Raw genomic sequence first — 144179 nt, 5'->3', positions numbered from 1 at the left:
TGAATTAGGCTGCCTGCTGTCGGCAGGCGATTTTAAAAATTGCGAAAAACTTAGAAATGACCACCCCGCATAACGTGAAATCACGGTTTTGTGGCTGCTCTGGCTTGTATCCAGGTATGTCTACAATCACTGTGTTGCCTTTAAGTGACCGTAGAAATTGTTCATGATAATGTCATGCTTATCGCACGCTGCTTACTGTTTCCTTCTTACTGATTTCTTGATGCTCCCTTTTTCACTCTTTTTTCAATATCTCCGGTGTTATATTTAAAACTATTTCTAATTGCCTTCTTTCTTCTGCTTTGACAGTTCAGCCAGTTTTTACTAATCTCATGAGTTAGACATTTTCATGATTTACATATTTGGGTGAGCTTGTAAATTGGTGGTCTTTGTTTTACCGTCAGCATCACTTGCGGCCTCAAAATTGAGAATACTTAAGGTGCACCCTAAGGCCAAAGGATTAATATTGCATAAACATAAATTTTCACGTTCAATGACAAACCATACCTTCTATGTTGCAGGCTTCTACATCGATAAACGTTACTGTGCGTACAAGGTGCGATTCCATAGATGGACTATGGTAAGCATTTTTCAGCAGCTTGCTTTCGCCACTAAATATACAGCGGCACGAATTGGCTCATAGCTTGTCATTCTGCTTCATATTTTCTCCGTTTGTGATGCTGTGCACCTGTATTAATTTTTATTCCAGTACCCCGTCCGTTGCAGAAAGTTGTGCCCTGATCATACACTTCGCAATCTTAAGGACTTCACATCCTGTCTGAAGGTAAAACCAATAAGAACTTGACCCTACCACAGTAAATGAGTGGATGTGTGAATACCTCAACGTGGAAAAAAAGAGAAAATTTGCAACTGTCGTTTTACTGCCAGGACGCGCGCGAAAGATAGGCTGTTCAAATTTTTGGAACGCCGATAATTGCAATACCAGACTAGCTTGAATTTGAAGTGACGACGATGTGAAGTGGGAAAATACAGCAAGCGTATGTGATAAATACAGCGCTCATCAGTTCAGTTCAATACCTCATTATTCTTGAAGTAGTAATTGTGGCAAGCATGATTCTGACAGCCGGGCGAAAGACCTTGTATACTTATGTATCTTTAAGACCGCTCAGCAACTCATGACTGAAATTCCAACAAACGGCGTTGCAGAAATTGCTGCAATGGGCGTGAGTTGTTATGGAGTTTAGGCTATGCGCAGTAAAAATATGATAGTGTGTATATGAAGACCTATAGGCCTCAATCTTTGAAATCGTGTAACAAATTAAAAAAACGCGAATTTTTTTACTCCTTGTTCTATAGGTCCAGAGCGAATGTGGATTAGTAGCATTATATACCTGAGGTTAAACCATCGCAAAAAATGAAGAATTCCTTTCATGAGGCAGCATAAGTGAGCTCGAATAGGCAGTGGTCTTTCGTAGGCTCTGTACTCATTGCACACACACGGCAATATGCATTTACAGTGTCATCCACTGAGGGAAAAACAATCCTAGTGGGGCACATAAAGTAATTGATTTACCGAGTGGAATCCATGTGGAAAAAGTGAACAAAATTGGGCCACTTGTGCAATAAATCACCTTATCCCAATCATGAAATTTCTCATGTAGTATTCTTAGAATATATATTTTTACACGGTCCAGAGAAAATAACTGCACTCCTAATGGTGAGCTCAAAGAGCGCGAAAAAAAAACAGTCAGCACGGTAAGACTAGCATTCGCGAATGCATGTCCTTCTAGTAGATTCATATTTTAAGAAAATTTATTTCGGTCTAAGATAGCCTCGCTCTCCTCGTTATGGGTTAAGCTAAAATGCAAATTTAATTTATTCGTTCCCAGCAGCATACGTATTCGCGCTCATTAAGCCACCTTGGTTATTTTAATTCCTCTCGTGATTTATACGGGAGTCAGACGCCGCACTTTCGATAGCGATTGAGCCCAAAGGGGATCAAATTTTTCTGTCGCGATGGGCTCCTTTACGCAAACTGCGGGAGTCAGCCAATCCCGGACAAGAATATTGATCTGGGTCGGGTTCGATCGCAATCTGAAGTGATAGTATGAGACCGGTATAACCAGCGTCTGTTCTTCCGACTTTAATTAGCCAACGACCTGCGAGAAAAAGAAAAATGACGTAGATTCTGCTCTCCATGCATAAAAAAAGCATGAGAACTACAGCGCATGTTGCTGCAATCACGACGGCCTCTACGTATGACAAAATTTGACTTGAATGATTAAGCCTAATCCATACAGCGACTGACGCCGTAGATTGCCACGTTTGGAACAGGGATTGTGGTGACCTAAAGGTGGTACTTTGTAGTAAACGAAAAAAAAGTTAATCTCCATCAATTCTCAACATTTTCCTTGCTATAGCTTTCTGTTGACAGCTATGGGGATACTGGACTAACAAAGTGATCGCGCATGTGTAGTAGTACAAAACACGCAAAAAAGGCGCGTTTCCAAAGACGAACTCAGCCTACTGACCCAGGGGAGCTCGCACTCGAAGCAGGCGTTCCATCATCAGTGTCGAATTCGCTGCTGCAAATGCACGTGCTGGCGTCTTCAAAGGCAGCACGCTTCTGAGATGGGCTAAACCTAGGTGAGCCCTTTCCGTATAGCAGTATATTAGAGGCAGATCATCATCCTCTGCTACAATTCTCCGTCGGCCTGCGTAGCTTCCATTATAATTGTGCGTTTTTTGTTGAGAGGTGTAAAAGAATTATGACGACTTCGATTATGAGAATAGCGACGAGACACGCAATATGTTTTTCGAATAACCCTGCTTGTGAAAAACATTTACTGGTACACATTGTAAACAAGGGTAATTTTTATGAGGAGATGTACTCAACGTAAGTTAAGCGATTTAACAGGAACAAAAAAATTAATGACCTTGAGTTTTTTGTATCAGCTATTATTAGTGATAAATATCTTCGGCGCTAGAATGTAGTACCAGATCCTGATGAAAAATGCACATACAGAAAAGAATTGGCATGATTGCTAACGAAGGCCATTACTTTCTGATGGAGGCCAAGCTCATATTGTCACCGGGTGGTGACGTTGAAGAACACAGTAGCAGTACTGTGAAAGACAAAACTAACTTTCATTGGGCGAACCTGTGCCCACAAAAACAGGGTACACTTATAGCACAACTATAGCGGCGAACACGATCAGCGATCGTCCAAAATCTGATAAGCGGGTCAACGCGTCGGCAGGCCCCGGTTTTTATACATCAGTCGTCGAATGTTCCAGAGTAATCGCTGGGACGCGCGTGCCTTCCACAAAGTTCTACATTATTCGCGTCGCGAACACATGCAATTAGATTACACAAGGTTCGGTCACAAACAGCGGATGGAGCCATCGATAGCATTCCAGAAACTTCCGATACATACAGGCGCGTCCTGCGCTGTGCGATAACATTTGTTAGGCGATCTGGTTAACCTCCCTGCCTTTCCTCTTCATTCTCTCTCTCTCTCTTTGTTAGGCGATGAAACGTGTCGCCCGATAAAGACAAGTACACGCGTCAATATATTATCCCTCATGTCACTCACTATTCCCCGTACAGCGTGTTTAATGAAAAATTTCAAAAATTTTTGAAATTTCCTATGGCAGATAGCACAACACTACTCTATGAGCTGATCTACTCAATGGTGCGGACCTTGCATCTACAAGAAATTGAAATGCCTATTCGACTAATTACCAAAAAGAAACTGATTAGTTAACAATTTCCTTGTGGCTCATTATTCAATTTAGAAAATCTAGTGGATGAGACTGCATATCCACTTGAAAAGAATTGAGTGGATCACACTATTTACGAGACATGCGCCGTCAAACTTGCGGTGAGAATGCGCTATAGTTACACATATTAAACAGCATCGTTTAATGCATTCATGCACAAAAGTAACAGGAACGCTAAGCATTTCTCCGCAATTTTCGGAAATTAGCATTTCGAAACTGATGTCATCCTGAGAATTTGTTCCAAGTAAATCCCCCTTGCGAAGTTTCCGGCTAGAATTTCTAAATTGCGATATGGACTTTAAGATTATTAGTAAATTTAATTAGTAAACTTCAGTTAATTTTACAATTTTGCATTTCAAACTTGTGTGCCACTAATGTCCGCGTTTTCGAGTAGACGCAGTCATGGACTAAAATTTTGTTATCTGCTACAGCCAATGTGTAAAAAAAATTTCAATGTGTTTGCTGAAACACCTGGTACAGACTTAGGGCTCACTCCATAAAGTAGTGCACTCTGGATTACATGTGACACACATTTCCCTTTATGCCTGCCGAACGCCAGCATATGTGCACTCGAGTAAACAGCGTTGCATAGCTCAGGCTTTGCTCATACAATGCTACATCGTGCTGCAGAGGGCAAACTTTACAGTTTGCTGTCCGAATATTTATTACAATCGTGAAACACATATACAACATTAATATTTAACGCACCCAAAAATATTTCGTAGTGCTCGCTGGTCGTTATCAATGAATAATTTTGCTTACTTTGAATATTATCTGATTTACTTTGCATATTTAGGTTAAAAAATGTGTATGACCATGACAATTCAGAAAGTGCGTTAATATGCCGTATGCTTAAGAATAAATGTTTGAAAAAGCAAAATGATTTCGACAATGCGTGTTGTAACATTTCTTATGCATACCCTATAGATTACATTTACATTAAGCGATGATGCTCTTGTCGTAGGTCCTTTGGCTACTAAATTTTACAGTTTCGTTTACGGCAGCTCAAAAGTCGACTGAAAGTTAAAATGTGTTCGAAATGCTTTCTGCAAAACAAACTTGTTTGACATCTTTACCTTTGTTGAGCTTTCTCGCGCGAACACAATTGCGAGATGGCGACTAAATCTGGTGCTTTCTTTTTTCCGCTTGAAAATTTAGATTGCGACTGACTTTGCGGAAAGAAGCTTAAGCAACTCAAAACAGTGCATTGTGGGAAAATGCATCCGAGGGATATGTGTCCCTCTAGGCCGCCGGGTCAGTTGCCGTATGCCAGCAGCTACAATAATTTACTCCAGCGCCCCCACATCCGACAACAGTCCTCGCTGATATTTTGCTTGTGGGTCCCATGGCTGTACTCTTCTGTTTTGTTATGCGGCTAATAAATGTTTTATTTCAACCTCTTGATTTCCCATATTTGTTGACTGCTCGATTGTTCACAAATTGAATGAGTCACGGATAGCTGGAACACGTTAGTCCTGTCAGCCAAAATATGAATGCTCAATGTTCGCTCATTCGAAGGTTGACATTATGTTGGTCTATATTGAAATTAAATGAATTGCGAAAGCGTCAACACAGAATATTTTGTGGGAGATGCGATTCTATATTTACTGTACGCACTGTGCCTTACATACTTGTGACTGTTTTTCTGCCTGTCGCAGTCAAGTAATTAAAGTTATCGCCCATGATGTGTAGGATTCGTGTAAGAAACTGTTTTGTATTGTTTAGGCCGACCGTCAAAATTTCCAATGAAATTCAGGATGTGGGTAGAGATGAAGCATGTCGTCCTGTCTACTTCACCTACTTTCGACCAAATTACCTCCATGGACATTTCTGCTGGCAATGGTACGTACCGCAAATCTGTCCTCTACTTCCGCAATCCCCACATGCTCATTTCTGAATTCCCAGCCCTAGGCGGGACTTTGGTCGTCTGAACATCGGGCTCCGAGCGGTAACACCTTCATCTGCCGTCTACTGCTGCATAGAGCTCAGAGCGTACCACACTAGTGAAAAGGGAAAATTCAGGAAGTGAGAATTCTGGAACCCTAATCTCAAGAATTGACAATTGCGGAAGGGCAACAGTTGGTAGTGATAAATCAAGGCATTGTGGTGCACATCAATGATTAGTGCTACATAGCGAAAGTGGTGGTAGCACATGTATGCAAAGGGTTTCAGGTGGGCAACATTTCCTCCCTCTAGATAAAGATAGCCAACGTCAGACATATGAATACCTGTATTTGTATTTGCTTGCGATTCTAGGATATGCCATATTGTTAGAATACATTCCTCATGTACTAATATACTGTCGTGCTATAGTGCAACTTATAGGGATCGAAATGAGGCCCTATAGTTTATAGAATGTGTCATGTTCCAGGCGAACCCGTACAAAACCGTCCGCAAAAGAAAACGAGATTGAACTCACGTTATATTGTCCCGAGTTCTTGCCTCGAGCAACCCTCCTAGAGAAAAAGACGAATCATGAAAATCAAGAGCCATTCCAGCCTGTGAAGGTGGATTACCAGCGAAGCTCTTTACCGCATGACACAGAGGTGATGCAGAATTTATAACACAGGTGCGAACTCATTGTCTTCATTGGTGGTCATCGTGACGAAAGGTACGCAGACACATATATTGTCATTCGCCTGGACGACGGGACTGCCGTCCCGAGGAGCCGGAAGATACTAGAGACGCGTGACGTTTTGACACCAAAGGTGAAGGCAGGGCACACCAACAACAAATACTATTAGACGCGCAAGGAAAGCACGAAGGAACAAAAATATATACTCACGCTGCCTCACAATCTGATGAACATTCAGGCAAAATGTACGCCGCTATCGCGTTTTACAAAGAAAACGAGCAAGCACAGGCCGTGAGTCACAGAGGCTACGCTCACTAGACAGCCACTCATCTTGAACTACTAGGCATCGAAGAACCCATTAAACTCTGTGATGAGCACACATAAGACACGGTTCAAATCTACACTGATAGTCAGGAGGATGTCAAGCAACTGAACTCCCTATCCTGCACGACTACCATAGCGCCCCACACAAAACAAGCCTGCCGCCACCTGCGGGACAATAGACATGCATGCATTTTCGTACACGGGACACCAGGCCGCAGCATGAGGGGAGCGGAGAACCGGGTGGCCCATAAGGCTGCCGGCGAGAAAATTAGAGAGGACCGCCATTGCAGCTGTGCAGTGAGTCCGTCATTGCTGGACCACACCTACAGCTCCCCGTCAACTGCGCCACACGGCCGAGCTGCTTTTCGCTAACGGTATCACAAAGCCGGGCGTGGTGAGCGTGCCCAAAAACCACAGAAATAAGTTATGATAATGTCGGGGCTCATAGAAAACGTGGCGAACATCTCCCAGTACGGGTCATTACCTCAAATAACTGCGCCAGGATGGCCGAGCAGTTTTGCGCTAACTGCGTCACGAGTCTATGTTCTGTTAAGTAAGCTTATAAATTGTTTGAAATGCGTCACAGAGAGTGAAAAGAAAATTTCTCACCTTGCGGTAGTCCAATAGCGCAGCAGTGCCGTGTCGAAATACAGAAGGAACGCAAGAAAATGCTGAGAGCCCAACTAACATGCTACATCTAAATGGAATGGGTTGCCGAACAAACAAACTTCACATGCACATCCGGCCTCGCTCTGTCCGGTGGCGTGTCTGGCGCATGACGTATGCATCTGGCGCGTCTGGCGTGCCGTCTGGCGTGTGGCTAGGTAACGCCACAAAGTAAGTCATGAAGTATAAGTTCATCTATGCGCCAAACTTTTTAGTTTTAGCGGGAAATAATACAAAGAATAAAACGTCTGTTAATTCATTTCATATTCTTTTTTTTTCGATACTCCCGTAAACTAACGGATACAGCGACCACTAAGCGTGACCTGTTTCCTGTTGCCAGTTTTCGTCGAGTGTCCCCTCTTGTTGAATTTTTTTCTCTAAGGTAGCAGCACTAAACGTCGCAATACAATCTTGACATTGAAGGTAACGGCGACGGTTGCCGTCGAACTGAAGACAGACGACATTTACGAGGCGAAAATCATACGCCAGTGATCTGCGCAGCGAGCTTCGACAATCTTCGTCTCCAACTGCATCTGATGGCCTCAATCTTTGAAGTTAGAATTGCAGTTGTTATCGCCGCCACAATGCGACCCGGTGACAATGCAATTTACGACGCGGTCAGTGAGCTTCGCAAGCTTTTCTAGCGGCAAGTCAGACGCCTGGCGAATGTCACGCCGACATGTGGCGGAAAGCACTGTAGATACATATCACAGATGATTATGCTGTCCTTGTCCTGCCCGCAGCTATTGATGAGTTGTTGCATATCACGCAGCAGCAGTAAGGGGTGCCTGTAGCCAAGTTCTTCCTTATTGAGCAGGCGCCGAAAGCACCTGTGCTGGCAAGTGGACTTGTGCGCGAGCACAACCGCCCTGAAATGGCCGTAAGATTTGTCTGGACGTCCAGTGGCAATAACGTCGATGAACTCTCTAGCGACTTTAGGCGAGTGGACGAGAGCATGAGCAGGTACTTTATTTTTCGAGCAGTGATGCACCGAAAGTCGGAAGCATCTTCAACTTGGGTAAACCACACGGCAACGTTATGCGGGAAGAATTGCTATAGTTGTAGCTGGACCACCAAGACAATTTCCGAGGGTGCAGCTGTTGTCTCCTTCATCGCTGGCGGCACGATCTGAGAAGGGGGTAACCACATTGCCTACCGTGCCGCTGCTTTTCGATTCCATGCGTGCAACATCGATGCCCAGAGGTTGCTTACTCGAATAATGTCCAAGTCACCACGCTATAGGAATCGAATCGAGGCCCCATAGCTCATGGCACGTGTCGTGGGCTAAGCCGACGGTTAGATGGTCGTCCATGATAGAAACTAAAAATACACAGTCTTTAATGTTTCAAGGAATTTGGTAATGCGCTATTCACCATTTTAATTTTGCGCTGCTTCCCCTTATTTTTCGTCTGGACTCTCCTGGGCATGAAAAGCCCAAGCCTTTTACAGAACTTATTCAGCTCGCTGCCGGCTCTTGGCGACGATTTCGGGAGCCATCGACTCGCCCATGACCTACCGCAGCTTGCGTCGTTGCTACGTCTTTCTCGCTCGGCGTCTAGACCATGAGGCGAACCCTTTACGCTAATAGCTCACACAGAACCTGTAGCATGTGTCACAGAAGGTCAACCCAGCGCGCCTTCGCCTACCTTTCTCCTGTGCCACGCCCTGCCTCCTCTAGCCTTACCCGCTTCGCTCAAGGTCATATAGACTCAATTTTACTCCATTCCACAGACAGAAAAGATTGCGAAGTTGCTACTGTTTGTAGGTCTCTGAGGTTTAGACATTAACAGTACCGGTTTTGGGCGGTTGATGATGAAATTGCAGTTCATTGTCGGGGAAGAAATATAGATATATAAAGAATAGCTGAAGTACACGTACCAAAGCCGACGTCACTTTGAGCAAGATGTGAGACATATCAGCGCGAAATAAAAAGAGCAAAAAAAGAAACACCTGGCCGGAAAACATTTGAAACGAACCTCCATAAGTGAGGACGTTCAATTCATGATCTTTCGACAAATAGGACACTACGAAAAGTAAGAAAAATAACGGAAATAGCTTGGAAACAGGCATGATTAAAAAAAAATTGAGGAAGAGGGGAAAGCATGATGTTTTTTTCTTTTGCCGCCAAACGAAGCGTGCCGATAATTGTCGGTTAGCTTTCCTGACTCAAGCATTTATAACTCAGCCTCCTAGAAGGCCTAGACTCTTGCATGCCCGAAGTTTCGCGTAGGTATAACGTTGGCACACAGTGTGATTTCGCGAACAGCCGAAATTCCCAACCGATGAGCCCGGACGGTCACAATATATATATATATGTATATATATATATATATATATATATATATATATATATATATATATGTATATATATATATATATATATTGTTCTGTTTTAGAATACACATACGTTCATAACCAAATTATGTGAATGTATTAACCTTGCTATTCTTGCATCCTTGCAGGAGTCCGTAAAGGTGGCATTCTTCGAGGCGACTAGAGGAGTTAACCACATCGAAGATTGCCATCTTTACAGGCTCCCACGCTGCCATTAGCAGGTCATAACACAGTCACATTGCTTGCCCGGTTGTGCGCAGCATTACTGATTCTACAAACAAAATTTAATCACGTGGAGTATCTCTCGTTGCTCAGTGGACACCTTCACACGTAGGAATCGACGGTAATAAAGAGGCTGATCGGCGGGCTTCAACTAGCGCTCATAACAGCTTTGTCTGCCCTGAAATTTTATGCAAGCTTGATGACGCTCGTCTGTTGATTCATCGCCATTTACTCAAGCAGCATCTAGACCCGCTCGTCGCAAATGAAACGTTCGCGCCCCGTGTTCGCGGTCGAGGCTTGCTTCGTCGCGCTACAGCCCAACTGCTCAAGCTCTGGGTTGGCTGAGGGTCAGCGCATGTCACTAGTGGGAGACTATCATCTCCTTGGCCTGCGGTGTACGAGATTCGACGAATGTTTACACCCCAGTGGTTTTCTCTCTCGACGTGATCAGGCTCAGCACGTTCTACTTACTTCTTCTAGAAATAAATAACTTAGGTTTACGTTTGAAGCGTCGATACTCTTTCTTCTGTTTGTCATTCGGTAGTTGTGTGACCTTCAGTGACCAGCCCTATTGTCTGTGAGCTGTATTTTGTCTTCTACTTTATTCTTTTGTACTTGTCCTGTTGATCTGTCTTTCGTCTTCCCTCCTTTCTTTCCTATCTTCCATTTCCGTGTTGCTGTCTCCACCCTTCAGAAGAGTAGGCGGTGTGCGCCTTCCGTTAGCAGTTGCCAGCCTGCACCTTCGATTTTCCTTTCCTGTTAAATGTATATGTGTCTTCCAAACAAATCATAATAACGCAGGAGAACTTGCGGAGGCTAGTTGAAACTACTATTGGAACTTGGAACTTTGGGGGCAGATCATTATATGGCAAACTTGGACGTAGTCACACGATCATGCGCCCAAGATTAAAAAACAACAACTAAATTCCCATATTTTGACATATTCGTCATCAAATTTAGACCCTCAATACCGGAAATATCTATACCGAGTGAAAGCTGGGTGACAAAACGAGTGGCGGAGTTTTCAACCATATCAAAGTATCGATATTTGTCACGGCAAATATTGATACGCCACGCCGTCTCACAGGCGTGGCAGTCAGAATGTGGCTTCTCAGTATCTGCCGCGACTGTCCCTGATGCTCACTTCCAAAAAGCGCTGCCCAATTATTCATTGGGCGTTTCCGTCTTATATGATAGTGGGGTGACCTTTCCTCCACTGTCGGCAATCTCTGCTTCTATATTGCTTGTATGCAGCCTGCGAAATTTATTATGATTATTTGGAATTAGGTGTGATTGTGAAAAAAATTTAACTTTTGTGCTTTAAAGTGTAACTGCCACCAAATCTTCCATACAAAAAACTGCCACCGCGGGTCTTATGTAAAATGTACGTGACGTATTTTTGCCATTCAGTCTTCTGGAGCTAACGTTATCGCGCGACAAATACGTCGGCCTCGCGTGCGGAATTCTCCAGAAATATTACGTCCACTAAATTTATTTTTTGATGAAAACAAACTACTCAAAGAGAGCCATGTATCGTGCCTAACGTTGCCGATGTGTAGGTTTTTGGAGCCGATATTTCAAACTTATGCATCGACGTGCTAAGATAACTTTAAATTTCATGATTTGGCCAATCATGAGCCATCATGGATATTAATTTGCCTACATGCAGAGGCGCCAAACAGCATTACAAGATTTTTACGGGTGTGAAACAAGACCGTAAATGTACGGGAAATGCCTCCAGCGGCCAATCGTGCGGCAATATTGCGGGCATCTGAGGGATTCTTTCACGCTAAGAAAAACACTGTTATGTAGCAAGCATTGAGCAACAGAAAGCTGTATCTAGAGGTTCTCATGTTGCCCTACATTTTTTTTCACTGACACTTCTAATCTAATTAAAATATTTGAGTGCATAAAATATTTACTGCTTATTATCTAATTAGGCGGAATGAAAAAATATTTTGGTTGCTGCAAGCGGCGCAAAGGAACAGTATCCTGGTTCTCTCCGCAACGTGGCACTCGCATATTTTTAAACACTGGCTAAAGTTAGCTGGGACACCATGAATATAGGTGTAGGGGAATTACGCATGAGAACAAAAGACTCATTGAGCTGGTAGCGACAAGCTAGTTAAAATGTAATGTTGCGCATTCGCATACAAAATTGCACCAACAAAATAAGTAGTGCAGTCATACGCAGCAACACCGATAAGAATTATTTTGTAACCATTATTAATATGTAAGTGAACCTGCACCTTGAGTTCTGACCATCTGCACTATCGGAGGGGGGGGTGACAATCTGAGCATATTGGTAATATAGTGCTATGATGTTTGAGATGAATGTCTCTTATTCGTATTATAATAAATGTCTGAAGATAATGACACGATATTCCATCATTTTATTGACGACACATATGGTGCCGAGGCTTCTTTACAGCAAAAATAAACGTGTAGGTTTCCACAAAGAAATATATTATACGTTTTACTGCGCCTTTGATAATATAGATTATAGTTTTTGGAACCACTCTGATGTGCGAACACTAGTCCAAATACCAGGGTAATTTCCCTTAGCACGGATGCTAAGAAGCAGTTTTCTCTCTATACTGAATGTCATGTTTGAGACGTCAAAATTTCTTAGCTTGATAGAGTGCAGGGAGACCAAAATTTTAAAGAAAAATGAATGACGTCCAAAGCTTCCTGGAAGGCTGATGACGGACAAAACGAAAAGCCTTTGGCAACCATGTGACCTTTACTGTGGGTGAAAGGCTGAATCAAATATCACGCCTTGCTCTTTTCTCTGATTTCTACGGCACAGCAGCTGTACGAACATTCTGGAAAATAATTTGCTCCTGGAAGTGTTAAGAAGCTGCTCAGAAGCCAGTTTTTAATTGAACACGCGGCACAACAGCCAATGCAACGCATGGAAAAATAACAGACAGAAGGCAGCAGGATAGCTTACATGTCACGTGAGGAGGTCTTTGTCACGAACTTCAACATCCACATGCGGTTAACCGGAGTATTAGCTCAAACGTGCTGCAACAGCTATTAAAAACGACCGCCGAGCACGGCAGGCAGTGCGGAGATAACATGTATCGCGACAATAACAACGAACTTCACGATGACGCATGATGTTATATGCTACCCCGAAATCAGCTTTTTGAAAGCGCAGGTGTCACCACGCCAGAATATGCCCAAAGTTCGATGTGTCCATACCCGACCGCATTGTGCGCGGCTCGTAACTGTCCGACAAGGCCTCAGGATCACGTAGGTGACTAGTAATCTTCAAGCGCAAGGCATCCAACACAAAACAGCGAACCGAGAAGTTGCAAAGTGGGCTGCACTCCATGATAAGCGGTCGATGCCATCATTGCGCATTGGCGTTCTATAGCATGTAATGACGAGCTGACTGCATTCCAATTAGACTACAGTAAGGCAACTGTAACGCTCCAACTCTGTCGAGTGAGACGAGCTTAGCAGGACTCTTCAAGGAACTAACATGCCTTGTTGGGGACATCATTGGCCTTAGTGAGGTTAGAACTGGTGCGGCTTATCCAGTGCAGACTAACGGCCATGTCCTCTGCTATAATAATTCTGCTAGATTAGAAACAACATGGGGTAGGATTCCTCATCCATAAGGACAAAGCAGGCGACATTGACGAATCCTACAGCAATAATGAGAGGGTAGTAGTAGTAATAAAATTTAAGAGGTATAAATTAAACGTATCACAAGCCTACACTCCAACATCCCGGCATGATGATGTTCAAGTAGATCGTTTTTTGAAGATGCTGAAATAGCTATGTGAAAAGTGAAGACTCAGTATGCTGTAGTAATGGATTTCAATGGAAAAGTAAGGAGAAAGCAGGCTGGTGGAAAAGCAATTGTCAACTATGGCGTCGATTCTAGGTACGCCAGAGGTAAGATGCTGGTAGAATTCGCGGAAAGGAACAAACTATGAATACTGAACACTTTCTTCATGAAGCCTAGGAAGGGAAACTGGACCTGGTTCCCAGAAAACTGGAAAGGGTCCCAGAAACTGCAAGAATGCTAACATTCTACTAATCAACGAAACGGCAGACGTTAGGACATTAGCTTACTACCAGTACTATATAAAACATTCAACAAGAAAATCTCCTATAGAATAAACACAACACTGGACTTTAGTCAACCAAGGGAACAGGTTTGCTTCAGGACGGGATACTCTACAATATATCACATCCATGTCATTATTTGGTAATCGAGAAATCCGCAGGCCACAGTCAGGCTTTCTATATGGCTTTCATAAATTACAAGAAGGCATTTGGTCCAAGGGGGGTACCAGCAGTCATAGAGGGATTGCGTAATCTACAGTACAGGCAGCTCACGTAAAAATCTTGGAAAATACCTACAGAGATTCCACAGCTACCTAATTTATGCACAAGAAACGTAGGAGGATACCTATAACGCAAGGGTTGTTACAATGTGAGGCAGTCTCTCCAATGCTATTCACTGCATGCTTGGAACACGTTTTGAAGCTATTCAACTGGGAAGGCTTAGGAGTAAGGATCAACGGCGAATAGCTCATAAACGTTTGGTTTGAAGATGGCATTGTCCTGTTCAGCAACACGGGAGACGAAATACAACAAATGCTTGAGGACTTCAACAGAGATAGTGTAATAGTGGTGTTGAATATTAATATGCAGAAGATAAAGATAATGATGAATAGCCGGGCAACAAAACAACAGTTCAGGACCGCCAGTCAGCCTCTAGAGCCTGTGAAGGAGTAAGTTTACCTAGGCAAGTTACCCACAGGGAACCCTGATCATGAGAAGGAAATTTACAGAAGATTAAAAATAGGTTGGCGAGTATACGGCAGACATCGTCGACTCCTGACTGGAAGCTTACAACTATAACTGAAAAGGAAGATGTCCAATATGTGCAGTTTACCGGTACTGGCATATGGGGCAGAGACTTGGAGACTGACAAAGAAGCTTGCGATACACTTAAGGACCACACGAAGATCAATGAAACGAAGAATGCTAGGCCTAACGTTAAGAGACAGAAAGAGAGCGGTTTGGATAAGAGTGCAAACTGTTACAGCCGATATTCTAATTCGAATTCAAAGAAAAAAAAATGGAGCTCGGCAGGTCATGTAATACGTAGGTTAGAATTAGATAAGTGATGGATTATAAGGTGTACTGAATGGGTTCCAAAACAACGGAAGCGCCCTCGAGAACGGCAGAAGACAAGGTGAGACAATGAAATTAGAAAATTCGCTGGCGCTAATGATAGAAATTTTCCTGATGCCTACAACGCACCAAGTCGGCTTTACATACGGTTCCTAGCATGATTTTTATTCAGCAATCACCAAATATATCAAGGGAACCTTCATAGAAAGAATGTTTTCAGATACATTATTGCTTATAACGGTTTGTAATAATTGATGGGTAGCATTCCTCGTTGGGTAGGCATAGGAAAGGTTGCACATTTCAAAGAAATTATGGGGTTTTACATACTAAAACCCGATCTGATTACGAGGCATGCCGCAGTAGGGGACTCGCGAAATTCGCACCACCTGAGGTTCTTAAACGTGCACTTAAATCTACGTACACGGGTTATTTCGCAATTCGCCCGCATAGAAATGCGGCCGCAGTGGCCGGGATTCGATCCGGGAACGCATTTAAAAGGCGTTAAGTGTCCTTAAATTTCAACACTCAATCCAAGCATTAAGCAAACCGAGTGTATGCAGCTCCTACGTGAGATAGATGCGCCGCGAATTCTGTGACAAAGTTTCAATTATGGGATCTTAGGCGAAATATTGATACGGCCCGTCATGCAAGCCGCGTGTAAGAAAGAACATGTAGTGTCAGGGTCTGCCGCGACTGGCTATGACATTCAGGGTCAACCTTGGTCGCAATTGATCATTGGGCATTTCCGGCAGATATCATTGCGGGGTGGCCTTTTCTGCACACCCAGGAGGTTAGGTTTCGACACTGGCTTGATGGAGTATTGGAAATTTATTATGAGTATCTGTTGGGTGTGAAAAAAGACCGAAACCACACGGAAAGTGCCTCGAGCAGCCGATGGAGCGGCAGGTCCGCGTGCATTGCGGGCTGCTTTCGCGCTCAGAAGCACGCGTTTATGTAGCTAGTATTCAGCAACAGAAAGTTGTATGTGGAGTTTTTCATGTCGCACTACAATTTTCTCATTGAAACTTTTCATCTAATCATATTATTTGAGTAAAATTATTAATTAGGGCTAATGATCCTATTTGGTGGAATAAAAAAATACTTTTACTATCTGCAAGGGACGGCAAAGAACATTACCTTGGTTATGTCCTGCTACGTGGCATTCCGATACTTTTAAACTCTGGTTGATGTTAGCTGGGACACCCCATATATAAGTGTAGCGGCAGTACACGCACGAGCACAAAGGATTAATTGAGCTGGAAGCGTCAAGCTAGTTAAAATGTTATGTTGGGCATTAGCTTCAAATTACCGCACAAATATGATAAGCAGTACAGTATTACGCAGCAATACAGGTAAAAACAACTTTTTGAACCTTTTATAAAATTTAAGTGAACCTACACCTCCAAATTCTGACCATCTGGCATCCGTGGGTGACAATCGGAGTATATCGGTAATATTGTGTTATGTTTTAGATGAATGTCACTTATTAGTATTATAATAAAGGTCTCGAGATGATCACACGATATGGCAATATTTAATGAAGGGCACATATGTTTCCCAGGCTTCTTTACCGAAAACACAAATATATAGATTTCTACGAAGAAATACATACTACGTTTTACTGCACATTTGCTAAGATAGATTATAGCTTTTAGAACTGCTTCGATGTGCGACCACAAGTCCAAACCCCAGGATAATTTCCCTTTGCGCGGAAGCTACGAACAAGTTTTCTCTTTTACCAGAATGTCAAGTCTAAGTGGCCAAAATTCCTTCGTTTGATACCGTGCGCAGCGAACAAAATTTTTAAAGAAAAATTAATGACGTCTAAAACATTCTTGAAGGCTGATGACGGACAAAACGAAAAGTCTTTGGCGACTATGTCACATACACGGCGGGGTAAAGGCTCAAATATATGTCGCTCCTTGCTCTTTGCTCTTTCTGCGACACAGCGGCAGTACGAGCCTTCCGGAAAATGACTTGCCCCTGGAGGTGATCAGAATCTGCAAAGAAGCCCGTTTCTATTTGAACACGAGGCACGTACATCAGCCAAGGTAACATGCGCAAGAAGGAAAAATGACAAAAGGAAGGCACAAGGACAGCTTAGATGCCACCTCAGAAGGCCTTTATCACGAAGTTAAACATTCCCTAATATTTATCTGGAGTACGAGCTCAAAACTGCGGCAGCAGTGGTTTAAAACAACCACCGAGCACGGCAGGCTGTTGCACACCACGTGAATCACAGCAAAACAAGGAATTCGCACACATAGAGTAACCTCCATCACGAAGCGCCATATGATATGTTAGCCTAACCGGAGCCTTTCGAAAGCACAGGTGTCTCAATGCCGAAGATACGCCCAAGATGTGATGCTTCAGTACATGCTACGCGGTAGCTATTTAATATTTTATGTTTATCGCCACCTCAAGGTGGTAATAAATGAAATAAATAAGACTTGCTCTGGCATCTTGGCTGTCCTGTCTTTCAGTCGGCGCTTGCAGGCATCACGTGCGCAGTCACGCCAAAAAAATGCAATTCATCGTTATTTATTACTCATGCTCTAAGCTAGTAAGCAGACTCATGAATGTCCTTCACTGGTTTAATGAGTTTTTATTTAACATCTGTAATATTTGTAGTGTCCGACAACTTAGTATTTATACTTCACCATTCTAACCATTCAATAATATGTGGTACTTTGTCAGTAAGTCTGAACTCTTGAGATGCCTAAGAGTCGAACATATATTTGTATCTTTAGTGCTCGGATTTATTTCTTGATGGCAATGACGAGAAAAGTGCTAGCTGACACGGTTATTGCAGCTCCCAATGCCTTGCTCTTTAAGCAAGTCGGCCGAATCTAGCATTGATCCTTACAGATTGCCAATCAGCGTGACGATTCGACGCGAACGGTCATCTGCATAAATTAGCCTGCGATATATTCAACCGCCTAAGCAAAATACCGTGCACCACGATAATCAGTATGCGGGGACGCGAAGTCGTCCGCGGACACCATTGTGCACACTCGAAAGCGCGAGGTCAATACACCTTACGGTAGAGACGTCGGAGTGGGACGACTGTTTTAATTAACCTAATAGAAATGACACGTAGCAAGACGGCAAATAAGTGTAGTCGACTGCACAGGTTTTTTCTTCACCTGGTTGATCCCTTTTGAAACTCCCGTTATCTGAACATTTGAGCAATATATATATATATATATATATATATATATATATATATATATATATATATATGTATATCTATGTATATATATATATATATATATATATATATATAGATCGATACTTTGTGTTGTCCCTATTGTCTTTCGGGGCGTGTTGCGCGTAATAACCCAAACAACTCTAAATGCGCGCTTTGGCTGAAGCCGGTAAAGTAACTTTGAATAAGTAGATTTGTGAAGACTAACGAAATTTCGCAGGGTTAATAGGTATTGCACGCAGTAACTGCGCTGCATTGACAATGCCTCAGTAGTGGGCAGGTCTAATAGATTGTCTGTTTTTTCTTTTTCATGAATGTTGCAGTAATGCTCAACGCCATTTTGAGTCAGACAACTGTCGGTTTGCCTTCACTGCGTGAAACGCGAACAGCTTACACAACGTATTTTACGTTGACTTCTTCCCGTCATAAGAAATTTCTACTAACTAAAGTAGGGGACGACGCAGAATCATTGTGCACGTACTTTTTTAATTTACTGTTTTCATCTTTTGGGTACTTGCGTCATCGGCGCTGATGATGAATAATATTGTTGATTGTTTGAAACAAGAAACATTGAAACCAGGTACAAAAAAAATTTTTCGCCGGTGTGTTCTATACATAAACTTATGAAACATCAGTGCTTACCAGCTTACGTGGCTTTCTGCGCTTGGAAATATAAAATATTATCATTATTTTTGCCTCTTAGTATCTCTGGATGGGGTCGCGACTGTGGAAAACAAAGAAGTACAGGGAATGCGAAAGTTCGAAAAGCAATTTTTTTTGTGGCGCCTTGATTTTTTAAGGTCGTGAGAAACAGGCCGCATTTATCGCCACGACGAGGTGATGAAGAAGCGTAAAAAAACTCAAGAAAGGAACTAAAGTAGCTTTCATCAGAGGAGCTCGTTCGCAGGATACAAAACAACATTTAGGCGAGATGATAATGGCGGGCATTGCAAGATAGTGACACGTGTACTTATCTTTATCGGGGGACCACGTTTCACCGCTTAACAACTGTAATCGCGCAGCGCGGAACGCGCCTGCATGTATCCGAAGTTTCTGGAAAGTTAACGATGCTTCTACCCGGCTTTCTGTTGTCGCCGAACCTTGTGTCATCTGATTTCATCGCGTAACGCGAATGGTGTAGAACTTTGTGGGAGGCACGCGGGTCCGAACGATTAGTCTGGAACATTCGACGACTGCTCTATAAAAGCCGACGCGCTTGACCCGCTGATCAGATTTACGACGATCGCCGACTGTGTTCGCCGCTCTCGTTGTGCTTTAAGTGTAGCCTGTTTTGTGGGCACAGGTTCGCCCAATAAAAGCTAGTTCTTGCCTTTCACCGTATTGCTACTGTTTTCTTTGACGTCACGACCACGTGACAATAGCGTTTACTCGTAATGGATGGTCATCAGTTTTTGGAAAGCGGTAATTCTTTACCAAATTCCCCAATTATTTTGTAAAAACAATGAGTTTGAGGGGAAACAGAGCAATCCTAAGAAGAATTCAGAAACTGAGTGCGAATAGGGCGCTCGTACCAATGCCTGTGAAATAAAATTATTACCGCGCGTAGAAAGAGGGCATAATAAATGATAAATAATCTCACAGTTTTTCTGCCTAAGAAAAATGCTTCGCGCGGCGCGATTCCAAGGAACAAGAGTAGTGCCACAGCAGAGCAAAAACATAGAGTAACAATAGAAAATAACATCTATGACGACACTTCAACATCAACATCATCATCATGATCAGCCTATTTTGATATCCCCTGATGTAGGAAAGCCTCTCCCGGCAGCGGACACTCACCGAATGCCTAGAAAATATGCGACAAAATCAAAAGGTCAACGTGGAGAAAATGCTAGAATGGTGTTTTTGTATACTCGCGGTTGAGACTTTCTATCACGTTGCACCTCGATTTATGTTAGTTCCCCAAAGGTCGCTATATACAGCTCAATAAGACTAGGAAGGAGCCTTTCATTTGATGTTCATCCTGGTGACTGTTTTGAAAGGCCAGCACAGAGGTATGTGTACAAGCTATTGCCGTGCTATTTGGTATTCAATGACGATAAAACAATTCATACTTCCGCCCGAAAGGTGAAGCCCCGATTGCGATTTCAAATTAGTAGATATCTGCACGAAGTAAGGATGGCATTTTTTCTGCCGTTTAAACTGGTAAACATTCGCTTAGTAACTAAATTGACAATGATAGAATGTGTAAGCGTGACTCAATTAGGAAGTAGATAGAAACAGACACACAGAGACAGCGCTCTCTTTGTGTGTCTGCTTCTTTCTACGCTCTTGTTCAGTCGCGATTACACATTCTATCAGGGATTCAACCAACTAGCATGTCAACGTATTTTGAGTAATTTAACCTGCACAGTGTGCATGTAAACGTGGATATATCTACCTCGATGAATGCGGGAACTCGCTGTGAAAATTCTGGGGTGAGAAATCGGGGCAGGAGGCGCGAGCCAATTGACTGCCATGCATCTGGACTTCAACGCGAACGAAACGTAGTAACCACAGCGCATACCAAGCTACCGGCACTACGCGCAATTTGCCTACGTCGCAGATCGCTTTGAATATGAGGTGCGGGTGGGCGCGCACTTTGGCCAAGTCGCAGATTGCTTTCAAGACACACGAGCGCCGGCAACGCTTCCCTACGGCGTCCGCCGAAGGCGCCTACTAGGGCGTCCGCGATTCGTGCGGCCAACGCAGTAGAAGACGCCGCTGTTGTCTCCCCTCTGTACGGAGCGGTGGGTGACGAAAACATCTATAATGATGATGATGATAATAATAATGATGATGATAGTGAACTTAATAAAGGAAAGCGGTTTGATTCTGCAACCCGCGAGGGAAATCGAAACATTCTAGAAGCTGCCGGAGAAGAACGCCCCTTCCACCTCGCCGCACGTCCCTGCATCCCTCGCCAAAGGAGAGGGCAGGCATCCGGGCCGCGTTCCTCGCTCGGGCTTGGGAGATTGAACCGCGTTCGTGGGATCGCCCTCACACGCTATCACTCATACGGGAACTCACGGCGATGCCCACACCACCGCCGACAACAGATATGCGCCTACATTGTCCATATAACTGCTATCGCAGTGCGAGAGTTGATACGGATCACAAAAAGAAGCGACAAGGACAAGCGCCGACTTTCATTTGGCGTTTGCTAGAAAGAGGCATGAATATATGACCTCGCGCACGTGATCATGATTGATTTGTGGTGGTTTTGTGCAACCACATTCGTCTGTGGTTGTTATCAATTGCGTGACGTTAGATGTCCATGCTTCTTTTGGAATAAACGCCAATTGAATGTCAGCGCTCGTCCTTTTCGCTTCTTTTTTTAGCTCCGTGTCAAGTGTCGCGCCGCTTACATCATAGCTAATATCGAAACAAGCGCGACACCGGACTACTTCGCGAAAGAGTGCACGTGCAGAAGCACCACCCGAGTAGTATTCCCTTCATTGTTAAGAAACGTTGTCGCGAGCACATGCACGAGCGCCATGTGCCAGTTCCTTGTCCTCTTTCACTGTGACAGCTCGTGCTTTGAGACACCGCGTCAGCCTGCACTATCCAACATTTTCCCGTACATTCTTCGCAGTTTTCCATGCTACGTAGGAATCGCAAGGCACCAAAGATTTCACAATCACACGAGCTATTTATGTTCGAACGTTTCTTCGCAGGAGTGCAGTTGACATCGTCGTTCTAGCATGCGCCACATGAAATATGGATAATCAGGCACGAATGTAAAACGCGTAGTTCCTGATGAAGTCGCAATCTTTCTTTCTCTCGTTTACGCTTTACAGTACTCATGTAAAACCAGGTAATTCTCATGTTCTAAGCTCCCATCAAACGTCTTCATCGGTCTTCATCAGGTCTTCAAAAGTAATCAAAGGTCTTCAGCTTGTTGCTGTCGTCATACGCGTACGCACCCTATACACACAACACGCAATTACTCGATTTGCATAAATATGTTCGTTATCCTGGTAATGGTTTGCGGAAACCCAAGGTATGCTGGATAGCGAGGTAGCTGCAAAATGCTACGCACAACATCGATTCCCACAGTGAGCGCGATCGGCACAGTCATTATTAGCCTTGAATATCGTGCTCGGCGGGTCGTTACGATATCCCGCTTGTGTGACTTCATTCATTCATTCATTCATTCATTCATTCATTATTTACAACGTATTTTACAAAATACGAAAGCACTCTATCAGCCTAGAAAAAAGCCAAGGCTCCGGCCTGCTGGTCATGTTGAACCTCCCGACGTTTCGTACAAACTATTCGTCAGTGTAACTTTAGACCTACTTTAGGGGCTCTTCAATCCACCAAATAGAAGCAAGTTGGTCGCCACCGTCAGAGAATCTGCGATGGTGTTCGCGATACTCCTGCATTTCCCACTAGCTGTGCAGCCGTCGCTGAAGAATTATTGCTGAAAAACCTCATACTTCCCCATGTGTCTCCTCAAGAACTACTAACACACCGGCGTAGTCGGTTCGTTTTAAGAGTGATCAATGACACAATAAAGTCTAGCTCGAGGCAAAACCAATTTACTACAACCTAACTTGCACTGACACATAGCTTGACGGAACACCTCAATCAAAAACTTACACATAGGGAGGCAATGAACGTATCCGCCTGCTACTAGAGTGGGGATGATGTACATGGTTTTACGACTTGCAGATCTACCTGCAATCCGTTACAGAAGCCACTAAAGGGTCCCCTATTTTTCTATTTCTTCGCTTGTGTTGCTGTAATCACAAGTACGACGCGTCAGCTATTCCGGTAAGCTGCCCCTCCCGTACGTCGGCCCGCACTGTCTGTGACCGATGTCACTTAAGGAATCACTTCATTGCTGTCTTTGTCTCCATCTGCTAATCCCCGCGCTGGCATTGTACACGTTGTCCGCCTCAAGCCATATCAGGAAAACCTGTACAAGGTCCTCTTAGAAATTACCTAAGAGAACATACCAATTACTAGGCGAAATATTCGCTCAGTACAACATGAACGTGCTCGAATTCGTAGCCTAACTATGTAGGTTACAAATCACTGAGAAAAGAATATCGTTACTTTAGGATATCTTAATAATGGTAGGAATAGCACGGAGAAAACACAGTTCAAAATTTGAGCAGTATACTTTGTGAAGCTAAGCGAAATGTCAAATTTAAACAGGCACTTGGCTCCTCTCGGATAGAGCTGACTTTAAAAACGATTTCTTGGACGATCTGCGTTTTCATTCTAATGACGTCAGCACCTGCGCTGAAAGGCCGTTCTGCGACACAGCTGGCCTACGTGTGAGAAAACAGGGATGAAGGATTTGAATAATGTACTACGGATGTGAAATCCTCTTTTCCCCTGCCGCACATTAATTATTGCCATAGTTATAGTGCAGAGGCCCCCCCTTGGTGGACCGCTCGCAAATTGTGAATTAAATGTCTTCGTCTTACGCTTTTCTTCCGCTTTTCATTTGGTTTTGATAGCGTCAACGGCCGAACAATGCTCACCACTTCGCCCAAAACACGGTCACATCATTGCGGTTACGTACACCCAAAACAATATTAAATGGTGGTAGGCCTGATTTTCGTGTTCCAATTTCTGACATTTTCGCAATACAAAGTTCGCCAGCGTGTAACACGTGAAGGCGAAAGACTGCTGCCCATATGTCAATGCAATAAGTTATGCGATCCGAGGGGTCAGGCTTCTTTCAACACGTAACAAGGCGCAGTGTGAAGTAAACGTGTGGCAAGTCGCTGACTGCGCCCTTCTGACTCCTCTCTGCGTTGGTATCTCGCATCCTTTCGTTGCTGCTTTCGCAGTTCGTCTTGTTCCTCTCATCTTTCGGCGCTTACCTGCGGATTCGCGCGCTTGTATGCCGTGGTCAGACTCGCGCCAACGGCGTTTCGCTTCGAATTTGCGTTGCTGCTCTGAGCAGAGGAAAGCAGGAATCGCGGTCTAACGCCTTGGTCCCATTGCTAAGTACGGCGCACCTCGTTTTTTGCTTGGCGAGCATCCTCGCCCATAGCGTACTTCAGAGGGCGATATTTGGCGCTTTATTTATGGCTCTGATGCTTTTTTTTGATCTTGTTCTTTATTGAAACGTATGCTGTTTTGTGTTGAATGAGTAATTTCAATGAATGCATGGACGACGAAGTTTCCCTGCTAAGGTGGCTGCTCACCGCTCCTGTGAAAAATCTCGCCTTCCGCGTAAATACGTTCCATACATCAAGAGATTGGACCCCAAGACATCTGAGGACGCCCCGGATGCTCATGCGCAGTCCGGTTTTTTGACATTCAGCGAATGTCACCCCATCGGCCCTGCAGCTGAGTTGTACACTGGGACTAGGCCTAGTGCCTCCGGTGACGCGCTGGCGGCGGTAGATTCGCCGGCGCCGCTCGTCACGACGGCGTTACCGGCCGCACAATTGACACCTGAGCCTGGATCCCAGCTCCTGGTTCCTGCTCCAAGTCCTTCGGCTACAGCCCACCCATCGCCTTCCCAAAATGCACATCAGACCGTGAGTGATCTGCCCTCAGGGCGGAGCCCGGCGATGGCTTCCCAGACACCGATCGGGAATGGGACTCCAGTTGTTGTGCATGATGAAACGAGTACTCCTATGGACTTGTCTTCTGCGCTACCATCTGTGCCGTCGGCCCCCCGTGGTTCTCAGAAGCGTCCTTCGGAGCAATCTGCACCAGATTCGTGTTCGGCCAACAGCGGCTCCCAAGGCAAGCGTTCCTGTCTAACGACTGACCACCCAGTTGTGTCGACACCGGGCTCAGTTTGCTATAAAGCAACCATTAAAGCTCTGGCCCCCACAAGCCTCACGGAGATTCCGAACAGGATTATTCAGGCGAACCTAGACGCTTGTCTTGGCACCACAGGCTTCCGCGGCTTCACGGCCCGGAAGAAGTCAAATACCATCGCTGTGTGGCTGCCGACATTGGCTGCTGTCGAGCGTTTGCAAACGCTTCAACGTCTCTCGATAACGAGCGAGGTCACCGTGCCGGTCCAGGTGTACCTGGTAGAGGGCTCGGATCTACAGCGCTGTGTCGTTTACAACGTTGACGTTGGCGAGGACCAGACTGCTCTCCAGCGTGAGCTCTATTGTCCTACTCACCGTGTCATTCAAGCGCGTTACATGGGCAAGGGGCGCTCTTGCATCGTCACCTTGCAGGGCCCACCAACTCCCCCAGGCCGCCTGTACTATTATGGCTGCATTCTACGACCTCGGCCATATAAACCCAGTGTCGTCTATTGTTACAAATGTTTCCGACCGGGCCACATGCGCCGATCCTGTCCATTTACAGCGCCAGATGAAGCTGTATTAGCTGGCGCAGTGTCTTATCGATGTGGACTCTGCAAGACCGACGACCACGAGATCACTTCTCCAACTTGTCCCACAAAGCAAAAGGCCACTCAGAAGGTTCGTCGCGGGATTCCTAAACAATGGCCTCAGCATGCTGCAACACAACCAGTGCTGACATCTAACAGATTTGCGGCGCTCCAGTGGGATGACGACGACTGGCCAGAGCTTTCCGAGCCCGACCCGCCTGCACCCCATTCCCAACAGACTTACAGTGACAAAGTTCGCAAAGACCGCCGTCGCCCGCTGGTTATACAGAAGCAGTGCGGGCCGGAACATCCGCGTGATGATATGGCAGCAGTTGACAATCAAATTGCCCGCCTTTTAGCGGAGGTATCCAAGCTCCGACAACACCGTGAACTCCTTGCGCGTCGGCGACGTGCAGTGGAATCTCACACCACTACAAGTATCGATTCCGCTGCATCATCGTCTCTGTCACGCCCCGCTGTATCGGTCGCAGAGTCTACCAGATCTTCAGCTCCGTTGCCGGATAACTCTACAACGTCCCTTTTGCGGTTCATGGTCAGCCAGTTATCCAACCTGACATCTGTGATTTTGCAACGTCTGGACTCGTAATCAAAATGGCGGGCACAGGTGTTTGTGGCGTGCTTCAATGGAACTGTAGAGGGCTCTCCACGAAAGTGGGGGTGCTTAAATCCCGTCTACGTATGAACAAGTTGCAGGTGTGGGCCCTGTTACTACAGGAGACCAACGCCTTGCCTGCCATTCCGGGCTTCAGTGGATACGTGTCTCCTTCGATGAGTGACCATCGCGTGCACACAGCTGCCCCTCCAGGAAAGGCGGCAGTGTATGTGGATACGCGCTATCCTCAGGTCTCCCTTTCTCTTGAAAACTGGTGTAACTCATATCAGGAGGTAGTGGCAGTAGCTGTGAAGTTACCCAAGGCAACTGTTGTGGTAGTGTCATACTACATAAGACTAGCCGGTGGCTCTTCTTCAAGAATTAATCTGGGCTGGTTGGTGAATGTCCGTCGCCAATACCCAGCGTGTCCTATTTTAGTTGGTGGTGATTTCAACGCCCCTCACCCAGATTGGGGGTACCCTACTTCTAGCCCTCGAGGTAGGCGTGTGCGGGACGCCTTCGCGGATGCGTTGTTTGTACTACTGAACCATCCCGATTCAGCAACGCGAGCTGTGCCTCAAGCTCGACGTACAACATACGCACCGGATCTTACGTGGTGGTCGGGTCCCGGCTCTCCCTCTTGGCACCTGGAGCCCGACTGCTGGGGTAGTGACCATCACCCTATCATCATCGGCCTTCATCCGTCGCAGGCCCGCCGATTGCGCCGCAAGTGTTCTGTGGTCAACTGGGACAAATTTCGCACCGTTCTCCAAGATACCTCTGTGGACTCCACCACTACTTGTTGACCGCATACAAAGCGCGCTCAATGAAGCCACAACCATCAGCTGGGTAGACGTCGATCGACCGGCACCGGATATCGGCCTGCTCAACTTGTGGGCTGCTCGCAGACAAGCTGAGCTGGCAGCATCCCGAGACCCCACTTCTGCACAAGCACGTACAAGACTGAATTTCCTTACTGCTAAGGCCCGCAGATATGAACGCGACCTCTCGCGGAGGCACTGGCATACGTGGTGTGAGCGTTTTTCATCCAAGACATCGAATGCTTCTCTCTGGCGAACCTTCCGTGCCATGGAACACGGTGGCCGCCGTCCAGACGCGGCAGCCACAGCCTGCTTCGCTGCTGGCTTGTCGCCGGATGATTTCGCCAGAGAAGCAGCCCGGAAGTTTTTCCCGCAGTACGACGTGTTGCCTCAAACAGCCAATGGTGCTCCCTTGGCAGGCATTCCGACACATATCGACAGGTTACCATCTACAGCAGACTCCGAGGGGATTGCAAGCTCTTTCACCATGCCTGAGTTGCTTGCAGCGATAGATGGTACCAGTCGCAAGACAGCACCAGGTCCAGACTCTATAACTTATGAGGCCTACAAGAACCTGAGTTCCGCTGTGCTGCCTCAACTCCTCGACCCCATTAACAAGGTATGGCTAGATGGCGTTGTCCCTCCAGGCTGGAAGTCAGCTATTGTGATCCCGATTCCGAAACCAAGCAAGCCGCCGACTGACCTTGGCAACTTCCGACCCATTTCCCTAACGTCAACGTTGTGCAAGCTTGCTGAGAAAATGCTAGCCACACGAATGTCGTGGTGGCTAGAGCACCACGGTTTCTACCACCCTGCTCAAATTGGCTTCCGTCCATCCATAGGTACTGAAGATGGGCTGGCTGTCTTGGCATCCTCGGTTTTATCGTCAACTCGTAGCCACAGTGTCCGTACTGTCCTCGCTATGGACGTCGAAAAGGCGTACGATAACATCAGTCATGCTGCCATCTTGGCTTCAATTGACATGCTGCATTTTCCCCCTAGAGTACGGAATTTTGTGAAATCTTTCCTTGAAGACCGACATTTTGCGATTCGCCTCAGTGGTAACGCCGTCGGCTCATTTGTCCCTCTTCGTGGCGTACCCCAGGGATCTGTATTGTCACCTACGTTATTCAATATTGCTTTCATCCCGCTTGCATGGCGCTTGCACGATGTACCCGACATAAAGTTCTTGTTGTACGCTAATGACATCACGGTATGGAGCACTCATCAGGACCTGCAGACTCAAGCCGCTGCCCTTCAATCAGCTTTAGATATCACGGCGACTTACGCCTCTTCGGTCGGCCTTAGGCTTTCCGTCAGCAAATCTGCTTACATGTCAGTCGCCAATCGCTGGGGCCGGCGTAAACTCTCTGGAACACCCATTCGTCTTCATCTGTCCGGAACCCCTCTTCAACAATGTTCAACTATAAAAATTCTGGGTCTGATGGTACACGAGTCGGGAACCGGAACTGCTTGGCTCTCCAGCGCTAAAAAGCAGGCAATTCAGACGTTGGGTCTGATTAGGCGCATTGCTCCTAAAATGGGCGGCGCCCGCTCATATGTTGCGCGACAATTGGTGAAGGCGGTAGTGCAACCACGCCTTATTTATCAAGCCCAATTCCAGCATTTGACGAGGGCACAATGGGATCGCCTTGAGGCTGTTAATCGCGAGGCAATGAGGGTCATCGCTTGCCTTCCCCGCATCACCCCGATCGTGGCTCTCCAAGAAAATGCACAGCTCAACACACTAGATGAGCTGGTGCAGCAGCGACGTGATGCTCGCAAGCTTAAGACCAGCCTTTAACACGCACCGTGTGCTCTCAGGGCTTACGCTTTCTCGAACTCGCTTCTACCACCACCATCGCCAGTTCTTCCTCCCTGGAGTTTTGTACAACTGAGTGATAACAAGCCAACTGATATACATCGCCCGACATCAACTCACGCGGCGGCGTCGCTTCGTGACCGAATTGTAGCTCAAGATGCCCACCTGCCGCTTGGCTCCATCGTCCTTTACGTGGATGCAAGCATTAAGGGCTGTGAAACAACCACTGCAATTTATTGCCCATGCGCACCTGCCCTTAATAAGACGACCCGGTTTGAAGTCCAAGAACCTCCGTCCTCCTTTTGTGCTGAGCTCCTTGCTATCCGAGAAGCGTTGTGCTCTGTAGCCGCCTTTCCCATGGTCCCCACGGCCCGCATCGTCATCCGCACTGATGCCCTCCAGGCGACGCGGCTTCTGCGACGCGTCAGTCGCAGCCCTGACATATGCCAAGAGATCCATCTTCTGGCGGCACGCATCCCGCAGCCAATATCTGTCGAGTGGATCCCACGCGACCTTCTAAGCTTCCAAAGCCGTGCGGATTCTGCGACCCGTCTAGCGACCTCTCCATCGTCACTGCCTCAACTCTTTCACCTAGATGATGCCACCCTCCTTTTAACAAGAAAGGAGCACCTCCGGCGCCGCACACGTGCTCTCATACCTCCGTGTGCGGTAAACCTCCCCCGCGGTCTTACCCGTGCAGAGGAGGTTGCGCTTCGGAGGATCCGGGTCGGGGTAGCCCTCACTCCTGCCGTGACTAGGAAGTGGCCGCACTTTCGCCCGCTATATCCTCGTCCTGAGTGTCCACTCTGCAAGTCGAGAAATGTTGAAGCCGACATCCACCACCTGCTGTGGGTTTGCCCTGCACTCAAACCGACGAGGCTCCGGCACCTCGCAGCAGCGGGACTCTCGCTGCATAATCTGAGCCATTACACTGCTTGGACGCAGGGACCGCATTATCGGTCCCTCTTGGACTTCATTAAGTCAGCAAATCTTCTTTCATTCATTTAATCATCCTTATTCACCCCCATCACATACCCTTGTATGCCCTGAGGCATTTATCCTCGCATTAAAAAAAAAAATGAATGCATGAGCCTGTCCATATAAGCCTGCTTACGGGAGTACGAGCCATTGCTGATGACGTCAACTTTTGTACCACTCTACAACACACCGCTTTAAGGGGGTGAGTCATTGCAACAATCCACTTAAGGCCTTTGGTTTTTAATGTCAGGCAACGATAATGTCAGTGATGGTTCCTAAATCTGTGATAATGTGGGATGGTTCCTATAATATCAGCGACCATGACAAGTAGAGCGCCGAGGCCATGTATTCCTGCCTCCGCAAACAGTGAAATATGGTGGATATGCGTTGAGTATTATCCCAAATAAAGAGTACGAAATATAATCAGGAACTATATTATAGAGTTATGCGTGATGAGTTATAAGATAGAATTATGCCTGCTCGGTTCGCCTGCGCCGAGTTCTGCTTTCAACCCCGGAAGATGCTCTAGGGAGCCAGTTATCCTACAGAAATATAAATATACGTTGCAGTGGAGCGGACAATAAAAGGGTGAGAAACGTCCCGGTCCACAGCCCTAGTTGATTCCCTGCTTGAGGTCTCTATGCAGCGTTAAAGAACCTATTGTGAGAATAAGGACAAGGGGAAAACCAAGGCGTAGGTGATAAATAGAAGAAAACAGCTCACCTTTTCTTGGGTGAGTACAGAGAACAGTACGCGCTTGTTACCCAGAAAACATCGCTAGCGTCTCAGCATTGTGTGCTCAAGCGCCACTGCCATAGAGAGCGTTGAATATCAGAAAAAAAGCAGTGGTTTATACTTCACACAGAGCTCGTTTCTTTTATGTTGTTGCACTTTGTAGACGTTAAAATTTGTGCGCAAAAATTGGGTTGTTAGTTATTTTTTAAGGTTTAGATTTAACACATTGGTAAATGCAGTTCTTTTCAAAAATCGATGTGACATGACCAAATGGGCTTCAGAACAAAGCGTTTTTATGGTCAGCCGCCTAGACAAGCCAAAGTTCGTTCCATGACATTCCAAAACCGTACGACAATACTTTCGAAAGACGTTTCTTTCGAGGTGCAGCTTCGTTCTTCACAAGTCAATGGGTTAAAACAGGGGCTGCTTAACGTTCATTGACATCCGGAGCGTGAAGCAACAGGGTTTGCAGCACTTTCCGGAGCCGTACACAACCTTTGACGTAAATTTAAAGTTGAGTGCTGACGTCTCGTTGTCACTTAGCAACAACAAACCATTCCTACTGGCTCACTACTATATTTTGCGAGCAAGAAGGAATGTGCACAGAGAAAGCAAACTCCATCACGATGCACCATATAATACATGTCATCATCATCATCATCATCATCATCATCATCATCATCATCATCATCATCATCATCAGGCTAGTCATGTACTAATTGTGGCCATGTTGTCCCTGCAAACTCCTTAATCTCATCTGCCCACCTAACTTTCTACCGCCCCTGCTACGCTTCACTTCCCTTGGAATCTAGCCCGTAACCCTTAATGACCATCGGTTATCTTCCCTCTTCATTACATATCCTGCCCATGCCCATTACATTTTCTTGAGTTCAACTAAGATGTCATTTACTCGCGTTTGTTCCCTCACACATTCAGCTTTTTTGTTATCCCTTAACGTTACACCCATCATTCTTCTTACATAATTCTTTGCGTCATCCTCAATTTAAGTAGAACCCTTTTCGTAAGACTCCAGGTTCCTGCCCCGTACGGAAGTACTGGTAAGACACAGCTGTTATACACTTTTCTATTGAGGGATAATAGAAACCTGCTGTTCACGATCTGAGGATGCCTGCCAAACGCACCCCAGCCTATTCTTCTTCTTATTATTATTTCAGTGTCATAATCCGGATCCGTGGTGCCCTAAGTAGACGTATTCCCTTACCACTTCAAGTGCCTCGCTACCTATCGTAAACTGCTGTTCTCTTCAGAGACTGTTAAGCAAAACTTTAGTTTTCTGCAGATTAATTTTTCGAACCACCCTTCTGCATTGCCTCTCCAGGTCAGTGAGCAGCCATTGCAATTGGCCCCCCGAGTTACTAAGCATGGCAATATCATCAGCGAATGGCAAGTTATTAAGGTATTCTCCATTAACTCTTACTTTTCACGAGATAACATCTCACTATCGGCTTAGTAGTAGGGCCTATCCTCTTCCTCATCTGAAGTTAGACAGGTCTCAGTCAGTTTCATTTAGAATGCTCCAGACGGGCTCATTCCCCTCGCTGGGCTTTCTCAGCCGTATCTACACAAACGTCGATTCAAGCTGTCTGGACTGTAAGGTGATTTATTGTTCCTTAGCGCACATGCTCTGGCTATGCCCCGCGTTATCTAACAGCCCTCTATCCAGTGAAGCCGACTGGGAAGAGGCTTTCCAGAGCTCATCGCTCCAGACACATCTAGAGGCAATCCAGACGGCCCGACAAAGGGCGGATCACATCACGGGATTCCTGGCCCGATTTGGACGCGGCCAGCGGCTTCCGCGGGTACCCGATAGGGGCCCCTGCTCAAGATCCTCAGGATCAAATAAAGTTCATCGTCCGTCCGTCCGTCCGTCCGTCCGTCCGTCCGTCCGTCCGTCCGTCCGTCCGTCCGTCTGTCTGTCTGTCTGTCTGTCTGTCTGTCCATAAACTCTTATACCCAATTCTTCCCAATCCAGGTCTCTGAATGCTTCCTGTAAACACGCTGTGAACAGCATTGGAGAGACCGTATCTCCCTGCCTGACGCCTTTCTTTATTGGGATTTTGTTGCTTTCTTTATGGAGGACTATAGTGGCTGTGGGACTACGGTGGCTGTGGAGCCGCTAAAGATATCATTCAATCATTCAGCATTTTTAAATACGGCTCGTCTACTCCCTCATTCCGTAATGCCTCCGTGACTGCTTAGGATTTGACTGAATCAAACACTATCTCGAAACCAATGAAAGCTATATATAAGGGTTGGTTATATTCCACACATTTCTCTGTCACCTGATAGTGTGAATATCGTCTACTGTTGAGTAGCCTTTACGGAATCGTGCCTGGTACTTTGGTTGACAGAAGTGTAAGGTGATCCTGATTGTATTTGCGATTACCTTAGTAAATACTTTGTAGGCAACGGACAGTAAGCTGACCAGTCTATAATTTTTCAAGTCTTTGGCGTCCCCTTTGCTATGGATAAGGAATATGTTAGCGCTCTCCCAAGATTCTGGTACGCTCAAGGTCATGAGGCATTGCGTATACAGCGTGTCCAGTTTTTCTAGAACAATGTGCCCACCATCCTTCAACAAATCTGCTGTCACCTGAACCTCCCCAGCTGCCTTCCCCCTTTGCATAGCTCCCAAGGCTTTCTTTACTTCTTTCGGCGTTACTTGTGGGATTTCAAATTCCTCTAGACTATTCTCTGTTCCATTATCGTGGTGTGTACCACATGTATTGCATAAATCTCTATAGAACTTCTCAGCCTCTTGAACTATTTCATCCAAATTAGCAATGATATTGCCGGCATTGTCTCTTAACGCATACAGCTGATTCTTGCCTATTCCTAGTTTCTTCTTGACTGTCTTTAGGCTCCGTCCGTTCGTGAGAGCATGTTAAATTGTATCCATATTTTACTTCCTTATGTCAGCTGTCTTACGCCTATTGATTAACTTGGAAAGTTCAGCCAGTTTTATTCTAGCTGTAGGGTTAGAGGCTTTCATACATTGGCGTTTCTTGATAATATCTTTCGCCTCCTGAGATAGCTTACTGGTATCCTGTCTAATGGAGTTACCACCGACTTCTATTGCACACTCCTCAATGATGCCCATAAGATTGTAATTCATTGGTTCTAAACTAAGGTCCTCTTCCTGAGGTCAATCCGAACACCTGTTCTGTAGCTCGATCCGGAATTCTACATTTTCCCTCTTACCGCTAACTCATTGATCGGCTTCTTATGCACCAGTTTCTTCCGTTCCCTCCTGAAGTCTAGGCTAATTCGAGTTCTTACCATACTATGGTCACTGCCGCGCACCTTGCCGAGCACGTCCGCATCTTGTGTGATGCCAGCGTGAGCGCAGAGTACAAAGTCTATTTCATTTCTAGTCTCGCCATTCGGGCTCCTCCACATCCACTTTCAACTATCCCGCTTATAGAAGAAGGTATTCATTATCTGCATATTATTTCGTTCTGCAAACTCTACTAATAATTCTCCCCTCATATTCCTATAGCCTATGTCATATTCCCCCACTGATTTGTCTGCAGCCTGCTTCTTGCCTACCCTGGCATTGAAGTCGCCCATCAGTATAGTCTATATTGTTTTGAGTTTACCCATCGCCGATTCCACGTCTTCATAGAAGCTTTTGACTTCCTGGTCATCATGAATGGATGTAGGGGCGGGGACCTGTACGAACTTGAATTTGTACCTCGTATGGAGTTTCACAACAAGACATGCCACCCTCTCGTTAATGCTATAGAGTTCCTGTATGTTACCAGCTATACCCTTATTAATCAGGAATCCGCTCCTAGTTCTGATCTCTCCGCTAAGCCCCGGTAGCACAGGACGTGTCCGCTTTTTAGCACTCCATATGCTTCTTTGTTCTCCTAACTGCAGTGAGTCCTATTATATCCCATTTACTGCCCTCTAATTTCTCCAATAGCACTGGTGGGCTCACCTCACTAGAGAAAGTTCCAGCGTTAAACGTTGCCAGGTTCAGATTCTAATGGCGGCCTCTTCGGATCCAGGTATTTTTAATCTGAACATAATACATGTATGATAGCTTAAAGGAGTCTATTGCAAGATCAGGTGTCACTACGCTAGAATGTGCCCAAAGGACGATGCGTCTGTGCCCGCTATAGAACAGTTATATTTTTCGTTTATTATCGCCTGTAGGTGGTAATATATAAAGTAAATAAGACTTGATCTCTGATCTTGGCTGGCCTGTCTTTTAGTCGTTGCGTGCCGGCATCACATGGTCGCTGTCACGCCAAGAAAATGCAATTCATCCTGATTCATTACACATGCTCTAAGTGCGTAAGCACTCTCATGGATATCCTTCACTGCTTTAGCGAGTTCTTATTTATCTCCTGAAAGATTTGTGGTGTTGGAACAACTTAGTATTTATACTACAATATTCTCACCATTGAATAATATATGGTACTATGTCAGCAAGATGCCTACCAGTCGACCACATATATGTATTTAGAGTGTTCGAATTTATTGCTTGATGGCACTGACCAGAAACGTGCTCGCTGACACTATTATTGCGGCTCTCAATGCATTGCTATATAAGCCAGTTTGCCTGATCCAGGATTCGTTCTTACAGATTGTCAATCAACATGCCGAGACGACGCGAACGGCCATATGCATAAAGTCGCATGTGATATCCTCAAACGCCTCAACGAAATACCCTGTACCACGATAATCTGGATACCGGGATATGAAATCATCCGCGGGAACCACTGGGCACACTTGATAGCCCGATGTCACTGCAACCAGGCACTGCAAGAGATGCCAGGAGAGCCCACTCTACGAGCACTACACATTTACTACGAAGTAATTCAGCACTACCACCATTAGAGAAGAACCATGCCGCCAGCGTACCCATCCCTGACCAGAGCTGAAGTCGCGACCCGGAAGCAACTCCAGACCAACACCTACCCCCATCTAACGTTCCTTCGCATGATGTACCGCAAGTTTCGTCAACCCCTTTGTCCTTTTTGTACAGAGAGAGCTACCCTATGTCATATAAAATGGTCGGCCAAAAAATCTCTAATATCTCCCTAAACCGAAACGCAACTCTCAAGCAGTGGAAGATAATGCTGACCAGCTCGGCACTGGAGGATCAGCGAAAGTTGATCGCCTGACCCGAAAGTGCGGCAACAGCCGCTGGTGCCCTGGACTGACAACTTCACCGACAGCAGGGATCCACCCCTATCCATAATCCATCAAAATAAACTTTTTTTCTTTCTCTCCCTCTGTCTCTACACGAGGGATGATTGCATGTGCATGCGTTGAATTATCGGTTAGGTTGTGCGCAATTACTTGTCTGATGCATTCGCGCCTTATGCTAGGCAGGTGCAGGCTTCCCAACAAGAACAATTGCATTCCTGTGCACTGTTCGGTGGAAATGAACCCGCCTAATTTAGCCGTATGCCATTATTTTCTAAGACAGGCTGGCATCCACACTTTTCCCAGTAGACAGCAAAGATCGCACCTCACTCGGTGTCGCGAGTGCACAGCAAAGGTGGCCGAGTCTTCAATAGGGTTAGGACGAGTTCACCAGTCCTTTATTGATTTGCCCCAATGAAGGGGGTAGGCAGCTTTTGGGCACATGCTGCTCCACAGCCTGATTGTCATAGTTTTCGCATACCAGTAGCAGGACATATATTCAAATATTGATAAGAACGTTGGACTGTGGCGACTGTATTATTTATCGTGATACAATTACACATAAGAAGACAGTAAATAAATTTAGCCGACAGGACACGTTTTTTCTTCACCTGGTTGATCCCTTGTGAACCTCCTGTTATGTGAACATTCGAGAATTAAACATTATATATATTGTGAGCATAATTCATACGCTTCATATTCTAACCTGTACATACTCATCATCACCGTTTTGGGGCCAGGTGGTTGGGCTCTCTGGAGAGAGAATAACGAAGTGGCTGGCTGCCTAAACCTCGTCTCACAAGTGGTGGAGGTTCCGTCTTACAAGGCATGGAGCCCACCTCGACCGGTTTGTTACTACTGCGGCATCCGTGGCCACATTTCAAGGTTTTGCCAGCGGTGTCAGCAAGATGAAAGACGTGGCTATGACGGGTTTCAAAGGGATGAGTTTTCTGGCCCTGTACCACGACGTCGGCATTCTAACTACGATTATTGCCCGCGACGTCCCCCATCTCCACAGGACTTCAACACTGCAGGTTTATTGCGTTTCCCGCGTCGTCGCTCTCCATCACCGATGCGGTGCTCCTCTTGCCCTCTAGGACCGGCTACTTCGTCCTCCGATCACCGCCCAGAAAACTAAATAATGCAGCTTCAGGAGGGAAAGCTGCATCCTTTGGACAACGTGAAACTCCTCCGAAGCGCCCGTCAAATGTACGTTTGGTGTTTGTTGAAGGTGTCCGAATCGAAGCCTTGGTTGACACAGGTGCATCGCTTTCCGTTATTAGTACTGACTTGTGTTCTCGATTGCAAAAAGTGAAGACACCGTATAATGGCCCTCCCCTTCGTTGTAGAGTAGCGAAGCCAAATTTAAGCATGTCTGAATATCCATTGAAAAGCCATACTGTCTTAGGCCATAGTAGTAGTGGAAACTGTGATTGAGAGGAAGCTTTAGCCGAACCGTTTCTAATTTCATTCTGTTATTCTTCTCGGCTACAAATGCCGATTTTCGTTACCCTACTTGCCATAAAAGAAACATTTATTATCTGGTAGGTCTTAACATGCCCTTCAAGATTTAAATGCAGTAATTCTAATAAGTTTGTTTTGATGATGCTAGAGATCGTCGTAAGTGAGCAGAAGCACGGCCTGGACCCATATGACTGTGATTCCTTAATTGTTCTGCAATCGAATTCAAGTCAAATTTATTACATATATGAGAAATACATAGTTTCCTGTATACAGAAGGAGGTGCCAAGGTTTAGTCACCGTTCACAGAACCTTCTGTGCAAGTAAAATAGGCAAAACTACATCGTAAAGAAGCAAAGGAAACAAAAGAGAGCATATAAGACAAAATTGGTAACGGGGCGACACATCCCATTAGCAGGAAGGGTTATGACGGAGTGTGGCACAAAAATGTCACACGCCAGGAGGACATCACGAATAGGTGCGACGACATAGTTGTCATAATGCACGGTTGCCGTTGAGGCCAATTCGACGAAGGTTAGGGCTTTTGGAGGTAAGCGAACAAACGCTGTAGTGCAGAAGGTGTTCGGTTGTTCGGGATGAATGTCTGAAAGAAGAGGAAGCCCGAGGCACCGCATACCCGTGGAATAGTCGATGAGGGCAGAATGCGTCGTCAGATGGTCGAGCCCGATGGTTAGGTCATGAGGGCAACTGGTTGGCACGGTGAACAGGCCTGGAACTTGGCAGCCAGCAATTCCTATGCGAGCACTGCACATACCCCTGACGGCAACAGTGGTGCCATTGGCGATGCGTACAGCTCGAGTGATGGCAGGCGTAAGAACTTCTTTGAGGCGACCACATTGGTTAGCGCTCATTATGGACACTTGGGCTCCGGTATCAATTAATGTCGTCAACGGAACACCATTTACGTCTACTTCAATTAAGTACGTGTTGGTGAGGAGCGTCAATGGAGTACTTGGACAGGACGAACGTGATGCAGCACTACCTCCAAGAGCTGCTTTGTCTAGTTTTCCGTTCGGGGTGGTCCAGAATTGGTCAGCGACGAATAGCGGCGTGGTTGGGGCGACGGGGACCGACGGCGCTGAGGTGATGGCGAGTGAGCAGGACGACTGACATCGACAGTACGTCAGAGATAGGAGGCATACGGCGAGGTGAGTAACCGCGCGGGTCGGCAGATGGGCGAAAAGACGGGGAAAGGAGCTCGAATACGGTGACTTCCAGGAGGTGCGGCAGTGGCGAGCGACGTGGCCAATGCGGTGGCAACAGAAGCAAGTGGGCTTGTCGTCCGGAGTCCTCCACTCGGTAGGGTTGCGGTATCTGGGATGCGAATACAGATCGCTGTGAGGCGGAGCAGTCGGCACCGGTTGGGCGTCAGGTCGGGAGACGGAGCAGGCAGCTTTGAAATTTCTTGCCGTACAACTGCTTGAATGAGGGAGATCGCCGGGGCTATCCTATGGATTTCCTATTAAATTAGCTATTATGCTATCCTTAGCAATTCCTTTGCGAGCAGTGCACATACACCTGGCGGCAACAGTGGCGCCATTGGCGACGCGTAGGGCTCGAGTGATGGCCAGCGTAAGAACATTTTTGAGACGACGGCATAGAATAGCGCTCATTATGGACACTTGTGCTCCAGTATCAATTAATGCCGTCAACGGAACACTATCTCCGTCTACTTCAATTAGGTTCGTGTTGGTGAGGAGAATCAACGGAGGATTTGGACAGGACGAATGTAATGCAGCACTACTTCCAAGAGCTGCATGGACTAGTTTTCCGTCCATCGGTTTGGCGAGGAAAAGCGACGGGGTTGGTCCGATGGGGAGCGATGGCGTTGAGGCGACGGCGATCGCACGGAGGAGCGGCTGTCAGGGGCACCAGAAGTAGGGTACAGACGGTGAGGTGAATAACGGCGAGCGTCGGCGTATGGGCGAGGAGCAGGGAATGAGCTAAAGTACGGCGGGAGCAGATCGGTTTTTCGTCTGGGGTTCGCCATTGAGCAGAATTGCGTGGTCTGGGAGCGAAATACTGTTTATTACAGGTTGTGGACGCGGAAATGGCTGCCGAATCACGTCGGGAGACAGAGCACGTGGTAGGGATGCCAAGGTTTGCAATTTCTTGCCACACAACTGCTTGAATAACAGAAATAGTGGGGACCGCATGGTCAAAGGCACCTTCAGGGGATCGTGGATGAAAGGGGGCCGTACTCGCCTCTTCAATTTCACAGCGAACGATACGTGTGATGTTCTCTTGAAATGGTCGTATGGCGGTATGAGCGGAGAGAGAGAACGTGGCATGGGTGTTTGGGAGCGGGGAGAACTGTGGGACGACGCGGCGGCATTCTTTGACGATGGCGTCGACGGTAAAAAACGTCGTTATAGACGATCGAATTGAAGGCGTCGTCCGCGATGCCTTTTAGGATATGGCCCACCTTGTCAATCTCGGTCATGTGCGCGTCGACGTTCCGGCAAAGCGCGAGCACTTCCTGCATGTAGGAGACATACGATTCAGACGAAGACTGGACACGGGTGGCAAGCTCTTTTCGAGGAGCCTTTTGGCGACCTTACCGGTTGCCAAATAGGGCGCGAAGCCGCTCTTTGAAAATGTCCCAGCTGCAGAGCTCGATTTCACATGTGCAAACCATAAACGCGGTGCCCGTGCTTATGCATGTGTTAGCATGTGTTATGCATGAGTGTTAGCCAAAGCCACCAGTGGTGGCTTTGGCTAACACTCTCATACATGTTGAGCCAGTCGTCGACGTCAACGGCATTTTTGGCGGAGAACGTCCCAAGATCACGGAGACTAGGAACCGTAAGGTACGTTGTGGTTGGCGCCGCAGGTGTAGGTGGCGACGGGGTGGTTCCATCGGCAGCCATGGCTGAGAAGACAACGATGTGACCGCTTCGGAGCTCCGTGGCGAGGCCGGGAAACCTTCTACCTCCACCACAATGGTACACGAATGACGAGTCAGTAAGACGAGCAACTATTTACTGGGTATATTTACAACACCGGTTGCAGCACTGACCGGTTATATTCACAACGCGATCCCAGTTCGTTCTTCCTCCTTTTTTCTCGAGTGATGGCGTCCACGTGCCTCATTCAAACAATCAAATACCACACGCGTATAGCAATATTACAAATAAAAATGCATATATAAGTGAATTAATAACGTTCTCTAGTACCTGGGGTAACTAGTAGTTTTAAAAGCAGAAATTCTTTCTTGTTTTTCTTACACTCCTTCAAGGAAGAACAGATTTTGCATGACTTTGTAAATTATTCCGTAATGTGACTGTAGAAAGCGCAAAGTGAATCTACCGTAATTGGTACGGACAGTAGGAAAGAGAACATTACGATGGGTAGCAAAGCGAATTGAATTAGGATTATACAGCGCAGGTTTCGGGAAAATGTCTAAAGTGAGGTCAGGTTCATAAATTTAAAAAAGATGCAATGCCACCATTTGAAAAATCTGGGCTGCATGAAACGAAATAGTAAGATCAATAAAATTGGAAAGGAACCTAAAAACCGTGGGGCGAATTTAATAATGCGAACTGCATGTTTTTGGAGTCCTAATAATGGGGAGAGAGGAACGGAATAGGTATGGCCCCGTGGTGAGACACAGTAGTTTATATGGCTTTGTATAGAGGCGTATTATATTGTTGTGAGTGTATGGAGGCGGCAGTAGAATCTGGTTTTAAGGAGGGCACCTATACCAAAGGTTGACGACTGTCAAAATGTGTTTATGAAACCGAAGATGAGTGTCAACAATGATACCGAGACAAGTAACATGATCAGATGTAGTAAGAGCCTGGTTGCTGTTGAAAAGACAAGGATATATATTTTTCCTGTTTGGTGAATGAAAAAGCATAAATGACAATTTAGAAGGGTGAATTGGCAGTAGGTTTGCTGCATACCACTGTGCAAAAAAATTTAAATCAGCTTGTGAACCGGAAATTAGGGTAATAAGGTCAGAGCTGTGAGCAAAGCTGGTGATGTCGTCGGCATATAAAATACACTTAGAGGGAACATGTCTAGGGGCGAGTCATTATTCTCATTATTAGTGGGGACATTAGGTTATGAGTTTGAGCAGTAAAGCCGCCTGTAAGCTTCATCGTGGCGGTGCAAAATATTCCTTCAAAGCATTAGGTGAACTGGTATCCACATTTTCTAATAACATAATCGTTATTTATCATGGAAGCATTTTCTTTCCAAAAGAAACAGTTTTTTTTATCCAGCTTCATTATTTTATCAGAAAGCTTGCGTCGGATTTCACGTAAGAGTTTGCAACCTGTAAAATGTGTTTATGCTTCAATGCCGTATTTAACAGGCTTGTGGCTACAAAGTCATATTTCTACACAAGTGAACATGTTAATCGGTGTAAAAACATCCTTCTTAGAATGTCTACAGAAATACCCCAAATATAGGGTGCTTAAAGCGTGTCATAGTGGGTGTAGGTTTTAAAACCAGCATTTATCCACCATTTGAGTCGTAATGTTTTATTTCCTTCTATTTTTCTCCTATGGCCCTTACTATACGGCGTTATCGCTCTGTATCGGTGCCACAAAGGTGCAGGTAGGCGTTAACGCGAAAAAACACCCTTTTAGATTTTTTCAGGATCCAAAGCCTTTCACCGTATATTGTTTTCAAAGCCATATTCTTCCTTAGCCACCTTGCCCAGTTTAAAAAGTTGTGCTACGTCACACAATACAGATAGGCACACATACACTGACCCAAGTTGTCTGTTAGCTACTTGGTATGCGATGGCTGCAGTTTTGCAAAGTGAGGCATGTTTTCCTCAATATGTGCCCTAAGAGACATCTGGTTGCTGTCTGGGGAAGTATACGACCTTCGTCACTGGGTTTGTACCATTGGAATATTCCCTAAAACACAACGTTGGAATTACGCATGTAATGAGTACTCATTCTTGGCAAGTTCTGTAGAGTAAATGTGTCAATGAAATACAAAACGGTTGTCTGGAGCACTGCCGCAGAGTGGTGCTGCTACGGAGCTGAATGTATATTAGGTAAAGTGAGAGTTTCTACCAAGTTTGAATTAGGTGGAGTGAGTGCTACCAGATATATTTGGCCATGGTTTCATTCGGCATGTCGTTGGCAGCGAGATTTAGGTCTGTTGATGTGCCCTTAAAGTTTTGTTGGTCACATACAGCACGGAAGTATTCAACAGGTTAGGGAAGAAAGTTATCGCGCTTATGACAATCATCTTCGATTGTGTCAGCCATATTGTTTTATTGGTGAGTTATAGTTGTAAAGTGGATACTTCAGTTGTAGGAAATGATAAAATTTCCAAACATCTTTCTACAAAGAATAAGGACTTAGGCAAAAATAATATTGGTTAAAGCTGGTAGATCCTAATTTAAGCCTTTAAAGCCACAAAAGAAACTCGCCAAATGGGGTTCAGTGGTTGCGAATAAAAACTATTTCTTTGTTATAGCGTATTTAGGTAGGAACTCCAAATTTAAAATTTATTCTAAGAGGAAGGTTTAGCTCGCTAGACGCACTGAACACGCCCGAAATTTTAGTCATCAAACGAAAGTTATTCGTTGAAATAATCTACTAACAGCATTTAGGGGTGTAAAATGTGTTTTTCTTGTTTCCGACAAATGATAATCCTGGAAAATCCTGGCGAAAGCATAGCGCATACGAAGGTACGACACTACGCGCACTTTTCCAACATCGCAGATTGCTTCGAAGATGAGTTCACGAGGGTTGCGATGTGGACTTGTGGTAATGCATCTTCAAGGGCTGTACGGTGGCCCGAAGTTAGCGCTGTGTGCGTACCTCCGTGTTTTCTTTTGCCTCTTCTTTTTATTGCGCAACCGTACACCCCTCGAAGATGAGCACGACACGGGCGCGCACTTTGGCCACGTCCTAGATCGCTTGTAAAGCACACGAGCGCCGCCAACGTTTCCCTACAGCGTCCCCCAAAGGCATCTACTACGCCACAGTAGAGGCCGCGATTGTCTCCGCTCTGTACGGAGGGGCGGGCGACGAGGACATCGAGGCGCCCTAGCAACCATCGGAGAAGAACACCCCTCCTGCATTCCCTGACACCCCCCTTGCCTCGTGTGCCCCCGGAGAGGGCACGCATCATGGCCGCGTTCCTCGCTCGCGCACGTGAGATGGAACCACGTTCACCTGCTCACCTTCACAGCTTTCGCTGATACGGAAGCTCACGGCGATGCCGACGCCGACGGCAGATATGCCCCTGGAGTGTCCGTATACTTGCTAACGCAATTAAACGGCGCGAGAGTTCATACGAAACACAAAACGAAGCGACAAGGACAAGTGCCGACTTCCATTTGGCGTTTATTAGAAAGAAGCATGAATCTATAACCTCGCGCACGTGATAATGATTGATTTGTGGTGGTATTGTTAGTTTGCACATTCACCTGTGCTTGCGTTCATGTGCGCGAGGTTATATGGTCATGCTTTTTTTCTAGTAAATGGCAGTTGAAAGTTGGCGCTTCTCCTTATCGCTTCATTTTTTAGCTCCGTGTCAAGCCTCGCACTGGTTATATCATTACTAAAATAGAAACACGCGTGAAACCGGGCTACTTCGCGTAGAAGTGCATTCCGGCCTGCTGATCATGTTAAACCTCTCGACGTTCCCTACAAACCATTTGTCAGCGCCACATTACAGCTTCTTGGCCGGTTCTTCAATCGGCCAAATGGCAACAAGTTCGCCGATAGTGTTCGCCGATACTCGTGCACTTCCCACTAGCTGGGCAGTCGTCGTTGAGAATCTATTGCTGAACGACTTCATACTTTAACACGTGTCTCGTCACCAGCTACTAACAGACTGAGGTAGTGGATTCGTTTTCGAAGTGATCGACGACATCATAAAGTCTTGCTTGACGAAACACCAATTTACTACGGCCAAACTTGCATTGATACATTGCTTGAGGGAACGGCCGATTCAAGACTTACGCATAGGGTGGCAATGAACGTCTCCGCCAGCTACTAGAGTGGGGATGATGTAGATGGTTTTACGACTTGCAGATCTACCTGCAATCCGTTACAGAAGCCACTAAAGGATCCCCTATTCTTTCTATTGGTTTGATTGTGTTGCTGTAATCACCAGTACGATGCGTCGGCTATTCCGGAAAGCTGCCCTTCCAGTACGTCGGCCCGCACTGTCTGTGACCGATGTCACTTAAGGAATCATTCCATTGCTGTCTTTGTCTCCATCTGCTAATCCCCGCGCTGGCATTGTACACGTAGTCCGCCTCAAGCCGTACCAGGAAAACCTTTACCAGGTCCTCTTGGAAATTACCTAAGAAAACATACCAATTACTAGGCGAAAAATTCGCTCAGTACAACATGAACGTGCTCAAATTCGTAACATACCTATGTAGGTTACAAATCAATGAGGTAAGAATATCGTTACTTTAGGATATCTTTATAATGGTAGGAATAGCACGGAGAAAACACAGTTCAAAATTTGAGCAGTATACTGAGTGAACCTAAGCGAAATGTCGAATTAAAACATGGCCTTGGCACCTCTCGGATAGAGATGACATTAAAAAAAGATTTCTTCGATATCCTGAGTTTCATTCTGATGACGTCAACACCTGCGCTGAAAGGCCGTTCTGCGACACAGCTGCCCTATGTGTGAGAAAACAGGGATGAAGGATTTGAATAATGTACTACGCATATGAAATCCTCTTTTCCCCTGCCGCACATTAATTATTGCCATAGTTATAGTGCAGAGGCCCCTCCTTGGTGGACCGCTCGCAAATTGTGAATTAAATGTCTTCGTCTTACGCTTTTTTTCCGCTTTTCATTTAGTTTTGATAGCGTCAACGGCCGAACAATGCTCACCACTTCGCCCAAAACACGGTCACATCATTGCGGTTACGTACACCCAAAGCAATATTAAATGGTGGTAGGCCTGATTTTCGTGTTCCAATTTCTGACATTTTCGCAATACAAAGTTCGCCAGCGTGTAACATGTGAAGGCGAAAGACTGCTGCCCACATGTCAATGCAATAAGTAATGCGATCCGAGGGGCCAGGCTTCTTTCAACACGTAACAAGGCGCAGTGTGAAGTAAACGTGTGGCAAGTCGCTGACTGCGCCCTTCTGACTCCTCTCTGCGTTGGTATCTCGCATCCTTTCGTTGCTGCTTTCGCAGTTCGTCTTGTTCCTCTCATCTTTCGGCGCTTACCTGCGGATTTGCGCGCTTGTATGCCGTGGTCAGACTCGCGCCAGCGGCGTTTCGCTTCGAAGTTGCGTTGCTCCTCCGAGCAGAGGAAAGCAGGAATCGCAGTACAACGCCTTGGTCCCATTGCTAAGTACGGCGCACCTCGTTTTTCGCTTGGCGAGTATCCTCGGCCATAGCGTACTTCGGAGGGCGATATTTGGCGCTTTTTTATCGCTCTGATGCTTTTTTTAATCTTGTTCTTTATGGAAACGTATGCTGTTTTGTGTTGCATGAGTAATTTCAATGAATGCATGAGCCTGTCCATATCAGCCTGCTTACGGGGGTACGAGCACTTGCTGATGACGTCAACTTTTGTACCACTCTACAAGACGCCGCTTTAAGGGGGGTGAGTCATTGCAAAGATCCACTTAAGGCTTTTGCTTTAATATCAGGGAACAATGTCAGTGTGATGGTTCCTTAAATATCAGCGACCATGACAATTTCCGAGGCAATGGATTGTTGCCTCTGCAAATAGTCAACTGTGGTGGATACATGTTGAATAAAATCCTAAATAAAGAGTAGAAAATATAACCATGAACTATAGGGTTGAGTTCTAAAATACTGCTTTACGAAATTATGCCTCCTCCGTTCGCTTACACCGAGTTGTGCTTTCGCCGACGGAGGGTAATATAGGGAGCAAGTTTTCGTAGCGAAATATAAAAATAGGTTGCAGTGTAATGCACAATAAAACGGTGAGGAACGTCGCGGTCCCCAGTCCTAGTTGATTCCCTGCTTGAGGTCTCCATGCAGCGTTAAAGAACATAGTGCTTGAACAAGGGCAAGGCAAGAACCAAGGGGGGGGGGGGGAGGATAAACAGAAGAAAACAGCTCACCATTTTCTGGGTGAGCTGGGGCAAACAAAGGAAGTACAGAGAACAGTATGCGCTTGTTACATTGAAAAACATTCCTAACGTCTCGGCAATGTGTGCTCAAGCGCCGCTGCCATAGATCGCGTTAAATATCAGAAAAAAAGCAATGGTTTATATTTCACACTTAGCACATTTCTCTTATGTTGTTTCACTTTGCCAGACATTAAAATTGATGCGCACAAATTGGGGTGTTGGTTATTTTTAAGGTTTAGATTTAGCGCATTGGTTAACGCAGCTTTTTTTTCAAAAATCGATGTGACATGACCAAATATACTTTAGAGGTAAGATTTCTTTTATGATCCGCCGCCTAGACAAGCCAAAGTTCGTACTATGACATTCCAAAACAGTACGACATTCCTTTCAAAATACTTCTGTCGAGGTGTGGCTTCGTTCTCCACACGTCAAAATGATAAAACAGGGGCTGCTTAACGTTCATTGACATCAGGAGTGCGAAGCAAAAGCGTTCTTTTGCATTTTCCGGAACCGTAGGCAACCTTTGACACAAATTCAAAGTTGAGTGCTGACGTCTCGTAGTCACTTAGCAACAACAAACCATTACCACTGGCTCACTACCGTACTTTGCCGTACGTTAACTTTATATACTTTCCTACTGTGAGGTTTCGTCGTATGCTTTTAGACCTACATACAAAAAGTAAGGAGCGCGTCATCTGAGCCATGCTTGCTGCCCGGTTTCTCTCGTTGGTCTTCCTAACAGGCAAGCCGTTCGTTATATGTTTCACTTCTCCCAGATTTCTCCTGTTCTATACATTTGCATTACACTTACAAACAATAGTTTTGGGCTATGAAATAAAAGTTAATCATGACGTAGCTGCGAACTTGTATTAGTGCAAAGCTAGTCCGTGCTAGCTTGACATCGTTGTCTGTCACCTTTTTCTTCCTCGAAACAGGGTTCTCGTGGTTCAGCTAAGCGCGCATGAGGGTGCATGCCAAAATATGAGTTTCCAAACAGGTTTGCAGCCATATTAGAATAATGACGACCTTCTGTTACTGAGTCCCAAGTATAGGAGTATATAGTTTAATAAAGTGCTTAAAACAGAACATTCTTCGTGATTTCAAATTCTAGTGCCCTAAATTATTGATTTAAATATGGCACGATGCCTAGCCACGCTATCACACGCATGTTCTGATTGTAGTTTTGGCTACGTAGCAACAGAAAGTTTTGCACGAGTACAAGAATAAATGTTTATCACCAGCTAATATATTACTTTGTTGATAAAAAAGCGTCTGGTCAGAACTCATAAAACTTACCATGCTTACCAGCAAATATTACTGCCAGCCACAAATTATTTCGACTTAGGTAAGTAACCTACGTAAAATATACATTACTAAATAGTTTCTGTCATGCCGATGAAACATGCCGTTAGTAACTGTAGACCATAAAAGAGCGGTAAAGATAAAGAGCATTTAATTTTCTCATTCTGATAAACGAACACGTCTCGTTTGTTATTGTAGCCACTTCTTTACGACACGCACTAAGAAACGATCTTGCTATACTGAACGTGATGATTTTCCTACGCTCCATTTTAGAGTAGAGTGTATTGCGACAAGGTATGACGCAAAAAACAATAGTGTAAGTAAAAACCGTCTCTAGGGCTTCCAGAAAACGTTCGACGTGCAGAAAATAAACAATCGCAGCCATTGCACTTTTCCTTTTTTTGTTGTGTTGAACACTTATCAAACTTATCGGCATGGTCCAGATATTTTCGCAGGTTTCGGACGGCGTGTAGCAAGAGCACTCACGCGGCAAAACACATAGTAATTGATTTACTTTAATAAAAGTTCACATTTCTGAGGTTTTTGCACACTGTGCGGTATTTAATTCGGTTTACGCTTTGGGAAATATATGGCTGATTTGCTTTCACCAGGTGGCGTTTGCTTTTCTTAGGCAAAATAAATCGCTCCCACTTGATCATTTCATACACTAAACTTGTCCACCATTCTTCCGTAAGACAAATATGGACCAAAAAAAAAACCTAACCTAAAAACCTGCCCTGTGAGAAGGAAACTGCGGCTGCGAATTTCTTGAATTGATCCATTAATAATTGCTGCTTCATACGTCGGAACTGCGAAGCGCAATTATCGATACTATGAAAATTTGCACAAATTTGCCACAAGTTACAGAAAAAAAAGGAAGCGCACATACCAACCACATATAGGGTGCACCCATACGTGTGACCGGAACGGATATTTGGAATGTTATGTTAGGTAGCACACATGGACCCTGTGTGCTGGCTGCAATCTCTAAGCAAGCAGTAAGCACAACATGCCCTCTCTGCCACGTTCACCAGATGGGCTTCAGGAAGTCGTTTGAAGTGCCTCGAAGTGGATACTTCTTCTGTTTGTCATTGTGAACTTCGTGCTCACTTTTCATTGCACCATGTTACCGTTTTGTACCACACACAAGTATTTGATGCCGCTTCTTCGAATAAACTAAATACTATGCCATGAGCTTGAAGCATGTATTGTGCAAGCAGCAACTCGATTGTTACTAGCACATAAGTATGTACATAGAAAAAATGTTGATATTATTCGCAGATTAGTGTAGACGTCGATAACTGCACAATATTTCGATATCAACTACCAGGTTTCCTCGTCAAGCATATGAATGGTGTGCAAGGTAGTCGACAACAAGTATTCGGTGCATACTATGGGTACCTGCGTACGCCCCCATATTGCGATGGCCATCACAGATAGCCTTTGAGGTTGACAAGACAATCCTCTGTGGCATCCTGGTGAAATTGTTGACGCACAGATATAGTTTGATGCGCTCTTAGCTGCCCTAACCTGCACCGTTTCGTTTCAGACTCTAGAGAGACTATCTGAGGCTTTCGGGTGTAGTCCAGCTTTTAGCACATGTGCCCCTTTCAAAAAAACTTATTACCTCAGTTTGCTGAAGGATTTCTACCTATCTATACGTTCGTGTGCAATGTAGAACAGAAGGTCCTCTAGAAATTAATTTGCAAATTCTTTTTCTCCACAGTGCTCTACGGAGTGAGGGACACAGGTGGTGAAGGTAGGTAAAGAAGTTATGTACGATCACTTCATTGCAGTATTTTACTCATTCACGTGGTGATATATTTCTCCCAACACGCCGCCAGTGGAGTGATACATAAGAAGCATTTTGGTAAGATAGTATTGTGTATGCAAAGAAAGGCTATATTTCAAGTTTCAAATAGTACTAAGCATCCTGGAGAACTGAAATGAAAACCATTTCCCCATATTTCGAATAAAGGTAAACAAAAACAAATTTCTAGTTTCAGGCCAAATAAGAAGAATACAAAATAATTACTTAATCCTGGGTCCTGCTGCGGTGTTGTACGATTTTTGTACTAGGTTACCCTGGTGGGCTTGGTGAAATAAATGAGGCAGCTTTCTTTTATATTTGTTTGAAATGAGAGGAATGTTATCGGTAATGTTATGTCGAAGGTGAAACAGTGCTAAGTAACTGTGGTACCGGCAATAGATTCAGTAAACAAGCCTTTCTGAGCAACGCAGAATTAAGCATGCCGCAATAGGATAAATAGGAACGCCATCAATATCAACTATAGTGAAAATGGGGAACCAATTATGTTCAATGTTACCGCTCACCAAAGCGTGTGTGGATAACAAACTCGCGGTAAAATGTTATCTACCAAATGCTCGAATGCATTTGTGCGGGCAAACTGCTAAATGGGCTAGTCGTAGGCGAACAATGTTTTAATGTGAGCAGTCTAGCTACAGCCGACTGAAATTCGTACTGCGACTGCTCGCAAGTTACAGCCTCATTGGAAGTCGAATTGTAGTACTGCATGGTAGCGCAAATCTGCTGTTTCATTTAGCAGCGATATGTGACGAGTAGTTTGTTTGTTTCTCTCATAATGCGAACTTTGTGAGAATGATAAACCTTTGAAAATACAGACGATCTACATTAAACAAAAATCTAACCACAAATGAAAACAGCAGTCTTTCTTTCGAAAAATTATGTAATGTTAACAAAGCAAAACAATTGGAATACCGCGTATTTGCTTGAAGATCTCCAAAAATCAAGGTTCCAACTTGGTAATGCCACACCGAAACCCTTAAAAATGAAGGTGTCTGAACTGACTGGTTCAAAAATCGATGTGCGTCAATTAGTGAAGTTGTGAACTATACGAGGGGGCTCCAGTGACGCGCTAAGAAATCACCCAAATATGTTGCTGGAACAATTATGTGTTGTGTACGCCTACTCTCTTAGCATTGTCAGGGAGTATGGCACATCATGCACACTTTTCTAGGACACTACACCGTTTTATCGCAGCATAAATGAAAGCAACTGTATAGCTATGCTTTTGTTGACTATGTTTAGTCATTATTTTCACTACCTTCAGATACACTAATCAGGTCTAATGGCTGCACGAGCCGTTCACTTCCTCTTGAGTTGCTGCAATGCTTTCTTTAAACATTTTTTCTAACCACAACAAATATAGATTTCATCTATTTTGTGCAAAATGTATGCCCTGCACTTGAATTCGTGACATCGATCTCTTTGTAAGCTTCTATTCGCGTTAGACATCGCAGTTGGCCATGCGCCTTCCAGCACTTATGTTATTACAGATATTTAGCCTAGCGATGTTTACCAGAAACACTGGTAGGAAGAGTGCCTAATAAACTAAGGAAAACGTTCGGATTGGCCTTGTCAAGCTGTTTCTGATTAAGATAAATGTTGCCACACGCACTAATAACATCGCCACGAGAAATGTATTCCCTTTTTGACCAAAACTGACGAATGGCACAGAGGTCAGGCGTTTATCTCTTATGGTAAACGTATTTAATGCTTCATGATTCACTTTTCTTTAACAATATCCGATGCACCGATGCACAATAGTACTACATTGAGCACTACTCAGTCAGTTTTTCGTTTGCATCCATGAAAGGGTTAAATACATGGATTTATGTGAACAAATCCACTATTTCTTGTCACACAAGTGGATTTAGGCACACTTAATATCACCGTTTGAAGCACACTTAGACATATCGAAGTTATTTTTTATAACACCGAAAGGCGAAGGCAAGTGGTAAATTCTGTCCTAGGAAGTTATAACACTATCTAAATATGCGGTCTGAGAACGGATGAGTCGATAAATTGAAGAAACTCTTTAATATATCTAATTGAACTTAATTTATTATGGTACTTGACGTGCCCATACGACTATTTGATATGAGGCACGGCTTCGTCGGGGATTCCAGGTGAATATTTGCCACCAGAGGATTATTACCGCGCCACCAATGCTCGGGACACGGGCGTTTTGCATTTCGCCCCCATCGGAATGCGGCCACCGTGGCCGGGATTTGATCCGGCAACCTGGTGCTTAGCAGCGCCACAGCATAGCCTCTAAGCCGCCACGGCTAGTTTATATATCCAAAATACGCAAACCCTTAGGAAGATGCGCCGGCTACACTTGTAATTATGATCTTTCGCCTTTTATTTTTATTTTTTTTTATCTTTCTGCACATTCTGCGGAACTGTGTATGCATTTATTTCGGTAAATGTTACCGGGCTTCGCATAAAAAGTTTAGCCGAATATGTTCAAAAATAAAGTATCATATGTCCTTCAGCGCGTAAGGCATTTCACTTAGAACGCATCTTCCTCCTTCCAAACCCGCTCCTTCTGCTTCCCACGATACGAAGGTGGTACAAAACTGAGCTTTCCACTTTATTTATTATAAATATGGTGCAATATAGTAATCGTGCTCATTATTTTGTTTCTTGTCATTAGCCCAATCTGAGGAGACAGCAAATCTAGGTGAGTTCATTGGTTTTTCAGTTGCAATTAAATAATCTCCATAGTTACAGCTAAATAGTGGCCGCAAATTAATGAGAAGGGCTGGCTTGTAAGCAAACAGGCAGTCAGCCAGGCGAATAAATACCTCGGAAGAAAGCTCTCGTTCGGAACACTGGCGCGCTGTAGATCAAGGTGTAAGTAAGCTGCCGCGATAGCTGCAGCATTGCTTGACTGTCATCCGGCTAAGGTCCCGTATAAAAGGCTGTTAATTATTAGAGTTGTGCCGCCGTAGATTATGGTTACCGATGAATTACCTTGAATCATTAAGCATGTTAGGATTGCAGCAAAACCCTCATAGGAAGGGTCTTCTATCTGCTTGTTGCCGCTATTTTTAACATTTACAAACAACGTTGTATCGCAAGCGCACCATGGGTGGTTGTGGCATAAGTGCGATAACACTCACGTTAATTCTGATACACTAAACGTACTCGCAATAGAAGGCGTGAATGTTTAGCACTACAATAATGCTTGCAGCATGCTACAGCTTCTGAGAGCAAGCAAAAAGTCTTGTTTGTCGTAGACAATATAAGAAACATTCGCTTCTGGGGAATAGGGTCAAGATATTTTGAAATGGAGAGTAGCAGGGCCGTTCAACACTTTGACAGGTACAGTGGTAGCAGATAGCATTACTTGCACTATCACATAATTTGTTAATAATGAAATAAACAATCACATAGCAAAGTTAAGGGGTCGTAATACATTCAATACTAGAATGGAGAAGGACAAACAAAAATTCAGGAATAATGTAAAAGGTTTTCTTTCTTTTTAAACAGCATATATACAATACCTTATATTTTAGGCGCGTACAAACGAAAAGGGCTTGAAGAAGCGATTTCGAGATAAAGAACGAACAAACACTAATGTCACGTCATCACAGCCCTGCGAAAGTGGTTGGCCAGCGAAGCTCTTGTGAAACCATCACTACATATGCTGAGCGAGGTATGCAATTCTTCATATGATTGAAGAATTGAAGAATTGAAGAATTTCTGAGAGCCCTCAGAAATTATTCCCGCTTTGCAAGAACTGCTACGGAGGAACACCACTGTGACCACAGTTGACGAGGAACAACCTCAAGCGGACCTCACCCTTTTGCAACTTTGGGCAAAGCGACGTCAGGCAGAATTGTATGCGTCAAGGAATCCCGATGCACCAGGTAGCCGTGCACGTGCTAACCATATAGCGGCGAAGGCGCGTCAGCACGAAAAGCAACTTTCTCGACGACGGTGGTATAAGTGGTGCGAGAATCTTGGATCGGGCATTGGAAACAGAGCACTTTGGCGTACGTTCCGGTCAATGGAACGCGGTCATAAGCAACCTGACCCTGCAGCGAGCGTTAGGTTAGCGATGCAGAGTTCGCCACATCAATTTGCAGAACACGCTGCTAGAGCGTTTTTCACGAAATACGATCAAGCGTCACCTATAAACTGCCCCGATATTGATGAGTCTGCCACAACCTCCAAATCCGGAATATCCAGCCCTTTCAGCATGGCCGAACTAATAGTGGCGATTGAAACTTCGAAGCAATGAACAACACCTGGTCCCGATGGTATTCCTTATGAGGTTTTCAAGAACATGGAAAGAGCAGCTCTCGACGCACTTCTTCAGGCTATTAATAAAGTATGGGAAACTGGAAACGTTCTACCTGATTGGAAGCATTCAATTGTTGTGGCGATTCCGAAACCAGGAAAGTCTCCTAATAGCCTGCAGTCTTTACGCCCAATTTCACTAACCTCAACTGTCTGCAAACTCGCTGAAAAGATGCTGGCCACACGAGTTTCCTGGTGGCTTGAACGCCACGATAAATATCATCCTGCTCAAATTGGATTCCGTTCTTACTTGGGAACTGAAGACGGCCTTTCTATGTTATCGGACGATGTTTTACAGGTTTCTCCACACAGTCGTGCTGTGCGCACGGTAGTAGCAACAGACATAACGAAAGCTTATGACAATATCGACCATGAAATCATTATATCTAACCTCATCGACCTGGGACTTCCACCGCGGGTGATAAGATTCATCTACTCATTCCTTCAGAATCGCACATTTGCGATTAGAGTAGATGGAAGGCAAGAAGGATACTTCACATCGAACAGAGGAGTCCCACAAGGTTCGGTTCTGGCTCCTCTTCTCTTCAACGTTGCTTTAATACCTCTAGCCTGGCAACTACATCGGATTCCGAATGTGAGGTTCTTAATCTATGCGGATGACGTCACTTTGTGGTCCGTGCATAAAGATATATCTAGACAAACTCAACAGCTTCAGGAAGCCCTTGATGTGCTGAACAACTACGCTCGGAAAGCAGGATTCGACATTTCCGCCCAAAAATCAAGCTATGTTGTGGTGGCCAACAAGAAAGGACGCACAAGAATCACGCAGCACCCCTTCACATTTAGACTCGGCGCAGTGACAATCCCTCAGGCTTCTGAGGTCCGCATACTGGGTCTCGATATTCACCAATCCGGCAGTGGTGCACACTGGCTCCGTAAAACCAGACGGAGTTCGACAAAAACACTTCACCTTATTCGTCGCATTGCAGCAAAAGCAGCTGGAGCTCGTACCGACGTAGCTCGACGGTTGGTGCGTGCAGTCTTGCAGCCACGAATTTTATATCAAGCACAATTTCAACGGCTGACTTTGGCACAGCTGGCACAGTTGGAGACGATTAATCGCGATGCTATGCGCACAATCACAGCACTGCCCCGCATCACTCCGATACCAACCTTACAGGAACATGCCCAGCTCAACACAATTGCAGAGCTAATTTCGCAACGTGAAAAAGCACGTGAAATAAAAAAGCAACTTATTCCGGCTGTCGCTGCGTTGCATGCTCATTTTCACCGCGGCTCTCGGATTGACAATCAGCCCTATCCAATGCCTCCCTGGGAATTCACCAGCATCACAACTAATAAGCCAACGAAGTTACGACGCAGCGATACAACAGGTATTATTGACGAACACAACAACGTCGATGCATCATGCGTTAACACCTGCAAAGTCTATACGGATGCTGGCATTCTCCCAGACGGCGGAAGGACATCATTCCTGAGTACTACGCATAATTTCAACAGCGGCCACCACCGCTATTTATCTACGGAAGCCAGCGCTCTAGTAATGGAACTTCAAGCCATCCACGACGCTGTGCAAGATGCGACATCTATGCTGCCTACCATCAAGCAACTAGATATCTTCACTGATTCTTTAGCGGCTATTCAGGAACTCAAGAAGCTTGATAAAGCGATGGAAATCTGCGAGAGAATACACACTATGAATAGTAAGACAGCTACTTGCGTCAAGGTACACTGGATTCAAGGCCATTCAGCAAACCCCCACAACATTACTGCTGACCAGCAGGCACACTGCCCTCCTAATCCTGATCCTCCACCTATTCCCCTCCCACCCCAACCCCGTAGCTCGCTGCGAGCCCGTAAAAATGTTCTCCGGCAGGACACACGCGCTCTTATCCCACCGTGTGTCTGCTCCCTCCCCCTTCATCTTACTAGGGCGGAGGAAGTTGTGCTTAGGAGGCTTCGGGCCGGGGTGGCCCTTACACCGGCTGTTGTCTCAAGGTGGAACTGGTCGCATTTACCACTAGGTGCTACGTGTCCATACTGCTCCATTCCTGTGGTGGAATCAGATGCATACCACCTAATATGGGCATGTACGGGTTTACAATCGGAACGCTCGCGTCTCCTACTGCAAGCCGGCCTCCGCTACAGTGTGACAACCAGCTATGACCGCTGGATACATGACAACAGATTCCACAAAACACTGCTTCAATTCATACACAACACAGGCCTCACAGCACACATATAATACACATATACGCTCCAAGAATTATGCCTTAAGGGCAAGCCTTTATCGCAATAAAAAAAAATGATCCGGACGCTTGTTTGGACCTTGTTGTTTACTGCTGTTCAGTGTGTTGTACGGGTAATTTCAATGAATGCATGCACCGTTCACTTCACTTTACTGAGTGCATGTAGCCACTGCTTACGGGGTATATGTCAATTGCAAAGCCATTGCAATTTTTGTTTGCTTAGTGGGGTATCAGCCATTGCTTACGGCAGTATCAGCCATTGCATTTTCCTTGGTTACGGTAGTATGAGCCGCTGCTCATGAGAATTGATGTTTGTTTATAATTTGTTCTTTATTGAAACGTACGCTCTTCTCTACATTGAATGCGATATACCAATAAATGTATGAACTCTTCGCTTCACTTTGCTGAGTGCTTATAGCTTCTGCATTACGAGCGGGACGCGACATTACATTTTTCTTGCTTAGGGTGGTTTGGGACATTGAATATGAGAATTTCTGCTAATAGACGGACAAGAAAAGTGCCGAATACTGAGAGGCTAAAAGCTTAGCTTTAAAGAAATCCGTAGACAACCCAATTTTTCAAGACTGTCAATGTAGCTACGCACCGTATTGCTGGAAACACCTTCTTCTTGAGACTCCTTTGGGGTCATTCTGGCATTTGGGTTGCTTCCGCTAAGCGCGACACACAAATTTTTTTTTTGATTATTTAACTTTGATACGACACTTGATCGGTAAGGTTGGCCATTACAATGCTTAGTATGACAACAACTCAGTGATGTCAATCGAATGACGAAGAAAGGATGACGTCAATAGATCGATGAAGGCGGTACGACGACGATGACGTGATGATTCTAAAATTATGAAGATGCTGAAATGACCACAGCTTGCAGACCATGACATGAGCGTACTAGGATGACCATGGGTGTAAGAACACTATAGAGTGACGATGACTGTGAGACGATGAGGGTATTGACGATGATCGCATGGCATCCATGGTAGGTCGATAACCGGATGACGGAGCTTGAATGACAGCAATAGAACGACCACGATGGCAACAGGATGATAGTATGAGAGTGACCGCAGGATGACCACTGTACGGTGGCAATGCAATCACAGAGATGCAGTGAGAACAGCGGCATATTCACAAGTGCGTGATTACGTTGATGATTACATGATTACGATGTAATGGCGAAAGAATGCAGTCGTTGGAACAACGGAGGCAGTATGGCGATGACCGTATAAGGACAAGGGGTTGACGTTTATGAAATAATGACGGTGCTACGACCGCCCGTCGACCATAGCATGCAGTGTGATGACTACCACAGTATGACGACGACAGTATGAAGAGAATCGGATACTTACGCTGTAATAATTATGGTGGAATAATAACAATGGCCTCAGGACCAAAATCATTCTTGTTGTCGTAGCTACGTAGCGAAAAACGTCGGTGTACAACCCATATAGCAAAACGCTAGACAGACAGACAGACAGACAGACAGACAGACAGATAGACTCGGACTATCTGTAGTGGGCCAAATGCTAATCGCATCAAAAATCAGGCTAACCAAACTTGAATTTTATGTAGAAGAATGATCATAGGCATGATTAGGTTCTAATGTGTGGAGGAGTATTATAAATCTTATATACAATGAAGCACTAATGACATGTAACAGATATTCTGTGCTTGTCTCAATGCCTCTATTCCTACGTTGTTTTGCTACATATCATACGATCAGTAAGTACATCTGTTATTTTCATTAATTTTTATGTAAAATTTCTATACTACGAAAGATATATCCTAACCCGTGGGTTGTGGTTAGCATAACAGTTAAACTGCGGTTATTCATTAGTCCGACTTGAGTAAGATTTTCTTGCCAGCGTTTACTTCATTGCATGACTGCAATTTAACAATTATTTCTTTTTAAGAGAACCCCGATAGGGTAAATTGATAATATACCTAAATTGGTGCGAATGAGAATTCTAGATCATTATTTAGCGCAGCCAGGGCAGTCTCAAAAGCAACAGGTGCGCACTGCTGCAAAACTGTTCAACCAATATGCGATTTCGTGCTTGACATCAGTGGAAATCTTCAATAATGATTTGTGGTAAGTGTGTCTCATAAGTGGAATCCATACTACACGTGACAAAGTAATTTTTTCATGGTTGTTTTCACTCCAGTATATATACATGCGCGTTTTCTTTATTTATTTCTCTGCAGTTCTTGCACTACATGTCCCCTCCTTCCGCGATGATACTGTGCGGTGCCGTTGAAAGTGGTGCTAATTGATCACTCAGTAAGCCCTACATCTGCCAAAATTTTAGCTATCCGTAATACCTTGCGAAACATATTTTGCGCAAACTTTAACGCGAAGTCCTTGTGATATGGTGCGCCTGTCTAGTGTACCGTAATGATGTTGAACCGGCTTTCGGGTGTTTATGCAGTACTATTTGGTTTTTCAGATGTTGGTAAAAACAGCACCCTAATCTCACTCATCAACTGCCATATTGATGAAATACTTTTCGATTGAATACCAAATGAGAAACGCCTTCAAAAGTAAAAGCTTAACGTCGTGTGCCGCGAGAAGTGCTCGTCAGTACTAATAATTATTGAACCCTCGCAAACTTACCGCAAGGAGTTCAATAGGCATTTGATGAAATATTGTGTGTCCACCCAGGTGAACCCGGGGTCTCCAAAGTGGCGCATCAGAAGATATAAAAATATTTTCTTGAGCACAAATTGTCGTGTGTTTCGAAGTCGTGTAAATCTTTTTATGAGTTTTTTACTTTAGATAAAAAGTTTTCAATGTGGTCGAGCCTATTTTTTTATTATCATCGTGATCATCTCATCGAGTTGTATTGTGTTAGGCAACTGCAACCAAGCTAAATTTGAAGATACACCACACAAAATGTGCACTAGGTCGCTGCCCTGGCTGCTTTTCGGAGCGGCCAGGAATACAGCATCCTGAATTATTCTTGATGCCATTTTTCGCAAGTGAATTTAGTGCATTAGAGCTTCTGGTTTATAGTACAATGGAACGCCTTTATTCGTTGAAGGGACCCTCTGGAACGTCATGTTCGTTGTAGCCTGTGTATCCCTTTAGCAGCAAAGCTACCTCTCAATCAGGTATGCTTTCCAAAACTCAGATTTCAAGCACTGATCTCGACACTCAATGTCCACCGTCGTGGGCCCTGCATTGACCCTTTAGTTGTATAATACTCCCACTGCATCTACACAAATCAGATCATTCGTGTTTGCCTCTGTTTCTTCAACAGATTCCAACGCCTTTACTTGACATGTGACTCGTGTATCAGATGCAATACGGATCTTCAAGTGGGCATCTCTCATAGAAAATATTCATGGTGAAAGCCCCATTGCGCAATTACCTCAGGCCACCTGTTCACGTTCAATTTACCCGAAACTCGGCCAGATGGTAAGACAGGCTAGTAAATGGCAATACACCAGCATTCATGGTGTTTCGACACACCGTATATGAGCACAAAAAATTAGTAAATGTCCACAGGCATAGACGCTAGGTATCGGGTGGTAAATGTTTCCATCACAAAGAAATCCTGTTTTGCTTTTCTGGTCTCTTGGAAAGAAAGTACATTTCTGTTATTCATGAGCAAAAAGCATTACGGTTTAGTTCAAATGCTTCGAATACAGGATGTTCTGGTAATAAAAAGCACAAATGCCGCCTACCTAACACTAACACGAAGGCGTAAGGAAATCTATACGGCTTCCTCAGAAAGCCCTCGTATTGTGTCCGAGAGGCGTTAGTGAACGCTCCAGTTCCTTCACAAGGAAAAAGACTGTTTTAAATGATAAATTTTTCTTCTGTCTGATTTTTGCGGATTCTTTTGTACAATTTTCTTGCTGTCTGTGCATCACAGCTTTTTTTTACAAGAACACCTCCATTTTGTGAATTTCCGCAACGCTTATTTACCACATTTTATTGTAAGCTAGCTCAAAGACCAACATTTTAGTTATACCTTAAGTGCGCAGCTGAATGGAGCAAACAAAGGTCGATGTTTCGCCGGCCTGTGCAACGGGATCATGGAGCTTATTAAATATGCTTGCAATATTAAACTTAGGAAACTCGTGTTTCACTGAAAAGAAACTAATATTTACACAATGTCTACGCCATCAGCGCTATGAAAAGTGTATTTAGTTTCGCAATATTACGTCAATATTATGAACTCTCCATGCCTCTCGGCGAACAGTTATCTCATTTTTATTCACATTATCCCATCGGTTCATTTCATACTTCCACAGTTGTCGAAGGCTGCGGAGATCCAAACGCTACAGGTGAGTGGCTATTTTTGCATTTATTACTGCAGTTCGTAATGCTTGCTCTATTAGCCTTACTTGGCCCCCTTTTTCGAGAAACATAAAATAATTAGTTTATGCAAATTCTCTACTGCACATACAGAATACAGTTACATGCTCTTATTGCAGCAGAGTGAACATACTCCTAACCTTTATATTCTGATGAGCCAGGATTTTTTTATGAATAACTACTAATACCTAGAGACAGCACAAATTTTTCACACCAAACCTGCACGCGCGGCCTTCACAACGGTTATTGTTATTATTAATGTGTGATGGCGTGTTCCGTAATAAGTGTCAGCCAGTGAACGGGCAGCAATGCTTACTACATGGCGGCCCTTGTGCGAACTGTAACTAGGTCGTCGAAATCCACTGCGGGGCGATGGTGCTGGTGTAGCCAACATGGCATACATGAACATGTATCACGCATATTGAAGCACTCGAAAAGAGACTAGTAAGGTGAAACAATTGAGCTGGATACAGAGAACAATCAGGAAAGCCTTTCGTCAATTTTTGGGCAGACTATGCCGAAGCAGATTCCTCGGAATATGAAATGGTGTGACAATTGCCGCGTACACCTTCACTGTGATGCATGAGGCACATGGATATGCATACATCAGCACAGATTTATTTGTATTTGAATGCCCGCTTCCTATGTAAGACGCACGCATGTGCGTCAGTAATGTGGGCTTAAATGATAAACGCTAATGAATGTGGTGGTCTCGATATTTATTTTTGGAGGCGTACACACCTGGCAAAATCGAATGTGTTTCTGTGAATAATCTTAATTTAATGAAGTAGACAGCCCATATATATCATATGTGATATGCAGGCAGTATTTTTGCTGGTTGATAAGTTAATAAAGGAAAAACTATTTTTTTACGTTAGTGTGAGAAAACTTAAAGCGGTGTAAAGTTTATTGCATATACAGGATATAAATTGCGTTTCTAAAGACATGAAGACTACAATAATAATACACGTCGTTTATAGAAACTGTTACTGATCTGCGGGTGCATTCGCCAATAATTTCTTGGCTCATTCAATCCGTCGGTGTCGGTTGTGGGAAGGAATGCAATAGCAGGAACCTGGGAAAATACCGGTTGAAAGCATAACATTATTTACCCAATCATACAGGATAGCAGTAAAATATCTTAATATATTCATTCAGAGATTTATCACAATGTTTAATGAAGACGTAAATCTTTTTGGTTACCAATGAATGATTTTTTGCTGCATAAGGTTTACTACATCGCACATAATGACAACACTAACTCACAAAAAAAAAATAGTGCTTACCCCTAAATCTCTAAGGTTACTTCACATTCAGAATGAATATTACATTAAATTTCTTCTTCTCCCTTGCAGCTCCACCAAAGGATAAAGGTAAGTTAAACAATTTGCAGCCATAAAGAGTTGCAAAACGTGAAGCATGTGTATTATTATATAATAGTTTCAACTCACTGTAGTATGCGCCCTTCATAAGGGGAAACCTACAGTTTCATGTGCTTTTCTTTTTTTTCCGGTATTTATTCTTCACTGAACCTAACGTCATGTTCACCCAGGGACAACGACCACACCTGAACCTATCACAAGTACAAGTAAGAGCTTCCTTATTTTATAATGCTTTTTGTAGTCCTTCTGTTTGATATTGTGCTACGCGTCTTGTAATTACGTGTCTACGCTATTGTAGCCCGAAAGCAGCAGGCTAAATGTCAGACTTTTTGCGTTTCTTTAAATATTGCCACACGTCCACAACAGACGCAGGCGTAGGGTACGATAATGCATTAGGCACGAGCGTATGGCGAATCGGCTCGAAGTTAAAGAAACACTGTAGTTCATAACAATCCGGAGATCTCCCCTACGGTGACTCTCAAATATATTTTTTCATTAAGGATTATAATTCCTATCATTGCGAACCTAATTATATTCCTGTGAACATCGCAGGTAATATTGGGGATTTAAAATTGAAATAAAATAATTCCAATAAAAACCTAATCACTGGTTATCTACCGCCATTGAGTAAACGTTATCGCAAGATTGCATCACTGCATAGGCGTGCAAATACTAGCATTTTTGTACAAATTTTAAGAGGTAAACTCATCGATATGCGTAATTTTTCTGCTGTATAATGTTTGCAACATCACACATAATGACAAATCTATATCCACAGCAACAAAAAATACTGCTTACCCGTAAATATATAAGGGTACTTGACATTCAATTTCTCGTTTTACCTTGCAGATCGACCGATGTATAACGGTAAGGTAAACAATTTGCAGTCATAAAGAGCTGCAAAACGTGAAGCATGTGTATTATTGTATAGTACTTTCAACTCGCTATAAAATGCGCCCTTCATAAGGCGAATGCTCCAGTTTCTTGTGCTTGTTTTTTTTTTATTCCGTTATTTATTCTTCACTGAACCTCACGTCATGTTCTCCCAGGGACAACGACCACACCTGAACCTATCACAAGTGCAAGTAAGAGCTTGCTTATTTTATAATGCTTTTTGTAGTACTTCTGTTTGATATTGTGCTACGCCTCTTGTAGTTACGTGTCTACGCTATTCTAGCGCGAAAGCGGCAGGCTAAATGTCAGACTTTCTGCTATTCTTTAAATATTGCCACACGTCCAGAACAGACGCAGGCGTAGGGTACGATAATGCATTAGGCACGAGCGTATGGCGAATCAGCTTGACGGTAAAGAACCGCTGTAATTCATAACAATCCGGAAGTCTCCGCTACGGTGACTCTCAAATATATTTTTTCATTAAGGATTATAGTTCCTATCATTGCGAACATAATTATATTCCTGTGAACATCGCAGGTAATATTGGGGATTTAAAATTGAAATAAAATAATTCCAATAAAAACCTAATCACTGGTTCTCTACCGCCATTGAGTAAACGTTATCGCAAGATTGCATCACTGCATAGGCGTGCAAATACTAGCATTTTTGTACAAATTTTAAGAGGTAAACTCATCGATATGCGTAATTTTTCTGCTGTATAATGTTTGCAACATCACACATAATGACAAATCTATATCCACAGCAACAAAAAATACTGCTTACCCGTAAATATATAAGGGTACTTGACATTCAATTTCTCGTTTTACCTTGCAGATCGACCGATGTATAACGGTAAGGTAAACAATTTGCAGTCATAAAGAGCTGCAAAACGTGAAGCATGTGTATTATTGTATAGTACTTTCAACTCGCTATAAAATGCGCCCTTCATAAGGCGAATGCTCCAGTTTCTTGTGCTTGTTTTTTTTTTATTCCGTTATTTATTCTTCACTGAACCTCACGTCATGTTCTCCCAGGGACAACGACCACACCTGAACCTATCACAAGTGCAAGTAAGAGCTTGCTTATTTTATAATGCTTTTTGTAGTACTTCTGTTTGATATTGTGCTACGCCTCTTGTAATTACGTGTCTACGCTATTCTAGCGCGAAAGCGGCAGGCTAAATGTCAGACTTTCTGCTATTCTTTAAATATTGCCACACGTCCAGAATAGACGCAGGCGTAGGGTACCGTAATGTATTAGGCAGGAGCGCATACCGCATCAGCTCGACGTTAAAGAACCGCTGTGGTTCTTAACAAACAGGAAGTCTCCCCTACGGTGACTCTCAAATATGCTGTGTTCGTTTAGGATTATAATTCCTATCATTTCGAAGATAATTATATTCCTGTGAACATCGCAGGTTATATTGGGGATTTAAAAGTGAAATATTATAAATATTTCATAAAAACTTATTCACTGGTTATCTACCGCCCTTGAGTAAACTAACTCAAGATTGCATCATTGCATAGGCGTGGAAATCCTAGCACTTTTGTACAAATTTTAAGAGCTAAACTCATCGATATGCGTAATTTTTCTGCTGTATAACGTTTGCAACATCACACATAATGACAAATCTATATCCACAGCAACAAAAAATACTGCTTACCCGTAAATATATAAGGGTACTTGACATTCAATTTCTCGTTTCACCTTGCAGATCGACCGATGTATAACGGTAAGGTAAACAATTTGCAGTCATAAAGAGCTGCAAAACGTGAAGCATGTGTATTATTGTATAGTACTTTCAACTCGCTATAAAATGCGCCCTTCATAAGGCGAATGCTCCAGTTTCTTGTGCTTGTTCTTTTTTATTCCGTTATTTATTCTTCATTGAACCTCACGTCATGTTCTCCCAGGGACAACGACCACACCTGAACCTATTACAAGTAAGAGCTTGCTTATTTTATAATGCTTTTTGTAGTACTTCTGTTTGATATTGTGCTACGCCTCTTGTAATTACGTGTCTACGCTATTCTAGCGCGAAAGCGGCAGGCTAAATGTCAGACTTTCTGCTATTCTTTAAATATTGCCACACGTCCAGAACAGACGCAGGCGTAGGGTACGATAATGCATTAGGCACGAGCGTATGGCGAATCAGCTTGACGGTAAAGAACCGCTGTAATTCATAACAATCCGGAAGTCCCGCTACGGTGACTCTCAAATATATTTTTTCATTTAGGATTATAATTCCTATTATTACAAACATAATTATATTAGTCTAAACATCGCAGGTTATATCGGGGATTTAAAATTCAAATAAAATAAAGATTTCATAAAAAGTTAATCACTGGTTATCTACCGCCCTTGAGTAAACATTAACGCAAGATTGCATCACTGCATAGGCATGCACATACTAGCGTTCTTGTGCAACATTAAGGAGCTAAACTCATCCTATATGCGTAATTTTTCTCCTGTATAACGTTTACTACATCCCACATAATGAAAACACTGATTCAAAAAAATTTAAAGATACTGTTCACTCGTAAATATATATCGGTACTTGACATTCAGAATGAATATTACATTCAATTTCTCGTTTTACCTTGCAGCCCCTCCGAAGGATAACGGTAAGTTAAACAATTTGCAGTCATAAAGAGCTGCAAAACGTGAAACATTTGTATTATTATATAATAGTCTCAATGCGCTATAATATGCGCCCTTCATAAGAGGAATGTTCCAGTTTCTTCTGCTTGTTTATTTTTGTTCCGTTATTTATTCTTCACTGAACCTAACGTCATGTTCACTCAGGGACAAGGACCACACCTGAACCTACCACAAGTACAAGTAAGAGCTGGTTTATTTTGTAATGCGTTTGGTGGTCCTTCTGTTTGATTTTGTGCTACGCGTCTTGTAATTACGTGTCTACGCTATCCTAGCGCCAAAGCAGCAGGCTAGCGCCAGGCAGCAGACTTTCTGATATTCTTTAAATATGGCCACACGTCCGGAATAGACGCAGGCACAAAGTACCATAATGTATTAGGCACGAGCGTATGGCAAATCAGCTCGACGGTAAAGAACCGCTGTAGTTCTTAACAATCCGGAAATCTCCCCTACGGTGATTCTCAAACATAACTTTTTTATTTAGAATTATAATTCCTATCATTTCAAACATTATTCCTGTGAACATCGCAGGTAATATTGGGGATTTAAAATTCACATAAAATAAATATTGCATAACTTAGTAACTGGGTATGTACCGCCCTTGAGAAAACTTCGTTAACGCAAGATTGTGTCCCTCCACATACAAAACCCTTGATTGAAAACAATAACAACATTAAATTTATTCATTGCTGAACGCAATCTAGCCAGCGTCATAGACATTCCGAAAACATTGTCTGAATATATGTGCAGACACAAGTCACGCACGGGCTTCGCGTGAGCAGTGCTAGATAACACAGTGTCTCCATAGCGAAGGTAAAGGAGGCAGAAGTTAACCAAAGATTGCTAGGTGGGTTGTTTTGTAGGACCCAAAGCGAAACCACAAATGAGGCAGTGCAGCGTGTCACGGGTGGGGCATCTTTTCAAGTCAGAGAGGAGCCGAGCGAAATCAGTTTTGAATAAACACTTAGCAACCTCCGTGAAAATTATCGGGTGGCTTAAGGGAAAAAAGTATCTCAAAAGGAAGGACGGATAATTTAGAAAAAGATGAGAAAAATTGCGATTGTGTCTAGGGTAATCCAAACTGTAAGTATACGACCAGGAGCAAATAAATAATATCAGAAAAGCACGGACAGTACAGTCTATGCAAGAAAAAGAAACAAAAAAACATTACAAAATTTATAAGTATCGGAAGACAAAAAATTGAAAGAATAATCTGTAGAACAATGCAGAGGGCAGTGACTTGATTTTTGAGGCCCGAGCTGCTTGTCATAATCATAAGAGAGTGAATATTCCCAACAAGTTGAGGCATGCATCCGCTGGACAAAAATCTAGAAACAGCTGAGCAGATCATAATGGAAAGCTTGATTTCATTTTCGTCTGTTTCATTGATATTGTTCTTTGTGTGAACAGTAAAGTGCCGCGAACAGAACGATGATCCGCATGTGTAGGTTACCTGTTTAGCTCAAGCAAGCTTGGTGATTATATTTTACGGCCCCTTTTTACTATGGGATACTAATGAATTATCAACATTATCGCCATGGAAACACCTGATCAGTGCTCAGGTGCGGTACACGTCTCATACATGCATGGTTTCCGATATAACCATACGGTGAGTCGCTTCCCTGTTTCAAAGATGGTCTCAATGTTGTCGACCGCCTTACTTGAACACTTTCTGCCGGAATAGCTTTTGTCCAATTGCAGCATTTGAAACGCCCATTATTGGGTAAACACCAACCAAAATAAAACAAAGCAGATAATTCACAAGGTTTTCTATGTACACGGCCGTGACACTTGCAGCATTTGAGAGGTCACAAATGCTAGATTTGGTGGTCGCTTGATATGGAGTATTCAAGGGAACCATAATGAGTGGGCATAACCTATGGACAATTACCAAGACAACAAGAGAAAACTGAAGAAGAGCCACAAAAGACATATCCTTAAAAACACAATGTATGCTCTGACATATGTATCGCCCAGCTAAAGCTTGAAAAGCCTTCAATTTGTGTGTCTAGTTTATGTATGGTGTTTTTTCGTTTCGTGCTGGCCAATGTTGCGATAACGTGTAAATGCCATTTTCGTGGCAGATCATAAGGTGACAGGATAAATTTCTTGGTCGTTGTGAAACTATTATCATGGGTGTGGAAAGGAAAGGAATTTGTGAAAATAGCATCAAGTGCATGTTAAGAGATCCTGGTACCAACAATAAATGCGGGCCTCGCCCCTATGATTACTCTCATAAGTGTAGGCTATATTGTTGGGGCATATCAGACCTACCACTCTGGGCTTAAGTTGTATGGACATGGCTTTAGAGGTAGAAATCACTCTTAAATATAAAAGATTAACATGCAGTAAAATAATTTTCCCAGCACGTGCTGCAAATTCCTATGAAGAACATTGCTGAACTATTACAAAATGTGCAGCCACTTTGAGACTGAACACGTACCTGCAGTAGCGTGGGCTTTACATTTTTCGCGCTCATTGACTTTCTTCACACCTAGCTACTCCAACTCATGCAAAGAGGACAGGTAATAGTCATTAAAGTCACGCTTTACTAGCCTAGCCAACAAAGGTTTTGCATCCATCGGTGTTTCATAATATCGCACAGTGATAATGGTAAGCTTCCAGTCATGAGCTGACAATGTTTGCTGTATTCAGGTGTCGAGGATGCCTCTATTCTAAAGCTTCCTTACTTTTAAAGCGTTTACTTATAATTTGCAGTAACATTGATGTTCTGTGCTCATGGGGACTATGACATCTGCAACCACTATAACTACTTATATGCGGGTTCGTTTGTAAAGCTTTGTTGGCGTGCGCTGATTTTCCATATTCAATTTACCGGCGTGTTGAAAAGGTGCTAATAAAAATTAGGTGTTGACTCAAGTTCACGATTGTTTTTCTTTTTCGCATTGGCCATTTTTTTCAATGGATCCGAATTGGATAGTAGACTTTTTTCCTTGAAATGTTTGGTTGCTCTTAGAACGTACTCTGGTCAAAATATACCGGAAATATCTGCCCTGCGTGTTTTTTAGGACACTGAGTCATAATGGTATCTAAATATGTTGCATTACTACATAGAGCCCATGAAAGAACAAACAGCCACTGTTATTATTTTGGGTGTCCCATGGCCTATTTACACTGTAACTACATTGTAAAAGTTTTATGAATTGTAGTTTATATGTCAAACGTTACGTCGGTATGCTTCATAAATTACGCCTGGTGTACTTTGGAGGCACACTCGACGTGGGTCTACAAAGCCATGGTAAATCTTGGAGCTTTCAAAAACTAAACGCCCTCTATTTATTTCTGCAGTTAGGTTTTAGAAAGGCCCGCTAACTATCGTGATTACAAAGTGAGCACTTTGTTGGGAATTACTTTTTTTCGCTGGAAAATGTTTTTAGTTTGCAGGTGCGGAACATATAACTTCGGAGAGAACAGTCAAGGGCCCCTCCGGGCTTAAAAATGACTGGTCTGGGATTGCGGAATAGAAAAAAAACAGGATAGGATTGCTCATTGATAGATCTGATAATTTTGTAAAAGTAGATGAATGATAGCCTTAAAAACAACTGATGAAGGCCTCGGTGCTCTCATCGTCGTTTCTTTAACTTGCTGGTCTCCCCGCACACTGCTTCGCATAGCATCGATTGCCACAGCGCGTGGGATTTGAAAGCTTTTTTTGACGTCAGCAACACCACACCCCACCTTGCGTACTCTCCTCTTCCACATGGAGAGTGCGGAATAGTCAGCTACGCGTAAGTAAAAGCGCTGCTAAGGAATGCGATTGCTGCCTTGGCGAAGACAAGTTCCCTTTTCGAAAAGTTGGCTTAAAGCGGCACCGCTTGTAGGGCAATTCATCATTTCAGGGCAAATAAAATGATTTCGCCCGGACAGAGGACATCCAGCTCTTGTTACCAATTGTCACGCATCGAGGATCATTGTTTCTGGCTTGATCGTGTCCACAATGTCACTGCTCATATTCAGAGCGTAGGGCATTCTTTATTATTCATAGTGTATTTTAGGCACACACCTGTACAACACTTTTTGCTTTTTTAGTGTACACATCTTAAGTGACATGATGTATAAGCTGATGGTAGTGCCAGCTCCTAGCGGACCACATCCGGAGAGTTATCTACCAGCTGCCCGAATGCTTTTTGTGCGGGCAAAGTGCTAAATGGGCTAGTCGCAGGAGGACAATGCTTTAATGTGAACTCTAGCTACAGCTGACTGAAATTCGTACTGCGACTGCTCACAAGTTACAGCCTCACTGGAAATCGAATCGTAGTACTGCATGGTAGCGCAAATCTGCTCTTTCTTTTAGCGGCGATATGTGACCAAACGTTTCTCTGTTTCTCTCATAATGCGACCTTTGTGGGAATGATGAACCTTTGAAAATGCGGACGATCTACATTACAGAAAAAAATCTAACCACAAATGAGAACAGCAGTATTTGTTTCGAAAAATTATATAAACTTAACAAGGCAAAACAATTTGAATACCGCGTACTTGGTTGAACAGCTCCAAAAAACAAGGTTCTATCTTGGTAATGCCGCACCGAAACCCTTAAAAATGAAGGTGTCAGAACTGACGAGTTCTATATGCGATGTGCATCAATTAGTGAAGTTGTGAACTATACGAGGCGGCTCCAGTGATGCCCACAGAAATCACCCAAATATGTAGCTGGAAGAATTATGTGTGGCGTACGCCTGCTTTCTTAGCTTTGTGAGGGAGTATGGCACATCATTCACACTTTTCTAGGATACTACATTGTGTTATAGCAGTATAAATGAAAACAATTGTATATCTATGGGTTTGTTGGCTATGTTAAGCAATTATTTTAGTACCTTCAGATACACTAATCATGTGTAACGGTTGCACGAGCCGTTGACTTCCTCTTCAGTTGCTGCAATGCTTGCTTTACCCATTTTTTTCTAACCACAACAAAGATCAATTTTCTTTATGTTGTGCAATATGTGTGCCCTACACTTGAATTCTTGGCATAGATCTCTTTGTACGCTTCTATTCGCCTTAGACATCGCAGTTGGCTATGCGCCTTCTAGCACTTATGATATTACCAATATTTAGCCTAGCGATGTTTACCAGAAACACTGGTACGAAGAGTGCCTAATAAACTGAAGAAAACGTTCGGCTTGGTCTTGCCATGCTGTTTCTGATTAAGATAAATATTGCCACAAGCAATTATAACGTGGCCACGAAAAATGTATTCACTTTTTGACAACTACGGACGAATGGCACAGACGTCAGCTGTTTCTTTCACATGCGAAACGAATTTATTATTTCATAATTGACTTTTCTTTAACAATATCCGATGCACAATAGGACTACATTGAGCACAACCCAATCAGTTTTTCGTTTGCATCCATGAACGGGTTAAATACATGGATTTATGTGAACAAATCCAGTATTTCTTGTCACAAAAGTGGATTTAGGCACACTTAATATCACCGTTTCAAGCAAACTTAGACATATCGAAGTTATTTGTTATAACACCGAAAGGAGAAGGCCAGTGGTAAATTCTGTCCTGGAAAGTAATAACACTATCTAATTATGCGGTCTGAGAACGGCTGAGTCGATAGGTTGAAGAAACTCTTTATTATATCTAATTTACCTTAATTTAATATGTTACTTGACGTGCCTATGCCACTATTTGATTATGAGGCACGGCTTAGTAGGGGATTCCAGGTGAATTTTTACCACCAAAGGATTATTACCGCACCCCTAATGCACAGGACACGGGCGTTTTGCATTTCGCCCCCATCGGAATGCGGCCGCCGTCACCGGGATTCGATCCCGCAACCTGGTGCTTAGCAGCGCCACAGCATAGCCTCTGAGCTGCCACGGCGAGCTTAGATATCCAAAATACGCAAACGTCTAGGAAGATGCGCCGGCTCAACTTGTAATAATGATCTTTGACCTTGTATTTTTATCTTTCTGATGTTTCTGTACATTTTGCGGAATTATGCATGCAGTTATTTCGCTAAACCTTGCCGGACTTCGCATTTAGAGTTTAGCGAAATATCTTCAAAAATAGAGTATCATATGTCCTTCAGCGCTTAAGGCATTTTACTCAGAACGCATCTTCCCCCCTCTGAAACAGCTCCTGGTGCTTGCCATCATATGGAGGTGGTACAAAAGTGGTGTGCTTTCAACTTTATTTAATATAAATATGCTGCAATATAGTAATCATGGTCATTATTTTGTTTCTTATCTTTAGGCCAATCTGAGAAGACAGTAAATCTAGGTGAGTTCACTGGTCTTTCTGTTGCAATTAAATAATGTCCAAAGGGACAGTTAAATAGTGGCCGCAAAGTAATGAGAAAGGCTGGCTTGTAAGCAAACAGGCAGGCAGCCAGATGAATAAATACCTTGGAAGAAAGCTCTCGTTCGGTACGCTGGCACGCTGTAAATCAAGGTATAAGATAGCTGCAACAGCGCTTGGCTGTCATCCAACTAAGGTCCCGTATAAGAAGCTGTCAGATATTAGCGTTATGTCTCCGTAGATTATGGTTACCGATGAATCACCTTGAATCATTAAGCATATTAGGATTGCAGCCAAACTCTCATAGCAAGGGTCTTCTATCTGCTTGTTGCCTCTATTTTTACTATTTACAAACAATGTTGCATCGCAAGCGCCCCATGGGCGCTGGTGCCATAAGTGCGGTAACGCTCACGCCGATTCTGATACACTAAATGTACTCTCAATAGAAGGCGTGAATGTGTCATACTACACTAATGCTTGCAGCATGCTACAGTGCCTCAGAACAAGCCAAAAAGTCTTGTTTGTCATAGACAATATAAGAAACATTCGCTTCTAAAGAATAGGGTCAAGATGTATTCAAAAGGAGAGTAGCAGGGACGTTCAACACTTGGACAGGCACAGAGGTAGCAGAAAGCATTACTTGCACTATCGAATAATTTGTTAATAATGAATTAAACATTCACATAGGAAATTTAAGGGGTCGTAATACACTGAATACTTGAATGGAGAAGGACAAACAAGAATTCATGAATAATGTAAAAGAATTTCTTTGTTTATAAACAGCATAGATACAACACCTCATATTTGAAGTGCGAAAAAACAAAAAGGGCTTGAAGAAGCGATTTTGAGATTAAGAATGAATAAACACTAAGGTCCCCGTCATCCGAGCCCCGCGAAAGTGGTTGTCCAGCGAAGCTGTTGCGAAACCATCAGTACAAACGCTGAGCGAGGTATGCAACTCTTTATGGATGGTTCAGACGGTCGTTTTGAGCTTGTTCTTTACTGCTGTTCAGTGTGTTGTACGGGTAATTTCAATGAATGCATGCACTGTTCGCTTCACATTACTGAGTGCATGTAGCCACTGATTACGGGATATATGTCATTGCAAAGCCAGTGTAAATTTGTTTGCTTACTGGGGTATCAACCACTCCTTGCGGTATTATGAGCCATTGCATTTTTCCTTGTTTACGGTAGTATGAGCCGTTGATGGTGATGATTGATGTTTATTTATAATTTGTTCTTTATTGAAACGTACGCTCTTCTCCACATTGTATGCGATATACCAATAAATGTATAAACTCTTCGCTTCACTTTGCTGAGTGCTTGTAGCTTCTGCATTACGAGCGGGATGAGACATTACATTTTTGCTTGCTTAAGGGGGTGTGGGTCATTGCATATGATAATTTTTGCTAACAGACGGACAAGAAAAGTGCCGAACACTGAGAGGCTAACAGCTTAGCTGTAAAAAAATCCGTAGACAACCCATCTTTTGAAGACTGTCAAAGTAGCTATGCACCGCATTGCTGGAAACACCTTCTTTAGACTCCTTTGGGGTCATTCTGGAATTGGGTTGCTTCCGCTAAGTGCGACTCACAAATTTCTTTTGGATTAGTTAACTTTGATACGACACTTGATCGGTAAGGTTGGCCTCGACAATGCTTAGAATGACAACAATTCAGTGATGTCAATTGAATGACGAAGAAAGGATGACGTCAATACATCGATGAAGGCGGTATGACGACGATGACATGATGATCCTGAAATTATGAAGACGCTGAAATGACCATAGTTTGCAGACCATGAGATGAGGGTAATGGGATGACGACGTGTGTAAGAACGTGATTGCGCGACGATTACTATGAGACGAGGACGATAGGACGATCATGGCATAGCAACCATGGTAGGGCGATAAGAGGATGACGAAGCATGAATGACGGCAATAGAACGACCACGATGGCTTCAGGATGATAGTATGAGAGTGACTGCAGGATGATCACTGTGCGGTGGCAATGCAATCACAGAGATGCAGTGAGAACAGCGGCATATTCACAAGTGCACCATTACGATGATGATTACATAATTGCGATGTAATGGTGAAAGAATGCAGTCGCTGGAACAACGAAGGCAGTATGGCGATGACGGTATAAGGACAATGGGTTGATGTTTATGAAATAATGACGTTGCTAGGACCGCCTCTTGACCATAGCATTATGACAATGTGATGACTACCACAGTATGACGACGACAGAATGAAGAGAATCGGATCATGACGCTGCCATTAAAATGGTGGAATAATAACAATAGCTATGGAGTGTAACAATAGAGTGTGCAATAGAATTCCGTGGTAACACCGTTACAGAGGATGCTAGTAAGCTATCGCAGGAGACGAGAGATCTGATCAAGAAACGCTAATGTATGAATGCCACTAACCCTACAGATAGAATAGAACTGGCCGAACATTCCAAGATAATCATCAAGCGTAAGACAGCTGACATAAGAACGTATAATATGGATAGAATTGAACATGCTCTCAGGAACGGAGGAAGCCTAAAAGCAGTGAAGAAAAAACTAGGGATAGGCAAGAATCGGATGTATGCGTTTAGAGACAATGCCGGCAATATCATTACTAATATAGATGAGATAGTTCAAGTGGCTGAGGAGTTCTACAGAGATTTGTACCGTACCAGTGGCACCCACGACGATAATGGAAGAGAGAATAGTCTAGAGGAATTTAAAATCCCACAAGTAATGCCGGAAGAAGTAAAGAAAGCCTTTGGAGCTATGAAAAGGGGGAAGGCAGCTAGGGAGGATCAGATAACAGGTGATTTGTTGCAGGACGGTGGGCAGATGGTTCTAGAACAACTGGCCACCTTCTATACGCAATGCCTCTTGACTTCGAGCGTACAGAAATCTTGGATGAACGCTAACATAATCCTAATCCATAAGAAAGGGGACGCCAAAGACTTGAAAAATTATAGACCGATCAGCTTACTGTCCGTTGCCTACAAAGTATTTTATAAGGTAATCGCAATTAAGAAAGGCGTCAGGCAGGTTAATACGATCTCTCCAATGCTATTCCCAGCATGTTTGCAGGAAGTATTCAGAGACCTGGATTGGGAAGAATTGGGGATAAAATTATGGGATAATACCTTAGTAACTTGCAATTCGCAGATGTTATTACCTTGCTTAGCAACTCAGGGGACCAATTCCAGTGCATGCTCACTGACCTGGAGAGGCAAAGGAGAAGGGCGGGTCTAAAAATTAATCTGCAAAAAACTAAAGTAATGTTTAACAGTCTCGGAAGAGAACAGCGGTTTACGATAGGTAGCTAGGCACTGGAAGTGATAAGGAAATACATCTACTTACCACAGGTAGTAACCGCAGATCTGGATCACGAGACTGCAAATAATCAGAAGAATAGGAATGGGCTGGGGTACGTTTGGCACGCATTCTCAAATCATGAACAGCAGGTTGCCATTATCCTCAAGAGAAAAGTATATAACAGCTGTGCCTCACCAGTATTCACGTACGGGGCATAAAGCTGGAGGCTTACGAAAAGGGTTCTACTTAAATTGGCGACGACGCAACGAGCTATGGAAAGAAGAATGGTAGGTGTAAAGTTAAGGCATAAGAAAGAGCAGATTCGGTGAGGGAACAAACGGGAGGTAATGGCATCTTAGTTGAAATCAAGAAACAGAAATGGGCATGGGCAGGACATGTAATGAGGAGGGTAGATAACCAATGGTCATTAAGGGTTACGGACTGGATTCCAAGGTAAGGGAAGCGTAGCATGGGACGGCAGAAAGTTCGGTTGGCGGATGAGATTAAGAAGTTTGTAGGGACGACATGGCCACAATTAGTACATGACTGGGGTAGTTGGAGAAGTATGGAAGAGGCCTTTGCCCTGGAGTGGGCGTAACTAGGCTGCTGCTGCTGCTGATGATGATGAATAACAATGGCATCAGGACCGCAAACACATTCGTATTGTCGTACCTATGTAGCGAAAAACGTCGGTGTACAACTCGTGTAGCAAAAGGCTAGAGAGACAGTCAGATATATTCGGGCTATCTGCAGTGGGTCAAAATGCTAATCGTGTCGAATATCACGCTAACTAAACTTGAATTTTATGTAGAAGAATGATCCTAGGCATGATAAGGTTTTAATGCGTGGAGGTGTATTATAAGTTTTGCATACAATGAAACACTAGTGACCAGTAATCGATATTCTGCACTTGTCACAATGCCTGTATTGCTAAGATGCTTTGATACATAGCATGCGATCAGTAAGTACATCTGTTACTTCCATTTTTTCGATATAATATTTCAATACCACGAACGATATATCCTAACGCGGGGGTTGTGCTTAGCATAACAGCTTCAAGAGTGGTTATCTATGAGTCCAACTTGAGTAAGATTTTCTTGCCAACGTTTATTTCCTTGCATAACTGCAATATAACAATAATTTTTTAAGGGAAACGCGAATGGGTACATTGATAATATACCTAAATCGGTGCGGATGAGAATTCAAGATCAATATTTAGCGCAGCCAGGACAGTCGCAAAAGCAAAAGGTGCAAACTACTCCAAAACTGTTCAACCAATATGCGATTTTGTCGTACGAGTCACGCTGTTGACATGGTGACTCAGTGATGTCATGCTTACGCCTGACGTTTTCAAGTGAATAATCTCACTTGTTGCGAGGACATCCCCGTAGCCAAATGATTTCAATGTCGCTCGTGCTTGACATCAGTGGAACTCTTCTGTAAAGATTTGTGGTGAGTCTGATAAGTGGAATCCGCAACACAGGTGACAAAGTAATTTTTTCATGGTTGTTTTCACTCCACTTTCCCTACATGTCCCCTCCTTCCGCGCTGATACTGCGTGCTGCCGTTGAAACTGCTGCTAATTGATTACTCAGTAAGCCCTACTTCTGCCGAATTGTAGCTATGAGTAATAACTTGGCCTACATATTTTGAGCAAACTTTAAAGCGAAGTCCTTGTGATATCGTGCCGTTGTATAGTGTACCGTAATGATGTTGAACCGGCTTTCGGGTGTTTATGAAGTACTGTTTGCTTCTTCAGATCTGTCTAAAGAGAGTACAGTAATCCTAATCATCAACTACCCTATTGATGAAATACGTTTCGAAGGAATACCAAATGAGAAGTGCCCTCGAAAGCAAAAGCTTAACGTCGTGTGCCGCGAGAAATGCTTCGCAGTTCTAATATTTATTGAACCTTTGCAAATTTATCGCAGGAAGTTCATCAGGCATTTGATGAAATAATGAAATAATGTGTTTCCTTCCTTATGGTTCAAACAGAAATAAATGTAAACCCAGGTGGACACAGGGTCTCTAAAGTAGCACATCAGAAGATACTAAAAAATTTCTTGAACACAAAGTGTCGTGTGTTCCGAAGTCTTCTAATTTTTTTATGAGTTGGTACTTTAGATAAAAGAGTTTTCAATGTGGTCAAGACTATTTACTATTATCATCGTGCTCATCTCATCGAGTGGTATTGCGCTAGGCACCTGCAATCAAGCTAAATTCAAAGATACACCACACAAAATGTGCACAAGGTCGTTGCCCTGGCTGCATATTGAAGCGGCCAGGGTTACACCATCCTGAATAATTCTTGATGCCCTCTTTCGTAAGTGAATTTAGTGCATTAGAGCTTCTGGTTTATGATACTTTTGGACTGCTTTATTCGCTGAAGGGACCCTCTGGAACGTCATGTTCGTTGTAATCTGTGTATCCGTTTAGCAGCAAAGCTAGCTCGCAATCAGGTATGCTTGTCAAAACTCAAATTTCAAGCACTGATCTAGATACTGAATGTCCCCCGTCGTGGGCCCTGCATTGAACGCTTAATAGTATAATACTCCGGCTGCGTCTATACAAACCAGATTATTCGTGTTTGCCTCTGTTTCTTCAACACATTCCAATGAATTTACTTGACATGTGACTCGTGTAGCAGATGCAATACGGATCATCAAGTGGGCATCTCTCATAGAAAATGTTCGCGCTGAAAGTCGCCATTGCGCAATGACCTCAGGCCACCTGTTCACATTCAATTTAGCCGAAACTCGGCCAGAGGGTAAGACAGGCTAGTAAACGGCAATACATCAGCAATCAGGGTGTTTGGACACACCGTATGTGAGCACAAAAATAGCAAATGTCCACAGGTATAGACACCACGTCTCCGACGTTAAATGTTTCTATCTCATAAAAATCCTGTTTTGCTTTCCTGGTCTCGTGGAAAGAGAGTACATTGTGGTATTTATGAGCAGAAACTATTATGTTTTAGTTTAAACGCTTCGAATACAATATGTAATAAAAAGCACAAATGCCCCTGCTCAACAGTAACACGAAGGCGTAAGCAAATCTGTACGGCTTCCTCAGAAAGCCCTCGTATTGTGCTCGAGTGGCGTTAGTGATGCCTCCAATTCCTTCACCTGGAAAAAGACTGTTTTGAGTGATAAATTTTTATTCTGTCTAACTTTTGCATATTCTTTTGTAGTTTTTCCCTACTTTCTGTGCATCACAGCCTTTCTTTTTACAAGAACACCTCCGTTTTCTGAATTTCCGCAGCGCTTATTTACCAAATTTTATTGTAAGCTTACTCAAAGACCAACATTTTAGTTATGCCTTCAGTGTGCAGCTGAATGGAGAAAAGAAAGGTTGGTGTTACGTCGGCCTGTGCAACGGGATTCCTATTAAATATACTTTCAATAATAAACGTGCGAAACTCGTGTTTCAATGAAATGAAAAAGGACATTCCTAAAGGGAAACTAATATAGCATACAATATTTTCGCAATCAGCGCTATTAAATGTGTATTTAGTTTTGCAATATCCCGTCAATTTTATGAAATCTACATCCGACTTGCTGAACAAACATATCATTTCTATTCATATTATCCCATCGGTTGTTTTCCCACTTCCACAGTTGTCGAAGGTTGCGGAGATGGAAGCGCTACAGGTGAGCAGCAATACGTGCCTTTATTACTGGAGTTGCTACTATGTATGCTCTGTTAGGTTTATTTAGTCCTTCTTTAAGAAACATAAAATGTTCAGTTTATGCAAATTCTCTCCCCCACACACAGAATACAGTTACTTGCTCCTATTGCACCAGAGTGAACATGCGCGTAACCTCTATATCCTGATGTGCCAGGATTTTTATTACTTGTAAATACTGGAGAAAGCACAAATTTTTCACGACAAATCCGCATGCGCGGTCTTCACAACGGTTATTGTTATTAGTAATGTGTCATGGCGTGTTCCGTAGTAAGCGTCAGCCAGTGAACAGGCAGCAATGCTTCCTACAAGGCAGCCCTTGTGCGAACTGTAACTAGGCCACCGAAACGCACTACGTGGCGATGGTGCTGGTATAGCAAACAGGGCATACACGAACATGTATCAAAAATAATGAAGCACTCGAAAAGAGACAAGTGAAACAATTGAGCTGGATACAGGAAAAAATCAACAAAGCCTTTCGTCAATTTCTGGGCAGACTATGCCGAAGCAGATTCCTCAGAATTTTAAATGCTGTGACAATTGTCGCATATACCTTCACTGTGATGCATGAGGCACATGGATATGCATACATAAGCACAGATTTATTTCTCTTTGAATGCCTACTTCCTATGGAAGACGCACTCAGATGCGTCAGTAATATGAGCAATAATGATAAACGCTAATGAATGTGGTCGTCTCGATATTCATTTTTGGAGGCGTACACACCTGGAAAAATCGAATGTGCTTATGTCTTTAATGCAGGCATTGTTTTGCTGGTATATAAGTTCATAAAGGAAACACCTATTTTTACGTTAGTGTGAGAAAACTTAAAGCGGTGTAAAGTTTATTGCATTTACAGGATATAAATTGTCTTTCTAAAGAGCTGAGGACCCCAATTATCATACACGTCGTTCATAGAAACTGTTACTGAACTGCGGGTGAATTCGCCAATAGTATCATGGCTCGTTCAATCGATGGGTGACTGTTGTGGGAAGGAATACTATTGCAGGGAACTGCGAAAGTACCGGTTGTAAAGCTTAACGTTATTTGCCCAATCAAACAGTATTGCAATAAAACATTTTGACATATTTGTGCACCCAACTCATATTAATTCAAATTTTTATCACAATGTATCGTGAAGACGTAAATCTTTTTATTACCAATGAATGATTTTTCTGCTTTATAACGTTTAGAACATCACACATGATGACAACACTAACTAGCAACAAAGAGAGAGAGAGAATGAAGAGGAAAGGCAGGGAGGTTAACCAGATATGAGTGTCCGGTTCGCTACCCTACACTGGGGATGGGGGATAGGGGTTAGAAAGATGACAGAGAGGAAAACGCAAAAAAAGGAAAAAAAAACACGCACACATGGAGGCACACACACACAAATATCTAAGGGCCCTTGATATTCAGAATGAATATTACATTCTAGTTCTCACTTTACCTTGCAGCCCCAACGAAGGATAACGGTATGTTAAACAATTTGCAGTCATAAAGCACCGCAAAACGTGAAGCATTTGTATTACTATATAATAGTTTCAACTCCCTATCTAGTGCGCCCTTCATAAGGGGAATACTCCATTTTGCTGTACTTGTTTTTTTTGTTCCATTGCTTATTCTTCACTGTATCTCACGTCATGTTCACCCAGCGACAACGGCTACACCTGACCCTACCACAACTACAAGTAAGAGCTTGTTTATTTCACAGTGTGTTTGATGGTCCTTCTCTTTGATTTTGTGCTACGCGTCGTAGTAATTCCGTGTCTACGGTATTATAGCGCTAAAGCAGCAGGCATTGTCACACGTCCGGCATACACGCAGGCGTAGTGTACCATAGTGTATTAGGCACGAGCGAATACCGCATCAACTCGACCTTAAGGAACCGCTGGGGTTCATAACAATCCGGAAGTCTCCCCTACGGTAACTCTCAAATATACTGCGTTCATTTAGGATTATAATTCCTATCATTTTGAACATAATAATATTGCTGTAAACATCATTATCATCATCAACCTTGTTTCACCCCCTGCAGGGCAAAGGCCTCTCCCATACTTGTCCAACTAACCCGGTCATGTACTAGAGGTTGCCGTGTCGTCCCTGCAAACTTCTTAATCTCGTCCAGCCACCTAACTTTCTGCCACCCCCTGCTACGCTTCCCTTCCCTTGGAATTCAGTCCGTAACCCTTAATGTCCATTAGTTATGTTCCCTCCTCATTACATGTCCTGCTCATGCCCCATTTCTTTTTATTGATTTCAACTAAGATGTCATTACCTCGCGTTTGTTCCCTCACCCATTCAGCTCTTTTCTTATCCTTTAACGTTACACCCATGATCCTTCTTTCCATAGCTAGTTGCACCTTCCTCAATTTAATAGAACTCTTTTCGTAAGCCTCCAGGTTTCTGCCCTGTACGTGAGTACTGGTAAGACACAGCTGTTATACACTTTTCTAAGTGTGAAAATCGCAGGTTATATAGGTGATGTAAAATTCAAATAAAAGAAATATTGCATAAAAACTGAGTCACTGGGTATTTACTGCCCTTGAGTGAACTTCTTTACCGCAAGATTGCGTCACTGCATATACAGAACCCTTGATTGATAAAAATAACAGCTTAAAATATATCCATTGCTGAACGCAATCTAGCCAGCGTCATACACATTCGGAAAATATAGTCTGAATATATGTGCAGATAAAAGTCACGCACGGGCTTTGCGTGGCAAGTTCTAGCTAACGCAGTGTCTCCAGAGCGAAGGTAAAGAAAGCAGAAGGTAACCAAAGTTTGTTGGGTGCGTTCTTTTGGGGGACCCAAAGGAAAGCCACAAATGAAGCTGTGCAGTGTGTCACGGGTAGGGCATCTTTTCAAGTCAGAGAGGATCCAAGCAAAATCAGTTTCGCATAAAAACTCAGAAAACTCCATGAAAATTATAGGGCAAGTAAAGTGCAAAAAAATGTTGTAGCTCAACAGGGTGGACGGAGAACTTAGGAAAAGATTAGAAAAGTTAGAATTTTATCTAGGGTAATCGAAATTGTAAATATACAACCAGGAGTAAATAGGAAAGGTGAGAAAAACAGGGACAGCAGATAATTTTCAAGGAAAAGAAAAAAAAAAACATTCGAAATTTATAAGTACGGGATGACAAAAAATTGAAAGAATAATCTTTAGAGCAATGCAGAGGGCAGTGACTTGCTTTTTGAGGCTCCAGTTGCTTGTCAAAATCGTAAGAGAGTGAATTTTCGCAACAAGTTGAGGAATGCATCCGCTATATAAAAATCCAGAAACAGCTGAGCACATCATATTGGAAAGTTTATATTTCCTTTTCGTCTGTTTCATTGATGTTGTTCATTGAGGGAACAGCACAGTGCGGTGAACAAAACGATGATACGCATGTGTAGACTAGCTGTTAACCTCAAGCGAGCTTCGTGACTACATTTTACGGTCCCTTTTCAATATGGGATACCAATGAATATTTAACATAATCGTCATGGGAACAACTGAGAAGTGCCCAGGTGCAGTACACGTCTCACATATGCATGGTTCTAGATATGACCATACGGTGAGCCGCTTAATTGTATCAAAGGTGGTCTCAATGTAGTCCACCGTCTTACTTGAACACTTACTGCCGGAAGAATTTATGTCTAATTGCAGCATTTGAAACGTCCGTTATTGGTTAAACACCACACAAAATAAAACAAAGCATATATTTCACAAGATTGTGCATGTACACTGCCGTGACACGTGGATCATTTGAGCGGTGGCAAACGCGGCAATTGGTGGTCGCTTTATGTGGAGTCTGCAGGCATACTATAATAAGTAGGCATAACATATGGACAATTGCCTAGAAACAAGAGAAAACTAAAAATGGACACAAAAGGCATATCCTTAAAAACACAACGTACGCTCTCACATATGTATTGCTCAGTGAAAGCATGAGAAGCCTTAAATTTTGCGTCTAGTTTATGTACGCTGCTTTTTCGTTTCGTGCTGGCCAATGTTGCGATAACGTGTAGATGTCATTTTCTTGGCAGATCATAAGGTGACAGGATAAATCTCTTGGTCTTTATGAAACTATTATGATGGGTGGGGAAAGGAAAGGAATTTGTGAAAATATCAAGTGCATGGTAAAAGACCCTGGTACCAACAATAATTGCGGACCCCACCCCAATGACTTCTCACATAAGTGTAGGCTATATTGCTGGGGCACATGAGACCTAGCACTCAGGGCTTAAGTTTCATGGACATGGTTTTACTGGCAGTATTCGGTATTAAATATAAAATTAACAAGCTGTAAAATCATTTTCGCAGCACATGCTGCAAATACCTTTAAAGAACCTTGATGAACTATTACAAAATGACCAGCCACTTTGAGACTGAATACGTACCTGCAGTAGCGCTGGTTTAACATTCTTCGCGTTTATTGACTTTCTTCACACCTAGCTACTGGAACGCATGCAAAGAGAACAGGTAATAGTCATTAAATCCACGCTCTCCTTGCCTAGCCAACAAAGGTTTTGCATCCGTCGGTGTTTCACAATATCGCACAGTGATAATCGTAATCGTCCTGTCAAGAGCTGACAATGTCTGCTGTAATCAGGTTTCTAGGATGCCTCTATTCTAAAACTTCCTTGCTTTTCTAGCGTTTACCTGTCATTTGCAGTAACATTGAAGTTGTGTGCTCATGGGGACTATGACATCTGCAACCAGTACAACTACTTATATGAGGTTTCGTTTGTATAGCTTTGTTGGCGTGCGCTGATTTTCCATATTCAATTTACCGGCGTGTTGAAAAGGTGCTAATAAATGTTAGGCGTTAGCACAAGTTCACGATAGTTTTTGTTTCTCGCACTGGCTGTTTTTTCAATAGATCCGAATAGGAGAGTAGACTTTTTTATTTGAAATGCTTCTTGCACGTAGAACGTACTCTGGTCAAAATATAGCGGAAATATATGCCCTGCATGTTTTTAGGACACTAAGTCTTAATAGTCTGTAAATATTTTGTATTGCTGCATAGATCCCATGGAAGAACAAACAGCCACTGTCATTATTTTGCGTTCGCAATGGTTTATTTACACTGTAACTACATTCTAAAGGTATACTGAATTGTGGTTTATTATGCAAAACGTTACGTCGGTGTGCTTCATAAAGAACGCCGAGTGTACTTTGGAGCAACACTCGATGCGGGTCCTCAAAGCCATGCTACATCTTGGAGCTTTCAAAAACTAAAAGCCTTGTGTTTATTTGTCCAATTAGGTTTTAGAAAAGCCCGCTTACTATCGTGATTACAAAGTGAGAATTCGCTTGGCAATTACATATTTTCGCTGAAAAAGGTTTTTAGTTTCCAGGTGGGGAATAAATAACTTCGGAGAGAACATTCGAAGGCCCTTCCGGGCTCAAAAACGACGGGTCTAGGAGTGCGGTATATAAAAAACATGATAGGATAGCTGATTGGTAGATCTGATCGGTTTGTAATTGGAGAAGATTTATAGCCTTAAAAACAATTGATGAAGTCGCCACGCCGAGGTTGTAAAAAAAGGAAAATAAAAGAAACGCTACACTCTGGCAAAAAAAATGAATGCGATGCTGTTTCGACTTAGTTGATACGATGTGTCTGCCAAATAAATGCAAAGGTGGTCAACACATCTATTTGTTGTAATAGTCTGGCAACCGACCATTAGTCGCGAACGGTAGACTTGCATAAGCTAGCTAATTAGTTAAGCGAAATCCAAGTAGCATCCGATCGGAAGAATGCTTATGCATTAGCAGACAATCCACACAGTTTCTGTACAATATTATTGGTATACAACGTTCTAACACATTTTTCGCTATTTATTGAATGTGAGGACGGGAGCATTTCCAATTTTGTTGGTGAGAAGAAAATGGCAGAAAGATATCCACGGCTACATACTCGATATTTTTTCTTTATACCCACAGACGTCTTTCCATTTTTTGTAGCAACTAAAAAACGTTTTTCCCTAATCCAAGTATATACTAGCCTACTTGAAACCACAACACATAATCCCTGCTGACACGCACACAAAAAATCGCAGCTTAAAAGTTCACCAGTTTTCATTTTCTCGCGAAGATCTAAAGCTTCATTGTATATACAAGTCATGCATTCACCATTTACGGCAATCAATTGTATAACTTCTGTGCAAAATGAACCCTACAGAAACAAACACTGCGCATAATAAGCATGAATATTTTCTACGCGCACATTTACTTGTATTCAGCCATATGGCTTTTGCTATGACACAATAAAAGACACCACGCGGCGGAGAAAAAACTCTAACGCGGTTTTCTCGGCAAGACTCGTCTGAGCGAAATCGCAGAATAAGCTATACAGTATGTGGTATCTTTATTTGCTTACCAATGAAAATAATGCTTTACTGCCAAACGTAATCGGGACCCCGTTGAGTTATTATGACCGGAAAGAAATTTATCAATGCTTAACACTTACTTTGTAAATAGACGGGATTTTGGACGTAGCAATAAGGTTTTTTTAGTTAGAATCAAAGCTCTGAGAAATTTGAGGAAATATTTGGATTTCATCAAAGTCTAATCATTTATGACGTTTCAGAAATTCTACATACCTGATTTGTTTATTTGCTTCCGTAGTCATCTTCTAGATTACTTTAAACTTTCACTCGATTTCTTAGTATGTGAACCTCAATGTGTCACTCCGACATATGTCTTTCTTCAATGGGTGCACATAAAACGATAATTTCCATTGGTGTCTTATATTAACACACATGAACCTATGATTTCATTACCCGGGAATGATTGCTCCTAAATAAAACATTTACGTAGGTCAGGTCAATAGGAGACTCAACACAAAAGAACACGCACCAAATTCTTAATTTTCAGAAAGTTGTGTCCAAGTGAGCTAAATCTTGTATCTAACTTAAGCGTAATAATTCTGATTTATCCTTCTTGACGCATTCTACATGCATAGGCAAAGCTGTGCTTCTTCACTGTAATAAAAAATTTTTATTTCTTGCTCCCATCTCTAAATCACCTATAAAAAATTAAAAAATAAATGTCAAGAACTGAAGTGGTTGGAGAAGGGTCTGTTCAAGTAAAGTTACACTGATACTAAGCAAAAGACAAATATAGTTTCTGAAGTTTCCATCCCATTGTTGTGAGTGGAAGAATTTGCTACATTATTCAGCCTGTCAACTTTATAACCTGCTTACGCCTATATTTCAGCCTCCCAGTACTTTAGGATGCAAATGATAAAAATTTTAGGGGACGCAATTCTGGGGTTAATTCTAGGATATATTACAAGGACGCACAAACAAAAACAGATGATATAGAGACTACTGATCGAGTTTCGCTGTAATGGTACCTTTCCTATTCTTTTGCCGAAGGACAATGCAGTCAATTTTTTTTCATAGAATTCTAACTTAAGCTAGGCGTGCACAAGCTAGCATTCTTGTACTATTTTGAAGAGCCAAACTCATCTTAGATGCGTACTTTTTCTGCTGTATAAGGTTGATTACATAACACATAATGACAACACTAAATCAGGACAATAAAAAATACTGCGTTCCCGTAAATATCTAAGGGTACTTGACATTCTTAATGATTATAATATTAAATTTCTCGTTTTGCCTTGCCACCCCACCGAAGGATTACGGTACGCTAAATAATTTGCCGTCATAAAGAGCTGCAAAACTTGAAGCATCTGTATTAATATATAATAGTTTCAACAAGCTATAATATGTGCCCTTCAAAAGGGGAATGCTCAAGTTTCTTCTGCTTGTGTTCCGTTATTTATTCTTCACCTAATCTGACGTCATCTTCACCAAGCGACAACGGCTACACCTGAACCTACCACAACTACAAGTAAGAGCTTGTTTATTTTATAATGCGTTTGATTGTCCTTCTGCTTGTTTTTTGTGGTATTATAGCGCGAAAGGAGCAGCCTAAATGTCTGACGTTTTGCTATTCTTTAAATATTGGCACACGTCCGGAAGAGACGCAGGCGTAGGGCACCATTATGTATTAGGCATGAGCGTATCACGCATCAGCTCGACGTTAAGGAACCACATAACAATCCGCAATTCTCCGCTACGGTGACTGTCCAATGCACTGTGATCATTTAGGATGATAATTCCTATCATTTTGAACATAACTGTAATCCTATAAACATCGTAGGTTATATTGGTGACTTAAAATTTAAATAAAAAAACTATTGCATAAAAACTTAGTCATTCGGTATGTACCGCCCTTGAGTAAACTTCTTTAACGCAATATTGTGTCCCTGCAAGGGCGTGCACATACTAGCATTGTTGTACTACTTTGAAGAGCTAAACTCATCTGCTATGCGTAATTTTCTGCTGTATAAAGTTTATTATATCACACATAATGACAACACTAATTCACAACAATAAATATACTGCTTTTCTGTAAATATCTAAGGATACTTGACATTCAGAATGAATATTAAATTCAATTTATCGTTTTACCTTGCCGCTCCACCGAAGTATTACGGCAAGTTAAACAATTTGCGGTCATAAAGAGCTGCAAAACATGAAGCATTTGTATTATTATATAGTAGTTTCTACTCGATATAAAACGCACCCTTCATATGGGGAACGCTCCAGTTTCTAGTGCTTGTTTTTATTGTTACGTTATCTATTCCTCACTGAACCTCACATCATGTTCACCCAGGGACGACGACGACACCTGAGCGTAACACAACTACAAGTAAGAGCATGTTTATTTTATAATGCGTTTGATGATCCTTCTGTTTGATTTCATGCTACGCGTCTTGTAATTACCTGTCTACGCTCTTCTAGCGCGAAAGCAGCAGGCTAAATGTCTGATGTTTGCTATTCTTTAAATATTGCCACACGTCTGGCATGACGCAGGCGTAGGGTGCCATAATGTATTAGGCGCGAGCGTATACGGCATCAGCTCGACGTTAAGGAACAGCTGTGGTTCAGGAAAATCCGGAAGTATCCCTTACGCTGACTCTCAAATAAACTGTGTAGATTTAGGATTTTAAATGCTATCATTTCGAACATAATTTTATTCCTGTAAACATCTCAGGTTATATTGGTGATTTAAAATTGAATAAAGTAAATATTGCATAAACACTTAGTCACTGGGTATGTACTGCCCTTGAGTAAATTTCTTAACGCAAAATCGCGTCACTGCCTATACAAAGCCCTTGATTGAAAAAAAATAACTTAAAATTTATCCATTGCTGAACGCAATCTAGCCAGCGTCATACACATTCGGAAAAAATTGTGTCAATATATATGCTGACACAAGTCACGCACGGGCTTAGCGTGGGCAGCGCTAGATAACGCAGTGTCTCCAGAGCGAAGGTTAAGGAGGCACAAGGTAAGGAAAGATTGTTAGGTGGGTTCTTTTGGGGGACCCAAAGTAAAACCGCGATTGAAGCAGTGCAGCATGTCATGGGTAGGGCATCTTTTCAAGTCAGAGACGAGCCGAAGAAAATCACTTTCGAATGATAACTCAGAAACCTCCATGACAATTATTGGGCAGCTAAAGGCCAAAAAAAAAGTTGTAGCTCAAAAGGACGGACGGATAATTGAGGAAAAGATAAGAAAAGTTGCAATTAAGTCTAGGGTAATCCAAATTGCAAGTATACAACCAGGAGTAAGTAAACACGCGAGAAAAGCAGGGACAGTACTTTCTATGCAAGAAAAAAAGAACCTTCGAAATTTATAATTATGAGATAACAAAAAATTGAGAGAATTCTCTGTACAACAATGCAGAGGGCAGTGACTTGCTTTTTGAGGCCCGAGCTGCTTGTCAAGATCATAAGAGAGTGAATATTCGCCACAAGTTGAGGCATGCATCCGCTGGACAAAAATCCAGAAACAGCTGAGCAAATTATAATGGAAAGCTTAATTTTCTATTTCGCCTGTTGCATTGATGTTGTTCTTTGTGTGAACAGTACAGTGCCGTGAACAGAACGATGATACGCATGTGTAGGTTACCTGTTTAGCTCAAGCAAGCTTTGTGACTACATTTTACGGCCCCTTTTCAATATGGGATACTAATGAATTATTAGCATAATCGTCATGGAAACACGTGAGCAGTACCTACGTGCAGCACACGTCTCATATATGCATGGTCTCAGATATGACCATACGGTGAGCCGCTTCATTATTTCAAAGGTGGTCTCAAGTAGTCGACCGTCTTACTTGAACAATTTCTGCCGAAATAGCTTTTGTCAAATATCATCATTTGAAACACCCGTTATTGGGTAAGCAACACACAAAATGAAACAAAGCATATAATTCACAAGATGGTGTATGTACACTGCCGTGACACGTGCATCATTTGAGCGGTGGCAAACGCTACAATTGGTGGTCGCTTTATATGGAGCCTTCAAGCAAACCATAAAGAGTGGGCATAACCTATGGACAATAACCAAGACAACAAGAGAAACCTGAAAAGGACCACAAAAGAGATATCCTTCAACACACAAGTTACGCACTCACATATATATCGCTCAGGTAAAGCTCAAGAAGCCTTCGACTTTTGTGTCTAGTTTGTGTACGCTGTTTTTTCGTTTCATACAGGCCAATGTTGCGATAACGTGTAAATATTTTCGCGGCAGGTCATAACTGGACAGGACAAATGTATTGGTCTTTATGAAACTATTATGACAGCTGTGGAAAGGAAGGGAATTTGTGAAAATAGCATCAAGTGCATGGTAAAAGACTCTGGTACCAGCCATAAATACGGGCCCCACCCCAGTGAGACCTCTCATAAGGGTAGGCTATATGCTGATGCATATCAGACCTATCAGGGCAAAAGTTGTATGGACATGGCTTTAGAGGTAGTAACGACTCTTAAATATAAAAAAATGAACATGCAGTAAAATAATTTTCGCAGCACATACTGCAAATTCCTTTCAAGTACATTGGTGAACTATTTCAATATGGCGGTCCACTCTGAGACAGAACACATACCTGCAGTAGCGCTGGCTTTAACATCCTTTGTGTCAATTGACTTTCTTCACACTTAGCTACTGGAACCCTCCTAAATAGCACAGGTAATAGTCACAAAAGCGACCCTTTTCTTTCCTAGCCAACAAAGGTTTCGCATCCAGCGGTGTTTCGCAATATCGCACAGTATGTTTCTTGAATATATATTTGCACCTCCCTTCGTTACCCCTGCATGTTACTAACAGTCACTGAGCACCGAGAGAGTGCATCTATATTCCTCTTTACTGAAGAAAACGCCATAACATAAAAGCTGTACATGTTACGTAGCCCTGTAGATATTTATGCACCCTAAACACCTACTTTTGGTATAACTCCGAATGCCGAACAGCCCATTTGATTTTTTTAATTGGGACTGCCTCATTCACGAAAACTATCAATCTGCGATTGCAGGTCTGCACACACAAGGCAAAGCTCAGTTTCTTCACTGTCATTTAAAATTTTTATATCTTGCTACCATTTCTAAAAAACCGAATAAAAAAATAAAAAAAATGTCAAGAACTGAAGTGGACGGAGAAGGCTCTGTGCAAGTAAAATTACAGTGATATTAAGCAAAAGACAAAGATAGTTTCTGAAGTTCTCATCCCACTGTTATTGGTGGAAGAATTTGCTACTTTATTCAGCCTCGCAACCTTATAACGTGTTTACGCTTATATTCGAGCCTCCCAATACTGTACGGATGCCATGGCTAAAAACTTTAGGGGACGCAATTCTGGGGTACATTCTAGCATAAATTACAAGGATGTCCACAGAAAAACGGATGACGTAGAGGCTACTGCTCGAGTTTCGCTGTAATGGTACCTTTCCTATTCTTTTGCCGAATGGACCTTGCAATACATTTTTTCATAGAATTCTGGCTGTAGCTAGGCTTGCACATACTAGCATTCTTGTACTACTTTGAAGAGCTAAACTCATCTTATATGCGTAATTTTTCTGCTGGATAACGTTTACTACATCACACACAATGACAACAATTATTTACAACAATAAAAGATACTGCTTACCCGTAAATATCAAAGGGTACTTGATATACTGAATGAACATTATATTCAATTTCTCGTTTTACCTTGCATCCTCACCGAAGGATTTCGGTAACTTAAACAATTTGTAGTCATAAAGAGCTGCAAGACGTGAAGCATTTGTATTAGTATGTAATACTTTCAACTCGCTATGAAATGCGCCCTTCAGAAGGGCATTGCTCCAGTTCATTATGCATGTTTTAATACTACAAACATCTTATATCAAGCGCTATAAACCATATTTTGTGCGGTACTTCAGAGGAATATTGATAAAACCTGCGCTAAATTTAGATCCCAAATCTCTCTACCAGCGTTTGAAATGTTCTACATCAGAGTTTTTGCCATTTCTCTCAATGGACCAATTTACCGTATAAGCATGCGCAACAAGGAAGTGCAGTCAACGCATTTATAAGCTGGTTTGAACACTTTGAGCCTAGTAATAAATTCATCATGCACCATTATACTGCTCGAAAATTTTCGTTGATACAACAGTTTGAACTAAACAGGGAAAATAAAAAGTGATGCTTTGCAGAAAGACTGAGGATAGTCAGCAATATTTCCATTACACTAGTCATCATGTGCAACACGGTACACGTATGCGTACGCATGTTCTTTCCCTTTTCATTGGTACTCTCAACCGAATATAAGTCACCTAGTTCCTTTTTTCGATTGAAACTATTGAAGGACTGTCACCGAAAGCAGGCATTGTTCCTCTTTCCCACCTTTTTTGTATTTCAGGGATTGATTGAATGGTTTCTTATTTCTTAGAAAAGCAGTACACTGTATTGGTCGCACTTTCCTACGTCCATAAACTATATCCTGGTTGCGGCTTATATCTACACTCCCGAAGAGAACCCCGTTCCAGTATTCCCTTTCTTCACTTTCACTCTCATAATTGCATACTTCCATTTGTCCCACCCTTGTTTTTACGGTGTGTCTACTGCTTTTGTTTTCTTTTAACCCGAAGCACTTCTTCGCGTACATTTGGCGCATCGATGGTACCTATCTATCCATCTATCTAGCCGCCTCCATCTTGGTGCTCTCATGGTCGTTTCGTTAAGTTGATGGTACCAAATTGGCGTAGTGTGACAAGACTGTATGAAGAACGTAAATGACAGGTCATGACATGAACGTCGTGACATGCATGTCATGTAGGTAATGGAACGGTCACATACGTCTTGGTAGGTAGGGTAATGAAAGGTGTGTATGACGAACATAAATGATAGGTCATGACATGAATGTCATGACATGCGTGTCATGTAAGTCATGAAAGAGCCGCCAACGTTTTGGTAGGTACCAAAATTTGCATGGTAATGAAAGCAGTGTATGAAGAGCATATATTAAATGTCATGACCCGAATGTCCTGACATACGCGTCATGTAAGTCAAGAAAAAGCCGCCTAGGCATTGCTGCTCTCATCGTCGTTTCTTTAACTTGGTAGGCTCCCTGCACACAGCTTCGCATGGCATCAATTCCCACAGGGCGTGGGATCTGAAGGCTTTTTTTGACGTTAGCAACACCACACCCAGGCCTACTCTCCTCTTCCCCATGGAGGGTGCGGATCAGTCAGCTACGCGTAAGTAAAAACGCTGCTAACGAACGTGGCTGCTGCCTTGGCGAAGACAAGTGCCCTTTTTAAAAAGTTCCCTTGTCCGACAATTCATCATTTCAGCGCCGCTAGTGATTTCGGCCAGACAGAGGATATCCAGCTCTTGTCACTCATCAAAGATTATTGTTTCTCGCTTGATCTTGCCGACAATGTTGCTGCTCATATTCACAGTGTAGGGCATCGTTTAATATTCATCGTATATTTTAGGCACACACTTGCAGAACACTTTTTTAGTGTACACACTTTAAATAACATAATTTTTAACACCGAAAGGCGAAGGCAAGTGGGAAATTCTGTCCTGGGAAGTATTAACACTATCTAAATATACGGTCTGAGAACGGGTGAGTCAATAAATGGAAGAAACTCTATGATATATCTAGTTGAATCTAATTTATTATGGTACTTGACGTGCCCAAACCACTATTTGATTAGGAGGCACGGCTTCGTGGGGGATTCCAGGTGAATTTTTACCACCTGAGGAATATTACCGTGCCCCCCATGCATGGGACACGGGCGTTTTGCATTTCGCCCCCATCGGAATGCGGCCACCGTGGCCGGGATTTGATCCAGCAACTTGGTGCTTAGAGGCGCCACAGCGTAGACACTGAGCTGCCACTGCGAGTTCAAATATCTGAAATACACAAACCTCTAGGAAGATGCGCAAGGTGCACTTGTAATAATGATCTGTGGCCTTGTTTTTTATCTTTCTGGTCTTTCTGTACATACTTTGGAATTGTGTTTGCATTTATTTCGCTAAATATTATCGGACTTGGCCTTTAGAATTTGCAGAATATGTTCGAAAATGAAGTATCATCCGTCCTTCAGCGCGTAAGGCATTTCACTCAGGACGCATCTTCCCTCCGAACCCGCTCTTTTTCTTTCGCACCCATATAGAGGTGGTACAAAACATTGCTTTCAACTTTAATTATTATATACATGGTGCAGTATAGTAATCAAGGTCATTATCTTGTTTCTTACCATTAGGCCAATCTGAGGCGACAGCAAATCTAGGTGAGTTCTTTCGTTTTTCATTTGCAATTAAATAATGTCCATAGTGACAGCCAAATAGTGGCTGTAAATAGTAATGAGAAGGGCTGGTTTGTAAGCAACCAGGCAGTCAGAGAGACGAATAAATACCTGGGAAGAAAGCTCTCGTTCCGAACACTTGCGGGCTGAAAATCAAGGCACAAGTAAACTGCCGCGATAGCTGCAACAGCGCTTGGCTGTCATCCGACTAAAGTCCCGTATGAGAGGCTGCTAATTATTAGAGTTGTGTCACCGTAGATTATGGTTACCGATGAATCACCTTGAATCATTAAGCATATTAGCATTGCAGCGAAACTCCCATAGGAAGGGTCTTCTATCTGCTTGTAGCCGCTATTTTTAACATTTACAAACAATGTTCTATCGCAATCGCACCATGGGCGGTTGTGCCATAAGTAAGATGACGCTCACGTTGATTCTGATACACTAAACGTACTCGCAATAGAAGGCGTGAATGTTTAGCACTACAATAATGCTTGCAGCATGCTACAGTTCCTGAGAGCAAGCAAAAAAGTCTTGTTTGTCATAGACAATATAAGAAACATTCGCTTCTAGGGAATGGGGTCAAGATGTTTTGAAATAGAGAGTAGCAGGGCCGTTCAACATTTTGACAGGCACAGCGGTAGCAGATAGCATTACTTGCACTATCACATAATTTGTTAATAATGAATTAAACAATCACATAGCAAAGTTAAGGGGTCGTAATACATTCAAAACTAGAATGGAGAAGGACAAACAAGAATTCAGGAATAATGTAAAAGGTTTTCTTTCTCCTCAAACAGCATAGATACAATACCTTATATTTTAGGCGCGTACAAACGAAAATGGTCCAAAGAAGCGATTTCGAGATAAAGAACGAACAAACACTAGAAACCTCGTCATTCCAGTCCTGCGAAAATGGTTGTCCAGCGAAGCTGGTGCGAAACCATCACTATAAATTCTGAGCAACGTATGCAATTCTTCATGGATGGTTCGGACGCTTGGTTTGTGCTTGTTCTTTACTGCTGTTCAGTGTGTTGTACGGGTAATTTCAATGAACGCATGCACTGTTCTTTTCACTTTACTGAGTGTTTGTAGCCACTGCTTACGGGGTATATGTCATTGCAAAGCCATTTCATTTTTTTGTTTGCTTACTGGAGTATCAGCCATTGCTTACGGCAGTATGAGCCATCGCATTTTTCCTTGGTTACGGTAGTATGAGCCGTTGGTGATGATTAATGTTCATTTTCAATTTGTTTTGTATTGAAACGTACGCTCTTCTCTGCATTGTATGCGATATTCCAATAAATGTAAGCACGGCTCGCTTCACATTGCTGAGTGATTGTAGCTTCTGCATTGCGAGCGGGATAAGACATTACATTTTTACTTGCTTAGGGTGGTACGAGTAATTGCATATGATAATTTCTGCTAACGAACGGAAGAGAAAAATGCCGACCACTGAGAGGCTAACAGCTTGGCTGTAAAAAATCCGTAGAGAACCCACCTCGTGACGACTGTCAATATAGCTACGCACCGTATTGCTTGAAACAGCTTCTTCTTTAGACTCCTTTGGGCACATAATTGCATTTACGTTGCTTCCGCTAAGCGGGAAATACACATTTCTGTTGGATTTGTTAACTTTAATACGACACTTGCTCGGTAAGGTTGGCCATGACTATGCCTAGTATGACAACAACTCAGTGATGTCAATAAAATGACGAAGAAAGGATGACATCTATAGATCAATGAAGGCGGTATGACGACGATGACATGACGATTCTAAAATTATGAGTATGCTGAAATGACCATAGATTGCAGACAACAACATGAGGGTAATGGGATCATCATGGGTGTAAGAACACTGTAGAGTTACGATGAGGGTATTGACGGTGATGGCATGGCATCCATGGTAGGTATATAACCGGATGACGAAGCTTGAATGACGGCAATAGAACGACCACGATAGCATCAGGATGATAGTATGAGAGTGACCGCAGGATGACCACTGTACGATGGCAATGCAATCGCAGAGATGCAGTGAGGACAGCCACATATTCACAAGTGCACGATTACGATGATTATTACATGATTACGATGTAATGGCGAAAGAATGCAGTCGTTGGAACAACGAAGGCAGTATGGCGATGACGATATAAGGACAATGGTTGACGTTTATGAAATAATGACGGTGCTACGACAGCCTGTCACCCCTACCATGATGACAATGTGATGACTACCACAGTATGACGACGACAGTATGAAGAGAATCGGATCATGACGCTGCAGTAATTATGGTGGAATAATATCAATGGCATCAGGACCACAAGTACATTCTTATTGTCCTAGCTACGAAGCGAAAAACGTCGGTATACAACCCATGTAGCAAAAGGCTGGACAGACAGACAAATATACTCGCACTATCTGCAGTGGGTCAAAATGATAATCGCATCAAAAATACGCTAACAATACTTGAATTTTATGCAGAAGAATGATCCTACGCATGATTAGGTTCTAATGTGTGGAATAGTATTATGAATTTTATTTATAAATTTCATATACGTTGAAACACTAGTGACCAGTAACCGATATTCTGGACTTCGCACAATGCCTCTATTGCTAAGATGCTTTGATACAATGCATGCGATGAGCAAGTACATCTGTTACTTCCATTTTTTCGATATAATATTTCAATACCACGAACGATATATCCTAACGCGGGGGTTGTGCTTAGCATAACAGCTTCAAGAGTGGTTATCTATGAGTCCAACTTGAGTAAGATTTTCTTGCCAACGTTTATTTCCTTGCATAACTGCAATATAACAATAATTTTTTAAGGGAAACGCGAATGGGTACATTGATAATATACCTAAATCGGTGCGGATGAGAATTCAAGATCAATATTTAGCGCAGCCAGGACAGTCGCAAAAGCAAAAGGTGCAAACTACTCCAAAACTGTTCAACCAATATGCGATTTTGTCGTACGAGTCACGCTGTTGACATGGTGACTCAGTGATGTCATGCTTACGCCTGACGTTTTCAAGTGAATAATCTCACTTGTTGCGAGGACATCCCCGTAGCCAAATGATTTCAATGTCGCTCGTGCTTGACATCAGTGGAACTCTTCTGTAAAGATTTGTGGTGAGTCTGATAAGTGGAATCCACAACACAGGTGACAAAGTAATTTTTTCATGGTTGTTTTCACTCCACTTTCCCTACATGTCCCCTCCTTCCGCGCTGATACTGCGTGCTGCCGTTGAAACTGCTGCTAATTGATTACTCAGTAAGCCCTACTTCTGCCGAATTGTAGCTATGAGTAATAACTTGGCCTACATATTTTGAGCAAACTTTAAAGCGAAGTCCTTGTGATATCGTGCCGTTGTATAGTGTACCGTAATGATGTTGAACCGGCTTTCGGGTGTTTATGAAGTACTGTTTGCTTCTTCAGATCTGTCTAAAGAGAGTACAGTAATCCTAATCATCAACTACCCTATTGATGAAATACGTTTCGAAGGAATACCAAATGAGAAGTGCCCTCGAAAGCAAAAGCTTAACGTCGTGTGCCGCGAGAAATGCTTCGCAGTTCTAATATTTATTGAACCTTTGCAAATTTATCGCAGGAAGTTCATCAGGCATTTGATGAAATAATGAAATAATGTGTTTCCTTCCTTATGGTTCAAACAGAAATAAATGTAAACCCAGGTGGACACAGGGTCTCTAAAGTAGCACATCAGAAGATACTAAAAAATTTCTTGAACACAAAGTGTCGTGTGTTCCGAAGTCTTGTAATTTTTTTATGAGTTGGTACTTTAGATAGAAGAGTTTTCAATGTGGTCAAGACTATTTACTATTATCATCGTGCTCATCTCATCGAGTGGTATTGCGCTAGGCACCTGCAATCAAGCTAAATTCAAAGATACACCACACAAAATGTGCACAAGGTCGTTGCCCTGGCTGCATATTGAAGCGGCCAGGGTTACACCATCCTGAATAATTCTTGATGCCCTCTTTCGTAAGTGAATTTAGTGCATTAGAGCTTCTGGTTTATGATACTTTTGGACTGCTTTATTCGCTGAAGGGACCCTCTGGAACGTCATGTTCGTTGTAGCCTGTGTATCCCTTTAGCAGCAAAGCTAGCTGTCAATCAGGTATGCTTGCGAAAACTCAAATTTCAGGCACTGATCTAGACACTCAATGTCCACCGCCGTGGGCCCTGCATTCACCCATTAGTAAAATAATACTCCCGCTGCGTCTATACAAATCAGATCATTCATGTATGTATGCCTCTGTTTCCTCAATACATTCCAATGCCTTTGCTTGACATGTGACTCGTGTAGCACATGCAATACGGATCTTCGAGTGCGCATCTCTCATAGAATATGTTGACACTGAATGCCCCCATTGCGCAATGACATCATGCCATCTGTTCACGTTCAATTTAACCGAAACTCGGCCAGCTGATAAGAAAGGTAAGACAGCTAAGACAGGAATAGACTTGTAGGAGAAGACAGCTAATTTTGCGGATTCTTTTGTAGAATTTCCTTACTATCTGTGCATCACAGCTTTTTCTGTACAAGAACACCTCTGTTTTGTGAATTTCCGCAGCGCTTGTTTACCAAATTTTATTGTAAACTTACTCAAAGATCTACATTTCAGTTGTGCCTGAAGTGTGCAGCTGAATGGAGCAAGCAAAGGTTGATGTTTCGTCTGCCTATGCAACGGGATCTTGGAGCTTATTAAATATGCTTGCAATAATAAACCTAGAAAACTCGTGTTTCAATGAAAAAAAAAAGGACATTCCTCAAGAGAAACTAATATATAACAGAAAGTTTACGGCATCTGCGCTATTAAAACTGTATTTAGTTTTGCAATATGCGGTCAGTTTTATTAACTCTCCATGCCTCTTGCTGAACGAATATATTCTTTCTATTCATAATATCAAATCGGTTGTTTTCATACTTCCGCAGTTGTAGAAGGCTGCGGAGATGGAAGCGCTACAGGTGAGCAGCAATTTCTGCATTTTTTACTGCAGTTGGTACTATGTTTGCTCTTTTAGCTTTATTTGGCCTTCTTGAAGAAGCATGAAATATTCAGTTTATGCAAATTTTATCCTACACACACAGAATACAGTTACACGATCTTATTGCAGCAGTGTGAACAAACTCCTAAACTCTGTATCCTGAAGAGCCAGAATTTTTATAACTTCTAATATCTGGAGACAGCACGAATTTTTCACACCAAATCTGCGCGCGCGGTCTTCACAATGGTTATTGTTATTAGTAATGTGTGTGGCGTGTTCCGTAATAAGTGTCAGCAATGCTTCCTACATGGCGGCCCTTGTGCGAACTGTAACTAGGTCGTCCAAATGCACTGCGGGGCGATGGTGCTGGTAAAGCCAACAGAGCATACAAGAACATGTATCAAACATAATGAACCACTCGAAAAGAGACTAGCAAGATACAGGGAACAATCAGCAAAGCATTTCGTCCATTTTTTGGCAGACTAGGGCAAAACAATTTCCTCGGAATTTTCAATGGTGTGACAATTGCAGCATATACCTTCACTGTGATGCAGGAGGCACATGCATATGCATACATCAGCACAGATTTATTTCTTCTTGAATGCTTACTTCCGATGGAAGACGCACGCATGCGCGTCAGTAATATGGGCTTAAATGATAAACGCTAATGAATGTGGGGGTTTCGACATTCATTTTTGGAGGTGTACACGCCTGGCAAAACCGAATGTGTTTGTGTGAATATACTCAATTTAATGAAGTAACCAGCCCATATATATTATGTCTGATATGCTGACATCGTTCTTGCTGGTCTATAATTTCATCAAGCAAAAACATATTTTTACGGTAGTGTGAGATTAATTTAAAGCCGTGTAAAGTTTAGTGCATTTACAGGATATAAATTGTGTTTCTAAATATATGAGGACCACATTAATAGTACACGTTGTTCATAGAAAGCGTTACTGAACTGCGGGGGCATTCGCCGATACCTTCTTGGCTCGTCCAATCGGTCGATGCCTGTTTTGGGAAAGAATACTATTGGAGGGATCTGCGAAAGTACCGTTTGTAAAGCTTAACAGTATTTGCCCAATCAAAGAGTGTTGCAATAAAATATCTGAACATATTTTTGCATCAAGTTTATATTGATTCAAAGTTTTATCACAATGTATCATGAAGACGTAGATCTTTTTTTAGCGATGAATTATTTTTCTGCCTAATAAGGTTTACTACACGGCACATAATGACAACACCAATTCCCAACAACAAAAAATACTGCCTACCCGTAAATATCTAAGGGTACTTTCCATTCAAAAAGAATAATAATTCAATTTCTCCTTTTACCTTGCAGCCGACCCGAAGGAAAACGGTAAGTAAACAATTTGCAGTCATAAAGAGCTGCAAAACATGAAGCATTTGTATAATTGCGTAATATTTTCAACTCGCTATAAGATGCGCCCTTCATAAGGGTAATGCTCCAGTTCCTTGTACTTGTTTTATTTTGTTCCGTTATTTATTCTTCACTGAACCTCACGTCATGTTCGCACAGGGACAGCGACCACATCTAAACCTACCACAACTACAAGTAAGAGCTTGTTTATATTATAAAGCGTTTGATGGTACTTCTTTTTAATTTTGCGCTTCGCGTCTTCTTATTACGTGTCTACGCTATTCTAGCGCGAAAGCAGCAGGCAAAATGTCTGAGATTTTGCTATTCTTTAAATATTCCCAGACGTCCCGCATAGACGCAGGCGTAGGGGACAATGATGTATTAGGCGCGAGTGTATACCACATAAGCTCGACATTAAAGAACCGCTGTGGTTTATAACAACCCGGAAGTATCCCCTACGGTGACTCTCAAATACATTGTGTCCATTTACGATTGTCATTCCTATCCTTTCAAATATAATTATATTCCTGTTAACATCGCAGGTTATATTGGTGATTTAAAATTCAAATAAAATAAATATTGCATAAAAACGTACTCACTGGGTATGTACCGCCCTTGAGTAAACTTCTTTAACAAGAAATTGCGTCATTGCGCCGGCCTGCACATACTAGCATTGTTGTACTAATGTGAAGCGCTAAACTCACCTTATATGCGTAATTTTTCTGCTGTCTAACGTTTACTGCATCATACATAAAGACAACACTAATATACAACAATAATAAAACTGCTTACCCCTAGATATGTAAGGGTACTTCACATTCAGAATGAATATTACATTCAACTTCTCGTTTTACGTGGCCGCCCCACCGAAGGATTACGGTGAGTTAAACAATTTGCAGTCATAAAGAGTTGCGAAATTGAGGCATTTGCAGTATTATATAATAGTTTCAAGTCGCTATAGAATGCGCCTTTCATAAGGGGAATGCTCCAATTTCTTGTGCTTGTTTTTTTTTGTTCCATCATTTATTCTTCACGGAACCTGTCGTCCTGTTCACCCAGGGACAACAAAAACACCTGAACCTACCACAACTAAAAGTAAGAGCTTGTTTATTTTGTAATGCGTTTGATTGTCCTTCAGTTTGATATTGTGCTACACTTCGTAATAATTACGTGCCTACGGTATTCTAGCGCTAAAGGAGCAGGCTAAATGGCTGACCTTTTGCTATTCCTTAAGTATTGTCACACGTCCGGAATAGATGCCGGCGTAGGGTACGATAATGTATTATGCACGAGCGTATACCAAATCAGCTCGACGTTAAAGAACCGCTGTGGTTCATAACAATCCGGAAGTATCCCCTACGTGGACTCTCAGATGAGGCACGTACCCAAGGGGGCGCCCGGGGGGGCCCAGGCAAACCCCCCCCCCGAAATCAAGTGACATACCTCCCCCCCCCCCCCCCCTCACGCCACCACTCCACACACATTCCTAAAGCGCCGCCAGATCAGTGTTGAGACTTGGCAGCTTTTCATCGGTCAGCATTATGCTGCCTTTTTCACTCCTTTTAGATGGCGGTAGTTATGGGCAGCTCTTGTAATGTGAAGGACAGTTTTCTCATAGATTCCGCACCCACACGATTAACTCGACATGCGTTCAATTGTCACCATCTATTTAACCATCACGCGCATAGTTGTTGCTTTTGTTAGTTGAACCTTCTGTGTTTAGGCTGATCCTGGGACCAGGAGAGGGATGCGGCTGTTACTCAGCTGGTCTGTACTCTCATGGAACGAGTTGCTGCCGCAGAAAACACCAATTGCGTTTAACTTTGCCCTTTGCTTCATTATTTCCTTGAGTTACGGCTCGCCGCGACGCTGGCAGATGCCTGGAACCATATACAAGTGATATGGGTTAGATAAGGTGGGAAATAAAATAATGTGAAAGAGCGTCCATCATGAAACCCTGCAATAACCCTCAAACTCATAAGCAAGATGACTGTCGCCCGTTACCTCGTCTGTTTTTCCCTAATTGTATAGCACTTTTCGTGCAAAATTGGCAAAAATCAAAAACAAAAATCGCAAGGAGTTGAGAAATTAAGCGATCTACTAAGGGAGAGAGCCAAGGCAACAACTGCAAGCAAAAGCGAATAATAAAAAAGTTAACCGTTGTTTATGAGAATATTTATGGATCAACATCTTTTTATTTAAAAAGGAAGGAAAATTACAAGTGGAGGACAATTACTTGTAGTAACTTGTAGTAACAATTACTTGTAATTACTTGTAGGAAGTACAAGTGGAGAACAATTACTTGTTTTGAATGACGCTTCTACAGTTATCGGTCGAACCGCATCACGTAACCACTTCTCTGTTGTGCTTATGTGGGTGTTTTTCTAACCTTTCGCGGTGAGCGCAGTATGTCTAGAATTGCAGAGTCCTGCGCTCTACGCGGTTGTATGGGACTGGCGGCCACACAGCATTACGCAATTCGCGGAACTGCCAAAACTGATCAACAAGGCGAAAATAACTGATATTCGAAACTATAACATGAGAAAGACTGAAGAAGCCGTAAAAAATGAACGCAGCCTGAAATCAGTAAAAAAGAAACCTGGCATAGGAGAAACCATGATGTATGCACTAAAAGATAAAAAGGATAATATCTTCAGCAATCTCGAAGATATAGTAAAAGCAGCGGAAAAATTCTAAGCTGACGTGTATACAGTATCCTGAGGAGCTACGATACCTCACTTAGAAACAGTAATGAACAGGATACAGAAACTCTCCTATAGCTAGCGATGAGGTCCCAAGGGCTTTGCAAGACATGAAACGATGAAGAGCGGGAGGAGAATGTGGAATAATAGTCGATTTAATCCAAGATGGAGGAGACATACTGCTTGGAAAACTGGCGGCTCTTTATACGAAGTGTCTATCGACTGCAAGGGTCCCAGAAAACTGGAAAAATGCAGACATTATACTAATCCACAAAAAAGGAGACGTTAAAGAATGGAAAAATTATGGGACCATTAGCTTACTCCCAGTATTATATAAAATATTTACCAAAATAATCTCCAAACACTGTACTTTAGTCAACCAAGGGAACAGGCTGGCTTCAGGAACGAATACTCTACAATGTACCACATCCCTGTCATCAATTAGGTTATCGCGAGATCTGCAGAGTACAATAAGCCTCTCTATGTGGCTTATATAGATTACGAAAAGGCATTTGATTCAGTAGAGATACCAGCAATCGTAGAGGCACTACGTAATCAAGGAGTAGAGAACGCTTACGTAAAAAGCTTGGAAGATATTGCTACATGCGTGTGGTATTTGTTTGTTTGAACGAGGCGCGTAGGCGCCATCACTCCAGAAAAGAGGAGGAAGAACGAACTGGGCTTGCACTGTGAATCTAACCGGTCAGCGCTGCAACCATTGTTGTAAATATAATCTCTAAATAGTTTCTCGTCTTACTGACGCGTCCTTCGCGTAAGAATATCTACAGAGGTTCTACAGCTACCTTAATTCTACACGAGAAAAGCAGGGAGATACCCATAGAGAAAGGGGTCAGAGAGGGAGACACAATTTCTCCAACGCTATTCACTGCGTGCTTAGAAGAATTCAAGCTATTAAACTGGGAAGGCTTAGGAGTAAAGATCGACGGCAAATGTTTCAGCAACCTTCGGTTTGCCGATGACATTGTTCTATTAAACAACAATGCAGACGAGTTACAACAAATGATTGGAGACCTTAACAGAGAGAGTGTAAGAGTGGGGCTGAATATTAATGTGCAGAAGATGAAGATAATGATAAATAGCCGGGCAGAGGAACAAGAGATCAGGATCGCCAGTTGGCCACTAGAGACTGCGAAGGAGTACGTTTACCTAGGTCTATTAATAACAGGGAAGCCTGATCATGAGAAGGAAATTCACAGAAGAATAAAAATTGGTTCGATGGCATACTGCAGACATTGCCAGCTCCTGACTGGAAGCTTACCATTATTATGGAAAAGTAAGGTGTGCAATCAGTGCATTTCGCCAATGCTGACATATGGGGCAGAGACTTGAGACAAAGTTAAGGACCGCGGAAAGAGCGATCGAACGAAGATTGCTAGGCATAACGTAAGAGAAAGAGAGCGGTATGGATCAGAGAGTGAACGGGTATAGACGATATTCAAATTGACATCAAGAGGAAAAAATGTAGCTGGGCAGGTCATGTAATGCGCCGGTTAGATAACCGTTGGATCATTAGGGTTACAGAATTGGTACCAAGAGAAGGGAAACGCAATCAAGGACGACAAAACACTAGGTGGAGCGATGAAATTAGGAAATTCGTGGGCGCTAGTTGGAATTGGTTGGCGCAGGACAGGGGTAATTGGAGATCGCAGGGAGAGGCCTTCGTCCTGCAGTGGACATAAAACAAGCTGATGATGATGATGATGGCGATGATGATGATGATGGTGCCCCCCCCGCGAAAAAAAAACCTGAGTACGTGCCTGTCTCAAACATATTGTGTTCATTTACGATTGTCCTTCTTAGCCTTTCAAACATAACTATATTCCTGTTAACATCGCAGGTCACATTGGTGAATTAAAATTCAAATAAAATAAATATTGCATAAAAACATAGTCACTGGGTATGTACCGCCCTTGAGTAAACTTATTTAACGAAAAATTTCGTCACTGCGCAGGCGTTCACATACTAGCATATTTGTACTACTTTGAAGAGCTGAACTCATTCTATATGCGTAATTTATCTGCTATCTAACGTTTACTGCATCATACATAATGACAACACTAATTCACAACAAGAAAGAAAACTGCTTACGAGTAAATATCTAAGGGTATACTTGACATTCAGAATGAATATTACATTCAATTTCTCGATTTACCTTGCCGCCCCGCCGAAGGATTACGGTAAGTTTACCAATTTGCAGTAATAAAGAGCTGCAAAACGTGAAGCATTTGTATTATTATTTTACAGTTTCAACTCGCTATAAAATGCGCCCTTCATAAGTTGAATGCTACAGTTTCTTGTGCTTGTTTTTTTTTGGTTCCGTAATTTATTCTTCACTGAACCTGACGTCATGTTCACCCAGGGACAACGAAAAAACCTAAACCTACCAGAAATACAAGTAAGAGCCTGTTTATATTATAATGCGATTGGTGGTCCTTCTGTTTGATTTTGCGCTACGCTTCGTAGTATTTACGTGTCCACGATATTGTAGCGCTAAAGCAGGTAGCTATTTGTCTGACTTTTTGTTGTTCTCTAAATATTGCCCCTCGTCCGGAAGAAACGCAGGCGTGGGATACCATAATGAATTCGACAGGAGCGTATGATACACCAGCTTGACGTTAACGAACCGCTGTAGTCCTTAACAATCCGGAAGTCTACCCTACGGTGACTCTCAAATATACTGTGTTCATTTAGAATTAAACTTCCTATAATTTCGAACAATAATATATTCCTTTAAACATCTCAGGTTATACTGGTGAGATTAAGGTAAAAAAATTAATATTGCATAAAAACTTAGTCACTGGGTATGTACCGCAATTGAGTAAACTTCTTTACCAAGAAATTGCGTCATTGCGCCGGCATGCACATACTAGCATTGTTTTACTAATTTGAAGCGCTAAATTCACCTTATATGCGTAATTTTTCTGCTGTCTAAGGTTTACTGCATCATACATAATGACAACACTAATTTACAACAATAATAAAACCGCTTACCGCTAGATATGTAAGGGTACTTGACATTCAGAATGAATATTACATTCAACTTTTCGTTTTACGTGGCCGCCCCATCGAAGAATTACGGTGAGTTAAACAATTTGCAGTCATAAAGAGTTGCAAAATGTGAGGCATTTGCAGTATTATATAATAGTTTCATGGCGCTATAGAATGCGCCTTTCATAAGGTGAATGCTCCAATTTCTTGTGTTTGTTTTTTTTTGTTCCATCATTTATTCTTCACGGAACCTGTCGTCATGTTCACCCAGGGACAACAAAAACACCTGAAACTACCACAACTAAAAGTAAGAGCTTGTTTATTTTGTAATGCGTTTGATTGTCCTTCAGTTTGATACTGTGCTACACTTCGTAATAATTACGTGCCTACGGTATTCTAGCGCTAAAGGAGGAGGCTAAATGGCTGACCTTTTGCTATTCTTTAAGTATTGTCACACGTCCGGAACACACGCGAGCGTAGGGCACCATAATGTATTATGCACGAGCGAATACCACATCAGCTCGACGTTAAAGAACCGCTGTGGTTCATAACAATGCGGAAGTATCCCCTACGTTGACTCTCAAATCAGGCACGTACCCAAGGGGGCGCCCGGGGGGGCCCAGGCCCCCCCCCCCCCCCCCCGAAATCAAGTGGCACACCCCCCCCCTCCCCACTCACGCCACCACTCCTCACACATTCCTAAAGCGCCGCCAGATCAGTGTTGAGACTTCGCAGCTGTTTATCGGCCAGCATTATGCTGCCTTTTTCACTCCTTTTAGATGGCGGTAGTTATGGGCAGCTCTTCTAATGTGAAGGACAGTTTTCTCATAGATTCCGCACCCACACGATTAACTCGAGATGCGTTCAATTGTCACCATCTATTCAACCGTCACGCGCATGGCTGGTGCTTTTGTTAGTTCAACCTTCTTTGTTTAGGCTGATCCTGGGACCAGGAGAGGGATGCGGCTGTTACTCAGCTGGTCTGTACTCTCATGGAACGAGTTGCTGCCGGAGAAAACGCCAATTGCGTTTAACTTTGCCCTTTGCTTCATTATTTCCTTGAGTTACGGCTCGCCGCGACGCTGGCAGATGCCTGGAACCATATACACGTGATATGGGTTAGATAAGGTAGGAAATAAAATAATGTGAAAGAGCGTCCATCATGAAACCCTGCAATAACCCTTAAACTCATAAGCAAGATGACTGTCGCCCGTTACCTCGTCTGTTTTTCCCTAATTGTATAGCACTTTTCGTGCAATATTGGCAAGAATCAAAAAGAAAAATCGCAAGGAGTTGCGAAATTAAGCGATCTACAAAGGGAGAGAGCCAAGGCAACAACTGCGAGCAAAAGCGAATAGTAAAAAAGTTAACCGTTGTTTATGAGAATATTTATGGATCAACATCTTTTTATTTAAAAAGGAAGTAGACAAAATGCCGCCGGAAGTGGAGAACAATTACTTGTTTTGAATGACGCTTCTACAGTTATCGGTCGAACCGCCTCACGTAACCACTTCTCTGCTGTGCTTATGTGGGTGTTTTTCTAACCTTTCGCGGTGAGCGCAGTACGTCTAGAATGGCAGAGTCCTGCGCTCTACGCGGTTGTATGGGACTGGCGGCCACACAGCGTTACGCAATTCGCGGAACTGCCAAAACTGATCAACAAAGCGAAAATAACTGATATTCGAAACTATAACATGAGAAAGACTGAAGAAGCCGTAAAAAATGAACGCAGCCTGAAATCAGTAAAAAACAAACCTGACATAGGAGAAACCATGATGTATGCACTAAACGATAAGAAGGATAATATCTTCAGCAATCTCGAAGATATAGTAAAAGCAGCGGAAAAATTCTAAGCTGACGTGTATACAGTACCCAGAGGAGTCACGATACCTCACTTAGAAACAGTAATGAACAGGATACAGAAACTCTCCTATAGCTAGCGATGAGGTCACAAGGGCCCTGCAAGACATGAAACGAGGAGTAGCGGGAGGAGAATGTGGAATAACAGTCGATTTAATCAAAGATGGAGGAGACATAATGCTTGGAAAACTGGCGGCTCTTTATACGAAGTGTCTATCGACTGCAAGGGTCCCAGAAAACTGGAAGAATTCAGACATTATACTAATCCACAAAAAAAGGAGACGTTAAAGAATGGAAAAAATATGGGACCATTAGCTTACTCCCAGTATTATATAAAATATTTACCAAAATAATCTCCAAACACTGAACTTTAGTCAACCAAGGGAACAGGCTGGCTTCAGGAAGGGATACTCTACAATGTACCACATCCATGTCATCAATCAGGTTATCGCGAAATCTGCAGAGTACAATAAGCCTCTCGATGTGGCTAATATAGATTACGAAAAGGCATTTGATTCAGTAGAGATGCCAGCAATCGTAGAGGCACTACGTAATCAAGGAGTACAGAACGCTTACGTAAAAAGCTTGGAAAATATTGCTACATGCGCGTGGTATTTGTTTGTTTGAACGAGGCGCGTAGGCGCCATCACTCCAGAAAAGAGGAGGAAGAACGAACTGGGCTCACGCTGTGAATCTAACTGGTCAGCGCTGCAACCGTTGTTGTAAATATAATCTGTAAATAGTTTCTCGTCTTACTGACTCGTCCTTCGCGTAAGAATATCTACAGAGGTTCTACAGCTACCTTAAATCTACACGAGATAAGCAGGGAGATACCTATAGAGAAAGGAGTCAGAGAGGGAGACACAATTTCACCAAAGCTATTCACTGCGTGCTTAGAAGAATTCAAGCTATTAAACTGGGAAAGCTTAGGAGTGAAGATCGACGGCAAATATCTCAGCAACCTTCGGTTTGCCGATGACATTGTTCTATTAAACAACAATGCAGACGAGTTACAACAAATTATTGGAGACCTTAACAGAGAGAGTGTAAGAGTGGGGTTAAATATGAATATACAGAAGATGAAGATAATGATAAATATCCGGGCAGAGGAACAAGAGATCAGGATCGCCAGTCGGCCACTATAGACTGTGAAGGAATACGTTTACCTAAGTCAATTAATATCAGGGAAGCCTGATCATGAGAAGGAAATTCACAGAAGAATAAAAATAGGTTGGATTGCATACGGCAGACATTGCCAGCTCCTGACTGGAAGCTTACCATTATTATGGAAAAGTAAGGTGTGCAATCAGTGCATTTTGCCAATGCTGACATATGGGGCAGAGACTTGAGAGCAAGTTAAGGACCGCGCAAAGAGCGATCGAACGAAGATTGCTAGGCATAACGTTAAGAGAAAGAGAGCGGTGTGGATCAGAGAGCGAACGGGTATAGACGATATTCTAATTGACATCAGGAGGAAAAAATGTAGCTGGGCAGGTCATGTAATGCGCCGTTTAGATAACCGTTGGACCATTAGGGTTACAGAATTAGTACCAAGAGAAGGGAAACGCAATCAAGGACGACAAAACACTAGGTGGAGCGATGAAATTAGGAAATTCGTGGGCGCTAGTTGGAATCGGTTGGCGCTTGACAGGGGTAATTGGAGATCGCAGGGAGAGGCCTTCGTCCTGCAGTGGACATAAAACAAGTTGCCGATGATGATGATGAATATGATGATTATGATGAAGGTGGTGCCCCCCCCCCAAAAAAAGAAATCCTGAGTACGTGCCTGTCTCAAACATATTGTGTTCATTTACGATTGTCCTTCTTAGCCTTTCAAACATAATTATATTCCTGTTAACATCGCAGGTCATATTGGTGAATTAAAATTCAAATAAAATAATCATTGCATAAAAACATAGTCACTGGGTATGTACCGCCCTTGAGTAAACTTCTTTAACGAAAAATTTCGTCACTGCGCAGGCGTTGACATACTAGCATTCTTGTACTACATTGAAGAGCTGAACTCATTCTATATGCGTAATTCTTCTGCTGTCTAACGTTTACTGCATCATACATAATGACAACACTAATTCACAACAAGAAGGAAAACTGCTTACGAGTAAATATCTAAGGGTATACTTGACATTCAGAAGAATATTACATTCAATTTCTTGATTTACCTTGCCGCCGCGCCGAAAGATTACTGTAAGTTAACCAATTTGCAGTAATAAAGAGCTACAAAACGTGAAGCATTTGTATTAATATTTTATAGTTTCAACTCGCTATAAAATGCGCCCTTCATAAGTTGAATGCTACAGTTTCTTGTGCTTGTTTTTTTTTGGTTCCGTTATTTATTCTTCACTGAACCTGACGTCATGTTCACCCAGGGACAACGAAAAAACCTAAACCTACCAGAAATACAAGTAAGAGCCTGTTTATTTTATAATGCGATTGGTGGTCCTTCTGTTTGATTTTGTGCTACGCTTCGTAGTATTTACGTGTCTACGGTATTCTAGCGCTAAAGCAGGTAGCTATATGTCTGACTTTTTGTTATTCTTTAAATATTGCCACTCGTCCGGAAGAAACGCAGGTGCGGGATACCATAATGAATTAGTCAGGAGCGTATGATACACCAGCTTGACGTTAACGAACCACTCTAGTTCTTAACAATCCGGAAGTCTACCCTACGGTGACTCTCAAATATACTGTGTTCATTTAGAATTAAACTTCCTATAATTTCGAACATTATTATATTCCTTTAAACATCTCAGGTTATATTGGTGAGATTAAGGTAAAAAAATTAATATTGCATAAAAGTCACTGGGTATGTACCACCTTTCAGTAAACTTCTTTAACGAAAAATTACGTCGCAGCGCAGGCGTTCACATACTAGCATTCTTGTACTACCTTGAAGAGCTGAACTCATCTTATATGTCTAATTGTTCTCCTGTCTAACGTTTACTGCATCGTACATAATGAGAACACTAATTTACAACAATAAAAAAAACTGCTTACCCGCAAATATCTAAGGGTACTTCACATTAAGAATGAATATAACATTCAATTTTTTGTTTTACCTTGCCGCCCCACGGAAGGATTACGGTAAGTTAAACAATTTGCAGTCATAAAGAGCTGCAAAATGTGAAGTATTTGTTTTATAACATAATAGTTTCAACTCGCTATAAAATGCCCCCTACATAAGGGGAATGCTCCAGTTTCTTGTGCTTGTTTTTCTTTGTTCCCTTTTTTATTCTTAACTGAACCTAACGTCATATTCACCCAGGGACACCAAAAACTCCAAAACCAACCACTACTAAAAGTAAGCGCTTGTTTATTTTGTAATACATTTTATTGTTCTTCTGTTTGATATTGTGCTACGCTTCGTAGTAATTACGTGTCTACGGTATTCTAGCGCTAAAGCAGCAGGCTAAATGGCTGACTTTTTGGTATTCTTTCAATATTGCCACACGTCTGGAATACACGCTTGCGTAGGGTACCATATCGTATTAGGTACGAGCGTATGGTGCATCAGCTCGACTTTAAAGAACCGCTGTAGTCCTTAACAACCCGGAAGTCTCCCCTGCGGTGACTCTGAAATGTACTGTGTTCATTGGGATTATAATTCCTATCATGTCGAACATAATTACATTCCTGTTAACATCGCCAGTTATATTGGTGATGTAAAATTCAAATAAAACAACTATTGCATAAAAACTAAGTCACTGGATTATGTACCGCCCTTGAGTAAACTTCTTTAAAGGAACACTAAAGTGAAGAATGATTTCTTCTGCATCAGTAAACTACCGTTATACAACACCAAAAACATCACTCTTGCAACGCTAAGACGTTTGGTAAGCCAGAAAAAGCGCAAGAACGAAATACGGGTGTTGACGCCTACTTAAATTCCCGCACCTGAGAACTGTGACGTCTTGGATTTTGATGGAATCTTCTAGGGCCTACTAAATATATATAGTGGCACAGATTGAAAACATTGTGTTCTAAAGGAACCAAATATTAAACATGACAAGTTTTGGGAACATTTATTCAGCCAACATGGCTCAAATGCGAAAACATACTTTGGAATCCCTGACGTCATGCTGCGTACAGGCGCTGGGGTTTCGGTGCGAAATTCAAATACTGATAATTGGACCTTCATTTTCTCATCTAATAATCAAACTATTTTTTTTGAAATGGCGGCCTGTAGGGTTCTCAAACAATGCTTAATTAGTCTAAACTAATTTATCGTTTTGCTTTAGTGTCCCTTTAACGCAATATTGCTTCACTGCATAGGTGTACACACACTAGCATTCCTGTACCACTTTGAAGAGCTAAACTAATCTTATATGCGTAATTTTTCTGCTGTTTAACGTTTACTACATCACACATAATGACAGCACTAATTCACAACAATAAAGAAAACTGCTTACCCGTAAATATCAAAGGGTATTTGACACTCAGAATGAATATAAGATTCAATTTATGGTTTTACCTTGCTGCAGCACCGAAGGATAACGGTAAGTAGACAAGTTGCAGTCATTAAGAGCTGCAAAACGTGAAGCATTTGTATATTTATGTAATATTTTCAACTCGCTATAACATGCACCCTTCATAACGGTAATCCTCCAGTTTCTTGTACTTGTTTTTCTTTGTGCCATTATTTATTCTTTACTGAATCTCACGTCATGTTCACCCAGGAAAAACGACCACATCAAAACCTACCACAACTACAAGTAAGATCTTGTTTATTTTATAACGCGTTTGATGGTCCTTCTGTTTTATTTTGTGCTACGGGTCTTGTAATTACGTGTCTACGCTATTCTAGCGCGAAAGCAGCAGGCTAAGTGTCTTACCTTTTGCTATTCTATAAATATTGCCACACGTCCGGCATAGACGCAGGCGTAGGGTACAATGATGTATTTGGTGCGAGCGTATGCCGCATCAGCTCGACGTTAAAGAACCGCAGTGGTTCATAACGATCCGGAAGTCTCCCCTACGGTGACTCAAATATACTGTGTTCATTTGGGATTATCATTGCTATCATTTCGAAAATAAATATATTTCTGTAAACCTCGCAGCTTATATTGCTGATTTAAAACTAAAATAAAATAAATATTGTATTAAAACTTAGTCACTGGGTACGTACCGCCATTAAATGAGCTTTTTTAACGCAATATCGCGTCACTGCATTGGCGTGCACATACTTACATTCCTGTATTACATTGAAGAGCTAAACTTATCATATATGTGTAATTTTTCTACTGTGTACCGTTTTATGCATCATATAATGACAACACTATCTCAGAACAGTCAAAAATTATCTACCCGTAAAGATCTAAGGGGTCTTGACATTCCGAATGAATATAACGTTCAATTCCTCGTTTGACCTTGCCGCCCCACCGAAGGATTATAGTAAGTTAAACAATTTGCAGTCATAAAGAGCTGCAAAACGTGAACCATTTGCATTATTATATAATAGTTTCGACTCGCTTTAAAATGCTCCCTTTATAAGGGGAATGTTCCAGTTTCTTGTGCTTGTTTTTTTTTTGTCCCGTTATTTATTTTTCACTGAACCTGACGTCGTGTTCACCCAGCGACAACGACTACACCTGAACCTACCACAACTACAAGTAAGAACTTGTTTATATTATAATACGTTTGATTGTCCTTCTGCTTGATTTTTGTACGCGTAGTTGTAATTACGTGTCTGCGGTATTCTAGCGCGAAAGCAGCAGGCTAACTGTCTGGCTTTCTGCTATTCTTTAAATATTGCCACACGTCCAGAATAGACGCAGGCGTAGGGTACCATAATGTATTAGGCAGCAGCGTATGGCGCATCAGCTCGACGTTAAGGAACCACATAACAATCCGGAATTCTCCCCTACGGTGACTATCTAATGCACTGTGATCATTTAGGATGATACTTCCGATCATTTTGAACATAACTGTATTCCTGTAAACATCGTAGGTTATATTGGTGACTTAAAATTCAAATAATGTAACTATTGCATACAACTTAGTCACTGGGTTTGTACCGCCGTTGACTAAAGTTCTTTAACGCAATATTGCGTCACTGCATAGGCGTGCACATACTAGCGTTCTTGTACTACTTTGAAGAGCTAAACTCATCTTATATGCGCAATTTTTCTGCTGTATAACGTTTACTACATCACGCATAACGACAACACTAATTCACAACAATAAAAAATACTGCTTAACCGTAAATATCTAAGGGTACTTGAAATTCAGAATGAGTAATACATTGAATTTCTCCTTTTACCTTGCCGCTCCACCGAAGTATTACAGTAAGTTAAACAATTTGCAGTCATAAAGCGCTGCAACACATGAAGCATTTGTATTATTAGGTAATAGTTTCTACTCGCTATAAAAGGCACCCTTCATATGGGGAATGCTCAAGTTTCTAGTACTTGTTTTTATTGTTCCGTTATTTACTCTTCACTAAACCTGACGTCATGTTCACCCAGCGACAACGACTACACCTGAACCTACGACAACTACAAGTAAGAACTTGTTTATATTATAATGTGTTTGACGGTCCTTCTGTTTGATTTTGTGCTACGCGTTTTAGTAATTACGTGTCTGCGGTATTCTAGCGCGAAAGCAGTAGGCTAAATGTCAGACTTTTTGCTACTCTTTAAACATTGCCACACGTCTGGAATAGACGCAGGCGTTTGGTACCATAATGTATTATGCACGAGCGTATGGCGCATCAGCTCGACGTTAAGAAACCACATAACAATCCGTAATTCTCCCCTACGGTGACTGTCCAATGCACTGTGATCATTTGGGATTATAATTGGTATCATTTCGAACATAACTATATTCCTGTAAACATCGCAGTTTATAGTGTTGATTTAAAAGTCAAATAAAATAAATATTGCATAAGAACCTAGTCACTGGGTTTGTACCACCCTTGAGTAAAGTTCTTTAACGCAATATTGTGTCACTGCGTAGGCGTTCACCTACTAGTAGTCTTGTACTACTTTGAAGAGCTAAACTCATCTTATATGCGTAATTTTTCGGCTGTATAACGTTTACTACATCAAACCTAATGACAACACTAATTCACAAAAATACTGCTTAACCGTAAATATCTAAGGGTACTTGACATTCAGAAGGAATATTACATTCAATTTCTCGTTTTACGTTGCCGCCCCACTGAAGGATTACGGTAAGTTAAACAGATTGGTGTTATAAAGAGCAGGAAAATGTGAAGCATTTTTATTATTAAATCATAGTTTCAACTCGCTATAAAAGCCGGCCTTCATAACGGGAATTTTCCAGCTTCTTGTGCTTCTTTTAATACTACAGAAGCCTTATATTAAGCGCCCTAAACCATATTTTGTGCGGTAGCTCCCAGGAACATTGATAAATTCTACGATGAATTTAGATCCCAAATCTTTTTACCAGCGATTGAAATATTTTACATCAGTGTTTGATGCCATTTGTTTCAATGGAGCGTTTTCCCCTATAAGAATGCGCAACAAGGAAGTGCAGTCAACGCATTTATAAGCCGGTTTGAACACATTGTACCTAGTAATAAATTCATCATGCACCCCTCTACTAAATGAAAACCTTCGTTGATATAACAGTTTGAACTTAGCAGGGAAAATAAAAAATGACGCTTTGCAGAAAGACTGAGGACAGTCAGCAATATTTCCATTACACTAGTCATCATGTGCGACACGGTACGCGTATATGCGTATGCATGTGCTTTCACTTTTCATTTGTACTCTCAACCGAATTGAAGTCGCCTAATACCTTTTTTCAATTAAAGCTATTGAAGGACCGCCACCGAAAGCATGTACTGCACTGTATTGCAGTACACTGTAATGGTCGCACTTTCCTACGTCCATAAGCTATTTCCTGGTTCCGCCTGATACCTGCACTCCTCAAGGGAACCAGATTCCATTATTCCATTTCTTCATCTTCACTCTCATAATTGCATACTTCCATTTGTTCCACCCTTGTCATTTACGGTGTGTCGACTACTTTTGTTTTCTTTTAACCCGAAGCATTTCTTGGCGTACATTTGCCACGTTGAAGGTATCTATCCGTCTATCTAGCCACCTACGTCTTCGTACTCTCATGGTCGTTTCGTTGTGTTGATGGTACCAAAACTGGCATAGTATGACAAGACTGTATGAAGAACATAAATGAGAGGTCATGACATGAACGTCGTGACATAAATGTCATGTAGGTAATGGAACAGTCGCATTCGTCTTGGTAGGTACCAAAAATTTCATGGTAACGATAGGAGTGTGTGACGAACATAAATGATAGGTCATGACGTGAACGTCATGACATGCCTGTCATGTAAGTCATGAAAGAGCCGCCTACGTTTTGGTTGGTACCAAAATTTGCATGGTAATGAAAGAAGTGTATGTGGGACGACGAAAACGCATGTCGGACAACGAGCGGCGATGCGGGGAAGGTGAACGACGTGTAAGGGCCGGACATTCAGCTGGTGGCCTGTTCGACTGCGGACTAAAATAAGTGTCGTGGAAAGGTTGCACGTCGGCGTAGGGAGGCGACTGCACAAAACCATCAGAGTGCAGCATGCGGCGGCGGCAGAATCGTGCGACATGGCCGGGAATACCACAGGAATAACATATGGGTCTGTTGTCTTGCGTGCGCCAAGGATTAGCAAAGGCAGGAGCAGCGTCGGTGAACGGGATGATGAAGGGGTGGTAGCGGCCGATGATGTGGCGCAACGAGTTGGTGACGAGAAGCCTGCGCGGCGACGGATGCGTAAGTAAGTGGCGCGGCGGCAGGGTACTGCTGATGCTGCATTGGTAGAGACTCAGCAACTTGGTCTTCAATAAACCGCCGGAGCGTAGGGGCGAGCTGTGTAGGCGGCTGTTGCGGCAGCGGCTGCTGTTGGGGTAGCTCACCGAAGGGTAGTAGGGAAAGCTGATGTGGAACTTCCTCCCACACGAAAGCTTGGATTCTTGTGAGCAAGGGGGAGCAATCAGAGAAGACTCATGGAAGTAAGGCTTCGTCAGCCACTGAGGGACGCCTGGTCAACTCACGCCGCCTCCTCAGCTCGTCGTAGCTTTGGCACCTGTTTATGAGCTCTGCTACGATGAGCGGACTCTTCGCGATCAACATTTAGTAAATGTGATCGGCGATGCCCTTAAAGATATCCTTCAATTTGTCATTTTTGGGCAGAGAAGCATCCACAGCTTTGCATAGGTCGACAACCTCTTTGATGTAACAGCGAATATTTCACCGGGTTGCTGCGCCCGCTCTCGTAACCGCTGCTCGGCGCACAACATGTGGACGGCGGGGCGACCGAAAACTGCAGCGAAACTGGTCTTGAACGCGGACCAGGACTGAAAGTCGGCTTCGTGATTTTTAAACCAAAGGTAAGCCACTCCCGCAAGGTAGAAGATGACGGCATTTAACTTGGCGGTATCGTCCCGATAGATTGTGCAAGCTCACCCATTGACGTACTGCTCATTCGTACTGCTGAAAATCGCTGGATGGCTTTGCGGGACAGCGCAAGAGCAAGCAACAGAAGGTGGCAGCGACGTCCGCTGGGGAGAGTCAGGCATGTAGGGAGGCCGAGTCCGAGACTGGAGTTCCAGGGTGTAGATGTTCTTGAATACCCCGCACATTTCAGCAATTGTAATGGGGTTATTGAACAGTTCAGATGGTAGCGTCTGTTCTTAACAGAGAAGGCAGGTGACGCGGAGGAGGAACAGCTGGTTGCCGGAACGGCACACACTCGTGCTACACACTGGCGATCCGGCTAGCCCACTGGTTGCACTGCAGGCATGGAACAGAAGATCTCGCTGGCCTCTTCTGTTCCATGCCTGTAGTCAAAACGTGAACAAGGTGATCGTCTTGCTCGTCGTCTTGAATTTCCATCTCCCGCATTCCCCGTCTTTTCTCTGGATGCCTGCAGTCAGGCATACCATTTTCTGGGTACCGGCACACGCTGGAATAGAAGGGAACCTAAGGGCGAACAAGGCAGCTCGAGAGCACACAAACCGAGCGGCCGCAAGCACAGACCCTGAGGAATCCATACCAGTCAAGCCAAGCTACTCAGACATTCTGAATTTCTATAAGGGGGTCCGAATCAAATACCGTCGACCCCTCAACAGCCTAAATCAGCATGAAGCAACCTCTCGGAGGAGGCTGCAAACAGGAACCTACCCAAATCTAAACGCACTAAGCAAGATGTTTCGCCCCTGATGTGGCGCCAAGCCCACCTTATATCACAGTACATGGTCCAAAAGGTTCAGTGTAATATGCAACTGCAGTGACCACTGTCAAGTCCAAAAGGTTCTGGTATTGTATGCGTAGGCTAAAAGATTCAAACAGTGGTAACATTCGCATGCTCATTTGGTCTGAAATGTAAAACATGCACTGAAATTTCACTGTGAATCGCAAAAGGTAATACTATATTGAATACAATGTGCAGCAGATGATCACTATTGCAAAATGGTGTTAAGGAATGTAAAAAAAAGAAACGTTGAACTCCCTGAGGCATAGCCCAAGTCGAAATAATAGAGTTGACACATTATCCACCGAGTGCTATTTCATGCCGAACGGCGTACGTGTTTTATATATGTGGTGCAAAATTTTAATGCTATAAGTTGCTTATTCGGTATTCATTAACGAAGCCTATTTTTTGACCGTGTGCGAGAGAAGAATGTACTTCTTTCTTTTATGGTATAAATGCGCGCAATCGTTTTTTTTTTTTCATTTAGATATACACAACGTACGGTGATGGTTGTCAATGATCGACAGAGAAGGGGATTCTGTATCGCGCGCGGGACACATTGCAAGCTCAGTACTTGTTTAGAAAAAATTTCCATCATAGTAGATTGCACGGACATTTATACATTTATATAAATTACACGTAGCGTCGTAATAAGTGCAAGATGTTGTAAGCTATATGACATGCAACGCCGTTAGATAATGCATATTACCTGTGGAGGCATTTCTATATTCTATATGGGCAATGTTGCTCAGGATAGATCTGATATTCTAGACGGAACTATTCTTAAAACTTTTTTTTTAATTCCGCTGTACAAATATTATAGTGAGGCATTTCGTTCAGAGCACGTGCCATGGATTGGAAATCACTACAGCCTATAAATATAGCAGAACACAGCATCCGCAGTTCAATGTGATCTAACTTCACTGGCTCTGATCTTTACTGGCAGCACAGTGATACTTGTGCTATGCCAATGTACGTCCTATACGCTTTCATAAATCTTTAAGCATCCTGAAATATTGCCATGCGCCTTCGTGGGTTTGTGGCTTTAGCATTGAGGTGCTAAGCACGAAGTTGCGGGATGAAAGCCGGGCCACGGTTCCCGCATTTTGATCGCGGCCAAATGCAAATCCGTGTGCCATGCATTGGGTACACGTTAAAGAATCCTCTCTGTTAAAACTAACTGAAACATCCTACAATGACGTGCATTCTAATTAGATGGCAGTTCTGGCATATAAACAAAAGAATGTCATGGAAGTAAGTTGTCGTACCTGCGTATGTGGCATCGGTGTGTAGTCCCATCTGAGGCGCTATAAACTAAAACTATTTCAAACTTTTCTATTCTCATTCTGCACTCAGCCGTCCGCGATTAGGGGAAAAAAATTTTTGACCCCTCCCCCCCACTTCACCTGTCTGTCACGCGACGTCCCGAATACCGCGATAGCTGCTCATGTGATGTGACGTGTACACATTGATTATGTGTGATTTGACCGAACAAAGAAAGAATAATTATTTCTGACTCGACGCTTTTCGCCATTAGCCCTCGGGTATTGGCCAAAAGTTTTCGGGCTGCGCCCACTGCTCCTGCCTGACAGGCGACGTCCCAAAACTGCAAGAACTCACCGTGTCAAAGTGACGCTTACGCGTTAAAGATGCATTAATATGTCGAACACAATTGAATTTTCTTCTGAATAGCCGCAGGCTGCCCCATTCCGAAAGGAATAAAACATGGCTGCCGCCGATCGCTCAGGCACTGGCTACTCGCACTAGCCTGAGAGTATGGGTTTATTTGCATGCAACAAAACTTTCTGCGTGGCCGTGTAACGTTTTCGAACACTTTTGACACGTTTACGACCTCGTTCTGCCAAGTATTCATTGCTGAGGATCCGGTTTAGCGTGATTCTTATTGTTCTGTTGCATGCCGCCGCGATTGCCGACGAGCCACAGTAAGCTAAGTAAGGGAAAGCGGACTAATCACAGACGCCGGCACCACCCTTTTCATCATGTTGTCGATATTCAGTGCGGTGGCTCAACCCCATTGAAACCCCCTCTACTTGAGCGCACTCCTCACCTCTTGTGAGCCAATTGGATAAGACAAGTCGCTCAATGTAGGCAATGTTATTCGTTTTTCATGCAATGAAAAGTGACATCCTATGAACGAGGAGAGCGTTTGATTGGTCTGTTAAGACAGCCCTGAGGGTGACCGCCCGATGCTTGCGTCGGCGGTTACGGAAATTTGACTTCAAGGGATTGGAATAAAAACATATTGGAATAGTCTTACGTTATATAGGTTCCTTGCTAATAGCTAGAACACAGTCCGAGGATTCTCAAGGGCTACGCTAAACTTTGCTATTAGGGGGAATGCTCCGCTTATCGCTCTCCGGGCGAAAGTGCCAGTTTTATTCTGTTTGAAGAAGAAAGTGATCTGACAAGCACGCACCAATATTTGAGTGTTTCCACCTCGTGCACTTGTAGTTGAAACAGGAATATCTGTAATTGGCGTGCATCCACAACAAAACTCTCAGAAGTTCAATAAATATTGCTCGATAACATATTTCGCATTTCGCTAAATCATAGCATTTATTTGTACTTTCACATGGAGGGGCCGCCGAAGATAAAGGAAGTGCAGGTTAGTTCAATCGCCTGTACCAGCACAGCAATATAAATTAAAAAAAGCGTGATGGCGTGCGCAGGCTGGACATATGTGGGCATATACGTCAGTGTTGGTGAAATGAACAAGAGAACAAAGGCGATGCCATGGTAGGAAGAACCTTGCTTCTAAAGTCTGCACAAGTCCCACAATGTACCACAATGCATTTAATATCATGATGAGGTGGCATGCTTTTCTATTAGGAGTTTTGGTGTTCTTTGAACCTTGTCGTGACAAGCACCGGTAGCTTGTTTTCTTTTCCCTGTATTTATTTATACTCGTGGGAACTTCTTTCTCATTGTCTTTTTGTCGTGTTCCCCCATATTGGTATTTCATTACTTTCTTTAAAAAGCAATTTCAACACGATCCTCATAGTATTGTGACAGAGAGTAAAACGAATGGAACAGTTAAGTTTTGTGACCGATCATGTAATATAGTTTTAATTGTATTGCCACGGTTTTCATGCGAAAATCGACACTTTTACCTTACACTCTATATTGCAGAATAAACACACTTGTCCCCGGTTAGATACCAAAGTTCGCTCAGCTGTGAGCTCGCATAATACAAGAAAATTCCTGTAGAGAAAAAAAAAGCTAATAAACAATAAGGCTGCAATATAATATGATTGAAGACCACGATGTAAACACAACGCAACCAGATGCATTACGCAAAATGGTTGCGGTAAGAGAGTGTCTTATGAAATTTCCTGCTGCAGATCAGAAAACAACACTGAGTACCTGAGTAGCATCCGTCACATTACGGATAAAGGAGATTTGGAAGAACATTCTTGACGTTAAGAAGTGGTAGTTCTCAATGCAACAGAGTGGCCTCCATGGTAAACAGTGTGCCGTCAGTTGATAAATTTTCCAGAAATTTTGCAAGCTAAATATGGATAACTGGAACGCCCACCCTGTGGTGTAAACAACAATACTCATCACCCCTATGACGAGACTTTGTCACTGTCAGTGCTTCCGTCGTTTGCATGTTGGCACACTACAGTGCTTTTTGTCCGCTATATTAACCGCTATAGTAAACTAGCATACACTTGGCCATATTAAATGAGAGATGCAATGTGAACAGAAGGGAAACGTTAACCTACTTGCTACTGCATTTCTTGCAAAAAATTTGAATTGAGTATTTAGTAAGATGCCGACAATACGGCACGAAATAATAAAGTCGGTCTTCGAACAGCGGGAGCTCTCCCTTGATACGGTGTTCCTCTTTGTTTGATATCCCATAACAATCGTCACAAAGCGCCCGACATTATTTGTATGACTGGGATCGCGTCTATGTCCTCAGCAGGTTTGGAGCCTGCCTAGCGCCACAATTGTCGCGTACCTGCTATCACTGCACGCCTATCTAATAATTTACCTAAGGACTAAAAAGGTGCCTTTCCTCAATCACGTTTAATTTGAGAGAGAACCACACCGCAGTCAAACAAGCTTTGGTAGATATATCTTCTACAAAGAAAAGTGATATGATTCTTATTGCTGCCTCGATCAGAATCCACGGAGGATACGGGAAATGTTTTACCTACTCGAGACAATGAATAATGTGAAAGCTCAGTGATTTTTTACAGTGAAAGATGAATAGAATGGGAAATCATGCCTTGAAGGTCACTCGCGGAGTACAACAGCTCGATGAAGTTAAGAAGTTGTGCATGCTAATGTTCGCGACGCAAACTCACAATTAGCTGTTTGGCAGAAACCAAGATATTTCTTGATGCCTTCTTTGTGTGCAGACATTACTGCAGACCCAACGCATTTGTTTAAACGCACGTTCAGCGAAATTTTCTCCAATCACTTAGTATGAATATTGCATAGCGCATTTAGGCTTTTAATATATGCAGCCATATTTTATGTTACGCTTCTTTTAAAACTTACGCTTTCTTCATCACAGTGAGAGGTACGTGGGGCCTCGATGTTTCGATCAGGGACGTAGCGATGACTTGGCGGCTAATGAGATGTAATATTGTTGACGAAGGAACATTGTGAGCAGAGCTGTAAAAACAGAGGCTTATTCAGGAAAGCGACTGTTTTTTAGCGTTTTACTACTTCTTAGAATCAATCAATCAACTAGCTCCACCACCGGAGCTGCGCTTTCCACGGTACATTGGAGACATCGTCATATGTGTAAGCGGGCTAGATTTGCTCTGCCCATTGTAAAAGTCATTTCTCCAGTGTCAGTTTTTCTCTGTGTGCAAGCACAGCGTAGGAAGCACCTTCTACTTAAGCTTTGCGAGACACCAACGCTAATTGCAGAGGAACCGATAAAGAAGAGGTGCCCACGTGCTCTACGTGTAGCATGTTGGTTTACACTTTCCTATCGCTGCTGGTCATTAAAGCTTCGCTTTAATGTCGGGCTGCTCAATTCGGGCGAAGCAACGTTTCCGTCGTTCGAGACTTCACTATGGTAAAAGACTGATTGCATTAGTTGTTTGTAAGGAAAATGGGACCTGAAAATACACAGCAATAGTTTCAAGTCCGGCCTTATAAAGAAGACTGTATAGGCTCCCCGTAGAAAGCAAAATTGTCCTATTTGTCCTTAATAAAATAAATGTTCATATTCTTGAAGGAAAAAAATAAAACACTTGAAAAAGTTATGTTCAGTCACAGGCAGTGCTATAATTTCGACGCACAATATTTCTCTCATTGTTAGAACTGAACTGTATTATTCTTCTGCACCGGACTTATCCAGGTTTCTCGGAGAGGATAAAGTGTCAAAAACTGTGGAGGAGTGATGTCGATGAACATTGACATAACTGAGCTAGAGATGAGTGATACTCAAAAAGATGGAACGCGAAGTGGCATTTAAGCTATGAACTTCAAGCAATAATTGATCCGTCATATATGCACAAAACATCTGTACGCTTTATTGGAAAAGGCTTCTCAAATACAAAACAGAAGAAAAAAAAACATTTACTTTAGCATCATGTTCTACATCATCGGCCAAGTGACCCTAGAAACCAACATAAGGTCAGTGAACTAAGCTATTATTTGCGACATCAATAGAATTTTGTTTTCATCTCCAGTTAAGCAAGCACTCCGTGAAACGATGAAATAAAGAATAAAAAAGCTGGGTTGAAGTACCCCTATTTCTCTTTTGTTCGTTGTGATGGACAGCACTGCGTAGAGTGTGAATTTTGCAACACATGGCCGGACTGAAAATTCTTGCGGCAGTGATATTGCCTACTGCTTGCATTTTGTGCCCTACTGTAAGCAGTGTTTTCAAGACGGAAAACTCTTTCAAAGACCTCGGCCTTAGCAGCAGCGCGACACCCAACTACAACGCCACCACACCAAGTCTAAAGTACGTATCAAAGGAACCTAAACGGAAGGACCGTGAAAAAAGCAAGCAATAAGAAAAAGTTACTCGTGTAATGTAATAAAAGTGATAATAGGTGAATTCACAAAGAAGAGAAATCATTTCTGTATTTACTGTAGAAGAAATAAAATGAACGCACTGTTTGGACTAGGAAAGCGGTAATACATGCTTGTTAAATAAATGTGAAACTTCGACTTTAACACTGTGAATATTTTTATAAAGTAAAATGGGTTCCCGGGTTTTCAAGCCACTTGTATAATTCGAATACTTTCTTGTATTAAGTCTGGAATTTCCGAAATCCAGATTGTTCCAGCTGAGCAACTTTCTCTCCGAGCCCTCACTATGTTATTTGGCTGGGATAATATTTACATGCAAATAGAATTTGATCATTCTTGATCATGATTTGTAAGAAGAGGTATGATGTGACTCAAGTGATTTATATTTGTTTTGAAGAGAGCAGTGCGGCTTTTTATACCTACTAACGCAAAACCTTTTCTACCAAGGCTAGAACAAGAACGTTACTTACAATGTAGCTGTGGACGAAGTTTAGTCTATTAAATTGTATTGAGTCCATTGATAGACAGAAATTTCAGAACATCATTGTCGAAAAAGAGAGGACAGTGATACCCTAAGGTCATTGCGATATGACTGTGGGCTTGCTTCCGCAGAACACTTGTTCCAGTAGAAAAACACATACAGTTGATTTGAGAGAGCGCTCCCGACAGGAAAACAGGTCCAGGAGAGCTTGACATGCGCAGAAAACGTGCTCGTGTTTTGAGATAAGGGAGCACATTCCAATGACTGCCACGCACAGCATCATTGCCACGACAACATGTATCATTCACGCAGCCCCTGGCCTTAAGTTGACGGTTACACGAGTCGGCATCCAAACAACAGTTTCCCTGTGAAATACGACTTCTCCAAAAGCAATTTTGAGGTGCCCATTCACTGTGGATAATGCAAGCGATATAGGATTCCAATGAAAACCTTCCAAAAACAACACGAGGGCAGGACCATCGCTGAAAACACAGTACCGCAGGCTTCAAGTAAACATCCCCCGCGTAACATGAATCCATTCAACATGAGTTCAGCGACTGTGTCGGATACCTGTCCTCGTCACACAATCTATATGTTGCTGTTATGACGCACGTGGAAAATCGAAAATTCCGTTTTTCGGTAAAAGTATAGTGACGACAACTGCTGTATTTGTGTGGTTACGCATAAAGCAAGAACCATTCGGTGCCGTAAGGAAACAGTGCGAATTCCACTAGTATAAGGAATGGGGCGCTTGTACTTGTATCATGCGTGCTCCATGAACTTCGCTCAGACGGCCCCGTTCATTTAATTGATTGCTTGAGCGTCATCATTCCTTGTGGTGTTGCTGCGTGTAATTTGATACACAAGCTATCACTGAAATACTAAAGAAGGAATAAGTTTATTTTGCAGTTGCTTGTATTATGGGCACCATGAATTTCATACAGGCGCAGACAATTGGTCACAAAATGAGCGCGCGTCTCTCTAGTCTTGGTGGAATATAAAAATTGTGTTCTGAACGTAATCGCGATGAAGCTGAAGCACCGTCAAAAGAGTTGCATTTTCCAACGGGAGCGTTGGTTGAAGCACGTGCGTTGATCAACTTTCGACATTTCAACTGGTGGCGACCTGCAAGATCGGTCAGCGTACAGTGCCACAAGGTCAGCGTAAAACCTATTTGGCGTTGTGTCCCTTGAAATGCAGAAAGTGCATTGCTGCTGTTACATTCACCTACGATTGAAGCTACCACTCTTCTTTAATTGCCCATCAGTGTGGCGTGGTGCCAATAGAACGCAATTTTTGTATTCTATCAAAACTTAAGAGATGTGCCTCGATTTCGGGGCCTATCATGTACGCTATTCAGATGTTACGATAGCCATAATACAACTTTCTGAACGAACCTCGTACAACCATTCTGTTGTTTTACTTTCATTCAGGCTAGATTTTTTAGACCACCACCACACTGGTATCCTACATCAGATCACTAATATGTCTTGAGTGACATGTGTGAATGCAAACAGCTGTCTTCGTCAACCAATGACGTTAGATTCATTTGTTATAATTTTGTGAGCCTTACTTGCTAGGACCTGGCATCGACATTTATTCTTCTGGTCACTAATATTTGTCGTATATGTAATTACCCGCTCATTTACACACGCAACACATATCAGCGTTACCTATTCTGCAAGTATGATGCTGCAGAATACTTACTGCCTAAACGTAGTGCATATATCAAACTTACGTGCATTTCCGGAGTGCCTGCTATTGCCTCACCTGCCATGGTTGCTTAGTGGCTACGGTGTTGGGCTGCTAAGCTCGGGGTCAAATGCAGGCCACGGCGGCCGCATTTCAATAGGGGCGAAATGCGAAAACACCTGCGTACTTAGATTTAGGTGCACTGTAAAGAAGCCCAGGTGGTTCAGAGTCCGCTACTACGGCGTGCTTCCAAATCAGGTCGTGGTTTTAGCACGTGAAACCCCATAGTTGTTTTTTATGCTGTTGCCCATTGAAGGAATTAGGTGTAGTCAAAATTTTGTGTGTTTACGTTGTACGTATTACCAGCCTGCAATAGATCGCGAGAGGGGAGGTTGCGTGTTATTGTAGTGGCGCATCTGGCTTTCAGCTTCGTGTTGATCTATTCTCAGCGATGGTGGCAAACCAATATCCGTTATCAGTGATCTCCGCTGTGAGGCCAGCTTCGTGTTACTTCTGCTTTACCGGAGCAGAACGTAATGCATTATGCGATCGTTCTATGCAACCATTCAGCATTATATGGTCTGGAAAAATTGTTGGAAGTAACACCGTGTCTTATTCTTAGTGTGGTGTATTAGACCTACATTGAGCATATAAGTGTTGAATAATTTTTAGAGACCCTCTTGTTTGAATGGCATTAGGAAGTGTGGCCACATAGTCAGTAGTACATCCTTTCATCATAGCATCCTGAAAGCTATTCTTGATAGGAAGAAAGACCAAATAGCCCACATAAGGGCATGAAGCGTAATGTACATGTGACGCAGAATAAACTATCGATTTGTATCAGTGCACATACGTCCGCTGAATATAGGCACCATTTGTGCTATTAGTACTTCAATCATCTATACTCACTAACGCAGTGAATGTAATATGACGTGGCACATAAAAATAATAAAAAATTGGGTGCAATAATACGCTAGTTCTCGACAAAATACATCTGAAATACCATGTGTAAAGTAAATATTTATTACCCAGAGAGAATTACTTTGTTAATATCAACTGCTCAGAAGAAGAATAGATATTTTGGCAAGCTGGTACCAGTTGAACATTTTAAAGGGACAGTACAAGGCGAGTAAGAAAAAAAGTAGAAAAGACACAGGACAGCAGTGAACTCGCAACTTTATTCGAAACACACACTTTACCTTAGTACTATTACCAATATCCACGTGATCTCGTATCGGTAGCGTTATCATCAGCGTACAGGATAGTAGAAAAACCCTCTAATCTAATGATACACTATGAAACGGTGTACAAATGAAATTTATTGTCGTGAAAAGTGAATGAAGGCAGGCTGACACAACGGTTTTCTTTTTGTCCTCCTATGGTGGGTCTCAATAATCTCCCTCGTAGTCTTATTGATATATGCGAAAAGAATTGGCGTATCTCTAAAGAATGGAGTACACCAGCGTTCAGAGCAATGCCGCCCGTCATATGATTGCGCATTACCCACTAGCGAGCGCCTATGCTCTGACAATCTAATTGTGCAGGCAGCCACAGGTTTGGTCAATATAGACGTGACCAGAAGAAAACGGAAGCTGGTTAACAACTCCCACTCTACAATGCATAGAAGAGGACTTCCACTTAGCAGTCTAGCCTTTCTTATTGAAAGTGGAAGTAGCCTCTGCCAACTTCCTATCAATCTAACGAAAAATTTTGCTCATCTTGCTTGGGGCAGAAAAAAAGCTAGATTCCAGAGGCTGTGCGATAGCTCAGGTACATATCAAATGGTGAGTACATTTTTTACTCGACTGCTGATTCTTTTTGGCGCTCCTAATTTTACACGATTAACAAGCTTCTGCCCGGTCACACAGATAGCGCCCTCCAGAAAACCTGCAGGTCTCAAACACTCCAGTAGAACTGCCAGAACGCAAGTGAAACCACCATTTACAATGTGCGCAAAGTAGGACCAAAAATGCAATGCAATTTTTCACTACCTTTTCATGTGCGGAGTTAAAATTGAAAATTGCCTTTCTTACCTTGAGCAGTACACACACCATACATGCTTATCGGTTAATTGAAGCCTCGTATCCACAAATTGTAGCTCGTTCTTGGCTGGCACTTGGCGGGTGAATTGTAACCATGACCCACATTTGGGAAACACTTGAACTACTTTAGCAACCATCTGTTGAAACTTAGAATTCTTCACAAGGATTGAGAAATTATCCACATGCTTTAGCACTTTGTTCGTTTGTTCATCTGGGTTAATTTTGGCACTTGTACTAACTAGGTCTAGGAAAACGTTAGCACCGGAGAAACTTTAGAACCAATGCAAATGCCAGATTTCTGCCGGTGTAAATTTCTGTTTCATCCAACAAAAATTGAAGCTAAGTAAAAAGAGAGAATCTCGAAAAAACTACTAACGGATACAGCACTGTTGATGGAAAATTTGAGCTTATTCTTGTCCTCGGTGAGGCACTGCTTAACACTTTCCAAAAAATAATCATGTTTTATGTTATAGTGGTCTCGAACATCAATGCTGGAAACATTACGATTACGATAATTAGATAGAACAGGGAAAATAATGAGATCTCCCGAGTTTTTCCCCATAAATGTTTCTCTGATCACTAATCGTAAATACCTTTGTAGATGGGCCGAGGCAGCCCGCTGCCACCTATCCTTTCCGTGACAATTGCTCGAACCGAAATGCCAAGTTTGGGAGTCACTGCAGTGAAGAAAACATCCAAATTGTGACATTTTCTTTTTTTTTTTTGTGATGACGCTAGCTACTCAGGTTCGGGCTAGTTTCAAGCAGTTGTAATTCGGTATGTACATAAACTACCGCTCAGTAACGGTTCTTTTTTCTGCCTCAAGAAGATGAGCAAAATTTTTCGTAAGATTGATTGGATGTTGGCAGAGATTACTTTGACTTTTAATAAGAAAGGCTGCACTGCTATGCGGGCGTCTCCTTCTATGCATCGTACAATGGAAGTTATTTACCATCTTTTTTTTTTCTTCTGGTCATGTGTATATTGATCAAACCAGTGGCTGCCTGAACAATTATATTGTCAGAGCATAGGCTCTCGCTAGTGGGTAATGGGTACTCAAAAGTGGAGCAGCATTACTCTGAACATGTACTTGCTCCAATCTTCAGGGATACCGCAATTCTTTCCGGACATTTTGGCGCATTATAGTCTGCACGGCTGCTGCGCCATAAAAATCCCAAGTCATCATCATCTTTCCGCACATAGCAATCAGACTACGAGGGAGATTAATGAGGCCTTTCATATCAGGAAAAAGGGAAAGCGCTGTGTCCACATGCCTTCAATAACATTACATGAGAGTGAATTTTCATTTGTAAACCACTTCATAGTATAGCATCAGATTACAGGGTTTTGGTGTTTGCCTTTGCACTGATCATGATGCCATCGATGGCAGATCACGTGGGTATAGGCGGTAATACTTGGCAAACTGTGTGTGCTTTCGAATTAAGTTAGTTGCAAGATCAAAGCTCACCTGTGTCTATCCTGCTTTATGACTTAGTAGTCTAACCCTGTCTCTTTCGGATGTTCAAATGTTCAGTTTTGTTCAATTACTCATGGTTGGGCAAAGTGCAAGTGAGAACCAAGGAGAAGGAGAAAAGTAAGTTCAGCGCCCAATTATCGGCAGAATATTTTTTGTGTGTGGGGAAACAAAAGACAGAAATATACATTGAGCCTATCATGCTATCCACGATCGAATGCCAATGGCAAGATAAGGCCAAAAAGATGTGCACAGACCAGGCAGGCAGCAATAACAATTGTAGGCTAAGTAGTTACAACAGCCCTTATAAACAAACCTAACATATACGTGATTGCCGTGAACCCAAATGTAGCCAAGTTGCTTCACACCCAAACAGGAGTAGTGATCGTGGCTTATAGAAGTGAAACCGTTCTTTTTAATGAGAAAAGCGTTTATGAAGTCCCTGGACACCTTATTGCAAGGTCATTGCTCTCTGCCTGGTTTGGGGAAAGCTTGTCTGATTTGCCTTTCGTGCCTTGGATTGCAGCTAACTTTTGATAGAGAATCGCATCATGCACTCAGTCTATAGTTACATATTTTTCTTTGTTAGGAAAAACGTTTCACTTTTGTTTAGTGCCCTGTTTCTCATCTGGTTTTATTCGTTTTCTTCCCTTGCGCTGGTTCACACCATGTACATTGACCACAATGAACAATTTTCTGCTGTTTTCTCATTCAATTTTCTGGTGTCTTCACTAGGTAATACGGGCTCGCCTTGGTGATTCTTCTTTTTGTAAAGTAAGAAAAGTGCCTTGAAGCAGAAGCTTACTGCCCAAGTTTCTATTTGGTCCAAACATGGCTGTTTGACTGAACCATATTTTAGGTACCGTCAAAGTTTAAACGGTCAGTTATTTGTTTTGCCACATCAGTTCTTTTTAGCCATATAACCAACCAGCAAACAAAAAAAATATGCACAACTACTAGTTCGTTTCCAATAATTTGAATCTTCATTGGTTTTCAGGAACCGAATTGCCTCCTGCTGGATGCGGTATAATGAAGTTCGACGTAGGAATATACGTATGTTATGGCTTGTTCATCTAGTTTCTTATACAGTTTTTTCAAACATGTGAAGACGACAAGTCATCTCCCCATAAGTGACCCTCAAAGGCAAAAGTAGCACTTAGAGCAACGTAGGTAATTTACATATTCATCAACGATCCCTGCTGCTCCATTCCACTGCTCTGCAAATACCAGGTAAACTCTCGCCCGACAACCAGCAGAGGCGATTCTTATCTCGAAACGAAACTTATTGGTTGTATTATCACAGATGCAATACGTGAATTAGCCGTATGAAAGTAGCCCCTGCTAGTTCTCTCCTTATAGTGACCGGCACTTTGACAAAATGCTGCCCTCTCGTCAGCGCAAGCAGCAGCAGCTAGACAGGCGCCTCCTAGGCAGAAGCGCCTCTCCTTTTCCGCCTGAAACGTTATGATCCACTTTGCGGTCGTCGAGACACCGGTTAGTTTAGCCTACCTTACATCATTCTATACGACAGCGTAATTACTGCCCATGGAACACTTGATGCACGAATTTTCCTGTTTGCAGAAGAAACCTCCTCATTTCTGTCCGCTGCCTAATAGCCACAGTAACAGGCGCGCATGTATTCCGCGTTCTGACAGCAATGCATGCATCAATAGCCATTCCCCGCTTTCTTTATGTTATGCTATACTCTGTACATGTAATGCAGGCCATTCGATTTTTTTCTGTCTTCGTGACGCATCCGGAAAGATATATATTCCCTTAACAATCGGGAGCAGCTATAGGGGAGCTGACTCTTTAATTAAACACCAACACGGTTGAAGAATAGGTGCCTTTCTTCGTGTTAAAATTTAATGAGTTGATAATATTGATTTTTAAGTGAAGCCTGACTATTTGTTCTTGTGTATTTAGCTCGTTTACTGCACTGATAAAGTTCATGTTGGTCAGTTCTTCGCTGCGGATAAATGTCCGTTCCTTCAACCGGTTTTGAATCATTTTTCTTTCGTCCACATGCAGCTGCGCACAAACTGCAGTCCTGAATGCGACAGCATGCCTCCTACTGTTCAATCTCCGCAACATTGTGCCACGGTAAGATGAGTCGCAATTTCATTTGGAGTTGAGTGTTCAAAAGTGACTGCTTCGTAGCGCTCGTGTAGTACTACCAAGTAGGCGGGTTGGTTCTTTAGGAAAAGATAAAGAAATTAAAATGGTACCAGCAGGGTGGCATACTGCTGAGGCCTGCGTCATTCCATGTCAATTTCATCCTGCTTTTGTCGCTGCTTTGTTTAGTTTTAGCGTGTAACTTATTTATTTTTAAAATTCGCGCACAACTGAACCAGCAGAAGATGCAAGCGAATAACACTAACTTAACTTGTACAAAAAATTACGATCCTTGAGGAATTCGACATTACGCCAATGTTTCCTCTGAGGTGTGCAACGCAGCAATTGTCTTCTTGCGGAAGGAAACCTTTAGCTGAACTTACTGTTGTTCGTGCACCATTTATTCTTCCCAGCCCCACTCGTAATGAACCTTTTATTATATAACCTTTTATGTATAGCGCTAAATAAAATTAGCTCACCACGAAAGGTGGCAATCCCTTTAACTTTTAGGACGCATTTTGCATGGGTATTTTTGGGCTTATTGAAGCGCGTTCTGGGTGCTGGCAGAGTAGAATTGCACGCAATGGAGATGCTTCAATTCCAGCATAATTGCAAATTTTGCCTAATACGTAACATCTTTTCTTTTTTCACGCCACGCATTCAATTTTTCATGGCTATCGAGTTTGCTTTATTAAAGCAAGTCTCTTCCTATGGCTCTTTAAGCTAATTTTCTGGGTAGTTGGTAGTGGTCGGTGTTGGGTGGTTGGGGTCGGGCATGGTACCAGGGAAGGCGAGGAAACCCGCTGAGGGAAAGGGCACGTGCACTCTGACAAGCCAGTTTGGGGGGAGGGGCGAAAAGTATCGGGAGGGGGGACTCACTTGCTCGTTAATTGGCTGGGCTTGCTCTTTCATTCGTACCTTACATTTGGAATCATCGTCAATGGTCGTCGTATTTTCTTTATTGATGTCATTGCAACAATCGGCTTATTTGAATTAGAATCGTGTTTGAATAACAATTCTTTGCATGCAAATGTATATTATTATTCAGTTATTTTGGAGACAGCTTGAATTCATATAATTCATAAAATTCCTGAAGGTGTAATAAGAGCTAGCGCCAACGAAATTATTGAAAATATTCGAAAAAATTGAAGGTTCGCTCATACTGCGAAGCAGTGATATTAGCGCGGGCGTAATGATATATACAGGCAGTCTTGCCCTGTTTTGTCTGGTTTTGATTCACGTAAACATTTTAAAAAGTCTGAGCACTCTGCCTTCAACGAGAAGAAAACTTTCGGAAGTGCCAGCTTGAATGCACATCGGCTTTTGTTTTTTAGAAAGTTCACGTTCGCCAGGGGCATTTAAGTGAACAAAAAAAAAGAACATTTATCTTCTCTTTTCAACCGTGCCTTTTATTTCTTACCATTGCCTTAAAGGGACTTTAAAAGCAAATACTAAGTCGACATGAAATGCTCAAATACCATCCCAGACACCTCGCAATGCTTCTTTTGTGCCAAGAAACGACTTAGTGTACGCGAAAATTGCACCTGGAGGACCCAAATACCGTTTTCAAAATTCAAATTTACCACCAGCCAAACGGGAGAGTGGCGACATTGCACACGCCATCCACGCCCTTTGTTGCCATCGCTGAGTAAAACGACGTGCGAGAGATGGCGGTGCCGAGTCAAGACAAAACAATGCATTCGCCACTGCAGCTCCTTTTTGGTTACGTGGCGCAGACCGTTCGGACATCTCGCGACGTCACATGGAAGTTGAATTCTCTGCTGCCTGCAGTTTGTGCGAGTTTCGCGAGCCAGCAAAAGGAGCGCAGCACTACGCGATAACAAAAATACTGAAACACGAAAGCGCGAGCGGCACAGAGTCGAGAGAAAACGAAACCTTTCGACCACCCACTTCGTTCCCACGCGTAATTGTAATGACTTCTCTGTTGGAAAAATGATATAGAACTGGGCACAAAGCATTTTAGTTCATCCTATATTACAATACAAGGATATTTTTTGCAACGAGTGTTTGGGTACTGATGACAGAATTTAAATGAGGAGTGCTTTCATCACCGGGCCAATGTTTGATTGTCCCGGGGAGTCTCTTATCGCGTCCTGCATTTACCTCAATTTCTCGGTTGGTAACACTCTGTTCGCGATAACTGCGCCTTAGAGATTCTCAAGCACAAGTCCATCGCGTTAGCTTGGCTTAATATTGGCCTTTAGTGGCCTTTTGAGTTAAATTTGTTCAATTTGGTGTTGGCTTTTTCGAGCAATAGTAAATCGTGACAAGTCATCGCTCCCGTCCTATATTATTTTCTTTTTCAGTAATAACTTCCAGAAAAGCTACGGCGAAGTCCCCTGGGGCACTAGTAGGAGTAAGGATCTGTAGGTGCGCACGGGGAAATACCCTGCCGAGAAGTAGAAAAAAAGTTTTTTTTCATTACTGATGTAGGGTTCCTAGGTGGTAAAGTGTTAAGACGCATCTATTTTAGTCATGTTTCCTATTCTGCTTTTCACATTAGCCACTGGCTTCCCTCAGATTTCTTCAGTGTGATGCTGGCTTATAGGTGCCTTCCAGAACGCCGGGTCAGTCATTTATGCAGATTGCAGCATGTCCGCGCTCTCCAGTAGCAATATGTTTCTGGTTTCTACCATTGAAGAACGTACGGTTTCATACAATATGGTATAAGTACGACGCAAGAAAACAGTAAGGTGCCCGAGAAAAAAAAAACTCTAGCTGATACTCCGTGGGATCCTGAGACCCGGGTTAAGAATCTATACAAGACAATGTATAATTATTTTAGAGCGCAGCTCTTAGGCGCCTTTTCCTGCGGCGATCGTCGGCGCCCTACCTCACAACCGATCGAACCAGCACAGTAAAGGTCAGCGAAGGCGGAGCGCAGTGTGGGCTAAATGATGGCGATAGCGGCGACAGCGCCAGGAGGAGAGCGGAGGAGGAGAGTACAGGGGAACCAAGAGGCCGAAAGCTTAGGAGGTGAAATTGTGAGGTGAAAAAATGTCCTATTGGGGCCCTTGAGGCATCAATAAATAAAAATAAATGAAAAAAATCTTAGTGCCGCGCAAGACGGGCTCTGCAGGAACGACCGCTTTGGTATGGCACCAGAATAGCGCGCCATCGTTTGATCCCAGATGACCCCTTTGATAAGGCATGTGGTGAGGGCGTGCACCTGCATGCGGCAAACGCTGAATGAGGGCAGGTCTGTCTGCGGTGGCTCCTGTGAATCGCGCCCACGTGTCACCCGCGCGCTGCCGCTCGCGATCTCCAGATTAACGAGGCAGTCGCGCCACACTTCGCTCCGTTTGCAATGTGCCGCACGATACATACTGTCCGCGCCAGCCACGCTAGTTACCGCGTTCTCTTCCGAATATAAACCGTGTGCGTACATAATCTTAATGCAAAATAGAGACGCGCATACTTCTTTAACGAATTATGCTGCGCTGAAATTTTGCATTGAGGGGTATCGTAATGGTTGTTGAGTTCTTTTTTCTGCTTTATAAATACGGAAACTGATTTGGCATCACTGCGTCTACGCCTGCGAACACTGGTGACAGAGGCGGACACAAGAAAAACTATGAGCGTGAACCTATATTGTCTAACTTGTAATCAGCTTCTAGCAGCGGTTATGAAGGTCCACAAATGGAACTCGAAAGTTAGAAATCTGTGCCCATTCCTTCAGTTTTTTGTATGCTATAAAGTTTTAGCTGTTCCTCATGAAAGCCTTTAAATGTTTCGCTCATGTTTGAAAGTTAGGCTAAGCCGTTTTTTAACATTCGCGTATATCTTTGTGCTTAACAACGTTAGTATTTGGACCACATCAATCTGTACTACTTCTGTATAATCTCTCTCATATTTCAACCTGTCTCTTTTGCAGATTCTTGGGAAAGGACCTATAGCACCAAATGTCTCATATGTCTGTCATGTGGGATATTGCGAAGGAGGGCTCTGTTCGTATCTTTCAGATTATCTCGAAGGATGCCAGTTAGCATGAGCTAATTTTTCGGGATGTCAAAAAAATGTCATCGCAGTAACTTCGTTGTTTAACATTGTTCGCCCAGCATTAACCTACATCCCAAAATTGAACACTACCAAAATGAATAAAGTTGAATCAAACTGTCTTCGGCTTTGCATATCATTTACTCTTGCTTGCCCTCAGAACTGCAATCTGAGAAAGACATCAACATCAACGAATTCCAAAAGATGTGGTCATATGCTGTGCTCTTCTGGAATGACCGATTTTCTAAGGCCTTTTATCGCTACGTGTACTGTCGTTTCCAGTTGTGTTAGGTGTTGGCAGATGGCGCACAATGTGCTCGTGTATGGTGACGATGGTTAAAGAAACGGAAGCAGGAACACCACAGGATGACGGCGGCGACAACAATGCGTTAAACCCAGTGACGACGCTGCAAATTTTCAAACTCAGTCACGTACACCGAAGATAGTGCACAGCAGGGCGATCAAGAAGGCTTTTGTAATGGCCCTCCTGTTGTGCATTTAAAACCTTGGCTTTAGCTTTCTCCGGCCTGACTTTGCAAGTTCGTTTTCTTTTTATATAATGAAGCTGTCGGCGCTTCTTTAAATACTTTACACACTTCTTGTTTGCGAGATGTCCTACATGAACTAGAACAAACACTGATTTTCTTATTTAGAATATTTGCGTGCATGCTTGGGAAGCCATGCATAAATACAGTAAGCAGAAGCCATGGTTGCGATGGGGCAAGTTTCACGCAAGCAGTGAAAGTGTCAACACGACGTGAAATATCACAGGTTCTATGGTAGCACAGTTAACATTCTTCTGTCCGGAAATAGAGGGTTTGTTAGGTGTGATCTAAGAGCAAATTGAGGAGCTTGGGTTAAACATGGGCTAATAATATTTGCTAAAACATAATTTTCAGCATCTTTGTAGACGCTTGCATAAAACGTTTACAAAGTTTCACCTCTGGCCTGGGCGAACAAAATCTGCAGTAGTTAAATGGTTAGAGCCTATCGGTCCCATATAGTTGATGCCTGTACTCAAATTTTCAAGTGATTTGAATATGAAGCTCTTTGAAAATAAGCATTCAGTACTCTTTTTCTCCTTTTTCCTAGGCGTTGCCCAAGAAGTACAGTTTGCTTTCCTGATATCATACTTGTTTTACAGAATGTTCGATCATCAGAGTTCGATAAAGTACGAAGTACGTTGTCGGTCATATACTACAAGAGCATAGGCTATCTAGGCGAAGAATAACTTTTGTAATGTGTTATTTATAAATTCACTTCTGAGCTTAGGAAACTCCATTCATAAACAGCGTATGGACTTTGTTGAAAGCATTTAAAGAAGCCTATGTACTACAATATTGCCATTTTAATGAAGTAAAGGGAATTTTATCGATAATAGGTGAGCATAGTTTGAATATTGTTAGTGGATTACCGAGCTCTCTAAAAATTCCTAACTGCTGAAAAGCTTAAACGACCGTTACACGGTATGTCTTCAAATTTCTAGAAAGCCTTGATAGCTCGCTTTCTTGATATTACGTTCGGCCAATGTCCCAGTAACAAGTTTTCACTCAACGGTTTGCTATTAATTCTCGCTAGCGAATAGGACAATGCCGGCCATTTCTGGTTATATTTTAGGACGGGCAGCATGTATGTGCTCCGCTTTCTCAGTTACCCTGCACGTATCACAGTCTGGTAAGTCCACGCTTTGGATGCGATGCAAATAATGGTGTTTAAAGCAACACCTATGTTTGGCATGTGCAGCAGCCTTGCATGACACTGTTGTATGCCACGCGGTATTCCTAATATCCTATGGTGAACAGAACCAAGCTTATTGTTCAGGTTTGATTAGGAGAATATTGAGTATTTGTTGGTGATTACGAGCGTGCAAGTAAAACCAACTGATCAGGCACTACTGTGACTTTTCGAACATTCTTTTTCAGCTAACAAGAATAATAATGAGACCGTAATGCAACCAGAAAGGTGATAATCAGGTATTTTGAAGCCGAATATACATACTTTGTTAAGCATGATAGGCAAGGTCTCAACAAATACAGAGGGGGAAAGTCAAAGTCACATATATATTACGCACAGGATGCACTAGTTCTTTATCATAGGCGGACCACGACATGACGAAAACTTGAAAATGAATGCTTGTTTATACGAAATTGCAAATACCGCTTTGAGTTTGCCAACCAGCACAAATTCGGACGGGATCTTGGAGTAAGAATGATTATGCACGTCAAAAGTTTCGGTGTTGTCAAATCAGACAATTTAAGAAGGAACACATCCACGAACCAACGATGCGAAATAAGTCTTTGTATTTCCCATTGCCTTCTCGAACATTACGCAAGAAGAAAAAGAGGAACAAGCACCACCTAGCCCGTTTATCGCTATCTTGAGTCCAATAACTTCACCCAAATTTGGAAGACCTGCCTCTCACTTCTTGCCGTCGCGATTCACCTTAGAGCACGTGACCAAGTTTTACCCGGCGTGACCATGAAGCTGGCACCTGCTCCCTCATGCTTCGGCACCAATGAGAATACCTTCATGACGATGCCACTTGCTACAGCCATTGCTTGTCGAACAAATTTGATTGCCGGCTGGCCGAGAGTGTGCTCCATTTAGTTTCTGATGACTCACTGGCTGTGATGCTGTTCTGAAAGACAAAGGCCAAAGCCCAGGTCTTGACATTTTCTTAAATGCTTCATGGCAAATACAGAATGACTGCATAATTCTACTTAGAATGTTAATATCTGAGTAGCCCGAACTACGTATCGACATTACGTCATCCTGAAAGTTTGTAATCACATGGATAAGAAGTATAAGATTGGTATTAGATAAGTGAGTTTATTTGGGTATACTTTTATGTCCGCTCCAGCCGCCAAATCACTAAGTTTTGCTAATCGCAGTTTCGACATGATGCCACTTCGTGATGGCCTTCTCTTAGCCTAAAATGATGATATCAAGAAATCATCTGTCTTATCGTGACAACATTGACCTTGTTGGTTACAGTTCAGGCCGGACATATGTTCTTCCGATGCATACCACACACTTCCGATGCATAACGAAGGCGCGAGCCCCGTTCGACAAATAAATCTGGTCTATTCCAGGCTGTAGACAAGTTATTCAGTGTGAATCCAATAAAATGCATCCAAAGGCGCTAACCAACATTCGTGCTTGTATTGGCCATCCCCACTTATTCTAGTAGACAACGGGGTTGAAGTTTAACAAATTCACGTGTAATGACGTCTACCTTTTTCTGTGGATCGACGATTCCTTCGCCTGTCTTGAAGGGCCTGCCTAAATTCCTTTCATTCATCCTCGGTTAGGCTACTACCACGAACGAACCATATTTGCTAATCCCTACTGCCTTTACCAGCTCAAAATAATCCACCCGGCCTGTTTAATGCTTCCGGTATGCCTAGAAGTGTTGTGTACCCTGCTTCTTAGCTAAAGGCTTTACATGCCGTTGTTATGTAGAAGATTCTATCTTTAATCACGAAAAAGTTGTGGCTGCATTGCCATATCGTTGGCAGTTCTTGGCGCTTTAAATAAACTGGCTTTTAGCTGAGCACTAGTGAAATGCCCTTTGGTAGTCATGAAATAACTTTTCTTACCACCTTGTGCATGTTTCGGGTACATTCAACCTAATCGGCACAAAAATCCTGTTGTCAAATTTCTGTTGGCGAGTGACGTGTGCGAATGATGTGTGGAGTTATGTTGGTTTAGTGTTCTTATTTCTGACCTGCCGTCAAGAGTTACGCAGGCATTTCTCGTCCCATTATGCAGCTCTTGAAGAAAAAGAATTAGTCTATAAGGTTTTGAACCAGCGGGCTTATTATGGAAGCTTACTGGAATGACACTACCTGAAGTACCTATGTGCCATTTCGCCGCATCACAAACCAGAATATTTTGCATAGACCGGAATTCACATGAATTTGAAGAGGTGTTGGCCTGACAGAAGCAAAAATTACACCTTGTCATCGCAGACACCAGCTTACAGTTTTCCCTTCAGTGCACTAAATTTCAATATCTGAACGCAAATTCGTCAGTTGTGCTTGTGTAGTTCTAAAAAGTCGGCTCTACTTCTGCCCATTTTTGTTCGTGATGGATCATCACCTGCTGTAATGCCTATTGGTCATCAAAGAAACGACAGGATGCCTTTGTGCTAGCGTATTGAACCTAGATATACACCGTATTGATGCTATTTCTAAGTCTTGGCAAAAGTATCCGGCGACCTGGTGTCTATCTTAATATTAGTCGAAACCTAATAACAGTTCAGATGTCCAGACAATCTATGTCCTCACTATTTACGACACAATTGGCATGGTATTGTTTAAAACAGGTATACAGGGAGGTGGCTCATGGACATTTTCACAGATACTCCGGGTATATACACGAAACATTCCGTTATCCACGAAACATTCCATTAAGTCTTATGCCCAATTCTTCCGAGTCCAGGTCTCTGAACACCTCCTGCAAACACGATGTAAATAGCATTGGAGAGATCGTATCTCCCTGCCTGACGGCTTTTTTATTGGGATTTTGTCACTTCCTTTATGGAGGACTACGGTGGCTGTTCAGCCGCTATAGATATATTTCAGTATCTTTACATACGGCTCGCATGCGGCTCGTAATACCTCCATGACTGCAGACTTTTCGACTGAATCAAACGGTTTCTCGTAATTAATGGAATCTATATATAAGGGTTGGTTATATTTCGCACATTTCTCTTTCACCTGACTTATAGTGTGAATGTGGTCTATTGTTGAGTAGCCTTTACAGAATATTGCCTGATTCTTTGGTTGAGAAAAGTCTAAGGTCTTCCTGATTCTATTTGCGATTATCTTAGTAAATTCTTTGTAGGTAACGGCCGGTAAGCTGGTCGCTCTACAATTTTTCATGTCTTTGACGTCCCCTTTCTTATGGATTGGGATTATGTTAGAGTTCTTCCAAGATTCCGGTACGCTCAAGGTCATGACCATTGCGTATGCGGGGTGGCCAGCTTTTCTAGAACAATTTGCCCACCATCCTTCAACAAATCTGCCGTTACGTGGTCCTCCCCGGCTGCCTTCCCTCTTTGCATAGCTCCCAAGCTTTTTTTTTACTTTTTCCGGCATTACCTGTGGGATTTCGAATTCCTCTAGACTATTCTGTCTTCCATTATCGTCGTGGGTGCCACTGGTACTGTATAAATCTCTATAGACCTCCTCAGCCACTTGAACTATCTCATCCATATTAGTAATGATATTGCCGGCGTTGTCTCTTAACGCATACATCTGATTCTTGCCTATTACTAGTTTCTTCCCTGCCTTTAGGCTTCCTCCGTTCCTGAGAACATGTTCAATTCTATCCATATTATACTTCCTTAAGTCAGCTGTCTTACGCTTGTTGATTAACTTGGAAAGTTCTGACACTTCTGTTCTAACTGTAGGGTTAGAGGCTTTCATACATTGGCGCTTCTTGATCACATCTTTCGTCTCCTGCGATAGCATACTGGTATCCTGTCTAACGAAATTACCGCCGACTTCTATTGCACACTCCTTAATGATGCCCATGGGAATGTCGTTCATTGCTTCAACACTAAGGTCCTCTTCCTGAGTTAAAGCCGAATACCTGTTCTGTAGCTTGATACAGAATTCCTCTATTTTTCCTCTTTCCGCTAACTCAATGATCGGCTTCTTATGCACCAGTTTCTTCCGTTCCCTCCTCAAGTCTAGGCTAAATCGAGTTCTTACCATCCAATGGTCACTGCCGCGCACCTTGCCGAGCACATCCACACCTTAAATGATGCCAGGGTTAGCGCAGAGTATGAAGACTATTTCATTTCTAGTCTCGACATTCTGGCTCCTCCACCGACACTTTCGGCTATCCTGCTTGCGGAAGAAGGTATTCATTATCATTTCAAGCCATAAATGAATATTATGGTGCGAGAAGGTACTCACAGCTGTGACTAAAGTTCAATTCAATATCTCTTTTTTCAGGTAACATATACACAGATAGTGGTAAATTCTTTACCACCTTAATTACATAAGTTTCAGACATATCGTGATTGAATATACATTGTGTAGCACTTCAGTGAATGCGCATCTACTTTCGCTGCTTTGGGCTTAGTGCTCAGTAATGCATTTTATTCTGGCTTGAGTCAATAACACTGCCAATCAAGCAAGGTATCAGTACCGTATTTCATCTACGCAATGGTAACGTTATCATTCCAGTGTATATTCGTTTATTTTCTGCATATCGATATGCATGAAGTTGGTGATAACCATTCGCCACAACTGGTACAATTTCTAAAAAATCTGTCTTCAAATAGTTCGTTTTACACACATCCTCAGTACATTTTCAACCACATAACTTATTACACTGCTGTTCAAAAGCTGTGATGGACTACGCTAGAATTTCTGTTTGACTTTTAATTAGTGTGTAGTATTTTTCTGCAGTATATGGCGATTTTATTCTTCTCTAATGCTACGCATGGGTTGCTAACGTTATAAATATTTCGTAATTTTCTCCTTAAGGCAGTTTAGCATGGGTAACGCTTCTCCAGGAAATTTGTTGCTGTTTATACTATTCTCTAAGAATGAGCAGCACGAATAGAATAAGTTGACTGCAGTATAAGCAGATCTACAGTTGTACTGAATCCACTGTTGGAAAGACCAGAGGGGACCACTGAAAATGTGTAGGATGGCCGACCCCTGTAAAGTGGCCGCGTTACTCTTCCGTATACATACATTGTGGCTAAGGTAGACAAAGTAGGCTGGTCAGGTTCTGGAAGGCAAACATGTCACAGTTTCTTCGCGCAGGCAAACTAAAACTCCGCAAAGCTACAACTAATGAAGGTGGCGGTGCAGAAAAAACCAGAGAGCTACCCTTCCATTGCTGGAACCACTGGTCCTCAGGAATATCCAAAATTTTGCAAACAAATTAGCCAACACCGAGCGAGATGATGCTAGCAACATGATGGTAGGACAGATTAGAGCTTGTGAGCGTTGCGTGGACGGTGAGGATTTCTCAAGCGCTGACAAGTGCCCGACGATGCTGTCTGTGAAGTACGAAGGCATCTACTTGCATGTTGGCGATGAATGCCAGAAAAGCAGGCAGTGTTTGACGCACCATTGGGGACCACTTGTTATCCATTAAATGCGACCATCGGTACACGAGAATGCCCACTATTCCACCTGCTCTGTCTGTGTTGGGGACTTTGCTACAGAAACAAACAACAATGCACTAAGCAGTGTATGCATGTCTGGTCAGATTATGGCGCCCGTTTCTCGACGTCGCTGAAACCAAGAGACCCCTTGTATGTTTTTATATATATATATATATATATATATATATATACATACATATATATATATATATATATATATATATATATATATATATAGTTATTATATTTGCCAATGCCTCCGCTCCATTGTCAGGCTAAACGCCGCAAGCAAGAGCCACGTCACATTAGGGAGGATCTTTGCGCTGATTCTCTCTTATATGCGTAATCATGCGCACGATCACTACAATTTAGTTTAGGATATCTTAGAGCAAATACACGCTAGAAGAATTCTTCAAACTAATACTGTGTTGAAAGACGACGGCCTCCAACTTTTAAGATCAAAGATACCCACTTACTGCACTCAACAAAAATTGTACTATTATATTTTAGGTAAATGGGCAGCCAACCGCGATAATTATGATCTAACTTTGTGTCCCCCTAGCCACATAACTAATTGGTACAGGTGCTCGTCGCGTGCCTCCCAATGCCTAACTTTAAGAAAACCATAAATCTTAAAATTGAACACACTGCATGTTCGCAGTAGGTAGCAGCATTAGAACCTGAGGTAACAACTGATAGATGAAAGCGCCTAGCGCCATATATTTTCCCAAGTATTTGTTCTATTTGTTTACTAACTTTATATATGAAAATCAATATTGATATTAATAACAGTGCTGAAAACTACCAATACATCGTTTTTAGAAATAAAATAAATGCATAATTCACCACTGGTCGCAAATAACTGTGTATAACAACGATCGTTGCAACGATCACAATGATAATCACTGTAATAAGAGCAGTCGTTGCCTCACCATCCGGCCTTACCCCCTCCTCCCTTTAGGATTACGTTACCTATATATATAGTGCCGAGGAAAGCATATGTCTCCTTGAAAAAGACAAGCTAAATTGCCGAAACGTTGGCTTCCGCTTTTACCTTCTCGTTTCGCTCAGCGTGTAAGAATGTTACTTTTAACCACAGTCACTCCTGGTACCAGGCTTATAAAAAATATCTGTTTCTTTCTTGTGCTTGGCTTAGAAAGGACATATATTCGCTGAAACATTTTATTAAGAAGAAGCTGCATGTCCTACTTTTCGGTTATACGAACCTTAGGTTTATTCAAGAACCACAATTACAATGACAACAAGAAGAAGATATGATCAAATTTTTGAAATGTTTTGAGAACAACGAAGAGCAAAATTTTTACGCAGTTATTAATACCTGGGCATGACAATTCTCTTTCTTTGTGCACTTATTTTTCAGGTCAAGCACCACCGGCTGCCCCTCCGGTCGAAGGTGACATAACGCATTGACATAACGCATTGGCGCCTGGCTGGCAACAGGCCATTGCCAGGAAAGCACAGTGAGCGCGTGGCCCAGAGGACGAGTGGTCGGCTCGAGGTGTACCAGGGATTTGCGTGCCGAGGAATGACCGGCAGCTAGGGCCTTCTGCTTAGTGAAAATATACTGGTGTTCAATATACCGTCGTCGTCAGTGATATTGCACGCCACAAAGAAAATTACATTATTTTGTTATCAGCCAGACAAAACTGTAAATCTTAACAACCAGTTTTATCTCTACTTCCTTTTCAAATATCAGAGCCAGCGAAGGAATCACCAGCGACCGAATCACCAGCAGTGGGATCAGGTATCATATGGCTATGTGCTTTGAAACTTTTAAAACGGCCTAAAACCAATCGTTTGTTTTAGAATAACTGTGCATAACACTTCTGCTTCCTTTCGCCTTGTTTCCCAGAAAC

Source organism: Dermacentor andersoni, chromosome 8 (genome assembly GCF_023375885.2).
Source record: "Dermacentor andersoni chromosome 8, qqDerAnde1_hic_scaffold, whole genome shotgun sequence".
Lineage (NCBI taxonomy): Eukaryota > Metazoa > Arthropoda > Arachnida > Ixodida > Ixodidae > Dermacentor > Dermacentor andersoni.
The sequence above is the reverse complement of the archived record's forward strand: the minus strand, read 5'-3'. Positions refer to the sequence as shown.